This window comes from Acomys russatus, chromosome 5, assembly GCF_903995435.1.
Source record: "Acomys russatus chromosome 5, mAcoRus1.1, whole genome shotgun sequence".
Classification (NCBI taxonomy): domain Eukaryota; kingdom Metazoa; phylum Chordata; class Mammalia; order Rodentia; family Muridae; genus Acomys; species Acomys russatus.
This window is the reverse complement of record NC_067141.1, coordinates 38,295,697-38,439,875: the sequence shown is the minus strand read 5'-3', so window position 1 is coordinate 38,439,875 and position 144,179 is coordinate 38,295,697. Positions and strand designations below refer to the sequence as shown.

At 40.1% G+C, this 144,179-nt stretch overlaps 2 pseudogenes; one reads left to right on the top strand and one right to left on the bottom strand.

Moving 5' to 3' along the window:
- Window positions 1-57,350: 57,350 nt before the first annotated feature.
- Window positions 57,351-58,743, top strand: LOC127189844 (DNA methyltransferase 1-associated protein 1-like; annotated as a pseudogene).
- Window positions 58,744-59,518: 775 nt separating this feature from the next.
- Window positions 59,519-128,809, bottom strand: LOC127189842 (40S ribosomal protein S8-like; annotated as a pseudogene).
- Between the last annotated feature and the right edge of the window lie 15,370 nt (window positions 128,810-144,179).

Sequence of the window (144,179 nt, the reverse complement as noted above, 5' to 3'; positions counted from 1 at the left end):
CCCATCCAAGCACTGGTATCTCCATTTTGAGTTGCGTTGCCCTAAGAAGCACATGTGGGCTGGAGGGGTGAATATTATGAGTTCAATTATATTAAACAAACATTTAAAATGAGCTTCGTGGGGCTGGAGAGATGGCTCAGCAGTTAAGTACACTCACTGGTCTTATAGAAAATCTGGGTTAAGTTTCAGCATCCACACAAAGGCTTACAGCCATCTGAACTCCAGTTGCAGGGGATCTGATGCCCTCTTTTGGCCTCTAAATGTAACTTGGAGTCAGGAAGTGCACTTACGTGTAAACAAAGCACTCATACATGTGAACAAACATAAATAAGTCTTTAAATGAGGTCTGTGTACAATTTTTGTGATCTGTGATGCAGCAAAAATTGCCATCTGTCTATCCACATCCACCCATTTTCTGTTTTTTTTCCAAAGTTTATTTCTTTTTAAATTTTAATTTATTTTTAATTATTCAGATTACATCCTGATTGTTATCCCCTCCCTTGTATCCTCCTGTTTCCACACTACCTCCCTCTTCTGCCCTATTCCCCTCCCCTAGACCTCTGAGAGAAGGGGACTTCCTGCCCCACTACATGACCACAGCCTATCAGGTCTCATCTGGATAGCCTGTTTCCCATTTCTCTGTGTTCCCCAAAAGTCACCCCACAAGGGGAAAGTGATCATATCGGGGAAGGGGCATGAGAGTTCATGTCAGAGGCAGTTTCCGCTCCCCCACAACCGTGGAGAATGAGCTGTCCATTGGCCATATCTGAACAAGGGTTCTAGGTTTGGACACACATGGTATATATTCACTTATAAGTGGATATTAGCCCAACATAGATGTCTTCTGAGAGACTTGGGACAGATGCTGAGACTCACCTCTGATCTCTGAGTGGTATGGAAGAATGGGGGGATGGAGTGACCCAGAAGGTTCAGGAGACCCACAAGGAGACCATCAAGGCTAGCAGATCTGGACCCAGGGGGGCCTGCACAAACTGTTTTTCCTATTTTTAAAAAAGTAACCAATTGTAAATATGTAGCAAGGCACATCACCATTTAGTTGAAGAACTGGTGCCTCATCCTTCAGTGGTCTGACCCCAGTGATCATGAGCCGAGTGATTCCATGTCTTTCACTCCATTTGGCCACCTGCCCAAATAGTCAGTGTATTAACAAGCAGTATGTGTGAGAGATGGATGTCTACATTAACCTACTGTACTTTGAAAGTCTAGCACACAGAGGTACTAATACAAATCTCATTTCCATTCCACTTTAAATTATTAATCACTAGTTATGTGATGAATTTATATTTATCAAACTCTACTCCTTATATATTTTCAGGGTTTCTCCCTCCTCCCTTCTTTGTGTTTAAAACATAATTATTATGATGAGTTGCTTTAAATGCTTGCATAGCAGTGCAGACAAAATGAAAATAAAAATAAAATGACATTGTTTAACGTTTGCTCCAAAACATGATTACCACAAAAGGCCACTAATTTCTTATTTAGAACCTGTGTAGTTTGAATTTGAAATAAAGAAGATTTTTAATTAGGGAGATATAATCAAATACTGGCATAATCAGGAAGCAATGGAAAGATAGTGAATTAGAAGGAAATTAAGATTTGATAAAGTCCTAAATGATGGAAATCACTTGTTATTTCTATTCATTGAGAGGTGAAAAGAGAGAATAGAAAGTAAGGAAGTATTTAAGAATTCACTTTGGGTGACTATTGATTTAGCTGGAAAAACAAAGGTGTCAAGGTCAAACTACCTGTCAAAAGAAAACCTCAAACCTAGGCCCTTGGGAGAATGAGTTTCAGCCAGCCAGGCTGGTGATGATTTAGACCAGGCAATCATCCCCTGGTGCAGAAAACCTGGAAGACTTGCCACCTGCAAGCTTGGCATGAGAACCATCAATCATTGGGCTTAAAAACTCAGGGTAAGAAGTGACATCCGGAGTTGGGATTTCTTAAGTTTTTGTGTATGTGTGCTAGGAAATTGATTGCATAGCCTTTAAATGGTGGCAACCGGCAGAATGACTCACAATGAAGTATGAAATTGGACAATAACATTGTAGAACTCTTAGAGATTCGAAATGAAATAACAGAACACATGAAAACAAGGACAGAGTTTGGTTGCCTTGTAAAGTTGATTAAGAGAAACCATTTGACAGGATGAAGTGTTTTGCTTAATTTGAGATTATATAAACACACAAATCTCTCTCCCAAGGCATGAATAATGCAAAACAAAAAATTATTAAATAATCTGAATGGAGCATTCACAAGCAGACACTGCTAGTGTTCAATGAAAGCATTTCTTCTCTACCTCCCCTGTACCCAAGGCCACGGTTTAGTCAGAGGCAAAGTGCTCTGCCCCAATGATCAGAGCTACCCTCTGTGCAAGTCAGCCATAGAACTCTCCTTAGTTATTTTTTTCATTTCCCAGCAGCCTTTGCAACTAGATAGCCACGTGACTTGGTTCTGACCGGTAACCTACAATTACAAAGTTTGCTTGGTGGAATCTGTAAAATATTTTCCTACTCTAGTAAAAATGCCAAGAGAAAAGAGACGCTCCCCTAACTGATTTTGCTCTGCTTGGAGTCATGGAGAGATGTGCTGTTCAGTTTGTGATACTGAGGTGACACACAGGAAGATATATAGGAAAATTGATGGAGCAGAGCTACTTGAAAGGCTGGTCCTCTTTTTTTGTTTTTTCAAATCCTAGATTTTTTGGAGATAGTTATTCAGTTTCTAAATCAGTGCATGGTAACCAGGAACAAGATGCGGTGGGTCTGACTGTTGCATGGGGAACCGAACATCAAATGTTGCCACTGGAAAAGGAAGGAGTTTGTCTTTTGAAGTCAGGGCAGGCCATTTGGTGCTGACTTGCTTCCAGCAAGATAACAAAGGTACTGAGTATGCTATTCTGAGGCCCCTTGACAGAGGATTTATATTGAGGCACCCTTTGGTTATCCTTTGAGACTAAATATAGACACATTCTTGAGAACAAAGAGCAGATATTAAGAATAACAAACATGTCTCCCTGAGCTATTTTCACCGTCAGTCCACACCATCAATCCCTGCCTAACTCCCACCCACCACTGCTAGCTTAGTAGCAAGTGAATGGACAGAGAAGTGAAACTATTTAAACTAATTCAATTTCACCAATCTCTCAACACATTATTAGTCTTTGGAATCTTGCCCTGTTAAAATATCTTCATGGTTGAAGGCTTTGAGAACTGGACTGTTGGTTTTAGCACAAAGCCTTCTAATGAATACCAGCCGAAACTCAAGCAAGGATGAGTTATGAAGCTGATAAGAGTACTGGAGGGCACATCCAGGGTCCACAAAGCCTCCTCTCATGTCTTGATAGTGACATTCATATGAAAGCTTACTCAAATGAAAAGAACTCTACCTGATCCACAGATAGACGAGGAAATAACATAGAGACAGCGAACCCAACTTCTGCTAGGTCGAGGTAGTGGAGGCCATAGAACTTCATTATACCGGCAAGACAGTTGGAAGGCTCAGTTTAAGAACTTGCCTTCAACATTTTCTAATTGACTGTTGGCAACTACATTAGCTATCAGGCATACAGATTACTTAATTATAAAACTGAACAATAATATTCCCTTCATGGAGTTGTTGAGATAAGTTCAGGCATCAAGTACTCACACAGTGTACAGCAATGATTTGGTGAGAGACAGCTCATACATACTACTGTGGTCCATGATGGCTACAATGGTGCTTGAAAACTTCCTGTCACCTAAGGACAGTGTGGTTACTGTAACTTGTTGCTCAACACGTTATCGCTCCACCCCACAGAGAACGGTTTTTCTAAGTTGCCTAAGCTGGCTTTCAACTTGTGGTCCTACAGCTCTGTGTTGCCACAGCTGCTCCATTACTTCCATATTTATGGAGATTCTAGTGTAAACAATCCTACCCCACTGCTAGTTATGTAAAATCATAGCTCATATAGCCATATAAGACATAATACTTAATAATGAAAATAAATTACTATGTTATGGCTTTATATATTTGCAACACTATATTTGTACCATCAGTTTAGACCGTACTTGTACTAATTAAAAACTGTGTGCTGTGAATCTATTCTATTCTGACAGAAACCTCACTTTTCTTGTGTTTACTATGTTGTCTTAGTTCTGTATCTGTGATAAAATGCCTTACCTAAAAACAACCTGGGGAGGAAAGGGTTTATTTGGCAGACACTTCCACATCACAGTCTGCCATTGATGGAAGACAGGGCAAGAACTCAAGGTAGGAACTGGGAGGCAGGAACAGAAGCAAAAGCCATGGAGGAATGCTACTTGCCGCTTTGTTCCCTATGGCTGGTTTGTCCTGTTTTCTTTTACAGCCCAGGGACACCTGCCGAGGGATGACACAGCCCTGCCCTCTGTGTGTTGGGCCCACCCACATCAATTATTAAGAAAATGCCCTACAGAAATGCCTACAGGCAGTCTGATAGAGACAGTTTCTCAACTGAGATTCCTCTTCCCAGGTTAAGTCTTGCTTGTGTCAAGTTGAGAGAAAACCAACAAGGAAAAGTATCTGTTTATGGCATCGTCCTGTCACATTGGGTCACTGACCCATATACCATCTTAGTGAGTGGAAATATACTATGTGGTGGTCACACAAGGTAAACGGTCTAGTGGCACTTTTTATCAGATGTGCCCCAATTGTTATGTGTGACTGCATTAAAATTCATGAGTAAATGAGTTGTTTTAATTTGTGATGAGTATAGCACATTTTTGGATCTTTTATAAAAGTCGCTTGAACACATTTCAATTTTTTTTTCATTTTGGTCTAGATGTACATGTCTATTTCTAAGATGCAGAAATAATTTCAGTAAACAGGGAAATGAAAGGGCAGAGAAATATGATAATATAAAGAGAGAGTAATTTAAGCAGGAAGAGGGCTTTAGGCCAATTCTCTGATCACCATAGCAGTGGTTGCATCCTCACAAGATGCCCAAGAGCAAAGGAGTGGATGAGGGTCTAGGTTTGTGCTGGGGAACATCAAGGGTCCTTGTCCTCTTGCTCGTGTGCATACATACCACAGTCTCATTCAAGACACACTGAGGAACTGAGAGGAACTGTTAACTCTCTCTTCTGGGGCAGGGTGCTGAGTGTCAAGCCACCATGCAGGAGAAAGTTAATGTGCAAGGTAAATTTTAGGAGATTTTCGATGAGGATGTGGTTGAAATGTAAGAGGGGAATTTAGAAGAAGGAAAGAAGGATTCTGCATACCCAAAAAAATGGAAGGCTGAGCGATAAAGAGAAGTGGAGGAAACCAGTGAACATTTTTGGAATAGCATATATGGGGGCAAAGGGTAAAATTCACTCCAAATTCCAAAAACATACATTTTTTTCCCCATGCTTAAAGTTTATTTCTCCAAAACTGTCAATTTTGATGTTTCCCCTCAAGAGGAGCAAATTTAGTGTTCGCATTGCTCCGGACCTGTTTGTGCATTTCTTCAGGCAGGCCTGAAGGCTTCCTTCCAGCTTGCATTTCCATCCCTTCCCCTCCATACGTTCCACTTTTCTCACAAACGTCAGGAATGTAAGTTATTAATGTCTGGCAGGGTACACCATGTATGGTAGAGCTCCAGGTAACAGAATTGAAGAAATGTCTACCTTATAATAGACCTCATGCCAGAGAGTGAAAGAAATCCAAAGAGACATAAATATTGCAGTGTTTTGAAATAACTGACTATGTGGCCTGACCTGTGTGAAAATAGCTCTGCCCGCAAAGCACTGTCATCCGGCAAAGGATGCTGGCTTTGCCAGAGTGGCCAGAAGAATTGCAGGGCGGATGGAGAGCACAAGCCTCGGAAAGGGTCTTCGGAGGTGAAGAATTTCAGGCAAATCTGTGAAAAAAGTGATTGCGTTTGTGATTTAGAATGAGGCAAACAGGAGGATGTCTCACAAGGAGGAAAGGGGGATAGACCAGTGTCTGGAGGCAGAGACAAACAGTCATAAATAAGAAAATATGTACTCTATAAAACTTAGATTCCTTTTACCACCAGATACAAAACCTCGACACTGGGGCACATGAAAGGCAGAGCTCCCGAGACAGGCTAGGAGCAGGCTGTAGCCCTGAGAGGCTGTTTTTTTGTGGAAATGGGTGAACTTGAATATTTTTCCCGTCTGTCTCGAAGCCTAGTACCTGGTCTGGGATTGTGAGGGCTACTAACTGAGATGGCTCCGGATCTAGGCTGAGTGGTCCAGAGAGCAGGGACCTAATGAGGAAAGTTTTGGCTTTTGTTTTTTCCTTAGCAAATGGTTGTCAGAGGAGGAATTGAGAATTCTGAGCTGTGATTTCCAAACCAGGTGAAGACAGCACTTGTGAACTGTTCTGCTGGAGTGTGTGTCAGTAGGTGGCACTCAGCAGCACTGGGGGTGGGCAGGTGCGAAGGCACGCATTCTGACATCAGCTTCTAAAATTAGACAGAGAACAGATCTTGGAGCTCTTCGAACCTCCTGCTAATCAATGCTGCATCTACCACAGCAAGCGACATGTGCTCTCACGGGGCAAATAATGAAGGTGTCTCAGGGAGATGTAAACAAGGGAATTGTTACATTTAACAGTAATCTCATAAGATTTATCTTCAAAGTAGGCTTTCCGAGGGTAAAAGTATTACGTGGGATTCTGTAATCCCAAAGAACTTTATTTGACCATTGAAGATAGAAAATGCTCAAGCAGAGTCCAACAAATTGAACATAACACAATAGCTACACTTGTGTGAAAGTGAGGAAATTCTCATTTGAGAGACTCAAGAGTTATTTCGACTTACTCAAATTAAATATTTGCCAAATGGAAAAAACTGTCCACTTATTTTTGAATGGCTCCCTTTGAAAACTAGCATGTTAAAGACCACTTAACCATACAAGTTTCCAGATAAAGTTGTGAAATAATAGTTAGTCATAATAATAAAGGCATAAGGGGCTCGTGGAAACTGTAAACTGCTGGTCCATGCTATGTTCAAAATTCAGCTCAGATAAGACACATGCAATGCAGGTAATAGTGCCAAACAGATGCCACCACTCAGATCCCCTTAGCTACTGCTCACGGTGCACTCCTGAAGCTTTTAAAAATCCTTTCTTGGTTCTAGGGGGAGTTTAGTTGGCTTCTCAGAGGCAGTCTACAATCAATGACCTGTTGGTACAAAGATAGACAGGCCTGGACTTTTGTACAATTTTATGGGCCAGTTTTACCAAACTACAAAATTATTGATAATTCATTGAACATTGCATTATTGTTTGAAATTTTAAACCGAATGAAAAAGAAGTTTCTCGGGCTGGAGAGATGGCTCAGAGGTTAAGAGCACTGATTGCTGTTCCAAAGGTCCTGAGTTCAATTACCAGCAATCACATGGCTCGCAACCATCTATAATGAGATCCGGTGCCCTCTTCTGGCTTGCGGGTGTATGTGCAGGCAGAACACTGTATACGTAATATATATATATATATATATATATATATATATATATATATATATATATATATATATATATATATATATATATATATATATTTAACCAGTGGATGGGCACTATCCCAGCTGTTAGGCAAAAGATCCTCTATCTTGTCTCAGCTGGGTCTATCTTTTCTACTCCACTGTTAGAAGTGCCATGGGCAAGCATCCAAACCTGCTCTGTAAACTTGGGGTCAAAATTTCCCAGATAACTCATGTTTTTGGCTTCTGTTAAACTGCTTGTTTGCTTTACTTCCCCCTGAAACTGCCAACCACAGTGTAGTTTTCTGTGTTCTTTGCTTTAAAAAAATCTCCGTGTAAAATGTGTTTGTTCGAGGCTGCTCTTTGGGAAGTATTCCTGTCCAGGCAGCCACGGCAGCTTGGTACAAACTCTCAGTTCATAGTTTGGTCATGCTGAGTGGTCTTTGGGTCTCTGTCCTGCAACACTGGGTACACGGAAGGAACAAAATGATGAAAGGAGGAGAATTCTCTCTCTCTCTCTCTCTCTCTCTCTCTCTCTCTCTCATTTATTGAGTTGGGGCTTTAATCTTGTCATGTCCTCCTTAGCTCTAGCACTGTACTCAGTTCTCAGACTTTTGAATCAGGACTGAAAAACCTGATACTGTGCTGTGTTTACTTGACACAAGCTAGAGTCAGCTGAGAGGAATGAATCTCTATTGGGTAAATGTCTCCATAAGATTAGGCTTTAGGCAACCCTGTAGGGCATCTTTCTTAATTAGTGACTAATGTGGGAGGGCCCAGCCCATTGTGGGCGGGGTCGTCTCTGGGCTGGTGGTCCTGGATTCTATAAGAAATCGGGTTGAGGAAGCTATGGGGAACAAGCCATTCGCAGCACTCACTCTTCCGTGACCTCTACATCAGCTCCTGCCTCCAAGTTTCTGCTCATCTTGAGTTCCTGCTCTCACTACTTTTGAGGATGAACTATTTTATGGAACTGTGAGTAAAAGAAACTCTTTCTTCCTCACATTGCTTTTGGTCATAGTGTTTCATCATATTGATAGTAACCCTAACTAAGACAGATACCCTGGGCATCAAGATTATATTCAAGCCTATATGACTTCTTAGCCTCTATAATCACGTAGGCCAGTCATTTATAATAAAACAGTCTCTCTATTCATACTGTATCTATTGTTGGAGTGTGTGTGTGTGTGTGTGTGTGTGTGTGTGTGTGTGTGTGTAAGAGTCTTGAGAACTAGAGGGTAGAGGGGAAGCGATAAGGGAAAGTAAGAATCTAACAACTACAGGCAAAACTAATAAAAGATTATTCACACTCCTGAACATTCACAGAACCCCTGCCACCATCTCTTCTCGCTATGACCCCAACCAATCTAGAAGCTGTAAGGACTATGTTATCAAAGCTTTCCCACTGTGTTAGTGTGCTCCCCTGTTTATAGCTAGTATAGCCCGGCTGAAGTAAGCAATTCATGGTTTCTTTATTAACATTTTTATTGTGAGAACGTTATGGGCTTGTGGCTCTGTTGGAGAGGTTTCCTTCTAAGCCTTCAGTGGCTGCAGCTGCTTGTTTTAGTACTCAAGCCATTTCTTGACACTATCTTTAATGGCTCAATAACTGTTTTTGTTTCAGAGATCACTTGGTGTCAAGAGACTTTCTTTGCTGTTGTTGTTTGGTTGATTTTGTTTCTGTTCCTAGCTTGAGAGCACCTAATAAGGTGGGCTGGAGTCTCTGTTGTCTCCATCTTCTCTGTCTCCATCTTTGGCCTGTCTCTATGCCCCAACTCTGGTTTTCTCCATTACATAGTAGGTCCACTCTCCCAAGCCCCTAACACTGACATCTAGAGCTCAGTCTCTTCCACAGGGGAGCCAGCTTATATTTCATAGTCACTGTCATGAGTCAGAGAGGCCAGACAGTTTCCTGGAGAATTCATGCTTTTTATAGAACCAACTTTCTTTTTATTCCAAATGGGTGGTGAATTGTTCAAGATAGAATATGTGAGTTTTAAAAATTTTTAAGTTTTTAAAAACATATTTGAGTTACTATAAAATATTGAGGATAAAAATCTAGCAAAGCTTCCTGATTCTTCTCCAGTCAGAATAACTTTAATACTATAAATTGATTAATATATTAAAAATGAAAAATTATAGTTTCCTATAATAATAATATAGATACAAAAATTCTGTATACCATACAGAAATTGATTCTGGTTGTTTGTTAAAAGAATAGTGTAACATGAACCATGGAGTTTATTCTGAGAGCACGAGGATAGTTTAGGAAATTTATCAATATAATTTGATACATCGACAAAGGAAATAAAGAAAGCCAATGATTTTATCAATAAGTGACTGGAAGGCATCATAAAATCCCCAAGCTCTTCCTAATAAAAATTCTAAGAAAGTGAGAAATAAAGGAAACTACTTAAATATAATAGATTCTTTTTTTGACAAAACTCAATATCAAGTGAAATACTGAAGTTGTTTCATTAAAAATAGAGTTGATTTTTCATTTAAAATGAAGGTTTAGCGAAATTGATGACACATTCCTGTTCCACTGACTTGATGCTTTCCAGTGCAATGGCTGCCAGGGTGTGTTTAAGAGTCTTTCCCCAAGTGCACAGGGCTTTATGCACACAGGTGTATGCCTTGTGGGCTTTTGCATTTTCAGTCTCTTGCACACACAAAAAAATCATGATGGCATAAATCATCAAATGAATATAATATTAGAATTTTGTATTTTATAAGAGGCATTTCATATTTTCTTCCCCACAAGAGGATTGTGTCAGTTTGATTTATATATGAGATGCTGAGCATATCACGAGCACAATTTGCAAAAATTGATTCCAAAAAGTCCATCCAAAGAATTATTTCTGTATCTAGGTTCAGAGACTGAAGAAGCCAAACCTTTCTGATTTTTATTATGTAGCATTTCTTTGAGATATTAAAATACCACATAGCTCCTCACAATAACTTTTAAGATTCTTACTATTACTGTTCCAAGATTTACCCATCACGTTTAGAGGTTGAGTTGTAACAATCACGGCAATCTAACACCATAGCTTACTAAAATTACACACACACACACACACACACACACACACACCCCTTAGAACACCTAAGAAGCTAAGTAAAAAAAAAAACCCCAAAAACAAATTGGAAAAGATTTTCCTAAAAGGAACTTGAGCCTTTTATTTTATTTATTTATTTTTATTTCTTCTTCTTACTTTTTATTTATTTAGGAATTTAAGTCGAATGTCCTTCTTACCCTCTAAAACCAAATTTTCCTACAATATACTTCTAGAGTTTCAGAGGACCTATACATACATAGTTGCCGTCTCTGGAACCAGGAACTATTTGACTTGCTGTTCATAGGCCAGGCCTTCTTAGTGCATCTTGCTGCTCTCCCTTCAGACCTGAACACTTTTTGCTACTATCTTCCTTTAGGGATTGCTTAACTAAACGCTCTGAGATGTGGTTAATCAGCACACGCTGATGTTCTAGACCCCACACTGCATGGGTTGCTTACCCTTGAGTTAACCCACCTTTGTTTATTTATTTTTGTATTTATTGCTTAAGAAGCTCATGGGCTGGACTGAGTACATAATGAAAGGAGGGAGAGTCAACAAGGATGTCACAGCTCCACCCTCTTCTCCTTCATCTTTTCCTGTTTGCCCTGTCAACCTAAATGCTGGATTTTGTTGCTGATGTTTGTTTTGTTCATTTGTTTTTGAGTGACCCGGATACAAAAGCTGCATTCTTTACTATAACAAAGGCAAGAACTCTAAAGAGTTGTTGAGAGAAATAACTTTCTCTTCCTGTCCTTTCTCTTACCTTTCTGCTGTCTCTATCTATCATCTACGCGTCCCTGCTCTTTTTTTGTTGTTGTTTTGTTTTGACAATTGTGTTTACTACTATGCATCATGTACCCACCATCCGTCTATCTGCCTTGTACATGTGATCTGGGTTGGCCTAGTTTCTAACGTCATATACTCTCTCTTAGAATTAATAATATGATTTTATTTGGAGAAACGTTTCTCCTGACCATTTGGTTGGTTGATAGGGGCTGGATGTCTTCTTCAGGTTCAGAAGGGGAGGTAGATTGATGTCTGTCTAGTTAGAGGGATCCCTGGGACTGAAGACAAGATTATTAGAAAGAGTTCCAGACCTTCATGTGGGGCTGCAAAATTGTCAGAATCTAATCCTGGAGTTGCCTGTAGCCATATTATTAAACAAATGAAGAAATTATATATATATATATATATATATATATATATATATATATATATATATATATATATATATATTCAAAATAAGGATAATGAATTGAGTGATGAAAAGAAGACATGAATGAAAAAAAAATGTTTTGATGAGACCATTTGAAATCTTGATTCTAACCAGTTTGACTTAGCACCAAAGAATAAAGAGGTAATGTTGACTCCCAGAGCAAGAAGCTGGAGTGGCAGGGGAAGTATGGCAGTGGGCCACAGGAAGTGGAAGGTTATAAGCCACATCTCAACAGTACCTAGGAAGCAGAGAGAGAGTGGAGACACAACGGGGTGAGGCTACAAACCATCACAGCCCACCCTCAGTGATGTGCTTTCTCCACAAGGCTGCACCTTCCAAATAGCCCACAACCTCCCCAAACAGTGCCAGTGCTTAAGTACATACACCTACAAGGTACATTTTTCCTTTAAACCCCTATAGTCACTAGCATGAGTTTTGGCGGAGATGTGTGTGTGACAGACATGAATGTCTCTGAGGCCATGATTGGAAGTGAGATGTTCTGGATTAGATGTGTTAGATAAAGAATAAAAAGACTTGAGATAGATTCCCAAAACCCATCTATATGCATCGATGGATAAACACATATTTATAATTGGGTTGAGTCAAATACAAGTCACCCCCAAAGATGACTGAATAGAGTTACCTAGAATGGTCAAAGAAAAACTAGTGGGTTAGAGCAATTCAGATATGGAAACGAGTCTTTCCATTGATGAGAGGGTGGTGAAAGATAAGACAAACATGCTATTAAGGGCAGGAAATTTGTAAGTCAGGGAGCGCTATCATTTCTGTCTGCCCTGACTGCATCATGTCAGGTTTGTTATTATGGGGAAGTACAAGTTTGTGGATGGGGGGAAAAAGAGAAATCTTGATAAATTCTTGATTATAAGAACCACATGTCAGTGTTTCAGAAGACTGAGAGGTTGATCTTCAGACAAAGACAATTTAAAGGTCTTACAGGGTTGTTCTGGGAATAAAGAGTGAGAAAGGAGAAGGATGAGAAAGCTAGGGAGCTTTCTGGCTGACGGGACACTTTCACAGAATGTCACAAAACTGTGAAACTGACCAAACATGTGCTTGATTTAAGTGGTTGGTGTAAGTATTATACCTGCATTATAATTTGGAGATGGAGATGTAATGGCTTTCGTAAGCTTATGTGGTATAAAGGCTTGGTCTATTGCTGGTGGTGGTATTGATCAATGATAAAAAAACAGTTGTTCTCAGCCTTCCTAATGATGCCTTTAATGAAGTTCCTCATGTTGTGGTGACCCTCCACTATAAAATTATTTTGTTGTGCTGGGCGTGGTGGCGCACGCCTTTAATCCCAGCACTCGGGAGGCAGAGGCAGGCAGATCGCTGTGAGTTCGAGGCCAGCCTGGTCTACAAAGCGAGTCCAGGACAGCCAAGACTACATAGAGAAACCCTGTCTCAGAAAACCAAAAAAAAAAAAAAAAAAAAAAAAAAAAATATATATATATATATATATATATATATATATATATATTTTGTTGATACTTCATAAGTGTAATTTTGCTACTGTTATGAATTGTAATGTAAATATATGATAAACTGGATATCTCATATGCAACCTCAAAGGGGATCATGAACCACAGGTTGAGAACCACTGCTTTAGGAGATAGTCCTTAATGGAAGGCAGTAGTCACTGGAGAATGTAGTTCTTGGAAAATACTTAACAATGCTCATCAAGCATGTGGGAAAGGACTGGGCTTTCACAGACCATAGAACCGAGGAGTGGGGAGGTGATTAAGGCAGTTTCCCTAAGGATGCAGAGTGTAAAAAAAAAAAAAAAAGTCACAAATAAGGCCTGCATTCTATAAAAGAAAGATTGAAAGCTGTTTATGAGATTTAGCCACAAGGATGTTGTTACCACTCTTGGAAAATATAATTTTGATAAAATGAGGTGGATAGAACCCAATGATGCTGTATTTATTTGGAAGTGACTAGATGGGATCACTGATAATTTTAAAAGAATTTGGCTACAAAAGGCAGAAGAGGAGAGGGAGGGATGGATGAGGGAGGGAGAGAGAAAGAGAGACTGGGGGGAGGGGGGAGAGAGAGAGAGAGAGAGAAGGAGAAAGAGGGAGGGAGGAAGAGGCAGTGGGGGCGGGGCAAGAGAGAATGACTAAGAACATGAACAGCACCTGAAGGCAGGACCAGGAGGAATGACTGCCTTAAGATGGGAGGAATCTGAGCCTGTTCCATGTTGGTGAGATAGACCCTTACTTCAGAGGCCACCCATCACTCAGAGTCATGGAACTGTCTCTTCTAATAAAGACTATACTTTGATATCACAAAATTTGCCTTCATAGTCCTTTGCTCTCTATCCCTGCTGTCATTTAGATTTAAAGAATACAGTGAAGACATAAAAAGCTCAGCCTGTTGGGAAGCTTAAATCTGAATCTCATGCTCCGGGAGGCTTATTAAATTACCATGGTTAAAAACTGAGCCCTAATCCGTGTTACATAGTCTCCTGTATTTTCTCCCCAAATGCAGATAATCTTCTCCCTGGGATAATTACTCTTCAATAGCTGGAGGCATCATCAAAACTTGAGATAATTACCCTTAACAGGAATAAATGAATTTTGAGTGTATTATCTCCTGCAGCTTAAAACAGCAATGGAGGTTAACAAGACAGGGTGACTCTTGGCTGGAGAACTACATATAAGTCATTTCTAATTGGAGGTTTCACCTTTGTTCTCCAGGGTAGCTGCCAGAGAACTTTCTACACGTGACTTGAGATAAATGAGCAAGTTGTGGAGATGTTTGCATCTCTGAGGTGAATGGCTTGGCATTTCCTTTGAAATCCTAAAGGGGATGGTGGTGGTTAAAATTACATTAAAAAATAACTCAGAGTTTGGAAGTCTTGAAGGAAGAGGCATTGGCTCAAGGAAGCTCGTGGTTAGGGGCTCTGGGATTCTGGACCTCACTTCGTTTTATTTCATCTTAGGGGAAGGGTGATACTGATATGCTCTAAAGAAAATAATAGGGTAGGGATTGGGGATCAGTACGTACCTGGGGGTCAGAAGAAAGGGATAAAAGGGAAGCCTCAATAGGAAAGCCACCTGTATGGTGTGTCTGCAGCCATGATCTCTCTCGCTCCTCAGTGGAAGGGAGAAGGATCAATATTTATATGTGAGCCTGGTCAGGTGACTCTGTGGCAACAACAACTCTGAGTGGAGACTGAGGGTCCTGAAGTTTCAGATCTAACCTGTTCCTAGTACTGCCAGTGATTCAGTGGTTTCAGGCAATGCATAAAGAGGTAGAAGGATATGACCACTCAGATTGTTGCCCATTCTGCAGTTCTGGGCATCCACAAAGATAGATGGAGAAATACATATATAAGAGACTAGAGAAACAGTTCTTTGTGTAGTTGCTTGGAGAATTTTATATGCCATTTGCTTACATGGAAACAGGAAGAATGGGTATGAAATCCAGACATCTTAGGTCAACATGTGCTGGCAGTAATATTCTTATATAAAATTTTGGATGAACACTTATTATACACTAGCTTTCACCCCAAATATCTGGTTTTCAATTTCTTAATCTTTCGGAATGCTGGAAATTACTTTTGGCATGCCTGTGATCCCTGCAATACAACTTCATGCCGTTTGAAACAGAAACAGTTTCAGCCTCAAAATAACAGTTCCTGCTAACCAATTCAAAGCCTTCCAAGTCACACAGACCGTCAGAAGCCAGAGCCCATTTTTTTCTGCACAGGGAATGTATTTGTCCAGACCATGAGTTGAGATCAAACCTGAGTATTATTTTTCAGGTCCCAGTTGGACAACAGACAAAGAATATCTGAGTGCATGTGGATGCCTTATGAATAACAACCTCTATTAATGTTTTCTTAGGAGCCATATTTTTGTCCTTTGAACAAATTAGGTCATAGGTGTCTTTTCACAAACTTTTTCCCCCCTTTGGAAATTTCATGATTGGCGTGGAGGATGCCACATATTTAGCAATCAAAAATCTTTTTGGAATACTTGATGAACACATACATTGGAAGGGCTGTGAGATCTAGCACTAGAAATTTTTCTAGTTAAAATTTAATTACTGCTATCAATTTTGATCTATTATGTATATAAGAGGATTGACAGTTCATGAATTTCTGAGTAGATTCTTCTTAACTCATCTTGAGCTACAGCCTTAGCCTTAGAAGACTTTAATGGTTTCTGGATTTCTTTTAAAGAGGAGATGAGAGACAGACTGCATGGACAACTGGACATCTGGACATCTATAGGCCAGGAAGGGGTGACTTCATGTGGGAGCACATTTCTAAATGAGGTGGCAGGTACCTGCTTCATCGTGGGCACATGCAGTTTCATGGAGACATGGAACGGGACAGATTTGACTGAAGGGTGTGATTGCTTTTGACACCAAGGGGCACACTCACTGAGGTGACTCAGAAAGTGCAAACTCACCCATCAGCAACTGTCCTGGCCTCTGATGGCAAATGAGAGTCCAGGCGTTTTTTTCAACTTGGCGATCTTCACTTTTGATCAAAGATTTTCACTTTTGATTAAGATAATTTTCCTGGAGGCTCTGCCTGTGTGAAGTAAGTCTCACCATTCAGGATGAATACTGGAGGTTCCTCTGATCATTATTAACGTATGCTAATGAGGCACTGGGTATGAGTACTACAGATGACTACCAAGTTGGAACCAGACATCATCACATGTCTATCTGATTCCACATACTTATTATATACTACATAATTATATTTATTAGAGAAGAACACATAACTTCTATTTCTTCTAGGACAGAGTTAAGGAACACAAGAGGGCTTGTCAGCTCATGCATGATCTGATCTTTATGTATTATTGAGAAATGGAGCCTGGAGAGTGAAGTTACTTGGCCAACAATATTATTGGATAGAACCTAAAGTCAGGTCTCCTGTTGTTTTGAGTTTTGTAACAGGCAGTGTGCCATATCTTAGAACATTCTACATCAATGCTATATTTCACTGAAGCTTCACAATGGAATACTTTCTGAAATGTGGCCATTCTTGCTCTATAATATATTTTTCCTAGTCAGTCATCAGCATACACAGTCTGGGATGCATCATATTTGGTTCTTATCCAGCTGGCCTTCATCTTGGTTAGGGGCCATAGGTGTTATTTTAGATCAGGCTTCTTCGTATATTTTTCTCCAGCTGATTGGAGGACTGTGTGGGAGGTGTTGGCATGATGACCAGGTCTGGCTAATCCCAGTCTTCACATCTGTTACAGGGACAAGGGGTTCCTTGTCTGTTTTGTAAGGTGGCAGTTACGTGGCTAGGCTGTTGATAGGCTATGAGAAAATCCTGGGCAAACTTCATTATGCGGTGAAAAGGTTTTCTATCTGCATATGGGGGATATTACTTGTGTCTAAAGAGTAGTGATACGTAGAATAGAAAGCAAGGTTTTCTAAATATGGTCTTGTGAGATCACCTCAATTGAATTGGTCCATGCTGGTGGAAGCTTGGAACCACTATCTGCACCTTGATGAGATAGGTTGCTGTTTCAAATATCAAAATCTCATGAGATTGGTGGCTTCCTCTTCCAAGAAGTGTACAGGTGATGCTATTCCTCTCAAGCCTTACTAAGATCTTTAATCTCTGGGTAGCTGGCTTTCCCAGCAGGGCTTGTAAATAGAGCACAGAGAAGTTCAGATGACCTGGCATGAAGGCAATTGCTTATATCAGATGGATATGGTGCTTGGCCCAGAATGAGAGGAATGGGGAAGCAGTATCCTCTACTGCAAGACAATTCCTTCATTAGCACTTAATTGCACTGCATCCCCACACTGTACATTCCATAGAATGCCATGAAATCAAAGACTGCCTGTAGTTACATAGGCTTCCAAGTGATGCCTGTGGTGTGACCTCAAACCCTTAGGATAGTAGGTTTCTTGAAGATTAAACACATCAGTCCATTAAAAAAGCACACACGTTTTAATAACTATGATTATTAGTTATTTTTATCAATGTACCATCATAAAATGAGTGTCATTTTAGCATGAATCGCAGAACAGAAAATATCATGTGGACAGGGCAATAACGGTGAGGCTAGAGGGTTTTTGTCTTTAACATCTTTACTTTTGAAAGCATCTGTAAAAGATGGAAGAATTAGACTTGTCTTCTGTGTCTTCAGGGCAGGAGATGTCCTTTCTCTACTTGCAGTAACTACCAGAAAAATCACATCTGTGCCTTTCCACAGATAGTTGTTAAAACCCCAGTTTCCCCCCTCACTTTCAGATGTATAAATACATTTTTATGTGTGCTAACATAATCTCAATATGAATATGAGAAGAATAAATTCCTTTAAAAATATCACCAGGTTGCTACTGCCTAGAATAAGAAATGATGTGTCAGTAAGACTAGGACATGAATCTCATTATCTCAAGTTATGCATACATGAGGGCTTGACCGTGAGTGCAGCAGCAGAGAAAACAACCGTTTGGCTGTAACTCCATGGATGGTACCCACAGAAACCAGCTGGCCTGGATTCTGCTCTTTCACTCTCCATTTGAAGTCTGTTCATTTCTGCTTACAATGTGATTTAAGTCTTCATTTCTTGTCATGACCCTGTCTGCTGTTTCAGTCAAAGCACCATTAACCTTCACATGGACTGCTACAAGAGCCTTTCTTGACTGTACACTTTGCCCTACTCCAACTAAGTTTATGTAAATCAGATCTGCTCTCTCTCAGGGTCCCATCGCCTCTCCCTGCACTTGCAGTAAAGCCTAGGCTTTTCAAGGGGGCTACAACAGTCTTCACATACTCCCAAAATTCTCCTCAGTGGTGCTGGAAGATGTAGCTACCTTGATTCTTTTCTACTTCTTTCTTTAATGCCTGGAAGGAGTTAAACATTCAGAGCATATGTACACACTCATCTTTCCCATAGCCATCCAACCCACTTTCTTTTTCTACTCTTAGCCCAAACACTTTTTCTGACACACACACACACACACACACACACACACACACACACACACACACGCACGCACACGCACACACACATACGCATGCACACATTAAATACATTTCTTTTTATATTCTCTTTTAGCATTCTGGGCCTTTCATTCAATAAATTTATAATAGAATATACAAATTCTTCTATAACTATTAGTGTATCTCTTAGGCTGCTTAGGTTTTATGATGAAATTCCATACCCTGGCTGGCTTATAAAAAACAGAAACTTACTTCTCATAGTTTTGGAGGCTGGAAAGCAAATGATCCAGGAATTAGTAGATTGTGTATCTGGCGAGGACCCACTTCCTGCTCCATAGATGATGGATTCTTATGCCTTCCTGAGAGATGGATAGAAGAGTTAGCTGCCCGCATTTCCTTTACAAAAGGAGTGATTTCACTCATCAAGACTTTGCCTAAACCTCCACTCACGATGGTCATTCCTTTGGGGGTGAAGATTTTAGCAAACATATTTTTGAGACAGGGTTTCTTTGTGTAGCCTGGCTGCCCTGGACTCATTTTGTAAACCAGGCTGGCCTTGAACTCACAGAGATCTGCCTATCTCTTTCTCTTGAGTGCTGGGATTAAAGGCGTGTGCCACCATGCCCGGCTAGCAAATGCATTTTAGGAAAATTTAAGTCAGGCTCTTCCATGGACAACAAGGACCATGTTCACTCTGCTCACTGAGAACTAAGCATCTTGCGCAGCGCCTACCTAGTACACAGTTGAATTCAACAAAGTTTGGTAAGTGAATTCAGATATGCATCACACTGAATGCAGTATGATTATACTGTTACAAGTTGAAAATAGTTTGCTAGACACTAAAGACTCTGGCATTTCTGTTGATTCATGTAATCCAGTATATAGAGGGAACTGTGTGGCACCCGTTAGGAATTCTGAATTTGAGATTAATCAGATCTCAGTTAAGTTATTGAACTCTGATTCCGTCTTTACCATCATTAAATTGAGAAAACAAAACAAAACACCAAAAAACAACTCACACAACTCTCCTTTTTTGCACCTAGAATTTTGAGGATCAAATGAGAAAATCATGTCAGTGCCTTGAGATTTTAAAGTATTTAAATACGCCAAATTGTTGTCCTTAATAAGGGCAGACTTGTGTCTGTACACAGGAAAAGTAAAGGCAGACAGAATAATAAGAGACAAACGGATGCTAGTCAAGACGTCACTGGCAAAGGAATAGAGTGTTCTCCTATCCATCCTTTTAAATCCCAGTGCTTGATAAATGCCAAGAAGACGACCTTACAAAGCACTTATAATGTGTGTATTTTTAGGCTGCTCACCTTTTTGGGAAATACCCTAACAAATACATCCTTGTTGATTGACAGTAGACGTTATCTATATTTTTTGAATGCCTTAGCTCTTCATAATTTTGGCATAACCATTCAGTGCTCACTTTTCTCATACTTCGTTTCCTGTCTTAACCAATTTTCCTTTTCTTTTGTAAATTATATGCAAATTTCTAATCCCATATAAATTCTTTTATGATGTTAATGACTCATTTTCTTGTATCCATTTAATTCTGAAATTCTCAATTCAGCATGCAGTTTAAGCAAAAATTATAAAAAATATATTATCACCTGCCTTGATACATTTATTTTGAGTTATTTTAGCTCAGAAGGTAGTGACACTTTAGTGACAAGGATCACTAATAACATTATTCGACTCTGATTTCATAGGTTATTATGTGATGGTCACCTTCCTTGATTCTGGTCTGAAATATTATACTGTGCCAATACAATGCAGAAAACTCACTTTTAACTTCCAAGCAAAAAAGAAGTCATAGTGAATATAGCACTTTATTATGCTAACATTATGAGTCACAGAAGTATCCTGACTTTACTAAATATGAAGTTAAGGTCTTCAAAGAAAATGTGTATTTGGTACATAGAGTGTATCCAAGGTATGCTCATGAGTGTCCCAATCCATTTTACTCACCACAGTACTATTCTAGGTACTAGGCATTAAAAACAAGATAAGAAGACCCTCAACTGTCATTTTTTTTACCTTTTTATTTATTTTCATCTAGACTTAGATTTTAGTTATATAAAACTTAGTATGGGGGCCTAGAGACTAATGAGACTCCTTTACCAAATCCTTGATGGCCAGTTCCCACTGCTGGCTTTGCAAAATCTGGGCCATTATTACACACACACACACACACACGCACACACACACACACACACACACAGACACACACACTACATATACATACACATATACACATACATACATACCTACATACATATATGCACCGAAATTCACTTAATTTTCTGAATACAGGACAAGGCATGAAACCTGTTGACATGCCAGGTTAGTCAGGTCTGTCTTCTTCAACATAAACTATAATAACAGTGCTTTAAATCAACGTACTTCTTTTAGAGGTAAGAGTCCAAGCTGCCAAAGAGTTGGGTAAAGGGCAATGCTAGATGGTAAAGTCACTTAAGGGCCCAGAGTCTTCCTGTTTAGTGGTTCTACCACCATCTCCTCAGTCAGTGTGTGTGATACCAGCTGTGCCCTAGCAGGTGAAGAAAGTGATAGTGGAGGACCCATGGTAGAGAACCACACTATGTCACTTCTCTGGGCCACAAGGGGAGCATAAGTAATTTTCAACTGAGTTGAGGCACACATTGTATATAGATGCAAAATAAGTTTAATTTTAGATCCAGTGGTATAGAACTAAAATTTAAGATTACTCTCTACACACTATATATACACATATAAGTATATATATACATACATACATATATATACACACACACACACACACACATACACACACACACACACACACACACACACACACACACACACACACACTCTAATATGTGGTATTTTACCCATACAATAAAATTGTAATACAAGGTTTACTTCCAATACTTTGAAAGTGCTATTGCAGGGTGTTTAGGATAAATAAGTTATACAAGTTAATTGTTAGTTCATCAAATCATGGTCATATCAATGACTAGTCTATTTTTATCACGAGAATATACATCCTAGGTATAACAGATAGATATGATTCTATAGAAAGATAAGGTCTTCAAAAACCTCAGAGATATGCAGAATATGACATTTAAAGATGTTCTTATTATTTCAAAGATAGATTTACAATGAGACAAGTTAATGCCTGGCAACGCCCAGCCTACCTAAAAGAAGATGATGAGCATCAAAAAACCTCCTTACGGAAATGGCTTCAAATGTGACAAACCAGCTACTCAAAATGTGCTCACTTCAACCCAGACAGATTTCTGCCTAAAAATTGGTAAGCTTGCATGCAGGCAGAGTTGATAGCCAAACTCTGCCAAGACAGGGTAAGGAAGTCCTTAATAGTTCCTGACTAATAAGTATATCTGTCATATATATTGGGCCAGAAGACTGAAGATGATGCTCTGCTGTTATAGAGAATTTTGGGAGATTGTTCAGGCAACAAACTGTCTCTGTCATCTTCCCATTTGGGAAACTGCTAACCTGAACTCCCTGTATATTCAGGTAATCATTTTTATACCTTCTCAAGTCTCTGATGGGGTTGAAGACCAGATAGTTCAGTTTTACAATTAAACTTAGTTGTTTAAGGGTTAAGATATTTTTAGGTCTAGATAGAAGTTTTAAATGGGTAATGATGAGATATGATAGATATTGATTTTCATTCAGAATTTTAGACTCACCAAAATAGGAAAGATGCTTTCTTCAAGGTTGCCAAATGCAAATAGCCAAAACACTATGAATGTAACATTTATATAATTCCTGATTGTTTCATGGTTCTTTTTGCTGTAGGTAGTTTATTGTATATATGTGTAATAATATAAATGCATATGTAAAACTATTAAAAAAAATAAAAAGAAAATGGCAAAAAACCACAAAACAAATAGGCAAAAGATTATGAATGCAACATTAACATAATTCCTGATTGTTTAATAGTTTTTCTTGCTGTATGTAGTTTATTTTATATATGTGTAATAATATAAATGTACATATAAAAATAAAAATATTGAGAGAGAGAGAGAGAGAGAGAGAGAGAGAGAGAGAGAGAGAGAGAGAGAGAGAGAAAGGAGATCCTGACTCAGGAGTCTAACTGAAGCCTCTCATCAGCCACATTATGAATTCTAACAGAATTAATATTTATGAAAGGCCCTTCTCTATTCCTATCTAAAACTCTGTGTTTTCTAGGATTCTCACTAGAAAAGCTCTTTCTATTAGAAGGATGTATCCCAATCTCTTGGTGTAAGCTTAGTGTCTCCTGGCTTTATCTTATCACATTGTAGTCCTACCCAAGGCACCATAGGTACTAACCTACGACATCTTGTATAACAAAAACAACAATAATAATAACAACAACAAAGAGGAGTAAAAGAAAAAGTTTCTTAGCACTTCTTTGAGATGTATCTTGTGCACTACCAACATAGACTATATGGCTACTATTAATACACTCGAGTTCTACTCTTCCCTGAGATGCCTATGACCATATTCTCAGATGTGCCTTATTCTTTCCTTAGATACCTTTCTTTTTTAATTTGTAAACTCCAATTGTGTTTCATTTTGTCTCATCCTGAAATTCCTATCTCTATCAGATTGGCCTGTGGTCATGTCTGGGGGCATTTTCTTGATTAATGATTGGTGTGGGAGGGTCTATCTCACTGTGGATGGTGCTACATCCACACCAGTGGACCTGAGCTATGTAAGGGCAAGCCATGAGACCAATCTACTAAGCAATATTCCTCTGTGGCCTCTGCTTCAGTTCCTGTCTCCAGGTTCCTGCCTTCAGTTCCTTCCTGGACTTCCCTCAATGGTGAGCTTTCCCTGGAAATGTAAAATAAATAAACTCTCTTCTCCCAAAGTTGCTTTTGGTCAATGTTTTTACCATAGCAATGGAGAAGCAAACTAGGACAGTGACAAATTCTGGAATTCTGTATGCTCACACATTAGTAACATATCTGAAGTTAGGGCTGAACTTGACCATCTTATTACCTGATTCTTCTTGCATTCATTCATTACTCCTCTCTGAAATTAACCATGGCTTCTGGGAACTCATTAACATCTTCATTTATTCATGCACTTGTCAATATCTATTGAATAGCTGCTATATGCAAAGAATTGTGCTGATTCATGGAGGAGTAGGGAAAAAAGAACAAGAAAGTATAGAATCTTTGCTTTAGGTATTATGGTCAGGAAAGGAGGAAGTGGATTTTCTATGTTCAGTTTATCAGACTTGTACTGTGTGCAGATGTCCCAACAGTTGGGAGGGTCACTATTCAGAACCAGGCATGATCTTATGCAGTGAGATCAGCTTCAGGAAGGAGAGCCCAGTAAGACTGAAAGGTAGTAACAATGGAGGGTTTTCTTAGCAGTGGGAACATTGTAAAAAGAGTTGTAGAGGTGGAAAAATGGTGGGTGATGCTATTGTCACCCAGGCTCTTTGCTGTAACCTGGCAGGAAGTTGGGAGACACAGGTGCTGACTTCCTAAGCAGCTGTGCCAGGTGGTGCGAGGACAAACTTCTTTTGAACATTATGTATCTCCCAACTTATGCCAGCCGTCTGCTCTATAGAGTTCACAGTCACAGTGCCAGGCACTGGGGCATATAAGGACAACCTCCAGGTCCCCACAGGCCCTTTTCATGCCCCTGCATCTCCCTCCCTTCCAGGATAACTGGGCTTTTTAGTTCCTACATAAAGGAAAATTACTCTAATGCTTGACTCTCCTCAAGTTAATGGCTGAATATCAAAACAGTCCAATAAGATCCTCCTGAAGTATAGAAGGTTTGTTGGGCTATGTAAGCATCCTTGTGCGGGCTGAGCCACGAGTGTGGTTTAATCTGCGCGTGGCAAACCTCACTGTGCTAAAGCAGACAGGAGAGTGCGTCCCTTTGCTCCTACTGAGGCAAGTCCTAAAAAAAAAACCACCATCAAAAATTCAATAATGTGTTAGCCAAAGAGTCACTTAAACCCTTCTCAAAGGAGACCTTGGACATAATTCATGGTTCCTGCAAGCGAGATGCTTGGAAGGTGATATAGACATGGGGGTAACAGCACATGCCCAGAGCGCCCAACACTCTTAAAAGTTAAAGAAAACCGTCTTAGTTTTCGGTACTGTGCAAAAGACTCTTGCTTAAAACAGTACTGGAGCTTAAGTGGAACAGAAGTAAAAAAGCTTTAAATGATATTAAAATGTTAATTTCCCTTTCATGTTTCCACTTACAACAGTTTCTGAACTCACTGAGTTGAAAATAATGATTGCAACTTTGCCTCACTAGGAAGGCATGAATGGTGACCATTTCCAATCTCAAGTGTTTTGATTTTGATTTACATTTAAATAGGGATCTTTGCAGGTAGAAGGACCTCCCGCCACAGCTAGGACAAGTTGCAGATTCTGGCCGAGGAGGTATCCAAGTGAGAGGATTGGAGGGCCTGTCAGGCGGCTGATGTTTTCTTGTCCTATATTCGCATGCCCACATGTATAAATGCTGGTGTAAATGAAATGCTTGCAACCCTCAGGAAGCGCGACAATGCAGCAGCACCAGGTGGCATGCAGATCTCCATTGCTATTTACACAATTCAAGGGTGGCGAGGAAGCTGTGGGAAACTTTGATCTAGGTTTCTTGAGGGATGGGAACTGCACACTCCACCAGGGGGTGGGAGCAGCTGAACACTCCTCCGTTCTTGCCAAGTCTTTGTTTTCTCTTCTAAATACTCAGGACTGAACATGAGAGTGGCCACGGATAGATACCTCATCTGATAACAAACCTACAGGCATGGCTAACCTGGGTTCTTCTAACCTATTCTGTTTTCTTCAATAATGTTCTATCCCCCAGGATATTACTATGGAGTAGATAAATTTTTTTTGCGTTTAATGGATTATCAAACTGACTTGCGTCAATACCTGGGTTGACACTGTTCAGCCAAATGTGCATCTAGGAAGAGAAGGAAAGAAGGTGGGTCTGAAGCTGCCACTCACACTGCTCTTGGTTGATTCCAGACGCCCTGGAATGAGTTCTAGGCCAGTCCTCTGATATGGATGTCATGAGTTCTAAACGGAAGACAAGCAGTTTGTGCTGGAGGCAGGCAGGCCCATTGCGATGGACCTACATGTTGCTTCAGATGCAGCAGTGAGGCAGCTGTGCCTAGTGGACTTCTTACTGTGAGCTGCAGGTGGAGGCAGGTGCTCCATCCCAATGCAGTTGCTGATCTTCGAGTTGAATGATCAGCTTCTGATGTGAAGTCCATGACATGGTTTTCTACAGTAGTTCTTTCATTCCAGCTAGATAGACTCACCTTTCACTTCTGAGATTGAGCTGTTCACATCCATAGTCTTCAATCGGTAGCTCGTGCTTGGGTCCTTTGGGAAATGTTTTTCTTAAGCTGGCAGATAAAGTTTCCAGGGACCGTCTGTGCTTACTTTTCAATACTAGCCTCACACTCTCGCTTTGGCTGACAGTGTAGAAAAAATGTGGAGGGAGGAAGGGAAGAAAAAGTAAGTGGTCAGAAAACAATTTCCTTTCATAGCTGTAGCCTAAGGAAATCCCTTGAAGTTCCATTGACAACCTGCGACTGGAGAGGCACGGCCACAGTGAGAATGGCTAGGGCCACAAAGCTGTTCTCTGAGCAGGGTGGCTGTTTCTGTCACGATTCTAGCATTTGTCCATTGAGTAAAGGCCGATGAGATCCTACTAGGCTTTACTTTGTAAATAGTTCAGAGGACTCAGGGGCCATACACAGCCTGGCATCCTGACAGAGTGGTAACCAGCTCTGGAGATTGCTTTAGCATCCTTCATATCTAAAGACTTGCCTCCTTTTGGCCGCTGACATCAAAGTGAGGAATCTCCCACTCTCTGTCCCTTCCAAGTCTCTGGAAATGCTTTTTTTCCTTTGTATCTCTCCCCGTGTCTACCACTACATCCCCTCTGGATCATTATTCTCTGAGAAAGAGTAGTTTTCTTTTTTTTATAGTACATGATAAAATGCTTTGACTTGGATAGGAAGCACAGCCTTTCTATATTCTTACGGTTGAATGTGGACTGTCTGCTCAGGCTCCTGAGCTCCGTGCTTGCTCTCCAGCTGGTGGTACTATATTGGGAGGCTGCAGAAACTTTAGAAGGTAGAACTTGGTTAGAGGAAGTAGTTCCTATGGCGTGGGCTTCAGAAGCCCTTATTGGTCCCTGGTCCCTTCTCCTCTAGCTGCTCTCTGTCTGACATGAGATAGACAGATGCTGCCTATAGGCGGTCCCACTCTTATGGTGCTCTGCCTCACTCTGAGCCCAGCATCAGTGGGGACAAGGCTCATGGACTGATCCTTTAAAACTGTGAAGCCAATCAATCTTCTTATATCCTTGTTTTGGTCAAGCACTGGGTCTCAGTTTTGAAACAATAACAATTTCATAACACATTGGAAAAATTATAAAGTATCAAATATGGAAAGGGTGGTGCTCTGACTTAAAGGGGGAGGGGAAACCCAAACAGTATGAATAAATTAAAATATCTCCCAATTGTATCATATCACTAAATCACTATTGGAATCAAGAATAGCTTATTTTTCATCTTCCATAAACTATCTAGTCAAAGAAAATGTTATGATTAAAGGCATAAGAATTCTAGTAATTATTAAAAGACTAAGAGGTTGTCTGAGATGTATAAAGTGTATAAAGCACAGCAGAGAGTGATGGTGGGGGGGGGGCTTCTGGAGGAAAGGTAAGCAGTGAGGACATAGAGCTTAGCTGCGATTTTGTCTGTAATAAATGCCATGGGCTATTTTTAACCAGGGACTTGGTAAGATTGAATTTGGTGTTATGGAGAAGTTGAGCAGAAGAGGTGTAAGTAGTGTGAGAACAAGTTTCTTCTTGGGCGTTGACAGAGGTATTCCGCACTCATTTCACTTCACTCACAGGCATGCGTCAGGAGCACAAAGGAAGACCATCTGCCAACCTCAAGCTTCTCCCACTCTAGGGCTTGCCCTCGGTTTCTCCTTTCTGTGCTCTTGACACTCACACACCTACATTCACGTGTTCAAGATGCACTAGTCTGAGCCCTCTTTCAACCTACCAATTCCTTAGGTGCAGCTCAGACCTGAGTACCTGTGAAGTAGTCCAGTGTCAGGAGTTACTCCCTGTAGAAGACTACACAGGTTCTGATGTATCTTCCTGGTGAGTCCCAGGTGAATAGAAAGTAAGGCAGAATTAGAGGATGGGCTCCAGGTGAACATGGATCCCAGGTGGGCATAAACACTTGATCCTGTGAATTCCTTGCTCTTGCTGCTCTTGCCACTAAGAAAGTTTAGAGTGGGGCTCTTTGTCATAGAAGCATGTTGCCTTCTATTGACAAGGAGACCCAGTGTCCTAGACTGAGGGTGGCACAGCACAAAGACCCAAAGTTTCATCTTAGGAGCCATTATCCTTACACTAATGTATAGAGAAGCCGCAGGGAAAACTTATACCATGCCTGAGTACGAGGTAGACAAACAGTGAGCAAGGTCCAAGGACAGCCATAGCGAAGACTTCATGCTCTTCTGAAAGGCCAGTTCAGAAGGAAGGGGGTCTGCTATACACGCTCTTTCCAACTGGTTTAGGTGTTTGAAAACCAAATTTGTCCCTTTATCTGTCTTAAGAAACTCAAGATTCTTCCAAAATACAAACAAATCTCTACAAACCTAGTCACTGCACTCTCCGGGCAAAACATGTCTTGCACTATCCCACACAACAGTCCTCTTTTTCTTTAATGAAACCATTCTCTTAAGTATATAGCATATAGGTGTGATGATGTATGTGCGTTCATGTATGTGTACTTATGTATATGTGTATATGATATGAAAGGGGAGAGAGAGCAAAGGTGAGGAGATGAAACATGCTTTGGAGAAAGAAATTACCTCTCTAGTCTCTGCTGTGGTATGAAGGAGAATAGGTCAATATGCTCATATGTTCGAATGCTTGCTCCATCCTTGGGGAAACTGTCTTTTTTGGGAAGGAGTAGGTGAGGGCTTGTTGGAGGAAGTCTTGGGTATCACTGGGGATGGGCTTTGAGGTTTCAAAAGTGCAAGCCAGACCCAGTTCCTCTGTCTGCCTGAAACTTGTGCTTCAGGTGTTAGTTCTCAGTTATTGCTCCAGTGCCATGCCTGCCTGCCACCAACACTCACCACCATCCTGGTCCTGTACTACACCCCTGAAACTGTAAGCAAGCCCCAATTGAATGCTTCCTTTTATAATTTGCCTTGGCCATGATGTTACATCACAGGAATAAAACAGTAAGTAAGACAGCATCCTTTCATCATTTGTCTAGCATGACTAGAGGCTGAATATCAAGAAAGGGGAATTCTAATACTGAGACCTTCCCAATAAGCCAGTCAGATTCGGTCTACTTGATTTTCATCTTTTGCGATATGGGTTAGCACATCAAATCAGATGAGATGTAAGCATGTCTCGTTACACAAGAAGCAAAGGGAGCTGGGGGTGTGAGCAATGCCTATAAGATTTTCTACCAACATCCCCTCATCTCTATCATCCAAGCAACTGAGTGGGCACTACAGCAGCCATGGCAATATGGGCGCAGAGTCTTATATTGAAGAGCATTGTATGGCAGATGCTCTTCCTGGTATCAGGTCAGCCTACTCTTTCTATCCTTACAGAACCATATCTAGAAGTGCCTTCAAATAAGACGAAACTCTTCCAAGGACTTTGAGCCATTTACTTGTATGTTCCTCTCAACAACTTGGTTCCTTGTTCTGGTGTCTAGTTATCTCTGGTTGTGCCCCACACTCCTTGCTTCTTAAATGTTCACCCAACTTTACGTTTGCTGGTACAATGCTCCTGCTCTCTCCCCAGCTGCCTTCCAGACAGCTTGTAAATTCCAATATGGAGCTCCACTGGAGCAGACAGGGTTCATGTTTTCACCAAGGGGTCTTCAAGGATCATGGTAGCACTCAAAAATGAAATTGTTCCAAGCAGTTTTTTTAAAAAATGAATATTTTATTTTTTTCTTGCATCTCACTCTGGGCCTCTTATTTTAGAAGCTTGAAGACTAAGCTTTTTCATGTCCTCTCATTTATAAACATGAAACTGCGGAGGAAAAATGAGAATTAAATTCAGACATGCTAACTATTTGCTCTTGAGTATTTTAAATGTTCGAGAACCTCATGCTTCTTATCAGTGAAATAGTTTTTTAAATTTATTTTTAATTTATATGTTTACTTTATATCCCAATCTTAGCCCTCTCTCTCCTCTCCTCCCAGTCCCTCACACCTTCTTCCCTCTATAACCACTCCTCTTGTCCTCATAAAAGGGGAGCTCTATCCTAACCCATCTCAGCACATCCTTCTCAGACACTGAGGCCAGGCAAGACAACCCCATTATGGTGAAGTGATTAAAATCAAGGGAAAAAGTCCATATCATAGAACCCACTCAACTTATTAGGAGACCCACATGAACACGAAAATGTGCATCAGTTTCATATGTGAGGGGCGTAGGTCCAGTCCATGAATGTTCTTTGGCTGGTGCTTCTGTCTCGGTATGCCCCCATGGGTCTATGTTAGTTGACTCTTACATTGGTCTTCTTGCAGTGCTCTTGTCCCTTACGGGTCTTTCTATCCTTTCCTCCCACACATCCACAGGACTCCCAACCTCCCCCTAACGCTTGGCTTTGAGTCTCAGCATCTGATTTGATCAGCTGCTGGGTGGGGCCTCTCAGGGAATAGTTAAGTTAGGCTTCTGTCTGTAAACACAGCAGAGTATCCTTGATAGTGTCAGGGACTGGCTGTCTCCCATGGGGTGGGTCTCAGGCTGGGCATTGGTTAGTCATTCTCTCTATCTTCATCTCCGCAAGTACACCTTTAATTCTAGCACTCTGGGAGACAACAGCAGTTGGATCTCTGTAAGTTCGAGGCCAGCCTGGTCTACAAAGCAAGTCCAGAACAGCCACGGCTTCACAGAGAAACCCTGTCTCAGAAAAACAAAACAAGAGAAGACAAAAACATTGAAATGGACTTAATGACATATATCTTACATGGATATGAATGACACATATCTTACAGGGCTGAGAAGCTTTAGAAAAATGATTTATATGACTATGAAAGCTCAAGCAAAGCTCTATTGAATAGCTCACATATTAATATATATTCTGGTTTTCAATCTTGTCTTTCTTCTAGTCCTCATTAGGACAAAATGTAAGGGGCACATCAAGTAGGGATACTACAGACTAGACAGGGGAACTGTACAAACCCCAGGCACGCATAGGTATGTTAGTGAAGTGTTAAGTGTGGGTCTCCAGCTCTTAGCTCATCACAGGGCTATATGTTTGGATGGAATTTGATTCTTCTATTTTTGTACATGAATGAAGGAAGACGAATCTAACAAAGGAAGATTTGTCTTCCTTATTCTGAACTGAAATCGTCAATTTCATATTTATTTTTTTCTCTTGTGCGTTTCCTTCAGATTTAATACACCAAACTGGTAGGGGTACACCTTTGAAGAAGGCAGGCAAACCTCATTCTAATCCAAGCTGTTGTGCTTTGAAGCTACCGGGTGTTTGAGTGGCAATCTGGGTACCTCATCGACATGGTGAGTGGGTAGGACTCTCCTCCATCATTTCATGTCAAAGATGACTCCAGGAAGCTTCCTGATATTAGCTAGGAAAGAAACAGTGGATTCCAAACAAGAAATGGAGGAAGTGGCTTTGAGTCCACTATGGGCAGAAATTTGAGGGGAGGCAATGGTGCTGGGGAAATGGGTGTGGTCTTAGTGGGGTTAATGCCAAGGGAATGCTGTTGTGGATACATACAGTGTACTGTTGAGAGTGCAGAATCTTTTCTCCCTGGGGTTACAGCACAGCTCTGTGAGGATTTCACTGGGAAGTCAGCAGTCTTGAGTGACACAAGGGACTGTGAGAAGAGTACCATCTGTGGAGCCACCAGAGAAAAGGACATTTTCCAATGCCATGTCAGAATCATTCAATCTCTTTTATTTTGTGAAATTCTAAATTTCCAAGCCATTTGGATATTGTAAAGCAGCCGTTAAAGAGAGGACACAAAAAGTTCTAATAATTTGGCCCTGGATCTCTAAACTTGGAGCTTAGGGACTTGGATATCAGTTGGATCTTAACAGTGTGCAGCGATTTGCTTGGCTAGTGGGTTGTGTTAACACTTACTCCATTTTGTTTTAATTTGTACATGTCCTTGTGTCCTTTCATTGTTTTATTGGGACAAAAGGCAACAAACTACAGGATGGACTCAGAGCAGACTCCGGGAGTAGGATGTGTTCTTGCTTTTAGTTATTACTTGTATTCCCATCACCAGCCATGGGTTATGACCTGAGCTCTTGGTTCTTTCTGAATATTACTCTTTCAGACCACGTGGGCTCTTTGGAACATCTCAGGGCCAGCACATTCAAAGGAAAGGCTTTTTTTTTTTTTTTTGCTTCATACAGAAACAGAATGGTACTGTTAGAACACCCTTTTCTATTAGGTTGCAAGTTGCATTGTCTTATTCAATGTGCTTGTGGTGCAGTCATTAGATATACTGAGTGTCCCAGGGAAGCAGTATCTGAAACACAAATAAAGCAGGGTTATTTTGTGAATCAATTATTAGGCTACAAATAATGTTGGCTAGCATAGGAGAAAGGATCCCTCCCTACAAATAAAATATCAATTGCAAGTGTGGCAAAGCAGAGATGGTTTTGTTGCTTTGGGGCATAATGAATGCTTCTATTTTGCAATTGTTTCTAAAATGTAAGCATTTTCAAACCAGCACTGCAGCATTTGGTCTCTGGAGAACAGTAAGAATTTCTAAAGATAGTTTTACTTCCCGAGTACAAATTGTTTGAAGAACACCATGTCCGGCATGCTGGGCTGGACCACTTGTGCCCTGTGAGGAGGTCGTGAATTTGATGGGACTTGGTGTCAGTGATGCTATCCTAATTTGTTATGTGACAGTGGTCAAGTTACTAAGTTATTTGGTTTCTTTCTGGTCTGTGTTTCTTTGTTTTAATCTGTTTAATATGAGGTCCAGAATTTGACAAATTCCATGGCAGAGATGTCCTTCGGGAAGATTTACACTTGTCACTTAGGCCTCCGAGTTGAGTTTTGGATGCTCTGCTCACTGTACGTTTCTGAACGCTTTGAGTGAGTTTTAGGGAACAGTAGAATTGCAGGCCTATGTACTCAGCTTTGAAGTGCTTACCGCTGGAATGAGAGAGAAGGGCTATTCTACTATGTGTTAGCTGAGAGTGGTTGACTGGATCCAGTGGTAGTGGACATCCATGGAAGGTATGCGCCCTCCACTGGGGCATGACGACACATAGCTATCCTTTAAGGCTTTGAGAAGCTCTTAACATCCTCTGCTTGGGCTTTCAGTGACGACATGAGCCAGTCATCCTTGAAAAAGTGAGATCTCAAAATTTCAATGGGAGGAAGCCAAAGAAAGGAAGATTTTCATGTTATGAAGTCCCTCTGTGCTTTGAGTACAACTCCCAGCTTTTAAATACAAGGGTATATTCTTGCAATATATCTTGGAAGTAGCTGTAGCTAGGATACCATCCTATGGTATGTAAACTGAGGTTTAGAGAATTAATGCAGTTGCTCAGTGTCATTAAACAGAAAGAAGCAGTGGCAGATCACAATTAAGTGGATGTCAGTCCTTACCTTTTGTTCTGCTCTAGTGCTGTTCTAGTCTTTCCTTGTTTTTTTGATGACCAGGCCCCTCCAGGGAACAACTCTTACTCTGATCACCTCTGTGCTCAGCAATTAACACTCCTGAATCCCTCCCTACCTCTGCACCTCTCTCTCTCTCTCTCTCACCCCTCTATACTGTTTCTGTTCTAGCTGACCAAACAACCCACTAAAGTTATCTCCATCAGTGCTCTGAGTGACAGTCATGGGCATATTTTACTCTATCAGCATAAAATCTGCATTTTATAGAGATTCTCTGATCCTTAGAAATCCAGATGTTGTGGCTGTGAGTGTTCTCAACACACCCATGACTGTTCCTCTCAGGGAGTCCAGAGGATATGTTTTCACTGATGCTGAGAGAGGTCCTATAGTTGAGAATGGTATATTATCTTTCCCTCCTTCCTTCTTTCTTTCCTTCCTTCCTTCTTTCTTTCCCTCCTTCCTTCTTTCCTTCCTTTTGTTATTATTCTTTCTTTCTTTTTTTTTTTTATGGCAATGGACATGTGCACAGAAAAGGGTTTCCTCTGCCCTTTGATGGGGAAAAACATAAAATTTGCCTCTGAGCACATAACAGGATATTATGTTTCCTAATTAATATTTCCTAATTAATTTCACTCTTGAGCTTGAAAACACTTTATCCAATTTCATTTGGATGGAAAGTTGTAGACTTTGGTCTAAAAAAGCACAGGTTATAAATAAAACCACTTTCCATATTGGCAATTTCTTATTTTTAAAAATTATTTATTTATTCACTTTACATCCCAATCATAGTCCCCTCCTTCCTCTCCTCCAAGTCCTACCATCCCTCAATCTTCCCCTCTCCTATCCCCCTATTCCTTGGAAAAGAGAAGCCTCCCCCACCCACCCACCCCAGCTCAGCAAGTCATATCAGGACTGAGCATGTCCTCTTCCCCTGTGAGAGGGAGCCCCTCCAGGGGGGAGTGATCAAAAAACAGACAATGGAGGCCATGACAGAGATAGCCCCACCTCTCCCCTTACTAGAGGTTCTACATGAAGCTTGAGCTGCCCATCTGCTCTATCTGTGTAGGGGGCTTAGGTCCACTTATGACCCTTGGTTGTTGCTTTAGTCTCTACAGGACCTCTGGGCCCTGGTTAGGTGACTCTGTTAGTCTTCTTGTGGAACTTCTGGCACCTCTAGGTTCTTTTATCCTCCCCCCCCCCCCGCCCTCCACTTTTCCACAAGGCTTCCTATGTTTCATCCAATGCTTGGCTATGAGTCTCTGCATCTGTTTAGAGTGTGTACTCTCTCATAAAGATAGAGCAGAGACTGAGGAAATGTCCAACCAATGCTAGATCAACCCTAGATCCCACCCTATGGGAGAGAGCCAACCCCTGACACTACTTGTTAATGATACTCTGCTATGCTCATAAATAGGGGCCTAGCATAGCTGTCCTCTGAGAGGCTACACGTAGCAGAAAATCTACTTTGCATGCAGCATGCAGAACAATTTTATTTCCCACTCTCCAACCGTCTCTCACACTCTCACTCTCTCTGTGCCAGATCTAGAGTACAACAGTTGTAAGCTGCCATGTGGGTGCTGGGATTTGAACCTGGCTCCTGGGAAGAACAGTCAATGCTCCTAACTGCTCAGCCGTATCTCCACCCCCTCTTTTTCTGTGTGTATTTCTTTTGTGGTATGTGTATGTACATGTGTACTCAGGTATGTGCCCTTGCACATGTGTGTGTAGATGCCAGGGGTTAGCACTAGATGCCTTTCTTTATTGTTCTTTTATTTAAAAAATGAGGTCAGGTCTCTCCCTAACCTCCTGGTTGGATTGACCAACAAGTCCTTAGAATTCACCTGTCTTTGTTCCCCAGGGCTGGAGTCACAAATATGTACTGTTACACCTGGCCATGTACGTGGGTCTGGGGATCCTAACTAAGGTCCTCATTATTTTTAGCAATCCCTTTAACCACTTAGACACCCCTAGCTTCCCACTGATGCCCCAGAGTAACGCTGAAGGATAGAAATCCCTTCAGTTCCTGTCGGCACTACTCACACTAGAATCAACCCACAAAGTACCCGGGAGGAATATGTTGAGAGGGAACAATGCCTCAGGGCTGGCTGAGATCCTACCATACTTATGGGTGGAGGCTTTTTCTTTTTCTTTTTTTTTCTTTTTTTTTTTTTTTTTTTGGTGCCAAGGACTGAACTGAGGACTCTGCACATGTGATGATGTCCTTGTGGGCACACACTCAGGCTATATGGTATCATTGATGACTGCCCTGCTCTCTCAAAAGGATTTCTTTGGACAGTGCATTGTATTGACATGCTATGGATAAGTCAAACTGGGCACACTATGTTAACCTGACTTTCGAGAATTCCCTAGAGAAGTACTGTAATAGTGAAAATGAGCTTTATGCGCTGATCTTTGTATCTGGGCTAATAGACTTGCATGCCACATGTGATTCCTGATCACTTTGAAGTGTGGCTAGTGTCTTAAAAATATGGCAGCATGGCTGAGGAGCTCAGTTGCAGACCTCATACAGTTCTCATAAGTTTCATGTAAAGTATATGTAACCACAAAACAGCTATGAAGTATATGAAATATATGGGACCACCTGTTTACCATGGCACACTTGTCTCCATGTTTAAGCCTATAGAATTGTTTTTAGTTCTCAGAACTTCCTGGAGTTCAGGTTCTCTTTAAATCCACTAGAACTTTTCTCTTCCAAAACCTGACATTTCACCAGATCATCTTACCTGTAGTCCTCAGAATCAAGCGCATGGTCTCTGCCGTGTTAGCAGTCAGAACAGAGATGGCTGTGAGAAAAACAGAGGGCAACAGATGTGCCAGCTGAGGATGAGTCACAACTGCAGGCGATGGACACAGGAAGCTCAGAGGCAGGGCATCCACTGCAAGCTGCAGCCTTAGGCGGCCGTAAAAGCTCTGTCACTCTGGTGGCAATGCTACAATGCAGATCAAAGAGTTGCACAGACAACGCCAGTGACCTCTGGAAGGTCTAAAAGCCCAGTGGCGAGCACCCAGCAAGGCAGCACTCCCTGGGGTTTTAGTAAAGAGTTATTTACTGAAGGAAGGCCAACAGGCAAGAGACATGCTCAAGTATGTCTCTCTGGACGCTGGAAGCGAAGGAATTTAAGTGGTTGGCCTAAGGCTCTAGAGTCTTGGAAGAATAGTCTGCCTGTCATGTACTATCTAGGTTCAATTGGTGGGTAGTTTTGGTCCATCTCACCCCTGCTGCCAGTACTTCCCTTGTTGTGTAGATCTTCAAGGCCCCACAGTCTTCCTTAGGCTCAGCCCATGGGGGCCTTTTGATTCCACTGCCTCTTAAGGTCATGTTGGGTCAGACCCTGGGTTCTGTGCCCGTGTCCTGCACAGCAGCTTGGAGAGAAGAAGAAGCAGAGAACTTGCCATTTTATTGCTTGGTGTCATTCAACTGCAAAGAAAATGGAGGCTAGACTAATTGAAAATCTAGATAGAAGTCTTTACCTGTTAGGAACTGAGGAACTAGAAATCCAATGGGCAAATGCTTTTGCCTGAGCTTCTGAGTGAGACAGGTCTGGCTTCAGAGGAAGAGACAGCTACAAGGCTGCCTCAAACAGGGTAAGCAGACTGTTTTAGTGCATGGGATTTAAATATTAAAAAGAACAAAACTTGTAATATGGGTGTTTACTTTCCCTCTGGTGCCAAGGCTTAGTTGGAATAATCCAAAGAAATCCCAGCAAAAATGAGGGAATGGCAGGGGATGCTGAGCCCAAAGAATTTGACACTGAGTGTCTATTTTCTCAATTCCCAAAGCTCTTCTCATTAGAAGTATTTTTCTGGGAGAATCTCTTTGTTCCTTCCCTTCCCTAAAATGAACAAATAAATAAAACAAAAACAAACCCCAAAAAGTTAGACATAAAGCCAGTGTATAGCAAGAATGTCTAAGCTGGGCATGGTGGCACATGCCTGTAGTCCTGTAGTGAATTCGAAGTCAAGCTTAGTCTACAAAAGTGAATCCAGGACACCAAAGGATACACAGAAAATCCTTAAAAAAAAAAAAAAAAAAAAAAAAAACCAAAGGAAAAAATTAAAGAAGAAAGAAAGAAAAGTCAGAGAGTGGAGGGCAGGGACATTCTTCTCATGGGTCACAGACAGACCATAAGGACAACAGTGATCTCAGAAGATAGCAATGGAACCAGATAGCTCCTCTTGCAGCTGTTGTAATCTTAAAAAATTTTTTTATTGATTCTTTGTGAATTTCACATCCTGCATTCTAATCTCTCTCATCTCCCTGGCCCTCCACATCTGCCCTCTACCCTTGAAAACATCCCCACACAAAAAAATCCCTCCTCCTAAAAAAAATCTCTGTGGAAGCTGCAGTATGTCATGATGTGTCACACACTATACTCTTTTGTTCAAACAGCTTTACTTACAAATGTTTATTGCACTGAGTCATTGGTTTGGTTTGAGGCCTGTGGCTTCTGACATGCTATCAATACTGTATCCTTACTGGGACTTCTCTCATATATCCTGTTGTTGCCCCGTGTCATGGAGATATTGCAGCCGTGGGTCTGGAAGGCTGGCTTCCTCATGCGTTCTATCAGTTCCAAGATGGAATAGATAGACCTAAATCTGAGTCTGGGGAGGAGCTGAGCGGTTAGTCCACCAGCTCTCCCACATCCACACCACCAGGGCAAGCTCTCCAGCCACTGCCCAGATGATGGGCTGTCCTGTTCTCCATCTTGGTGAGTTCTGCATCTAAGGAAGAAGGGGTAGGGCCAGCTCTCTTCTGACGGGTGGGGGAAGAGGGGCCATCTCTCTTGTTCCCATACCACAACACATCTGACAAGGGGTGGGGGAGCTCTCTTGTGTTCATACCGTTGCCTTTGTGGCCAGCTCACCTGAAAACACACCCCAACCCAAACAGGGACACCACTATTGTGCTGCCTCGCTGAAATGAGTGTTGGGAGGGTCTGCTGTCCCTAGTGCTTCAGTGGGCAAAGGGTTAGGCCAGCTATCCCATGGTGGTGGGCAGAGGTTGTCTCAGCATGCTCCACCCTTCCTCACAGCAGCTGTTGTAGTTTTAAAGTACAGAATGACAGCAAGTATTGAGTGATGTTTATTCAGTGACGGAAAACCACAAAACAACAATTTATCAGAAAATGTTCCTACTGCTCAGCTATGCAACAGTGTTTCCATTTATCTGGCCCGACCCAAGGAAGAAGATTTGACTAAATATGTAGGAAAATGTACTGTTAATATAGAAATTTTAAGGATGAGAAGGTGGGAGTAGAGGCTCAAATAATCTCTATTTTTCCATGGTTCTGATTCCTTTTAGCAAATTAGATGCACAAAAAGTGAGCTGGAGTTATAAAATAATAGCTTCAAGTTGTATATTTTTTAAAAGATTTGGATAAGACCACTAAGAGAATTGATGGGTGAGTGGCTATGAAAGTATGGCATGCTCTTATGGTGACATATTATTTGATTTTGTAAACAAAAGAAATTCTAACATATTCAGCAATATGAAGGGATCTTGAGGGTATCATACTAAGGTAAATAATCTTGTCATGAAAGAACAAATTCTGTGTGATCTCACTCATGTGGAGTTCTGTAGAAGCTACATGTATGCAAAGGGAAAGTAGACAATTAGAATTGCAAGTATCAGAGGCTGGTCTCTCTGTCTCTGTCTCTGTCTCTGTCTCTGTCTCTGTCTCTGTCTCTCTCTCTCTCTCTCTCTTTCTCTCTCTGCGTGTGTGTGTGTGTGTGTGTGTGTGTGTGTGTGTGTGTGTGTGATGAGTTGTTGAATGGATAGAATTTCAGTTGGGGAAAATGAAGTACTGTGGAGATTTGGGGTACAAAAATGTGACTCTATTGCTTGGGTATACACTTAGAAATGGTATAAGAGTAAATTACATGGATTAATAAATAATTTCATGTTTCTCTTTCTCCTTTTTAAAAAACTATAAAAAATTTGAGAGACGTAGCAATTTTATAAAATCTTTAGCTTCTTTAAGTTTGGTTGGTTTATTTATAGAGATTTGAATGTTGTTTTCTTGTTTTGGTGGGTCTGAGACATCAATCTGGGTATCCTCCATGTTAGGAAAACACTCAGCCACTGACCCTCCAATCTGAAGTTTTAATGAATAAAAATATACACTGAGCTGGTCCCAAGGCTTCCACTCAAAGCTGAGAAAACGAAAACCATTGTTATTGTGTTTGTTCTTATTCATGTTTTATTCTGGCCACAAGTCCACACAATAATTTTTTGGTGAGAAAGAAAATGTTCCTTGAAAACCTACTTGCCTCAGCACTGTGTCTGGACTGTCAGGAGTGGTGTCGTCTTTAATATTCATAATGGCTGTTCAGCTTAGCTCGTAGAGAAGTAAAACTGAGGGTGACAGAGGGCTGGTCATTGGGTGATTCTGAAAGGGTTATCAACAAAGAAGAGGCAGCAACATTTGAGCTTCTGTGTTGCATTCATGAAGGTGGTCTCTGTTTTAACTTGAGCAAATGAGGCCACTAGAAAGCTGTTGCCTCATCTTTGGATTGAATTCCTGCATTCATAGATGTTAAGTGACACTTGTAGAGATCATGTCATGTCCAAAGTTGTACATTTAACACCAAACTAGTCCAGACACCATCTTGAAGTTATTTCCAATTCATCTAATTTGCTATTCTGACTTTGGAGGAAAATACAGACAAAATTTAAGTATAAAACTTAAAGAAAATTTATTTTTTCTTTATTGTGCTACTATATTGTATTTATTTAATACAGGGCTTTATGCATCTCTGGCTTTGTTGCTAAGTGTGTTCTTGAACTTCTGATTTTCCCCTTATGGATCCTGGGAATTGCAAGCATGTGCCATTGTGTCTGGCAGATGTTAAGGATTAAACCTAGGGTTTTGTGCACCCTAGGCCAACACTCTACCAACTGAACTACTGTATATAGATCAAGATGACATTTGTTTCAGGGACATACAACTATCTCTGTCTCTGGAGTGCGGGGATTAAAAGCATTCACCACCATATATGGCCTAAGCCTTCTTATTATTAACTTAATGTCAACTGGTTAATAATGTGAACCATATCTATAGAAATTTGTTTGTTTGTTTTCTGAGTCTCCCCTTATGGCTCCTGGGAATTGCACGCATGTGCCATTGTATCTGGCAGATGCTGAGGACTAACCCCAGGGTTTTGTACACTCTAGGCCAACACTCTACCAACTGAACTATGTTTCCAGGTCAGAAAACATATTTTTTGAAGAGGTAGGTTGAATCCAGTGCCTTCATTGGAAACATGAGTAAACTTTGGACCTATTTTATGGGTTGGATTTCACTTAAGGCATGCTGTCTTCTAGCATTATCTAGACGAAGAATAAAGGAGAAAAATGATCTCTTCTCTGGATGTAATTTCAACTCTCCAATGACACGTTCCATTAACTTCCTAGGTAGACAGCTTTAGTTTTTTTTGTGTGTGTGTGTCAAAGTGGGTGATAGTGTGATAGATGAATACAAAATTATTCTTCTTGGCATTGGGCAGTGTTTTTATGGTCCCAGTAGGTATGTCTGACTTGTGGGAAGGCACCGCCAACACTGGAAGGTAGCACAGCCAAAACATGAAACTCTTGTCTTGGATGACCTGGGCATTTTGTTGCTTCCCACTCTGTCTCATGACTCAGTCTTTTGGGTTTTGACAGAATGCCATGGAGTCTCAGAGCACAGCCTGTACCAGTGGGAGCTAGAGTGCGGACTCTCCTGCCTTGTTTAGCTCCCTGCTTCTCCCAAGCTCAGGATGCTGAGTATGTGGTCTCTGGGGTGTTTTCCTGGCATCAGAGGTAAATATGGAATCCATAGACACCTTTTCTTTCCTGTTTCTTGCTGTAGTCATGAAAATTTCAGGGTTGGAGTCAATAGTTGACCTATAACAAAGTCTCAAACAGAAGAGCTCACAGTTTGAACATAAAGCTTCTCCCCTCTCTCCTCCCTTGGGTTTAGTTCTCTGTACAGGTATCAGCCCAGAGGAATCCTACCACAAGGAACCTATGTGCCCATTTAGCTGGGCACATAATTGGTTTTACCACAAAGACTATAAAATGAGTTAGCCAATGTTATCTAGTTAGTTTTCACAATAAAAAAAAAAAAATTTGTCCTAAAGGTAATGAGACAACATTGTGGTTTGGCAGCATACTGAAATACACCAGTTTTGAAATGCGCGCGCGCGCACACACACACACACACACATCGTTAGCCTCTCCCCCCCCCTCAGTATACAAAGGGTTATACAGACATTTGAACAGATAGATAAAATTCAGCAGCTTTCTCTGTGGTTTTCTATGACTACTTGCTGGCGATGGGCCCTGGGGCTTTCATGTAAGAGAATTCTGACCTCTAATCAAAATGTTTATGTTAGGGTTGATTGCAACATTATTCAATTTCCTAAGCAAGGAACAGAGGTCTATTAAATCTCTTCTCCATCCACCTGGAGTTCTAAAAGTACAAGTTTCTTCTCACAACCTCTGACCCAGGACCTCCTGGTATCTGGGAAGATCCAGTGATAATTTTGAGAGGATTTGCACCTAGATTATCTATTGTAAGTGTGCAGTTCCGGTCACCTGGTCTTTCTGTTCTATTTGAGGATTTATTCCCTTGAATTAAAGACTGGACTTGACCTCACTGACATTGAGTTTTGATTATTTGACAGAACACCTGAAACAGAAACCCACAACTTCCGAATTCTGTCAATAGGTACCCTGTCGCTGTATTTTATTTTTCATAAGTATTTCATGGGTTTTTTTTTTTTTTTTTTTTTTTTTGGACCCTGTCTATTCTACCTTCCACCTATGTTCTGTTACCTTGACGTATTAGCTTTCTGTCACTATGACAAATCCTTGAGACGATAAAATTTAAAAGAGGAAAAGTTTATTCAGGCTTAGTTTTAGAGGTTCAAGTTCCTGATTGGTGGGCACTGTTTCTGTTCAGCCTAGGACAAGGCAGTATCATGGGGGAAGTACATGGCAGAGGAAAACTGCTTACCTTATGGCCAGGAAGTAACATGGTCTGGGGTCCCACAGTCCCTGTCAAGATTATAGCTTCAGCGACCCAAAGACCTCACACTGGGCCTTACCTCTCAAAGCACCTATCACCTCCTGATAGTGCAAGCTGAGGACTGAGTCTTTGCCACATGGATCTTGGCAGGAAGCTTATGTTCTAAAGAGAAGTACTCAGCACTGTCTGAAACAAGAATCCAGGCTTACTATTCTAATTCCTCTCTCCAAGTTACCTCCTGACCTCGTATTAATGGTGGTTGTAAGGAGAACTGAGGAAAGGAAAGCAGCTGACCTCTTGAGACCAGTGTGTGGCAGAAGAGGAGGTCTTTGAAAGCAAGGGTAGTCCCATCCAAACATTTGATTCAAGAGGAACAAGTTTTAGCTTTCCCAGGCACTCAAAAAAAAAAAAAAAAAAAAAAAAACAAACCAGAACACACACAGCCAGGATGAGGAGAAGAGGCCACAGCTGTGTAGAGGACTCAAAAGTCATGTGAGAGCAATCTCAAGTGAGCCCACGGTGGCCCAATCATTGTTCCAGAGTGTGTGACCGTGTTCTCTGATGGCTGTCCTTACCATCAGCACCACACTTCAAATAATGTAAATGTGACTACAGACATTCTTCTCCTTAGAAATCACACATGTTGCTGTGGCCTGAGACAGAACACCAAAATCTAACAGTGATGTTGTTGCCCCTACCTCATTCTGCAGCTCTGTTCTGTCTACCACATGCTCACTGCTCCACAGTCACACTGACTTGCTGTAGTGGTTTTTTTTCTTTTTTTGTCTGTGCCAAGTTCTTTCTTGGCAGCAGTTCTTTGATGATGTTGTTTTTCTTGCCTGGAAAGCTCTTTGTCCTACTAATTCTTCAGGTTTTATCTTAATATCTTTTTCTTGGAAAGACCATTTCTGTTAGTCTGTTTCACAACCCTGTGTTCTTTCCATTGTCTGGATCGTCATTGGGAATTGTATGTTTATTGAGGAATATGATTAATATGCCTTCGCCACTAGACACCAGTACTGGTAAACGTAAGAGGATTTATTTTGCTTGCCACAAAACTTCCAATTGGCATGTGTATCACAGAGTCCACGATCAAGATGAGCTGCTCAGGCTTAGCTCACATGCAGCACAGAGCCAGGTATCCCCAAGCCAGAAATCCAACTCTTTAGGAGCAAAATCATACATCAAACACCTGGCGGATAGGACAAGACCGTGAAGTTTGTGTGTTCCAAATTTAGAGGAGGCATACAGATAAAATGCTGGGGAAGGCTGAGGGTGCCAAAGAGGGAGGCTAGAATGTCAGCAAGGTAATAGATGGTGAGCAGTGGCCCCGGCAAGAACACACTGCAGTGTTTCGACTTACAAGGCCCCACTGCAGGCTCCCCGTCATATCTTTAGCCTGATACGCTCTGTGCTGCCCCTTTTTATAGACTGTCTCGAACATCTGCATCTGATTGCTTACCCTGGCTGTGGATGCTCAGTCTGCACACTCTTCCAGCCAGAGCACATTGTGCAAAGGCTGAATGGCTGTCTTTGGTATTCACTGTAACGTCCATAGCCAGAACAGTTCCATTCACTTCCCAGGGCCACATAGATGGCTGATAGAAAATTCTCATCCATTTTTAGGTGAGCTGTATTGGATTAAAAGATCCTTAGGCTGAAAAGCCCACACAGGTAATAGAGTGAAAAAAAAATCATTCAAGGTTGATTTTATAAAGTTATATATGTATATACATATTTTTCTTTCCAGGGACTACCCAGCCTTGTCAGGACCTGACGTATTAGAGGGCTGGTAAAATGAAGGCTGTACGAATAAAACATTGTGGACAACTTAAAAATGATTTTCTTTTCTTAGGTATAATGGAGCAGCTTTGAATGAATAGATTACTTTATTGATCAAAAATTTTCCTTAAGGTTTTCCCTCAGGTGTCCTATATCAGAAAAGTCATAAAAACCAAGACAAGGTCAGTCCACTTTCCCTATTGACCCGTTTTGCCTAATTCAGAATTTTTTTTTTAGTTTTGTTGAGGAAATAGAATGCTTTCCTTCACCTTACATGCATTCCATGCCCTAAGGAGTTTTATTTGATATCTAGCTATTATAATCCAGCTTTCTCTATTCCCTTCCTCCTTTCATTCCCTCCTCTTTCCAGATGGCTCTGAGAAGAGACCATCATTTGATGAATCAAAGAGTTCTTTGGGAGGGATGAAGTTACTTCTTTCAACAGTTCTCCTTATGGGGAGAAATGGCACACAGAGGGAGTAAGTGAGAAAATACCAGAAACAGTAGCCTGTTTTGAGGTTCATTGTTAAAAAATATTTCTCAAGGATGCAAGGCACATACCTCAACATAATTAAGACTATATACAGCAAGCCAATAGCCAAAATCAAATTAAATGGTGAGATACTCAAGGAAATTCCTCTAAAATCGGGAACAAGGCAAGGCTGCCCACTCTCTCCATATCTCTTCAATATAGTACTCGAAGTTCTAGCCAGAGCAATAAGACAACAAAAGGAGATCAAGGGGATCCAAATGAAAAAGGAGGAAGTCAAATTATCCCTATTTGCGGATGATATGATTGTGTACATAAGTGACCCCCAAAATTCCACCAGAGAACTCCTACAGCTGATAGACACCTTCAGCAAATTGGCTGGATACAAAATTAACTCAAAAAGGTCAGTAGCCTTCCTATATACAAATGACAATCATGCAAAGGAAGAAATTAGGAAAATTACACCCTTCATGTTAGCCACAAGCAATATAAAATATTTAGGAGTTACTGTAACCAAGCAAGTGAAAGACTTGTTTGAAAAAAATTTCAAAACTCAGAAGAAAGAGATTGAAGATGACATCAGAAGATGGAATGATCTTTCTTGCTCGTGGATTGGGAGAATTAACATAGTAAAAATGGCTCTCGTACCAAAAGCAATTTACAGATTCAATGCAATCCTTATCAAAATACCTACACAACGTTTTAAAGACATTGAAAGTTCAATTCTGAACTTCATATGGAAAAACAACAACAACAACAACAAAAACCCAGTGCAGCTAAAACAATCTTGTACAATAAAAGATCCTCCAGAGGATTCTCCATACCTGATCTCAAGCTGTACTGTAAAGCAGCAGTAATTAAAACAGCATGGTACTGGCACAGCAATAGGCTGGTTGATCAGTGGAATCAAATTGAAGACCCAGATATGAATCCACACAAATACGGTCACTTGATTTTTGACAAAGAAGCCAAATCTATTCAATGGAAAAGGGATAGCATCTTCTACAAATGATGCTGGTCTAACTGGATATCTACATGTAAAAAATTGCAATTGGACCCATATTTATCACCATGCACAAAACTCAAGTCCAAGTGGATCAAAGACCTCAACATAAAATCAGAGACACTAAATTGGTTAGAAGAAAAAGTGGGGAAGAGCCTGGAACATATTGGCACAGGAGACAACTTCCTGAACAGAACACCAACAGCCCAGGCCTTAAGGTCAACAATTAATAAATGGGACCTCATGAGGACGAGAAGCTTCTGTAAGGCAGGAGACACTGTCAAGAGAACAAAGCGACAGCCTACAGACTGGGAAAAGATCTTCACCAACCCTACATCTGACAAAGGTCTAATATCCAAAATATATAAAGAGCTCAAGAAATTAAACACCACCAAACCAAATAACCCAATTGAGAAATGGGGCTCAGAACTAAACAGAGAATTCTCAACAGAGGAATATCAAAAAGCTGAGAAACACTTAAAGAAATGCTCAACCTCCTTAGTCATCAGGGAAATGCAAATCAAAACAACTTTGAGATTCCATCCTACACCCATCAGAATGGCTAAGATCAAAAATTCAAGCGACACCACATGCTGGTGAGGATGAGGAGAGAGAGGAACACTCCTTCGTTGCTGGTGGGAATGCAAACTAGTACAGCTACGTTGGAAATCTATCTGGTGCTATCTCAGAAAACTGGGAATAGGGCTTCCTCAAGACCCAGCTATTCCACTCCTTGGAATATACCCAGAAGATGCTCCAGCACACAACAAGAAAATTTGCTCAACCATGTTCATAGCAGCCTTATTCATAATAGCCAGAACATGGAAACAGCCTAAGTGTCCCTCAGTAGAAGAATGGATAAAGAAATTGTGGTACATATACACTATGGAATACTACTCAGCTATTAAAAACAAGGAATTCCCAAAATTCGTGGACAAATGGATTGCTTTAGAAATGATTATAATGAGTGAGTTAACCCAGAAACACAAAGAGCAAAATGGTATATACTCACTTATTTCTGGACACTAGCCCAAGGGGCGTATCCCATGAAAGACTTTACTTACCAGGAAACTGGGACAGAGGGGGAGGACATCCTATTGGGACTGTAGGTGAGAGAAGCATGGGAGAATGGGAAAATAGAAAGATCCAGAATGTTCTAGATACCTCCAAGTAGAACATTATGATGGGCAGATCTGGGCCCAGGGGTCCTGCTCAAACTATGGCACCAGCCAAGGACAATACGTGCAGTAATCTTCGAACCCCTACCCAGATCTAGCCAATGGATAGGATGTTCTTCACAGTTGAGTGGAGAGTGGGGACTGACTTTCACATGTACTCTGGTGCCCCATATTTGACCATTTCCCCTGGATGGGGAGGCCTGGTGGCACTCAGAGGAAGGATAGCTGGCTACCAGGAAGAGACTTGATACCCTATGAGCATATACAGGGGGAGGAAGTCCCCCTCAGTCACAGTCATAGGGGAGGGGAGTAAGGGGTAAATGGGAGGGAGGGAGGAATGGGGGGATACAAGGGATGGGATAACAATTTAGATGTAATATGAATAAATTAATACAATATATTAAAAAATAAAAAATAAATAAAAAATATTTCCTTGTCACTCTTACCCAAAGATCTCCCTCACATACTCCCCACTTTCATCTGGGAGGTAGCCTTTCCTAGAACTTGTCCCTGTCCTCAAAAAGGAATTTTCAACATTCTCTCACCCAAGCATACATTTTTATTAGTGTCTTTTAAGAATATTTATTTTTTAAAAATCTCCCTATATGTGTGTTATGTGTGCACCTGTGTGCAGTGCCCATGCTGGCCACAGGAGAGTGGTGGATCGTCTGGAACTGGAGTTTGTGACCGTTACTAGATGTCATGTGGACACCTGGAAACAACCCTGACTCTCCTGAAAGAGCAACACGTATTCTCAACCGCGGGGCAATCTCTTCCTCCTTGAAAGAATAATTCTTTATTAAAAAAGGAAATCCCCCACCTAGAAAACCGTCACCAAGCTTAGAGTACACAGTGCTCCTCAGAAGTCCTAGTTCTCGTCAGGTTGGATGGCCCAGCTTGGTCTGTTTGAGTTGGAACCAGCACTTTACAGACCATCACCTCGTCTCTGAGGCCGGGAGGACATTTAACCAATAGCTCCTTAGGGAGTATGCTGTTTCTGTGGCAGCCTGAGGTCACACTGGAAAGTGCCAACAAGGACTGGCCTTGCTGGGGTTTGCCGTGCTGAGGTTATGAAGGGGAAGGGCTCCCTTCTCTAGCCCCATGTCCTCCATGGTCAGGGGGACCTGGCTTCCTTGTATCACTTCAGCCACCTTGGAAGCACTCACACACACACATGCTAGGATCCACAGCTATTGTTGCCTTTCTAGATAAAAATGTGGAGACCCAAGGGAGTGCTGTTTCATTAATGATTAAAGAAGAAATACCCACCATGGAGCAAGAGCTGGACGCTCAGAGGAGGCAAAATTCCTCCAAGGTTCTTGCCGTTCGGCTTAGAAAATGATAGGCCAGAATGTGCAATGTTTTGAAAAAGCAGTTATTTGTGATAAAATGCTCTCACTGGGACATTTTTCAAAAAATTTAAAGGAAAAGCCTTAGGAAGCCAATGTCATAGGGATTATTCAGTCTTGGAGCCAATATTTCAAAATCCTATTTAAAGAAGTTTGAGGGAAGACTCTTTAGCAAGCGTAAGACTAAATGTAAAAACTGGATTGGGGAGTCACCCTGGAAGAAAGGCAGAGCCCTCCAGAAGCTGTCCCTTCTTCAGCCTGAGAGGGAGGTATTAGGTTTCCTTGGGCACCTAAAGGGCTGCTTTAGCATGTGGCAGTTGGAATCCCCTAGTATTTGTACTGCTACAAAGTGGGTGCTCAAATTATACTGCTGAATGGAACCACGTAGATGGGCGGGGGAGAGAAGGAGTGAGGACCTCAGGTGAGCTTTGAGGACCACCTGGCATAATGACTTGATTCGTGGATTATGGCTGAGAGGTCAAAGAGGAGCCAAGGAACATTAAAATATTTTCATTTAAAAACATACTGAATTAGAAGACACTGTGTAACAAGGCATCTCAGACTTAATGAGGTCTTTAAAGGAATAATTCAAGAATGAAATAAATAGGTTGTAAATGAACAGCTTTACTATTCTAAATTTCGTGATAGTGCATTCTAAAGAAAACAAGTCTCCATGTGGGTCCCCTCACAAGAGGAGCAGGGGCTGTCTCTGCTATGGAGTCTGTTGCCCGCTCTTTGGACACTTCCCCCTAGGGTGGTGCCTTACTAGGCCACAGATGAAGAGGATACAGACAGTCCTGATGAGACTTGATAGGCTGGGGTCGGTTGGTAGGGAGGAGGGCTCCCTTCTCAGAGGACTAGGGGAAGGAGCATGCGGGGGCGGGGGTGGGGGAGAATGAGGGAAGGCGGGCTAAATCCTGTTTCATCAATTAGGAAGGAAAAAAGGTGTTTCACAGGTATGCCCACAGGCCAGTCTGATGGAAGCAATTCTCCAGTTGAAGGGCTCTCTCTCTCTCTTCTGGGTTTTGATCAAGCTGACAGCTGAAGCTAACTACTACAGAGATGTGTTCTCTCAGCACTCGGGATTCTGTGGAACTCCTATAAGTTCTTAAATGTCCGAAGAGGCTGCTGCTTGGGAAAAGATGGGTGTTACCAACCCATCTCACAATTTGAAGGATTTTTAAAAAGAACTTTGGGGAATATAAGAGTCAGCATGACTCTGTAATAGGGAAAAAACTAAATGAGAATCAGACTTCGCTGGCTTTGATGACCAGCTATGCAACATAACCAGTTCTTGATTTAAGCCCCACTCAGCTCCTGTTTCTCCTGAAGAAAGGAGGTCTGTGGACTTCTGGCTTAGAAAGCTCTCACTTAGAAGCTAGATTTGCTAGTTCCTAGTTAAAAAGCATTGACCAGACACGCAGCATCCTTAAGCCTGTACTCCCTTAAAGCCAAGTTTTACTTCCTAACAAAAGTACTGCTGAGCAGGTTAAATGAAAGAACTTACAGAAGAGAGTTAGCACAGTCTGAGGGCTCATAGTGGAAGTCTGCCTGTCTGTAATGGAGCCATAAACTATTTCCTAAATGTGACAAGTGTGTGTGATTAAAAGAATTCTGATTTGTTGAGCAGAAGTACAGACACATATTTTCCAAAGCCCAGGAAGTATCCACTCCTCTCAGGAGACAATTTTATTGCAAAGAATTGCATCTTGACTGCAGGTACAGACAACTCATTTACTTTAGCTTTCCATAGCCTTTTGAACCATTTATAATATTCCATTTGTGCTAGATGCTTTTTAAGAGTAATGATTATGTTATCACACAGAGAAGCACACCAGTGGCTATCTCCCCTTTAACAAAGCATGTCTTTAGACACAATGCGGTGCAATATGATTACACGCATTACGGGATGTTCCTCTTACTTTGCTAAGCAGTGGAGCAAGTGATGTTACTGTTTTTGGGACGCTGCTTGGCTCTGTTGAATCCCAGCAATACTTCCCTTTAGGAAGTGCACAAGAACGGCTGGCAGGTCTGACGGCCAGCAGACTTAACAGTCTTCAGACTACATTTTTGTGTGTTTCAGGCTTTGGAACCAAACATCTTCAAATTGTTCTATTTTTAACTGCTGGGTTGCATTTCAGCTTGAGATCACACCAAAGGCGGGCGGGGGGTGGGGGGACACCCCAAACTTTTTGATCTAGTTGCTTCACATTCCTCTGCTTTACAACGAAAGTATCTTGCTTATGTCTCCTGGCACCTGAGGATAGGCGACTGTGTATTTTATGGAGCCCTGAGCTCACACTTCAGTTCTGTGCTGTTTTATTGGCAGTTTTTCTGCAGTGGACTCATGCATAAGATGATGTGGTCCCATTCCCAATTCCAGTGTTTCAACTAGAAATGTCTTAAGAATATAGTTTCGAAGATGGAAAAGAAGGAAAGGATAAAACCACCTTGACTTTAGAGCCTCAAGGACAAAAAAAAATTGAATACAAAGTGGCCTACACTGCATCTGATAACCCCATCCTATCCTAGTGCTTTGTTTCCTTTCTGGCACTGTGAATAAACATTTACAGTTTCCAAAAAAAGTGCCAAGACTCCAAGGTGACCTGCTTAACAGACGCGTGTGGGTAACAGGGCTTGATGAGGCTGTGAAGATGCACTATAGGAGTCTGGTAGTGTGCTTGGAGACACAGAGGATGGAGAGTAACTTCTGGAAAACTGGAAAACTGTCCTCAAGGATGTGGGACCTGAGTTAGACCTAAGGACAACTTGTGTTTCCAAAAGCATCTGAAGGTGCCCACAGTCTCCTGTCTCATGATCACAGACAGTAACAAAACATCATTTTTCAGGATGTGTCTTATGATGGGGATGGCAAACAGGGTTTGGAATATCATTGTCAGTTTGTAGAAGAGATGGCTGAACCATCTCATGAGTCATCTTTTAAAGAGGCAAACTGTTTAATTCAAGTTTCCCATGGGCAGGTAATGGTAGAACTGAGACAAGAAAGTAGGTAAGAATTCAGACTCGGGGCATGCATCACCTAAGGCTGTCTAAAGGAATAGAACCAACAAAATGTATAGACCTATTATAATAGTAGATTGGACTGGTGTATAGGACAGGACTGGATCATCCAAAGTTGGCCATTTGCATGCTGGGAAGGCAGTAAACTAAGCTGAACAATCAGGGAAGTATGGCAGTACCAATCCTGTGCTGCGGGACTAGACAATCCCTAGAGAGATGCTGCTATGCAGTCCACAGTGAGAGGCCAGAGAAGCTAGTCTATCTGCAGCCATGCATGCACTCACTCAGGCAGGAAAGGGATGCACACTGCACCTCCTGCTTCCACCCAGGTTCTTTTTATCTGAGCAGCCTATGGGAAGGTACGGCCTGTGTTCAGCGTGGATTTTTCTTCTTCATCACTGAATCACACAGCAGTTCTCCTCGGAAACTCACTCACTGTCATGCAGAGGTGTTTTTCACCAGTCCTAGACATTGCTTAATCCAGTCAAGTTGACAACAAACGCCAACTCTCACAAGGGCTCTTTGTCTTCTTTGCCAATGTGCTCCCGTGGTCAACACCTGTGAGCGGTAAAGGTCCAAGGGGAGTTTTGGTTCTGATCGCTTTTTACTTCTCTTGTGTGTGAAGGCCTCTGGGTGAAAATACAAGCATGCCAGTGGTCTTGATTAAGCTAGCCAAAGCCAGCATGCTTTGTGTTCTTGAGCTGATGATTGAGAAGATTGGGTAAGGCACAAGAGAATGTACAGAACCCCGCCTCTGAGCGCCATTAGTCTCTTGTTGAGACTGTCCTGGGACCTGTGAGTGGCCAGAGACTGATGAAGTGGAGTGAGCATCCTTGTCCACACGAAGCTAATCTTTTAGCTCCATGGCTTGCTTCATGAGCCTTGAGTGGGCTCCATGATGTCAGGAGGACACGTAAGGTTACCTTAGCGGAGGAGGGATGCTGACGTGCACAGAGGTTGTATGACTTGGTCCATGTGATAGATCAGACTCATGACAAGACTGAGGCATATATTTAGACATGTTGGTTTTTCAGTCCTCTGGGGAATGTGATGTCTCTTCTTCTTCATGAAACATCTTCGGTAACAAACACTGTCTTCAATAATAAGCCATAGTTTAAAGGGCAGGATATTTTTTCATTTTTGTCAAACAGTAAGTCTCCTAGGTCTTTCAGAGATGGTGATTTTTTTTTTCCAGTGGATGGGAAAGACTATGGGGGGAGGAAAGGGGCACTAAGATGATGAAGGTGTGGGAAAGTGGAAGGAAAAGAAAGAGTCCCTCTTTTCCCAAAGTGCATCTGAAGACAAGAGCCTAATGTAGAGGACTGAGAACCACACCTCCAACCCTTGCCATCCCTCTTCTCTGGGCATGCACTCTGAAGGGGCCCCTCCTCCAGTGTGGTTCTGCTGTTCAGTCTTGACTCTTGGCAACATTCATCCTCTTACTCCTAAACATAGGAGCATCCTCACAAGGCTGCCTTTAAGTCCTTTCCAATGCTCCTGCCTATACCCCTTATCTCTCTGCATTGAGCTTGATACTAAAGGTCTGACCCAGAGTTTCCATCATGTTCCTGAAGCTAGTGTTGAGCAATATTCATGTATTGCTTAGTTTTTCTATTCTCCCTCCCTCTCTCTGTTGTGTGTTTGCTTAGAGAATATCATAAATAAATGCTAGAATGATTTGGATCTTAAATGCCCCACAATGCTGAAGACATACTCCCTAGCCTTACTGCTGTTATTGGGAGGTGGTAAAATGTACAGCCTGATGAGAGGAAATTATATCCTTAGGGCCATGTGCTGAGAGGAGGTGTTAGAATTTGGTCTCTTTCTCTTTCTTTTTGCTTTACCATGAGGGAAGCCTCTTTGTTGTGTCTTGTGTTCCCTGTCACATTTTTTCCTGCACATCAGGGGAGGGGGTGGGGGGCAGTTCAAATAGTGGAACCTTCATAGCCTCTTAAGTGTGTAGCACACTCCACTGAAGACAGTTTCCACACAATTAATTAGCTGTGCGGACTTGTCTGGAGATGTAGAGTCCAAGGGAGAGGGGGGCTGCTGCATCTCATTTCCGATCTGAAGTGGAGACCCGTGTGCTTCTCACTTGTGAACAGATACCATGGCGCTTTCCTGTTGGTGCCTGAGAATCACTGACTCATATGAAGGACTCTTCCTTTAAGAATGACCTCAGCTTAGTGGATGAGACACAGCGCTCTAAGATGTAGGTGTTTGTAAGTGCAAACAGGATCCTAAGATGTCACAGTTGCCTTTAATATGCACAGTACTTGACAGCTTACAAAACAGCCTCACACATCTTACCTCATTTGGCCCCCACAATTACTTCCAGAAATAGGCAGGGCAGGGATTCTTAGTGTTTCCTCTTCACAGCTGGGATTCAAGACCAAAAGCCTTCCTTTGACCACACGGTAATGAAAGACAGGATCTAGAACTTCATCTGCCAAGTCTTAGGCTGTTTCTGCCATCCGTAAAGTGCCCTGGAAGACACTGTCCCCAGCCCCACACTCCTCCCACAAGTGTAGGAATGGCCAGGAAGTAAAATAACTCTGTAGAAAGGAAAGATGAGACCACAAAGTTGACTGGCTGGAATTTGGCAAAGCAGCCCAGGAGCGAAGTACTCTCTTTGTTTTCATAGGGGATTTTTTTAAAGCTTTTATTTATTTATTTTTATTTTAGAGAAAATGAAGAGGGGATAATTAGAAGGACAAGTTTACCAGTCTGCTCCAGCCTGCTCAGACAGTACCATTGTCCCACAGCAGAGGGGCTACCAGTGTCCAGCACTGCCCTGTCAGTTGCCTTTGTAGAAAGGGTTTGTGACCTATGGGACGAGAGGATGAACCATGGGAGACGCTTCTGTGAGAGTTCCTTCCTTAATGAAAAGAAAGACAAAGGGATGGGCTGCCATTTCTGCTTTTTATGAAAAGTTTTATGAAAATATGACATCTAGAACTTAGACACCTACGTGGTGACCAGGGTTAGTGATCCTTTTTCAAAATGGGATATTAACTAGTCCTGCGACTACTCTATATCCAGGTATTGCCACACAAGCGAAGACTCTACTGTTGTCAACATTGCTTTCACGTAGTCATTTTCTTACGTGGGGAAAATGCATTGGGACAGTCAGGGCAATTTTCTTGGCCTGACAGACCCTCTGCCTAGGATCCTGCCATCACCTATTAGACACAGTAAACAAGATCTGCATGTAAAAGCCACAGATAGGAATTTAGAACTAAATACTGGAAAAGGGGGCCGGAGAGATGGTCCAGGGGTCAAGACTACATAGTACTCTTGCAGAGAACAAGTTTTTTGGGAAGCACTCAACTCAGGCTGCTCACAGCCAACTATAACTGCAGTTCAGGGAGCATTGACACTTCCGGCTTCCTTGGGCACCTGCACTCATGTGCATACACCCCCATGCAGACACACATGCACACACATAATTGAAAATGATAAAATGAATCTTTAAGATGTCATAAAAGGTACTTGTCCAGCATCAATAATCTTTAAGTCTTCTCTCAATGAATTTGTGCTTACTAGTAAATTCAAAGCAGTAAATATATAAATTAGGCAACCATGTCAGTTTTGTTCAATTAAAACTATCATTTATTTGGTGTTGATTTAAGAAAGTTGCATCATCCCTATAACCATGATGGTACAAGTATTCAAATCTATGTTTCTAATATTTCTGATGAGGAGGTAAAAGTTAAAAAAAAAAAAGTAACTAAAAAAAATAAAGTGTCTATGGATTCAAAAAGAGTGTTTAGAGCTATGTCCAGAACTATATCTAGTCATATGATGGAATAGCCCATTATTTATTCAGTAGCAAAAACCACATTTGGGAATTGAAAGAGAAAACATTAAATATTTCTGTCGATGTGACCAACTATAGTTTGCATGTGTTAATATGTTCAAGAAATAGTTTATGGAAGGGGTCATCAGAGGAAAAAAAAATCAATGTTCTGCTCTGAGCATGAGCTTGTAGCTTCCTGAGCTCAGGGCCCAAAAGAGTCTCTAGGAACTGATGTCCTTGGGTTTGTGCTGGCTTTTCATAATATATTGGCTTGATAAAAGAACCTTCTAGATCTCTGTAGCCTGCTCCTGCTGCTTGATCTCTCTCTCTCTCTCTCTCTCTCTCTCTCTCTCTCTCTCTCTCTCTCTCTTTCTCTCTCTCTCTCTCTCCTGGTGGAAGAATAAAAGGAGCATGCTGGACATTAAGGCAATTCATCAAACATGGGTTTAGAGTAGTAAAACCAGGAAGCTAATGAGCAAACCCTCCCCACAGTAAACAGTTTCCCCCTTTCTGCTTTGGCCTGTAAACATTGCTTTCTTGAACCTTCCAGGGCATGTTTTTTGCTTTGTCTTAGCAACTAATGATGTTGCAAATGTCAGGGCTGCAACAAACCCCAGTGTTGTAACAAGTGGGAGTCTGATAAAAAACAGTGAAGAGTCGCTAATGACTCAGGCAACAAACATGACAAGGTGCGCATTACTGGAGGCAATCACTAGCATCTCTGGGGCATTCAATAGACTCTGGCACTGACGTTAATGATCCGAGAATGCACTTGGCCTTTTTGTTGTCTCTGTTATGTGCAAGTAATGAAAATATTGGGAAAGTTATTTGACTGTAAAGTTGCAGCAGAGTTTCTTTTTAGAAGATAAAGTTTGATTCGTCCTATGACTTGGAAAATGGTTTATTACGCTTCAATTCAAAGGAAAAATAAAATTAGGATTAGTAGAAAGGGACCAGCTCTTTTTGTCTGGGTCACTTGACTGCAACTCAACATTTATGGACCTTCCCATTGGCACGTTAGAGCAGTCTCTGAGAACCAGTGACCACGCTCTCATCTTTACTGGTGCTCCTATTATGAGACTATGGAAATGTCTTAGTAAGTTGCCAAGAAACCATCCACATAGTCAAACATGTAGTCACCAATTTCTCACACAAGCAGGAGTCCTGTCTTCATCAAGAAGCCATCATCTCTTCTGGGCTGTTCCATTCTGCTGTATCCTTTTATCTCTTAGAATGGATCTGCCTCTGAGGGTCATTTGCCAATCACTCTCCATCGAATGTGTCTGCATCATCATAACTCATCGTGCAAGGCAAGTTCCATTTGTAATTTAGCGGCACCATATTTATTTCTTTGTCTGTTTTGTTTGTGTTTGAGTCATTGTAGCACAGGCTGGCTGTAAACTCATGATCATGTTCCTTCCGTCTCCTAGGCTTCGGGATTACAGCTGTTTATCGCCATTTGGGCTCAGTAACACCTTATAAAACATAGGCACCTGCAAAAGAATTTTTGACTTTTGTTAAGCTATAGCAGCATAGGTGTGCATCTGTTATTGAGGAGCAGAGAGAACACAGGGAAGGGGCTGTAGTGAATTCTCTGTAGGCAAGTATTTAAGAGGGAGGGGGAGAAGCAGATTCAGCGATGAAAAGCAAGAAGATATAGACAGAGGACAGCAATGCGATCAGAAGGGAGCAGGTCAAAGTACATGTCCTGCGTGGGAGAGTGCTGGCTGCTGACACTGGAAAGCACTCACTGAATGCTAAAGAGGGAGGACAGCAATGACCCTGCTCGTGAAAACTGAAAAGGATGCTGTGGGGCATGGGCAGGGCGCGTGCACACACACACACACACACGTTTCTGTTGTTAACAATAATATAAGTTGTTCAAGAATGAGACAGCAAGGTATCTAGATGTTCGCTCCCCTGCCATCTTGCTTCCCTTCATCTGGGTTCTGATTTACCCACTGTTACAGGCCAGCTGTGGTTTGAATGTACCTATCAAGTTCACATGCTGGGAACTCAACCATGAATGCAACAGTGTTAAGGAGGGTTTTTAATGTGTAGATTAACGTTTTTACTTGTAGGAGTAAAGAGTGAATGCAGCCCACACTGCTGCTCTTATCCTTGCTTCTTTGTCTTTTTTCATGAGCGACATGAGTTTGACAGCCTCCTTTGCTCTCACAGAAGTCACACATACTTTCCTTGGGAAAAAAAAAAACCAATCTTTTCATCAGCCGGAAGTTTCTGTCCGTGGATTTGCAGAGATACATAAAAACTGAGGAATGGGTTGCCCCTGGAGTACTCAGGTACTGACTCGGGGTGCTCCCTCATCTCTCAGGCATGGTGGCAACAGGCGCCGATGAACAGAACATTCTAGAATTGGGGGTCCAGAGGGAGATGCCTCTTCTAGGACTACCATCAAGAAGGATATTATCAACCCGGATGAGAAAAAAAATCCAAGAGGTACTCAGAGATGCTGACCTTCAAGAGGCCTGAGAGCTTGCATCGGGAGGTCTATGCTTTGCTTTACTCTGACAAAAAGGATGCACGCCCCATTACTACCCAGTGACACTGGTCAGGCATATCACACAGTGAAAGCTAAAATTGGGATCCAAGAAGGTTCGCCCTGGGAAGTGCATGCCATTTACCAACCCAACTCGGAAGTATGGTGCTGTGTTTTCTCCCCTGGCCTCGGGCATCAGAAGAGGGCAAGGACTACCCTTTTGCCAGGTTCAGTAAGACCGTACAGGTGCGGGTGTACCCAGAGCAGGAGTACCAACTGATGATGCCTGTACTAAGGTAGAGACTGACCCCCTCTTTGACCTCAGCCGCCGATTTGACGTGCTCTTCATATCCATTCGTGATTGGTACAATCACCAGCAGTTCAAGAAGCGCTTTGTGGGAGGAGAGAGAGGTACTTCCACACTTGTGCCAAGCTTGCCAACGTGAGGGCAGTGCCAGGCACAGATCTCAACATACCAGTATTTGATGTTGGCCATGAGAGACAGCAGAAGGAACAGCTGGAGCGGCTTTACAATGGGACCCCAGCACAGGTGGCAGAGGAGGAGTATCTGCCACCGGAGCTGTGTAAGATCGATGCCCGGAAAAAACGAGTGGGTGAAATGCAGCCAAAACCTGCAGGAATTGATTACAGCAGCAGACACCACTGCCAAGCGGTGGCGCACAGAATACAAGGTCCCCAAGAAGAAGCCACCCCAGAAGAAGAAGCCAGAGAAGCTAGCTCTTCCTGACACTGTAGGCATCGAGTTTCCAGATTTTAAGGCAGCAAGTGTCACACTATGGAGCCAGCAGATGAAGCTGCTCAACTCTGTGGGTCAGAAGAAGATCAAGGCACTGGAGCAGATGCTGCTAGAACTTGGTGTGGAGCTGAGCCCTACCCGCACAGAGGGGCTGGTACAAATGTTATGGTCAACGAGGTGTGGAGTTACGGTCTTGCTCTACGAGCTTGAGTGGGCCTGTGCCAACTGGGAATATGAGCTACAGATGCTGTGGCACCGCCATGAGGCCCTGGCTCAGGAGGAGGGCGGGGGGGGGGCCCTGCCACACCAGGAACAGGACCAGCCCCACTGAGACAGCAGTGTCTGAATCTGGACTTGGTCTTGACTCCAAGTACACCATCATTGATGTAGTAGGCGCACCCCTCACACCTAATTCAAGGAAACGACGGGAATCTGCCTCCAGCTCATCTGTGAAGAAAGCCATGAAACCATGAGGGGCTACCAGGGTTGGCGATATAGTGTAAATAGAGCTGTGAAGTTGGAAAACAAAACAAAACAAACAAACAAACAAACAAAAAACCCCAATCGTTTCTTTAGCCTTTGGGCATTGCATAATTTATATATACAAAAATATAAACTGAAAATAAATGTTTAAGGAAACAGAAAAGGTGAAGATATACTATAATTTGGAAACAATATAAAAACAGAATTAGACTTTCTTATGTATTTCTGCTATTGGAATTATCAGATACTAAATATGAAAATATTCTACTTAGACTATTGAAAGAAATATAAGGAAAGAACTAACAAAGAATAAATCTGAGTGAGAAACAGTGAACAAATATCCAGAAAGATCTATAATACAGTCAGGTAGTGCTTTAGAAACAAAATCATAAAATACAAAATTAAGAGTTCACTACATTACCAAAATTAATGAAATTTGTCAAAGGTTCAGTGACAATTGCTAAGTCAGAATGTATAACCATGAGCCTTATCTGGAGTATATCACAAAGAAAATACTTTCTTTTAGTGTGAAACGAAGTCAAGAGACAAAGTAGAATGAGATGTAATGTTTGTCACATACAAAGGTTCAATCAGTCTAAATAAAAAGTAAAAAAAGAAAAAAAAAAGAAGAAGAAGAAAAGAAAGAAAGAAAGAAAGTTCAAAGAAAAGCAAAGACAAAGAAAAGGGGCAAAAAAATGATATTTAATTTTCATGTCAATTTGTATAGATTATACTTTTTTTTTTTTTTTTTTTTTTTTTTACACATGAGCTAGGAATGGTTTATTTGCCTTTCGGGGCTTTGATCTTCCTCAGGTAGAACTCCAGCTCCTTGCCCTCCAGCACATAGCCGTCCGCTCTGCCGCACTGGCCTGGTCTTGAGGCAATACAGGTAAGAAGTTTGCCCTGCTGGAACTGGTCCTCCAGAAGACTGCTGATTTTGGCGTTCTTTTTCCTCTCATCGTATTTCTTCTGAATTTTCTTTGATCGTTTTTTGTTTAAAATCCCTTCCTCCTCAGGAGTCACTGTCGGCGCGGGGTGCTGTCCATGAGCAGGATGCAGTTCTTCACCAGGGTCTTGGTGCGCACAAGCTCATTATTGGAGGCATTGTAGGCAACATCAATGATCCTTGTTTTACGAGTACAGCACTCAGAGCACCAGGAGAAGTTGCCCACATCCAGTCTCAGGGCACGGTACTTCTTATTGCCTCCTCGAACTCGGACTATGTGTATGTGACGAGGGTCCTAGCTCATACTTCCGCTTCTTGTGGTAGGGCTTTCTCTTACCCCCGGTCTTGCGGCGCTTGTGCCAGTTGTCCCGAGAGATGCCTATCGCTCGGTGCTGGCTGGAAAGTAGATTATACTTTCTATGGAGTCATTTTCTTTTCTGGAGAATACTAATTAATATTCCATTGGTGATAAAAGTCTATAGATATAGAATATACACTATGTTACATGTACTGCATGTAATATATATTAGACTATATGAACTATTGTTTATACAGAGTTATAATATCATAGAAGGAATACAATCCAGCTAAATGTTCTTTCCAAGAAAATAATCTTACAACTCAAGGGTATAGAATAACAAAAAGATAGAAATATTAATAATTTGAAAATTGTGTTTTTGAGCAGTTTGTTAACATAAACTGGACGTAGACTGAACAATAAAGGAAAAAGACATAGACTGAGGAAAGAGAAAGGTATGAAAAGATATAATAAGATAATTACAGATCTCTGTAAAAGCCTTATGTCAGTTTACCTGTAACAGAGACAAAACATGCAATTCTTTACAAATCTGACTGTAAGAGAAAGGAAAGATGAATTAGTTAAGGATCTTTTTCCAGGCATAGATGACATCCTAGATTAGTTCTAGCAGTTGAATAAATAAGTTATTTTATATGAGTTTGGTGGTGTGCTTATAATTCCAGGACTTGGGAGACTGAAGCAGGAGAATTACCATGAGTTTAAGACCAGTTGGAACTACACAGCGAGATCCAGGGCAGTTTGAGCTGCAGAGGGAGACCCTGTCCTAACACAACAACAAGAATAAAAGCAACAATAAATGAAGAAATAAATAATGTCATGGTATATGAAATCTGCTTTAAATGGAATTGGGCAATCAATACAATTCATATTCGATATTAAAACCCACAAAGCCATTAAACGGCAGGCATGTTTCATTTAACAAAGACATTAAGCAAAATATTAGCAGAGAGGAAGTAATACAGTAAACATGAATGCAACTTTACCAGGTCACCTTCCTCTTGGGAGTGTGAAGCTTGCTTAATATTAGAAACCTATTAAGTATAATTTTACTAGAATAATTAAATTAAAAGAAAATGAAACAGTTTTGGAGGGTTGGATGGATAAAAATTCTGAGTGAATTGGGAATATACTGAAATGCCTCACTGGATGAATAGCGTTTATTTAAATTATAGCATTACGTATAATTCTCAACAGTGAGTTGTGAAGGTTATTCATCTGTGGGAATTATATTGGGTGATGTGCATGTGTGTTAGCCTGTGTGTGCATGTGTGTTAGCCTGTGAGTGCATGTGTGTTAGCCTGTGTGTGCATGTGTGTTAGTCTGTGTGTGCATGTGTGTTAGCCTGTGTGTGCATGTGTGTTAGTCTGTGTGTGCATATGTAGAGGCCAGAGATTGACCAAGTATCTTCCCTCTGTTTCTCTTTACCTTCTCTTGTTTGAAACTTTTTTGTACAATACATTTTTGATCATATTCTTTCCCTTTCCCCTACGTCTCTCAGATGCTTGCCACCTTCCTCCCCTCCTAATTTCATGCCCCCTTCTGTCTTTGCTGTTTTGTTTTGTTTTTCAAGACAGGGTTTCTCTGTGTAACAAGAGCCCTGGCTGTCCTGGACTCTTTGTAGAATGAGATCTGCTTGCCTCTGCCTCCGGAGGGCTGGCATTAAAGGCGTGTCCCATCATGCCTGGCTTCTCTCTGTTTTTGAAACATGATCACTTGCTGAATCTGCAGCCTGTCATTTTTCTTAGACTGGCTTATCAGTGAGTGAGCCCTTAGGATCCACGTGTCTTCCACTCTCCACAGCGCTGTTAGAGGCTCAGGCTGGTGTGCCTGGTGAGGATGACCCTGCAGGTCGTCACAGCAGGCAGGGAAGTGAACCTCGAATGGGTGAGAATGAAAACTCCATGCAGATTGATCTCAACTTGAATCAGGTCTTCAAGGAGTGTGTGACACCAGTTTCTTGTGCACACGGAAGCATCATTACATTGAAACTCATCTCAGGATAAAAGTCATTTCTTCCAAAAAGATGGGTTCTAGACATAGGCTACTTATACTAGCTTAAGGGCCTAAAGAAGGGTCTGGCTTGACCTCCATTATACAGACAGCATAGAGGTTTTGGTTCTGGTTGTAGAAGCTTGGAGGACTCTTTCACTATACATATAACATGAGGGTCATTTAGACATTAGGCATCTCCAGTCCTGGTTGTGGGAGCTTGGGGGAGGCACTGGCTGTAAGGATCATTTGGCTACGGGCCACTTCTGGTCCTAGTTGTAAGAGCTTGATATGGCTTGTACCAACAGACAACGCAGATCACCAGGCTATTAATCACCTTCAATTCCCAGCTTTCTGGACAGAACAGTTGGGTTTTTTCTTTATTCTTTTTGTTGTTTTTTTTTGTTTGTTTGTTTTGTTGTTGTTTTTGTCTTTCCCACTTGGAACGATAATCCTGCATGCTTACTATCCCTGGTTTCTTTGGGGATCTGTGGGCACAGGGTTCTTTGCACTGTGCTCCCAGCAGCCGGCCACTTCTGTGAGCATTAGGAATCCCAACTCAGGGCCTTGTGTTTGCACAACAAGCCCTTCACACCCTCACCATCTTTCCAGTCCCCTGTATTCACCTTAAAACCAGAAAAAGACAAGGATGTCATTTCCCCACTCCCATTCATGATAGAAACACTGGCCTGTGTGCTAAAGACATGAATACAAGCACAAGGACAGGGATTGGACTTCCACAGTTGGCAGCACAGAGAAAATATAATACAGTGTCAGTAGAAAGGAAATTTAAGAGTGTACTTAGCAAACAATACCCAATATCTATATAGAGAAAAAGGTTTACACGTTGGTAAAACTTTATTTAAAGTCGCTGACTGGTAAACAAAACAAAATATACCATTTTATGTATAGAATGCTTAGATACTGTAAACTGATAGCTTGCTTCTAATTTGGATGATAGCTTCTCAGCAGCTTTGTTCAAAATTCCCACTGTAGATTTTGAGGAACTTGACAAGCTAATTCTCATATTTAAAGAGAATACTTCAAAAAGATCCAAAAACCAGGCTCAAGTAAACACTGGGGTGATTGAAGTGATCAGATAGCCAGGGATAATGTGGTTATAGGCAATTAAGAAATATCTTTTGCAGGAAGTTACAGATTCAACTAAATAAATAGAATAAACTCTACAAATGGTTGCACATGGGGACTTTTCTGTGATAATGTTGGGTCTGTGAGTAATTAAGAAAGGAGGCAGTGTTGTATATATGTTGCTTAGAATTAATACTTTAGATAGAAAAAATATGAAATTTGATTTGTGGTTACCCTAAAAAAATACTTGTAAAGTTAATACATATGCATGAAAGTCAGAGGTTTCCTTAAAAGGCACAGGAGGTTTGGAACCTTTAGACGTGACACGTGTTCTAATAAGACCCCGAGAGCACTAACTTAATATTCTTAATGTCACTTTAGGGTAAACAAAAGTGCAAGGAAATGGAGTTTGCTTAACAAATAACAAGTAGAATTGACCACTAGGTCCCACAAAAATTCATGTAAATCAACAACAGTTACTAATCAATTTAAAAAGAGATAAGCAACCTAACTGAGGAAATGCAAGGTCTGTTACTAAGGAGGCAAAAATTACAGCAAACATACACTTAAAAAGATGTTCAACTTTGTTTATGAACAGTGGGATGCAAATTAGGATCTCTCCATCAGCTTCAAATGCAAAGGGGAGCAAATAACAAACAGGAGAAAATGCCCATTTGTAAGGCAAGTCAGTGACGGTCAGGGTCATCAACTGCAGCACTGTCCATTTCTAGGAGGGCATGCTTGGGAACAGGAAGAGCAAGCCCACAGGTAGATCCAGCACTTAAAGGAAAGCAAGTTTGTTTGTGGGCCCAGAGTGTTCATCTTGCTATTGTTTTATAATTCACATGCTTGCTACATGCATTCTTTAGTATATATCACACGTGACTGTAGTTTTTGAGTCCGTGACAAAAGGAGTGCCAAGCCTGAGTACATCCTCTGTTTTCTTGAGAATCCTGTTCCGTCTTTAGGAGTGATTTCTTTAAAAGTGTTGGTGCAAAACACCTTTATGTGCTGTAAATCTTGTAGAAAGGAACCTGTTCTTTTGACACCTGATCAAGTTTCCTTGTGTAGCTCTGCCGCTCTGGCCTCTGCTCTGTTAGTGGTAGAAATTGACCTATTGTTTATTAAACAAAACCAAGAAAGGAAAAGGAGTCAATGTTGCAGAATTATAATACCAGTGCATAATGGTCCAGGTGCTGTATTGTACCCAGCACCGCATACTGAAATGTATTTAATAAATGCTTCTTCATGATGGCAATGATAAAGAAAAGCATTCCTTTCTGGAAAAAGTGTTAGTTCATGCTGATCAAGGGGGGCATAAACATGCCAGGTGATATACCTTGAGGCATGTGGGTAAACTCATACTGCACAACCTGTTCATTTCCTTTGTTTGTCTCAGCCAGTGGTTCTGTCAGTAAGCTCATGCCTCTTGGTGGCCTTCTCTGCTGGGATTATGGGACTGTCCTGTAATTCCATCACCTGCAGATCCCAGCGTCTTGCTGGGAACTGATGAGGAAGGGACTGAAGCTATCCCATCCCCATCATTTGCCTCCCCTTAGCTTTACAAAACTCTCAAGGGAGTGTGGAGGCAAGGAATAGAGGATTTTGTATTTCAAATGAAACTTGAACTTTCTCAGAATGGCTTATGGAAGAGAAATGGCTCTCGAAGTATGTCTGACACCAGTGCCATGCATCTGAAGGCTGCCGTGGTTGACAAGGCTGCCTGCTACTCTTGCTTAAGGGTCAGTGTTCTTGACCTTGAAGGCAGGTTGCCAATGGAAGAAAAGACAAAACCTCCCCAAAGGGAAGTCTGTGTTTATTTGAATTGAACAGACAAAGGCACTAATCTCCAAAACTCCTTATCCAAAGAGGTGATGGCCATTGTAGATATACTCCAATTATCTTCAAGGTTCAACTGTTCTGTTTGTTTTCTGGTTTTGGATTTCTTTCTGACTTATCTTTTCTATGTGTACAGGAAGTTTACACCAATAGGGTCCTACTGCTGTCAGTAAGTAGTACCCTCTGAGTCCCACTTCTCCATGCCTGGAATCCCATGCAGGAACATGAAAATCATCAAACCATTTCTCCTTTTGTGGTTCTCTCTCTCTCTCTCTCTCTCTCTCTCTCTCTCTCTCTCTCTCTCTCTCTCTCTGTGTGCATGTGCTCACGTGTGTGTGCTCGTGTGCAACATATATGACAACAAATTTTGCTCCACTTTCAGATTTTGGTTGTTGCTGAGACTCAGCCAAAAAGACCATTGCAGTAAATTAACCAGATAGCAGAAATATGCCAATCATAAAAACAGAAGAGCAGAAAGCCTGTCACTGAGTCAACTGGTCAGCAAAGTGAAAGAAAAAAACAGGTCAACTTAAAAGGAACTCATCTCTCCAGGAAACACCAACTCTGCTTGGGAGGTAGTTCCCCACACATTACAAAGCTCAAAAACAGTAATTACAGAGAGACTTCCGGTTTATATCCCAGCTCTACATCTTCCTGGTGCTTTACCCTTGATCAGTGGTTCAGATAACCTCTAAGCCTGTAATCTGTAAAATAAGTATAAATGCATAATTGAATTATTATGGAATTTAAATTAAATGTATGTAATAGCCTCATGAGAGCATATCTCATACAATATCTCGTATCTATCAATGAGTTATCTGCCATCTATCTATCCATCCATCCATCTATTGATTCATCTATCATCTATCTATAATTTTTCTATACTATCTATCTACCAATTGTCTTCTATCCTATCTATTAATCTATTATTTGTCTATCATATCTCTCTATCTCCATCATCATCATTATCTATCTATCATGTATCTGTCATCATCATTAATCTATCATCTATCTATCTATCTATCTATCTATCTATCTATCTATCTATCATCTATATATTTATTATCTAGTCATCAGTTATCCATCTTTTATGACATATCATCTATAGGTCTTCATCTATCAATCATTTGTTTATATATGTTATTCATCCTTCTATTCATATATTGGATACCATTTTTCCTATGATATAAATCATCTATTTTTGCATCATTGTTTAATGATTTTAGTGCTGTTTGCATGAAGTTATATACATTAAAAGGCAGAGACTTTGGGTTTCTTTCATTCTTGTAAACCACTTTTCTCTAATATTCAATATAATTGTATTAGTTCTTTGCACCTACATATTTGAGTTCTTCATTACTTTTGCTTTCTCAGAACACTTCTCTGTTAGGCTTCACTTTCCTTTTGCCTTCATTGTTGCAGAAAACACTCTCCTTGTCTGGACTGGGCCCCCAGCTACTCATTCTGGAAAACAAGCCTCCATGGCTTGTTTTCTCAGTAGCAAGCACTGGTGACCACTCTGCCTTTCATACCATTGGCTGCATCAATATCTGACCCAGTAGAAAATGGATGAATTGAAAATGTGCTCATCTAATCTTGTTGCTGGGCAACCAGAGCTCCTTCTCAGAGTGAACTTTCAGAAATGTGTGGGGACATACCTCCTTGAAAGGAAAGGGGAGTCATTTCACAAGGGTCACAGACTTCTCATTGTCCACTGGGTGCCTGTCCTTCAATAAGAAAAAGATGATCGCCAGCCTCAGTGAGAGCCCCTAGGCCAGTGCTTCTCAACCTGTAAGTTGCAACCTGCACAGAGGTCACATATCACATATCTTGCATATCAGATCACTTATGAAGTAATAATGAAATAATCTTATGGCTGGGGGTCACCACAACATGAGGAACTGTATTAAAGGGTCATAGCATTAGGAAGGTTGAGAACTACTGCCCTAGGCCTGGCATCTTGGCCTCCCTAATGCCTATACTATTATTCCCAGGAGAGTTGCTGAGGGAGCTGACAGCTCACTGAAGGACGCTGAGACCTGCCTTTGTTATATGAGGACACTCACTCTGTGTAATACTGAAGTCTTCAGAGCTGCCCAACAGGTATGTCTTCTTCATTCTTGTATAGTCCTTCAGACAGGCATTTCAGTTTTATAGAAAAGAATATCAACAGTATCCAATACCAGTCTTAACCCCACATCTCTTTCCCACTTCAGGGTATTTAATTTATTATTGAGCTAGGGGGCCTTCATTCTAAAACGTAGAGATTCAGTGTTTATTAAAATAATTATTTTACATTATTACTCAATAGAGAGTTGGGTTCTAGGAGGGAAAGGATTGGGGTGCTATGTGAGAAACATCTAAAGTTGTTTTGGAAAGGCGTATGAGGAGTAGTTAAAGAAGCAATCAAGTGTTTAGAAATAAAATAACTTAGAAGTAAAAATCCAAAGAAGAATGGCAGAAAGAGTACACATTGGTGCCAGCTGTGGGGGCCTACAGATTCAAGTACATTCTTTCTTACATATGGTCCTTTCTAATTCCTAGTAGATGAAAATTTATGACACACAACGATTTTGCAGATAAATCTAAGGTCTTCTGTGTAAGATGAACATTAGATCAACAAAAGAGAAGAGACCAATGGCTTTTTAAAAAACCCTAAGCGAATATTTCAGTTCTTAAGTTCAAAGACAATAGAGGGAATACTTGGACCTGTTGTTTGGCACATTGAAAACACAATTCTTTCTAGTGTTTAGTACCAAGTATTATGAAAATAAGTAACATTAAAAATAAATACAGTAAACCAGGCCAAGAGACAAAGCACAAGACTGTGCTGATTAAACATAAATGTATGTGTTTCACTCTTATAAAAAAGGACAAATTATATGAATGCCTCAACTGAGATTTTTAAATAGCTTTAAAATTTTTATCAGCAGTGATGCATCAGAATAGATAAAAGTTTTATGCTCAACCATTATTAAATTTTATTACAAATGGCTGTACTGTATTGCAGGGCAAGACTTTTTATTATGTTTTGAGTTGATGTGACTTAACCTTTCTCTTTTCTGCCTTAGGGTGATGTCTTTTGAGTTGGTCCAGTTCTCTAGTTTGTTAAGATATCTTCCATAAAGGTACCCTCTAAGGTCTTAGCAGAGCCAGCTTTTGGGAAATGCATCAGTGGTTTTGTTTTTCTTGTTCTACCTGGTCATGTAGACACAACTCTGGTTTCTAGTTGAATTTGGCAGCCATATGGCATTTGAGGCTCCATATAAAGCATCCAAATTGGCATCTCTGGCCACATAGTTGAGACTAATATTACAGTGAATAAGTATACTCTGGGCAAAGTGAATCAGGAAGAATGGCTGGAATCTGAATTTTCAGACATACTCCCACCTACCAGCAATTTAAAACATTTTCCTTAAGAAACCCACTGTTTATGATTAGTCTTCTAGAGTATTTATTTAGTTTTTGCTCATATTTTTACATAGATGTTATTTAGGCTATTGTGTACACACACACACACACACACACACACACACACACACACACACAGAGTTTCTCCGTTCTCATCTATTGCTTACATTCCACTCACTTTCAAATCTACTACTATTTTGCTTTGTTCTCCATCCCCTTGTATAAAGAAAACAGCAAAACCCACCGTCCAGTTTCATCTTCCATGACAGAGGTAGTCTTAAATGCAGTAAATGAAGCAATGAGAAGTGAGGAAGCTCAATGTGTTGACTTTGGAATAAAAGCACAATAGTAGATTTAATACATGTCGTTCAACTCTGTGGATGTATTGAAGTCAACCATGTCATTCAGGCTGTTTGTGTAGTTAGATCTATTCAGGAAACAGCCTTGCAAAGCCAAGTTTAGCAAACTGCTCGATTCTGTTGCCTTCGTTAGACACTATTACTTTGTAGAAGGTATAGGATTTACATATATACATTACAATTTTGACTATGGGAAGTGATATGGGCATTGCCACTGTCAGCATGTCCGTGTAGAATGTATTTTGTCAGAATCAAAGAGATTTGTGAGTTCTAGTTGACCATGTACCACCCATTCTAAATGCACTTATTTAAAATATTACTATCACATGATTGAGCTTAAGTCCTTGCTGTGTGCTGGAGCATCTTGTGGGTATATTCCAAGGAGTAGAATAGCTGGGTCTTGAGGAAACCTTATTCCCAGTTTTCTGAGATAGCGCCAGATAGATTTCCAAAGTGGTTGTATTAGTTTGCGTATTCTCAGCCATGTTCATAGTGGCCTTATTCATAACAGCCAGAATATGGAAACAGCCTAAGTGTCCCTCAGTAGAAGATTGGATAAAGAAACTGTGGTACATTTACACTATGGAATACTACTCAGCTATTAAAAACAAGGAATTCCCGAAATTTGTGGACAAATGGATGGAACTAGAAATAATCATAATGAGTGACTTAACCCAGAAGCAGAAAGACTCACATGGTATATACTCACTTATATCTAGACACTAGCCCAAGGGGCATGTCCCTTGAAAGTCTTCATTTATCAGGAAAGTGGGACAGAGGGAAGGACATCCTATTGAGACCTTAAGTGAGAGAAGCATGGGAGAATGGGGAAATAGAAGGATCCAGAGGGTCTTAGAAATTTACAAGAAGAACATTATAATGGGCAGACCTGGGCCCAGGGGTCCTGCTCAAACTCTGGCACCAGCCAAGGACTATATGTGCAGTAAACATTGAACCCCTACCCAGATCTAGGCAATGGACAGCACATTCTCCACAGATGAGTGGAGAGTGGGGACTGACTTTCACATGAACTCTCATGCCCCATATTTGACCACGTCCCCTGGATGGAGAGGCCTGGTGGCACTCAGAGGAAGGATAGCAGGCTAACATGAAGAAACTTGATACCCTATAAGCACATACAGAGGGAAGAGGTCCCCCTCAGTCACAGTCATAGGGGAGGGGAGTAACGGGAAAGCAGGAGGGAGGGAAGAATGGGAGGATATAAGGTATGGGATAACAACTGAGATGTAATATGAATGAATTAATAAAAAATGAAAAAAATATATGACTATTAACTGCCACGGGAAAAGGCAGTGTTTGAATGGACAAGATTAAATTTGGGGCTGCCTTAGTTACGGTTGCTATTGCTGTGATAAAGCACCATGACCAAAAGCTACTTGGAAAGGAAAAGGTTTAATTTTTCCTACAACTTCCAGGTCACAATTCATCACTGAATGAAGTTACGGCAGGTACTCAAGGCAGGAGCCTAAAGCAGGAACTGGAACAGAAGCCATGGTGGAGTGCTGCCCACAGTTTTTGCTCCCCAAGGCTTACTCAGCTTACTTTCACAGACAACTCAGGACTATCTGTCTAGGTTGGAATTACCTGCAGTGGGATTGACCATCTTGCATCAACCATTAGTAAAGAAAATGCACATAAAATTGTATATAGGCCAGTGTTATGGAAGTATTTTTCTCAGTTGAATTCTTCTTCCCAAATGGCTCTGCTTTGTATCAAGGTGACATAAAACTAACGAACACAAGGCTACCTGTAAGACTATTTACTCTAAAGTTTACCTAACAGTGTATTGCTATACTATCTTGAATATGACTAACCTTTTTTAAATTTACTGACTAAACAATTATTGCTTTTATCATTAACATTTATTACTCCATTTGGATCATGGCTATAAATAGTCAAAATAGCTATGTCTAAGTATTAAAAACCAAGACAGTGGTGGCCCACAACCTTTAATCCCAGCACCTGGAACAGAGCGAGTTCCAGCCAAGTCTACACAGAGAAACCCATCTCATAAAGAGACAGAGAGAGAGAGGGGGGGGGGGGGAGAGAGAGAGAGAGAGAGAGAGAGAGAGAGAGAGAGAGAGAGAGAGAGAGAGAGAGAGAGAGAGAGAGAGAATATTAAAAACTGATACAAAATATCAATAAATAATTTAATCAAAAATAACAAAATAAAGTTATAGTTGTGTATAGTTGATTAAGTCCATTGATTGCTTAGTGGTCATATGAATCAGGCTATAATTTTCACACCAGGAATCTGAAACTCAAATGATCATGGTATCAAACATGTAAGTAAATTAAATAGGATGAGCAGGCCATACAAAGGGTCAGCTCATTCAGTTTTGGCAGCCATAGCAATGTGTAGGCATTTGAACCTAGGTTGGCCAAGTCTTTTCCTTTTTATAGGGTAATGCCTAGGCCTTGTGTCTCACACTCTTCACCTGCTGGTGCTGTATGCCTCGTACTCAGGCTTTACAACTTTGTTTGAATCTTGCCTGTTCTGGGAAACATTCTTCAATTCTCATGATGAGCACAAACTTTTTCATGCTCTTAGCATGATGAAACACCTCCCACTACTGCACCCACTTCACTCATGATGTAGTAATTGTGTACTAAGTAATCACTTGATATGCTACATATAATCATTTTAAGGACAGTGACACTCACAGGGCGCAGTGCCTGGCGCCAGGAGAAACCAAACACTGTGGAATGGGTTAAAGAGGGATACGGACACAGGGTTGATCTGGAAAACCTCCTTAGAGTTTTACTTAGAGTTGATTTGATACTTTGGCAAATTATAGAGACAGTGAGCAGGATGAAGAATCTTGACAGAGTTTACCACAATCACTCCTCACCACCTTCGTAAGTGTTCTAGTTTTCGCTCCCATAAAGTACATTGTTCCTCCACACTTTAAACCTAGCCACCCTTTCCCACCGAGTGGTAGCCTATTAGATACTGCATTAGATTCTGACAGCTATTGCCACATCATTCTTTGAGGCCCGGGATTCTAGCACAGTGCTTATAACATAGCTCAATACATGCTGTTATGAAAGAACAAATAGGTGAGTGGTTTGTACATTTGTCAGATTGCTCTCTGTCTAGGGTGACCAACCTGCAGCAATCCTACAAGAGGAAGTGATTCTTGATGGGCAATTGGAAAACCAACCTACTGAGTATTGGAAAGTGGAAATAGAAGATCTCTACACATAAAAATGGTTCTCTTTATAATTTTCTTAGAGTCTAGGCTTGACTGGGAGGCTAACTTGAACTCAAACAAAGAGAGAAAGAAGCAAACAAAAACCAAGTGCCACAGCTAATGTTTTTGTTAGCTACTTAATTTTATAGTTTTTAATTTGTTAGAATTAGAATCCCATGTTTTCTGTTTTATTTTGTTTTTGTCACAAATGATGTAAATCTCTGAGTCAGTCACCTTATTGTAATATAGACTTGACAATAGCAGTCATATAACCAGTTTTTTTTTGGTAAGCTCCTTTTGTTAGCCCTGGTGTGGAAGGGATATCAGACAAACAGATGAGAGCATTGTCTATCCGGACTCTACTTGGATGATGTGGCTGTGATATTTTACTTCAATTCTGAGTTAATACAATGTAGAATGTGTTTTCCTCTGAGGCAAAGCAGCTTACTGGTGTGTAGCAGACAATTCTCACTCCTTAGTGTGAATCATAAACAGATCTCAAGTCACATCACTCCCTTTATGAAAAACATTATTGCATTTCTCAATCTTGGATGGTGGTTGGGGGAGTAGTCTGTGGCTACCAGGCACAAAAATGTCAATTTCTGGTACTTGGGTGATAGGCTGGTATTACTCACTGCTCTTAAGCGTGGTAATTATAATGTAGTATTTTCCCCTTTGTGTCCTAAAACAGAATCCTGTGAGTAAAAGGGTGGCAACCTAATGATATGCTGTATTTGTATTTGGCCTGTCTGGATTTTCATGCTTTTAAGAACCAATAAGAAGAATTTGGCTATAACATAGTAATAAGACAATAATGTGGTAGCAGTAACTTGACAGCGGAGACTGAAATACATTCCTCTCTGGTTTGTTTGTTTGTTTTGTTTTGTTGTATTTTTGTTTTTGTCCACACATGTGCTTCTGTGAGAGTGTGGGAAATTCAGGCAACATCTGCAGATCACTGCAAAGCTCTAGTATGTGACACTTTGGGGGAACAATCTTGTGAATTTGAATTTATATGCTCTTCAACATATTGCAAAAGAAGGGAATCAACAATAGTCTCAGGAAAGAGTAAATCTTGAATCAGTCTTCATATTTTCTCACTGTTACTTCGATTCTCTAACATTATTTTTAATCTAAGACCTGTATTTATTCTTTCGTTGGTGTCATGTATGGGGTCGAGGTAGAGTCAGTGTTTTCTTTGTATACAGAGGAATTAAACAATAAGAACAACCTAGTGGCACTCAGAGGAAGAATAGCAGGCTACCAAGAAGAGACTTGATACCCTATGAGCATATACAGGGGGAGGAGGTCCCCCTCAGTCACAGTCATAGGGGAGGGGAGTAAGGGGAAAATGGGAGGGAGGGAGGAATGGGAGGATACAAGAGATGGGATAACCATTGAGATGTAATATGAATAAATCAATAAAATTTAAAAAACAATAAAAACATTATGGGACTTGTTCTAAGTCTCTCGCATAATTATTTGTATGATCACAAAGTCTAGGTTGCTATTCAGATGCACAACTGGGAGGGAAGTTGTTGGGAGTTACAAGGACAGAGAAATTATCCTTTGAAAGACCACACTGTAGAAGGAGCAGCCTCGAGAGATGCCTTTTGACCACCACAAGAAGGAAGCCTAGCCAGATGCTCTCCTGTAGTACAAATGTCAATGCCCTATGTTGCTTCATGTGGTGACGACTGTGCCAACATACTGATAAATATGGCTAACAGTGGGTACATTATCAAGTCTGTCCTCAAGAGACTGGGGTCAACCCAAAGGAGATAAAGATGAAGGAGATCCAACCTTTTACCCCACTTGTCTATGTCAGCTCACTTCTGTGGAAGCAGCCATGATTGCTCTCACTAAGGTCTCAAATTTTGTGTTATAATCCAGATGACTCCCCATGTATTGTTCATAAGACTTACCAACTGTACAGGGCTCCTAGTGGAGGGAGGGTAACTCACTCACAAAACTTTGACCCAAAATTTACCCTACCTACAAGATGTGAGGGGATAAAGATAGAGCAGAGATCGAGAGGGAGTGTCCAACCAAGGCCTGGCTCAACCTGAGATCTACTCCATGGGAGTGAAGCAACCCCTGACACTATTAATCATACTCTATTATGCTTGCAGATAGGAGCCTAGCATAGCTGTCTTATGAGAGGCTCCACCCATCAGCAGATTGAAACAGATGCTGAGACTCACAGCCAAACATTGGGTGGAACTCAGGAAGATTGGAGGTAAGAATAGGACTCACAGGGGGCAGAAGCTCCATAAGAAGACCAACAGAGCCAGCTAACCCAGGCCCAAATGCAACTGTGGAGATAGATGCAGCAACCAACAACCATTCACGGACTTGATCTAGGCCCCTTACACGTTGATGGGTAGCTTGGCCATCATGTGGGTACCCTAGAAAGGGGAGAGGCAGCTGTATCTGACATGGACTTTGTTTTTGGATCACCTCCCCCTAAAGAAGCTGCCTCACCATGCCACAGGGGAAGAAGATGTTCTCAGTCCTGATGCAAATTGATGAGCTGGTGTGGGTGGGTGGTTATGTAGGGGTTCCCTTTATCTGAGGAGTAGGGGAGGGGCAATAAGGGGAAGAGGGAGGGAGGGTGGAACTAGGAGGAGAGAAAGGAGGACCTATGATCTGGATGTAAAGTGAATTAATACATTAAAAAAAAAAAAAAAAAAAGAATTACTGACCAACTGTTGAACCAATTAGCCAGTATTGTCATTGTGGCTTTGCTGAGTTACAAAGAGAAGCAGCTTCTTTACAGGGGTACACTTCTCCCTGTTACAGAGAGTATCTACTTGTTGAACTTTTGATGTAACCCTCACATTTGAAACTGCAGTTGTTTCTCTTAACACTGTTCATCTTTTCTGGTTGATAGTTAAATAGCCTCAATCCCTGGGTTCCCCAGGTAGATTGTTGTCTCTTTAATATGCTGCTTGGAGGCACCAAATGTAGATTTCATCCTTGCATGTAGACTACATATCAACTCAGGTTGCTTTAACGTGAACTCCAAATTGAGTGAAAATTCACTTATCAGTGTATGTACATGGGAGGGGGTGTGCCTCATTTTATTTATATAAATCATAAAACCAACATATCTAAATAAGAATAATGGCTTGCTTCTTTAGACTTTGGGTGAATTTAGGTATTTTGTTGATCAGATTCTATTTGCTTATTTGTACCTACTGTTTTGAAATCTTGTTTGTTTCTTTGGAGGGTTTAGTTTTGTTTTGCTTGTTTGTTTTCATGACTGTCCTGAATTCACTTTGTTGACCAGGCTGGCCTAGAACTCACAGAGAGCTGCCTGCCTCTGCCTTCCAAGTTCTGGGATTAAAGATGTGTACCACCAGGCCTGCCTTTGTTTTCAAATATTAAAGTAGGTTTTGAAATGATGACATAGCCCTCTAACTAAATAAATATTTCTCAGACTGGGATCTGACAAAACCTGGAAAATCTAAGGACCATTCCTTCCAACCCCCCTGCATCTGAGTATTCTCCATAATAGATTTTTTCAACCTTGTATTTGTATTTTAGCACAATTTGAAGTTGTAATTTAAGTTTATAGTAATTATTCATTGTTGATTGTCTGGTATGCCTATGTCTGCTTTTTCTTTACAATAGCACCACAAGTTCCTTTAGAACCTCCTTCTCCTCAATTCAGACACAAAGCATGAGTCGGATGACCTCCAGCCATAGCTCTGGGTGTCAGCTCCAGGGATGTTTACACTGGCCTCAGAGAGGAGTCTGCAACCTAGCCAGAGCCCATGAGGCATGACAGCCAGGGATTCTTTAAACTTAGAACCCAGTTGAAGTTAGGTTTTTTTCTTTATTTGCAGCTAAGAGGAATCCTGACAGGTACGTAGATCATTGGGATGAATTTAGTGCCTGTGTTTGTACAGATACTTCCAGTGTCTTTCTTGCCAAGTGGTACAACTTTAATTATCTCAAGATAATAGGAAAATAATGGAGGCCGATTTAATATGTAAATGATGCCCATTTTATGAAGGACGGTTTCTGGATAATTCCACAGAGAGAAGTGAGTCTTCAAATGATATCTACATTTTTTAAGCCTGAAGAATGAAAGGATCCATTATGGTCATGGATACTGAGTGGAGATTGCAAGCAGCGATTAGTGTGTATTTCAGTGATGCACTTCCATTCATCACAGCGGATTAAGATTGCTAATTAAAAACTTATTGGCTTGAAGTTTTGTTTGTATTTAATTTAAAACTTTTTAGTTGTTGGAGAGCGAGATACATAAGTTTTTTTTTTTTTTTATCTGTAAGTTTAAGGTTGTACAGGTTTGAATAACATTAAAATAACATTAGCACCAGGGACCCAAGGGAAATGTATTTTATTATTACAGAGAATCTGTTCATTTCTTGAGTTTCAGAAGTGTTGTCATAAATGGCAAATGGTTCATTTATGTTTGTTAAAAAAGACAGACTATGGACTTGGATAAACATCCTCCTAGTTAGAACATCAGTGAATTGTACCAAATTATATTTAAAAAAAAAAAAGACCTCTAAAACTCCAGTCCTCAAAAAAGAATGTCACTCTTCTAAGTAGGGCAACCTGTTTTGCAGACATAACTGCTTTTCTTTTCTGCTTAACTATGTGTGAGTTCATTGACCTAGGTCTTGCATTGTAGATCAAAATAAAGCAAAGCTCTGCAAGTCTGGGTCCATCAATAGGCCACGCTGCCTGTCTCTTAGCAAATTAGCCACACTTATAGAGGAAACTCAAGATCCAGCTTTGGCTGGTGAGGGTCAAGTGCATTTGTGCAATGAGATGGGTATCTGAGGGCAATGACTTTCTTTTTTGTGCAGCTTGTTTCTTGCTAGACATGTCCTCAGATCTCAGTCTTTGCATCAACTTTGGACTCACAAGTCCATGAAACATACTACACTTTGATTTCCTGTCATACCGTGTCACAAGAGGGGCATCCTCTTTCCAGAAAGAGTCTTTGGATATATGTAACCAGTGTCAGTTCCTGTTTCCAAGAGTACATTCAGTTCGATTCCAGGAAGCTCAAGAGATATCTTCTAATTTCGTTTGACCTGCCCAGCATTGTTTTGCACACAGGATTATCACACACACACACACACACACACACACACACACACACACACACACACACACGCGCACACATACACACACTCACACACATATAAAATCCTTTAAGATACTTGTTTTATCTGCAGAATAAGTATCTCAAGGTGATCAAATAATCCAGTGGCAGAGAAGTCACTGAATGTTGTGAGAAACCAGTTGTCTACTATCCAAAAATTCCAGGGCAAAGGGATGGAGGAGGTGAAACTATTTCAGTACTATTTTGTTTTCACTAAAGTGTGCACATAGTTGTTTGACTAAATATTTTGGCTTTTTAGCTGGCTGCACTGGCATCTCCTTAGAAGTACTAAGTAGTCTGGAGAGAAGAACTTTCATGACTAAAGAGTGACACAGGCTGCTCTGTTGACAGATATATGTGGACTGTTGCTGAGTCTTGATTCTTACATTTTAAACCAGTTAGCAGTATTTGGGGCCAGTTTAACATCCTGTTTAAAAAACATTCTTGAGTAAGTGCCCTTGTATGGTAGAGCATCTTTTGGGTGTACGCCCAGGAGTGATGTAGCTAGGTCTTGAAGTAGCACTATTTCCAATTTTCTGACAAAGTGCCAGGTTGATTTCCAAAATGGTTGTACAAGTTTGCACTTCCGCAAACGATGGAGGAGTGTTCCCCTTTCTTTATATCCTCTGCAGCATGTGCTGTCTCTTGAGCTTTTTATCTTAGCCATTCTGACAGGCATAAGGTGGAATCTCAGAGCTGTTTTGACCTATATTTCCCTGATGGCCAAGGACGCTGAGCATTTCTTTAAGTGCTTTTTGGCCATTAGAAATTCCTCTGTTGAGAATTCTCTGTTTAGCTCTGTACTTCATTTAAAAATTGTATTATTTGGTTTGTTGGTGTTTACTTTCTTGAGTTCTTTATATATTTTGGATATTATCCCACCCCATGGGAGGGAGTCAAGTCCTGAAACTATTAAGGGTACTCTCCTATGCTTGCAGACAGGAGCCTAGCATAGTTGTCCTCTGAGAGGATCCATCCAGAAGTAGATCAAAACAGATGCTAAGACTCACAGCCAAACATTGGGTAATGCATAAGGAGACTTAAGGAAAATTGGTGAGAAGAAGAAAAAGACCTGGAGGTGACAGGAGTGCCACAAGAAGACTAACAGAGCCAACTAACCAGGTTCCAGAGGGACGTACAGAGACTGATGCACTAATCAAGGATCATTCATAGACTGGACCTAGGCTACCTACACAGATGTAGACAATGGGCAGCTCAGGCTTCATGTAGGTTTCTTTTTAAGGGGAGCAGGGGCTGTCTCAGATATGGCCACAGTTGTCTGCTTTTTGACCCCTTCCTCCTGAAGGGGCTACCTCGCCAGGCCACAGTGGAAGAGGATGTGCTCAGTCCTGGTGCGACTTCCTGACCTAGGGTGAGATGGTGTCGAGGAGGGGAGAGGCTCTTTTTTCTGAATAGGGAGGGGGCATGAGGGAAGAGGGTGCGAGGGTAGGACCAGAAGGAGAGGAAGGAGAGGTCTATGATCGAGATGTAAAGTGAATAAATAAATTAAGTAATTAAAAAAGAAAAAGAAAAGAAAACCTTCTTGACAACTTTATTTCTCCACCTGCACGCAATGGAAAGTACTTTCTCATTAACCATTACCAGAGCATTGTTTCCCCACGGTCCCTGGCAGTCAAAGACAGCATGCGGTACAAGGAACCATCGACTCCAGACTACCTTGCTCACTAATTCGCAATAAATTTTAAACCCTCAGACACAACGGAAATAACACAGCAAGGAGGTGGTTGTCTCCACTGGAACCATTTACAGAGGAGAGCAGGGCTGTGGTGAGAATGTGGAGCTGATGTGGTTCTGAGACTACAGCCTCCAGAGCATCGTGTCTTTCCCCGAGAAGCTCCGTGGAAAGAGGGTTGTAGTTTCAGACCTGAGTTTGCCTGTTTTGCTTGGCTTTGTTATTCGGGCCAGTATGTCTGGGCTGTCAAGAACCACACATCCTCTTTATTTAGAGCCTTTCTGTTTTTTGCCCCGTTTGCTTTCTTGCCAGACGAAGCCCTTCTCATGCTGCTTTCATTGATTCCTTCCACTTCTTACTGGAAAAAAAAAAAAAAAGCACCTTGAAAGTTGCTTTGGCTTCCTTTCTATTGCCGTGGTAAACACCATGCCCAAAGGCAACTCGAGGGACCAAGCTTTTATTTGGCTTGCAACGTCTCCATCATTCTCCACCATTGAAATACAGCAGGGCAGGAACTCACGGCAGAAGCCTGGAGAAAGGAAATGGCGCAGAGGCCGTGGAGGAGTATGGAGAAGTACCACTTTCTGTCTTTCTCCCTTTGGCTTGCTCAGCCTATTTTCCTCTAGCATCTGGGACAAACTGCCTAGGTGTAATGCCACCCTGAGTGTGCTGGGCTTTCCCGTATCAATCTTCACTCAAGAAACTGTCCCACAGGGTTGCTTGTGGCCTGCATGTCAATCTGGTAGGGTCATTGTCTCAATTCATGTTCTCTCTTTCAAGATGACTCTAGCTTGTGTCAAGGTGACAATAAATTAACTAGTACAAAAGTCATTCCATACAATGTGGACAGAATGTGCCTGAGGAATCTTTTGCCCAAAATAGAGGATTTTTACTTCATTGGTCAAGGATGTCTCTCATTAAATTTCTTTCTGAGGTTTCATCTGATGGTGCATTGAAATTTGGCTGAGTACTAAATTTATTGAGAAGTCCGGCAAAGGTGCAATCTAATGAAGATTTAATTTTAGATAAACTAATAAAATCTAAGGAATCCATTGGCATGCTCACTGAATTTATTTCTCTGATACATTTCATGCACCAGAAGGAAAAATTGTGGAATTGCATGGATCTATTGCTGTGCAAATGCTTTAAGCATCACTTAGGGAAACATGCAATATGCTCTCAATATCTTTGGAAAGGGACATAAAATGTTATATACTTTAAGAGAATAGTTAGACAAGTGCAACTTGCAACTTGACTAGAGTCATCTATTCCCACCATTTATTAATTTTGTCATGGGAGACATTCAGAGCCATTCAGTCTAAAGCTTGTTCTGAACTCAAAATTTCAGTAATATAATTGTTAATAACTATTGTGTAAAGAATAAGAGACATGTAGGAACACGGAATAGAGGGGTTAGGAAAAAGTTCATTGAATTATGTCTTTGTAGGAAGACACTGTTAGAGGCTCTGAGATGTCTTTTTCCCCTCATAAAACAAGTTCTTATTTTATTTAGTTTAGAGTCTAGCATTTATTGTCCCACGATGTAATGTTTTTCAAATGTCTGTACTCTTCAGAGAATTTAGCAACAGAGAAAATAGCTGCATGGGTGAATCCTCTGTGATGGCTGTGGTGTTATGTCAACTCAGTTTCTCATACAGCATTGACTCTTTAAATGTGACACACTTGTGATGAGTCAAACTGAGGCTTCTCTGTTGACTTCTGGGTCAAAGACAGGACAAAGCTGAACCCATAGCCAATGCCACAGGACTGTCCGGTGGGAACACCCTCTAACCTTTCCCTCTCGGGTTGTAAAACATTCCTGTTTCACCCAAAATCCAGGAGCTAGCCCTTGTCCTGCTTCTTCGTTTTGCTTCCAGATAAGTGGTAATTGGGACATGTAACACACTCACTCACTCACTCCATTCCCTCGGTGGGTTTGCTGTGAGACCATGACAATGTCTAAAGTACAGATTTCAAGATACAAGACAGGAAACAAGGACACATGCATATCTCTCTCTCTCTCTCTCTCTCTCTCTCTCTCTCTCTGTATGTATGTACACACACACACACACACACACACACACACACACACACACATACACACACACACATATATATATGAAAATATTTTAGGCTACTTAGTGCAAGATATTTGGGAGAGCAACATTTATTGGACATATTTCTTAAAATCATTGCTATATACATTACTTTCTTTGTTCCAAAGCCCATTCTTTGTTTGCTTGGTTTCATTTTGTTTTTTGAGATAGGGTCTCACTGTGGAGCTCTGTCTTCCTTGAGACTTGCTACGCAGGCCAGACTCATCTCAAACTCACAGAGATTTACTTACCTCTGTACCCTGAGTGATGGGATTAATGACATGTGCCAACCTTACCGCAACCTTGAGAGATGTTCAGGTGAGACCTGGACAGATTCAGGAAACGATGAGCTGCCATGACAGAAACCATGGCTCCAGATTGAACACTTTTTCTACAAGATAGGAGTTTCTTGAGGGCCACAGAAAGCATGACTCGAATGACATTTAATTAAAGGAAGAAACTGTTAGAAGTGTTCACCCTCTTCTTTGAAGCTTCCAAATACATAAAAGAGAAAGTCCTGGTGTAGCCCTGTGCAGTCCTGTGTAGTCCTGTGCAGTCCTGTGCAGTCCTGTGTAGTCCTGTGTAGTCCTGGTGTAGTCCTGTGCAGTCCTGTGTAGTCTTTACAACCACTCTAATATTGGCATATCTCCCCTTTCAAATAGTACAAGATGGGAAACGGCTTACAATATATTAATTTCATTCACATTTATTTGTATTTATGCTAACATAAAATGACTTTGTTAAGCAGATAATATATCCAAATGGGTTATAATATGTAAAAGTACAAAGACATTTTTTTGTCTTCTTTCCACCCATTTTTAACAAGGCAATTATAATTATGGTAATAGTTATTATTGGCATTTCTAGAGATATATTGTATTAATAGAAAATGCATGTATATGAATTTATGTGTGCAAATTTAGTATAGATATTTTAAAAACCTGAACGTATACATGAGATGGTTAATGCGTCCAATTTGGTATTCCTAAAATCACCCAGGAGAAGAATCTCAAGAGCTTTTTCTTTTTTTTCTTATTTTTTTTTTTTTTTTGTTCATTTTGGGGAAGACTGTAAGCATGTCTGTGGCTGGGGATATCTTTTAATTGATCTATTTGATGTGAAAAGCCTCAGGCCACTGTGGGAAACCAGCCACAGTTCCTAGGCAGGGAGTTCTGATCTGTCTAAGAGAGCAGAATTGGGAACTTAGCTCAAGCAAGCAAGCAAGCAAGCAAGCAAGCAAGCAAGCAAGCAAGCACGTGGGCATTCATTTCTCTCTGCTCTCGACTGTGGAAAGGTTGTGACTAATTGTCTGAAGTTCTTGCCTTAACGTCCCACAGTGATGGACAGTGGCCTGGAATTTTAAGTGGAAATAAACCTTGTCATTTCCTAAGTTGCTGTTTGTCACAGTATTTGGTCCCAGTAACAGAAATGGAACTAGAACAATTGTTCGTGCTGTTCTGTCCATAGCTTCTTTCTTATTACACACAGGTGTGGGGCTCCCAGAGATGAGAAGAGCATTGAAGCTGCTTTGTGCTGCCAGTGGACTATTTCTCACTATCTCTGTCCTCTTCTCTGTAAGTGAAAACAAGACATGTTACTGAAAAAATGAAGCAAGAGTGATTAGGTCACAGGACCTATGTCTAGTCATCTGACTTTGTCTCCACATGTTTTTCCTCCTTTCTCTTTGTTTTGTCTTTTCCCCTGAACTTTTTTCTTTTGTAAAAATATGTTTTTAATTGAAATAGAATTACATCACTTTCCTCCTCCCTTTCTTCTATCCGTTGTCTCTCAGCTACCCTCCCTTAAATCTCTCATGTCTCCACCTCTCAAGTTTGAATATTTGAATATTATTGTTACATACGTACATGTATGTGCATTTGTCTACACACACACACACACACACACACACACACACACACACACACACAGCCTCTTGAGTTCATCCTTGTTGGTGGTGTGTATGTGGTTTCAAGGACGACCTTTCTGCATTAGATATCCAACATCCAACAAGGGGGGGATCATCCCTGGGAAAGGCTAACTATCCTTCTCCCAGAAGTTACTAGTTGCCTGTGATTCTTGGTCTAGGTGTGGGAACCTGAGAAAAATTGTGACCTTTCCATGTTAACACAGCCATTGCTTTTGTCATTGCTCCAGTCTTGCTTGTGTGGCCATTTCTGGGACAGACGGTCTCATAGCAACCTTCCCGGTATTCTAGCTCTTGCAATTTTACCACCCCCTTTTATATGATACTCCATGAGCCATAGATGTAGGCGCTGTGATGTACATGTGTTCATTTCTTGAAGCTGGGAGTACTACAGTCTGTTGATTTCTGCATTGTTTCCAATTGTGGTTATCGGTAATGGTCTCCATTTGTTGTAAAAACAAACAAACAAACAAACAAAAGGCTTCTCGGGTATGGGTGGTAGCTATACCTACCTGTGAGAATCTGATAAGATTTATAATGCAGTGGGAATTATGCTGATCTAGTGGAGTGGCAGTAGATTATTTTCTAAGGTCTGTGACTTCACCAGCTCCAGGAAGGTGGTTAAGTTTTCAGTACCTGGCATGATTTCCCTCTTGCTGTGTGGGCAATAAGTTCAACTGGACAGCTGTCTGTTGCCACTAACACACAAGTGTGACCTATCTAAAGTCGTGGTGATTCTATCTTAAAAGAAGTTAAGCCACTTGTGCTGATGCCTCTCCCCACAAGAAGTGCACAAGCAAAATTCCCAGTCCCAAGCAGGAGACACTTCCTTTTGAATGGTTTGTTAAGGGTAGCCCAGGCGACTCCCAAAACAATATAGATTATTGACGTAGCCCTTCATTGCCTCGCAGGAGTTGGGAGGGTGGGTCCGTATTGCAGCACACTTACGACACAGGACTCAGATGATTCAAGTTGGATCGGACCTGAAAGCCTTTTTTCCTGTGGTCTAGCTTCCATGGTTCCAGAAAATATTATGCAAGCTACCAAGGGAGGGAAGCAATTAAGCAGGCTGCAATCCCCCACACTTCTCTTGAAGCAGAAGAAAGAACATACTGTTTCTAACCCTGTTGAAGGAGCCCTGCACGGAGGGAGCAGTTCTAATGAACCCTTTCATCTCCTATCGCTTTAAGGGACCCGGGAACATGAATCAAACTAACAAGAAGGGGAAATGGTTTTTCCTAATGGCTTTCTCTCTTGAAAGCAGAGGTAAATTTAACAAAAAGATGCCAATAGTCTGATTTGCTGAGTTCTATGAAAACCAGTCCACAAACTGCTGCCATGTGAGAAAACTTTTTGGCTAAACCCATAGACAGTCACCCTGGTCTGAAGTTCAGTTACCTGCTTTTGCCCTTACCTAAAAGCCATGCTTTTTTCTTTATTTTATTTTTTTTTAATGCCTGCCCCCATGTGTCACTGCAAATATATTCAACCAAGACATAAACTCTTTAAAGCTCACCCAGATGCCAATTTATATAAAAAGTTTTTAGTTTCTAATAAGAATATGTTTCAAAAACATCGCCTAAGGCCTCGGGTAGATTGCATGCAAGGGTGACTTGGGTTCAATACTTAGCATCAAACAAGCAGCAAAGTCATCAACTTACATTCTCCCTTGTACACAGTAAGGGTGTGAGTTAGATACATCTTATGGAGCAGAGAAAGAGGCTGCTCCGTGCCCCGGATGACCTTGTGGATATCAGGCTGGTCTCTAATAGACTGCTGGAAGCTTTGCCCAGAATTGGAAGTTTGTTAACAACAGATGACCGGAAATGGTTATCTCCCTGCCATGGAGATTCAACCACGTGCATGGGAGAACAATTAACTGTTAATCACCCTTCTAATTTACATAGTCTTCTTCTAATTTCACTAGTCATCCTGAGAGCATCACAATAAAAATGATATTATTATTATTATTATTAAGTTTTTTATTATTGCCATCTCTATTTTATATTAACCACAAAATTGGGGTTCAGAGAAGTTTAAAAGTTCTATCATGTTCATATAATTTAAGGAAATACTGAATTAAGCCATGGTCCTTTGATTTCAGATTATGATTGTATGTTCTTGAGTATTATGATTTTATGTGAAAAATTAGGTGGAGAGAAATTGTATATAAATCATAATACTGACTTTATTTCTTTAAAAACAGCCCCTGCAACAACACATGAAACTCTCCCCCTGAATATAGGTATTGAACTGTCAGACCTTATAAATACTGGCAGTTATACGTCAGCAAAGGACCCACAGCTTGGAGGGGGGGCAGGCTCACTAATTTTTGCCAATTGAACATATTTCTGGGGGTGGGAAGTGAAGGGTGGATTTAGATAAACAATTAAAGTTGATGCATGGATAACTGAAAGAAATGTTCAAAAGAAGATGGTTCGTAATTTCCTTTGCATTGTTCAACCAAGAGACGACGGTTAGGGGTGTTGTAAGAAACTGTGTCCCAGGAGAGTTTCAGGTTTTGAATTTGAATTATTGAGATTTTGAGTCTTTGCTTTGTTGCCTAAATATAGAAGGCATAAAACACTTTTATTTGTGCTGAGCCAATTGATCTGTCAGCTGCCTCCACAGAAAGTAAAATACAGCCACTCACCTTCTCTAAGACAACGCCAGAGCACGGCCTTGAGAAGTAATTAGTAGGGCATAGCAACTCATACCCTTAATCTCAGCTACCCGGAACTAGAGGCAAGTAAATCTCCATTTCCTGGAGGCCAGCCTGGTCTACCTAGGGAAAGGCAGGCCAGACAGGGATACACAGTGAGGCCTTAGCTCATATATCAATTAACCAACCCGGTTAGTTTGAAAGCCACTGCATTTGTAAAGGAAAAAAAAAAAAAAAAAAAGATGTGGTTAGTATATTTCCAATAGATAATGTGTCTCAAGCTGGGTGCATAAGGATGTCTCTAAGGGAACAGTTCTAGGTTTGGGTTTTGTATGAGGGAACTAAACACTCCTGTTCAGCCTGTCTTCCTCTGCCAAGGCCTGTTCCCAGGGATAGTGTTGCTTTCATGAGCTCTGCACAGAATGTTGCAGAAGACATTTTGGAAGCCGCCTGCCTGGTTGTTTTTTAAGTACAGACAGGAGTATAGTGAGTGGGTCTCTCTGATGATGAGAATACATTGACCTCGAGCTTTATTTTACCCATAAAGACACTTGACCTTGGGTAACCAACACCTTCCCTTAACCACACTTCCCTCAAGGCAGTCAAATACAGCAAAATAAAAAGACATTTGTCCAATATATTTGAGGCTAGATAAATGCCATCATGTTTGTTTCCTGGAATCAAGGTTAAGGGAAAGATTACCCCTGTTTCAAATGAGGCGTACTGGAAATGAAGCAATCCTCCACACAGAACGCTGTTTTTCGTTCTCTGCGAGCCATCATTATCTGGCATGTTACAACTCAGATTATCACACCTTTGAATGTCATGTGTCTATTTTATTTGTATTGCCAGCTGCAGTTTTGCAGAAAGAGGACAGAACTTAGCAAGTTGGACAAGGCAAGTTGGCTTAGACCTCTTGGCTGTGGGTAGTAACTGGCAGACTATGCTCATTAAACCCAGAGTGAGTATCTACCCATTAGCCTGAAGTTTGCATCCTTGTAGATGGTTGAGTCATCGTACTAATTTTCTAGAGATGATAACAAACTCGGAGCCATAAATGGTTTAAAAAAAAACAAACTACCAATGCAACTTGAGAATGTCAACTGATGTGACTTCCTTGGAAAATGTCAGGTGACGTCAGTGCAGCAGGAACACCCAGAGGTCTAGGAGGACCTAGGGGATCAGGCTTGGGAAGCTGTGGCAGCTTCACACAGGCTTTGGCAGTGTCCTCCCAGACAATGTGGCCACAGTGCAGACATGGCTGAAGATGAGACTTGTGGAGGCAAAGCCTGAGAGAAGAATTAGATTCCTGTCACCAAAGCGACGTCCCATGGTTGAGAACATGAAGATCAGATCCGTGGAGATCTACCTGTTCTTCTCCTGCCCATCAGGGGATCTGGGATTATTTATTGACCTTTTCCTAGGATCATTCTGTTATAATCAGGTTTTAAAGATTCAACTGGTGTTAGAAGCAAATCTGAGTTCACCAGTGGACCAGGATCAAGGCTTTCACCATCATTGGAAAGGACAATGGTTATGTCACTTTGGATGTTAAGTGCTCCAAGGAGGTAGCCACTGTCATCTGAGGTGCCAGGAAGTAAGGAAACTAGAAAAGTAGCATAGGTTGTACTATCATTGGTTGCTCTTTTTTCCTTTTGAAAAACATGTATTTTTTGAGAATTTCATGAGTATTGTATTTACATAGCTTTCTCACACCTATCCTCCCCTCCAACTCCTCCAGTGTTTTCCACCTACCTCATTATCAAAATCATGGATATATGTTTACATATATACATATATACAATTAATAATCATATATATGATTATACTTACAATCTACTGAGGTTTTTTTTTTTTTTTTTGTTTCTGTGTGTATATGTGTTTGGGACTGATAACTACTTTGGACTGGACCCATCAGGAAGAAAGTCCCTGAAGAAGACGTTTTGCCCCTAGCATTGTGCAAGATGTAGTAAGTTCTTGAACCTACTAGCCCATAGACTATATTTTCACCCATGGTTTCAGTCCACTGTCCTAGGATTGTTAAGAACCCTGTGATTTTCTACAGTTTTTTCACCCTGTTTCCAGGATATACCAGGGTATAAGGCACAAGCATCTCATGCAATTCAAGATCGCTGAGACTAGACCATGCCAGCAGTCAGTACATGAGTTTCTTCAGACATAGTCCTGGGTTGCAGGATTCAGACTGGCCTTTTCTTTTCTTTTTTCTTTTTTCTTTTTTTTTTTTTTTTTTTTTTTTTTTTTTTTTTTTTTTTTTTTCTTTTTTTTTTCTTTCTTTCTTTTTTTTTTTTAAATTTTTTTTTATTAATTTATTCTTGTTACATCTCAATGTTTATCCCATCCTTTGTATCCTCCTCCCATCCTCCCCCCCCCATTTTCCCATTATTCCCCCCCCTATGACTGTTCCTGAGGAGGATTACCTCCCCCTGTATCTTCTCATAGGGTATCAAGTCTCTTCTTGGCTACCAGCTGTCCTTCCTCTGAGTGCCACCATGTCTCCCCCTCCAGGGGACATGGTCAAATGTGAGGCACCGGAGTACGTGAGAAAGTCATATCACACTCTCCACTCAACTGTGGAGAATATTCTGACCATTGGCTAGATCTGGGAAGGGGTTTAAGTTTACCTCCTGTATTGTCCTTGGCTGTACCTTAGTTTGAGCAGGACCCCTGGGCCCAAATCTGCCTATCATATTGTTCTACTGTAGATTTCTAGGACCGTCTGTACCTTTTATTTGCTATTCTCCCATGCGTCTCTCATTTAGAGTCCCAATAGGATGCCCTCCCCCTGTCCCAGTTTCCTGGTAAGTGAAGGCTTTCGTGGGACATGTCCCTTGGGCTAGTATGCAGATATAAGTGAGTATATACCCTTTGATTCTTTCTGCTTCTGGGTTAACTCACTCATTATGATCATTTCTAGCTCAATCCATTTATCCACAAATTTCAGGAATTCCTTGTTTTTAATAGCTGAGTAGTATTCCATAGTGTATATGTACCACAGTTTCTTTATCCACTCTTCTACTGAGGGACACTTAGGCTGTTTCCATGTTCTGGCTATTATGAATAAGGCTGCTATGAACATGGTTGAGCAAATTTTCTTGTTGTGTGCTGGAGCATCTTCTGGATATATTCCAAGGAGTGGAATAGCTGGGTCTTGAGGAAGCCCTATTCCCATTTTTCTGAGATAGCACCAGATAGATTTCCAAAGTGGCTGTACTAGTTTGCATTCCCACCAGCAATGAAGGAGTGTTCCTCTCTCCCCACATCCTCGCCAGCATGTGGTGTCAGACTGGCCTTTTCAATGCAAATATAAATACTCAGCACTTTAAGTCTTGACGTGTCTCTAAAGACAAATTAATTTTCCAAAAGCCATAGCTGATTTTTATCATTTAAAAATATATTTTATTAATTTATTCATATTACATCTCAATTGTTATCCCATTCTTTGTATCCTCTCATTCCTCCCTCCCTCCCATTATCCCCTTACTCCCCTCCCCTATGACTGTGCCTGAGGGGGACCTCCTCCCCCTGTATATGCTCATAGGGTTATTAAGTCTCCTCTTGATAGCCTGCTATCCTTCCTCTGAGTGCCACCAGGCCTCCCCATTCAGGGGACGTGGTCAAATATGGAGCACCAGAGTTCATGTGAAAGTCAGACCCCACTCTCCACTCAGCTGTGGAGAATGTCCTGTCCATTGCCTAGATCTGGGTAGGGGTTCGAAGTTTACTGCACGTGTTGTCCTTGGCTGGTCCCATAGTTTGAGCAGGACACCTGGGCCCAGATCTGCCCATTATAATGTTCTACTTGTAGGTATCTAGGACATTCTGGATCCTTCTATTTCCCCATTTTTCCTTGCTTCTCTCACCTAGAGTCCCAATAGGAAATCTTCCCTCTGTCCCACTTTCCTGATAAGTGAAGACTTTCATGGGACATGCCCTTGGGCTAGTGTCCAGATATTAATGAGTATATACTATTTGACTCTTTCTGCTTCTGGGTTAACTCACTCATTATGATCATTTCTAGTTCAATCCATTGTCCACAAATTTCGGCAATTCCTTGTTTTTAATAGCTGAGTAGTATTCCATAGTGTAAATGTATCACAGTTTCTGTATCCATTCTTCTACTGAGGGATACTTAGGCTTTTTCCATGTTCTGGCTATTATGAATAAGGCTGCTATGAACATGGTTGAGCAAATGCTCTTGTTGTGTGCTGGAGCAATGCTCCTTTCTCTCCACATCCTCACCAGCATGTGGTGTCACTTGAGTTTTTGATCTTAGCCATTCTGATGGATGTAAGATGGAATCTCAGAGTTGTTTTGATTTGCATTTCCCTGATGACTAAGGAGGTTGAGCATTTCTTTAAGTGTTTCTTGGCCATTCAATATTCCTCTGTTGAGAATTCTCTGTTTAGTTCCAAGCGCCATTTCTCAATTGGGTTATTCAGTTTGGTGGTGTTTAATTTCTTGAGTTCTTTATATACTTTGGATATTAGACCTTTGTCAGATGTAGGGTTGGTGAAGATCTTTTCCCAGTCTATAGGCTGTCGCTTTGTTCTCTTGACAGTGTCTCCTGCCTTACAGAAGCCTCTCAGCCTCATGAGGTCCCATTTATTAATTGTTGACCTTAAGGCCTGGGCTGTTGGTGTTCTATTCAGGAAATTGTCTCCTGTGCCAATGTGTTCCAGGCTCTTCCCCACTTTTTCTTCTAACTGACTTAGTGTCTCTGGTTTTATGTTGAGGTTTTTAATCCACTTGGACTTGAGTTTTGTGCATGGTGACAAGTATGGGTTTTAATGGATTACAAAATCAACACCATCACAAAACTTGACTTGGCAAAATCCACTCACTTTGAGGAGGATACACCTCTTTACTTGATGTACTCATTCTGATGCCATCTTCCAAAACTTTATTCACAGATACATTATTTTAAGTTGGATTTGAAGTGTTCCCCAAAAGGCTCATATGTTAATGACAAAGTCACCAAGCAGTGAAATAGTTAGGTTGCCAGTCTCATGAATGGATTAACGTATTGATGAGTTCTTAATTGGATGGGCTGTGGGATGTGGGCCTGTTTGGAAGAATTAAAATATTGGGAGTTTGCTTAGCACACCCCTTCCTGCTTCCTGACTGCCATATTGTCTGATTCATGAAGGTTTATCTTGCCTTAGGCTCAGTGGAGCCAGTTGATCATGAAAGAATTAGAAATCATGAACCAAAAATGAATACTTCATATTTTACAGTGTTTTATTTTTGATAGCAATTAAATATGTAAAATACACTGCCAGTTGCCAGAGCATCCCATGATCTGTCAAATTGTCATCTGCAAATAAATATCACAGCATATCTCAATGTAGTCGGGTAAATGTGTGACATCAATCAAGCCAGGGAAAATCATCACCTACCAGCCTCCTAGGGACATCTTTGTCCTCAGTGCTCTCTTTCTCTATCATCATCATGTTTCTAAACCAAAACAAACCACACCAAACAAAAAACCCCAATATATTCTATTATCATAGATGAGTTTTATGTATTCTATAGTCTTAATGTTAGGCTATTTTGTAAAACACAGATTAAAAACTTGACTTTACTAATGTTTAAGGATCAGCAATTCCATTCTTTTTTATTGCTTAATAGGCCTTCACTAATGAAGATACCACAAGTTATTTGTCCACTGCCTACTGTCAGAGATTCAGTTTGTCTAGTTTGGGACTAATACAATGTGAATAATTATGCTGTGAGCCCTCATGGCCGTGAAAGATAGTTAAATGACCAAGGAGCAATAAGGTGAGTCATGCATTAAGTGCATGCACTTCTCTGTCCCTTTACCTTGTTGAAATTGCTTGTGGATTTTTTTTTTAATGCTTATACAAGCCCTGTCAACTTTTACTACCTATATTCTGAATTTATGTCTTTGGAGAAATGCAGGGAATGTGTTATAACAAGTTCCTCATAAGTTCTTTTTTTTTCTTAATATTAAACAAAACTTTCATTATTATGATAACACTTTCACCTAAGATACTTTTCCTAACATTTATAGTGCTTCCTTGGTTGGTATTTTATCAAATTTCTTTTTTTAAAACCATTTCCATCATTTTAAAGTGTTAAAATTTCATATAAGTGATATATGACCATAGTTTTATTTTAACCAAATAATTAATGTTTACCCATGCATGTGTATATGATGTGCAAATGTGTGAGCAGGTGGATATGCAGGTACACCCATGTGCATGTGTGTGTGGAAGGCCAAAGTTGATGTCAATTGTGTCGTCAGTTACTCTCCACCTAATCTGTTGAGGCAGGGTTTGTCATAGAAGCCATAGCTTGCTGACTGGCTTCTTTAGATAGCCAGCTTGCCTTTAGGATCGGCTGTGTTTGGTTCCTGTGTGTTGGCATTACAAGCATCTGCTATGCTTGGCTGGCTAGGAAGTGGATTCTTGGGATCTGAACTCCATTTCTTACACAGGCAGGACAAGCTCTTGATCCACTGAGCTTCGTGACCATCACATTAAAGTGTCACCTTATGACAAGGTGCATAACAAAAACCTAAAGTTGTATTTTTGTCACTCCTCAATCTCAATTTTCAAGATGCAGACATTTAAATTTTATTTTAGTTTCCTAAATGCTACATTTAAAATATAATTCTTATTTTAGTTTTCCAACTTGGGGCATTATGATTTGGAAACAACTTAAGTAAAACTCCACTCACATCAGCCCCCTCTCTACTATGAAGAGAAATCATTCGTAGTTCTTTCCAGAATTAACCACAGCCCTATTTTACTATTTGCTTTGTGATGCATCACTAATTGTTCCTTAAACTTTGCATACAGTAGTATGTGCTGGATAAGCCAGCAGATCCAGCTCTTTCTCTGCAGTTATGCAATTCTCTACAGTGCTGAGCGAGTGGACTTCGGGGTCCACGCTGACTTCTTAGTGGTGCGCTCTTCTCTCTCCTTGCCTTCCTGCGGTCCTTCCTCTCCATGTTTGCCATCTTTTGACTTCACTCCTTCTTGTTACTTTATCCTGTTTTGAACAGGCTTTCCTTGTTTGTTGCTTTCAAGCAGCAAGTGACAATGAAGAAAAAGATTGACATGAACGAGAAAGGTCTATTTGGGAATTGAATGGCAAAGAAGGCTAGAGCCAGTGCGAATGAGGAGGGGAGGAGATGGGGAAGGACAAAATACACGAGGAACTTGAATGAAAAGAACAGTATGACTTTGTGTGGCGGATATACGCTAATAAAGTTTTTCATAGAAGAAATTAGTAGGGCTGGTCCAGTCAGTAATGTACTTGTCATATTAGCATGAGGAGTCAAGTTCTATCCCCAGCATCCATGTAAAAACAGCCAGATTGCGTGGTACACACCTACACTGCTGCCACAGAGAAGGGAGGGTGGGAAGATCCATATGGATCCATCGGCAAGCTCCAGATTAATTGAAAAACTATTTCTTAAAATATAGGTGGAAAGCCATTGAGGAAGGCATCCAATGCTGATCTACACACACACACACACACACACACACACACACACACACACACACACACACACACTCACACATATACTCACACATACACACACATGCACTCACACACACAGACACATTTATACACACACACACACATAGACACACATACACACTCACATACACACTCACACACACAGACACACCCATACACACTCTCACATACAGACATACCCATACACACACCCTCACACCCAAACATATAGACATACATACACATACAAACATGCACACACACAGACACACACACACACACATTTAGATTTATCATTGGTCATGAAAGGAAGATGTAGAGGCTCTTATTACTACAGTCAGGGCACAAGATGGTAATGTCCATTTGAACTTAGGTGGTAATAGCACAGATGGGGGAATTTAACATCTTCAAATGGTAGTTAACATGCATCTGAATTAAGGTTTGGGGCTAAATGGGAAAGGGAGTGGGAGACGAGGTTCAGTGTTCTAGCTGGCTTATTGTGGTGCTGCTTACAGATTTCTGTCCACCAAAGGTCATGCGAGAGGAGGGCAAGGAGCCAGAGTAAGAGGAAAAGGCAAAGTTCCATTTTTGCACAATGGCGATGGGATCAGTTGTGTGAAGCCTTGTTTCCTGTACATTTTGTAATTCTGTACACTTGAACAAGCAGCAGATGATAGCAAGCAGCTCCTGTGAGAAGCAACATGAGAAAATAGTGAATATCTATCTATCTATCTATCTATCTATCTATCTATCTATCTATATCTATCTATCTAATTGTGTGTGTGTGTGAGTGTGTGTGTGTGTATGTGTTAGTATGTGGCTGAACTGTCTGCTAAATCCTGCTATTTTTCAAGGGCCAAATCTAATACAATTGATTGCTCTTATTCATTCGCTGGAACGCAATGTCACACTAACATTTTTTCCCTCATATTTTTTCTTCCAAGAAGAAAAGATAGATCTATTTAAGCAGATGAAATTGGGATCTGAATGGAGCTATTTTAAAAAAATAGGGTAGAAACAAGGTATTACAAATGAATAAGAACAACAAACCCAAAGAGGAAACAATGGCGTAAGCATACTTAATGCACCAACCAATTTTAATAGGAAATTATTGAGAAAATAATATTTTGAAGGACACTTAAGGATATTTTACCTTTCTGAGCACCATATGCTAAAAAGGAAGCCAGAAGATAAAAGGTGCAACCCTATTCATTAAGGAGGAAGAGAATTGTGAAAAACAGTTCAGAAAAAGATGAAGCCTCTGGAGAGAAACTGAATCAATAGGTCTGGGTTTCATGCTCCTGAGTCACATGATCTTACAGAATTTTACACACACTCTCTCACACACACACACATACAGACGCTGGTGTGTATGTATATATATATATATATATATATATATATATATATATATATATATGTATGTATGTATATATAACATATATGAGTTATAGCATGTTGTGTTTTGCACAGGGAGGAGAGGATCAAGAAGGGGAATTTAGCACAGTGTCAGAGACAAGACTCATGGCATGGTGCAAACCGTTTAACAAAATGAGCTGATTCCCTGTTGACTACTCATCACCCGGGAAAGACTGTGAGAACACGTTTCCTTCATCTTAAATCATGTGCAAACTGAATTCCACATTTACTAATAAGTTCAGGATGGGCTCTGTGCCTGAGAAATTTGTAAGGGGTGAGAAGCAATCTTAAAAGATGAATCTACCCCCTGAATTTATGCTTCTCACACATTTCTTGCCCATTATTATTAATTTTAGAATCATATTATTATTGAATCATATATTCTCTCACCAATCCATTATAACTCTGTGAAGATGATTGCCTATTAAAGTAGAAAGATGAAGAATAAATAGATATTTTTCCTTCTTCAGAGTTAATGTAAAATGGTATGTTGGCTAGGATAAGAAGTCCTAAAAAAATTATTCATATACCGCCCTGTTTAATGATCTGCCCAGTGGCAGGTGCCTTGCAGGTGATGCCACACACACTATGTTTTCTTATTATATGCATGGAACTTACTATTTTTTAAAATATTTTTTCATTATTTTTCTTTTTTAACATGAATTTATATTATTATACATAACTAAAATAAACGACATACAGCAGGAAGAACCACAAAACAATCAGGAATTATATAAATGTTACACTCACAGTGATTTGGTTATTTGTATTTGGCAAACTTGAAGTAAACTTCTTTCCTAACTTGTTGAGTCTAAAATTCTGAATGAAGAGCAATATCTGTCATATCTCGTCTCTATTAACTTAAACATCTATCTTGATCTAAAAATATCTTAACCCTAAACAAATAAGCTTAATTGCAAAAATAAATGGGCAAGCTTAGATGCAGGCTGAGTTGACGGCCAAACTCTGCCAAGACAGAGTAAGCGAGTCCTCAATAGTTTCTGCCTCACAAATAAGTCTGTCAGATATATTGGAATAGAAGGGCCGAAGATTATGCTCCAATGCTACAGAGAGTGTTGGGTGACTGTTCAGGCAGTAAACTGTCTCAGTCACTTTTTTCATTTTGGAAGCTGCTAACCCGCACTCCCGGGTTCGCTCAGATAATTAAGTGTTATTCCTTCTCAAGTCTCTGATGAGGTTGAAGACCAGAAAGTTTAGTCTTAGAATTAAGCTTAGTTGGTTAGGGGTTAAGATATTTTTAAATCTGAACTTACTTTTTTAAAATGTGAGGAAACTCAAAGCTTCTCCAGAAGCCTTGGTTACAATTTTGAAGTGTTTGAAATTTTGACTGTGTTAAAAATGCCAGCCAAGCACAGTGGTACATGCCTATAGTCTCAGCACTCCAAAGCCCAAGGCAGGAAGATTCTTGTGAGTTCCAGGCCACCCTGGCTTTCATAGTGAGTATCAGCAATACAGAACAAACCCCAGTCTCAAAACAGAAGAGAAGAAAAGTCAGTGACCTCATCACAAGGCAAGGGACACAGCAACACTGTCCCTCTTACAAATTATTCCTTGACAAAAATGAGAGCAAGGGGAATGGCATGGCTCTCCACATGGGAGGGTTAATACAAGATGCCCTACATGCTAGTCTCAAATTTCAGGATATTCCACATCCACTAGTCTGAAGTGGAAGTTTCTGGCTCCTTTAAAAACTCAGTTGTGTCATGTGATGATTTTCTTGAACTTGGGAGATGGCACATGATATTTTGCAGAAAGCAGACACATGAGAGGGTGTGTGATGCTCAGAAAGACTATAAATGGAACCTCACACACAGTTAGATGACACTTTGCCATGCAACACATTGTCACTGCTCTTCCCTGGTCTTCACTTTGCAGAGAGAAACATCCCAGAGTCCTTATCATGGTACTCCTGTTGAGTTGTTTCTGCTGATATGTGCTGATTCGGCAGAGCCTTGTTGTTTCTGCTGGATCATGCCACCACTACAGATTTGTGTTGCTGTTTGGAGTTTGCTTTTTGACTGGACTGCTGGTATCCTGATAACACAATGTGGAAATGGCCCAAGGAAATATGTCTAAATAGGTCCACAATCCCTTTTTCCTATTAACATTCTTTTTCCCTTTCCTCCAGTCGGTTGGTTAGAAGCGAGATTGAAGTGTTTAAGAACATTAAATAAAGTAGGTTTTGAAAAATCTAAATCTATGGTTAGTCCTGCGGTATTGGTAATGAGGATTGATGGTTTGTTTGTGTAGTATGTTACAGATAGGTTTAAATGATGAACATGGGCATTTGATTTAAAAATACATTGATTTATTTGTGAGGTGACTTTGGTGACACTCTAGTTTGTAGGAGAGGCTGTGCTGGTATAACTGGTTTATTTTTATGAAAGTTAAGGCACAGGTTAAAGGTCATGAAGTCAATACCCAAGTATACAGGCTTTGACTAAGGTACTGATACTTAGAAATGTCAAGACACTGACTTACATGTGTCAACTAATCAGAATTTAAACCAGGACAGTCATAACACCTGATTATTATGTCACACACTCATAGAGAAAGAGAATCAGCAAATCTCGTGTTCGTGCTTTGTAAATAACATCAGAGATATGTTTGCTTTTTTTTCTTTTAACAAGTACAGTATTTTGTATGAATCATGACTGCAGTGGGGAACCAGTATTGCTGTAAGGTTCATTTGGGAATGAAGATTTTGATCTTTTACATTTAATGTGACTTCAGCCAAGAAGGCTACTTGCAAAGAGGGGAACATAGCTGAATTCTCCATTCTTATGGAATGCAGCAAATACTGGCACTTCAGGTGAGGTATAGTTTCGTGTATTAGTTTTACAACAACAATTTTAATGCTTCGCCATGAGATGGAAACATTTATGTTGGACACACTTGTTGCAAAAGCTCTCTAGTGTCTCCGCAAGGACACGTGCAGCCTCGTAAGACAGCCTGCATGTAATTCCCTCTGTAATCCTCCTGTTTCCCTTGTGGGGATTTTTCAGAAACTCTCAGCAAAGAGGCCATAATTCTGTCAACACCACACACCACAGGAGCACGCTTGGGTCTTGATCCCTGGAAGCTGTGCCATGGAGCTTGAATTATGGTGCTGCAGGAGAGTATGTGGACTGGGTAGAATAAGGGCTTTATGCCACAGGGGTCATTGTCCCTAAGAGTTGTCAGAAGCAGCCAGCTCCATGGTGTTGTTTTAATGAATAGCTCAGATCTCCAGGAAATGAGAAGGAAGCATCCCTTGCTAAATTCATGAGCTCAAGCAGAGAAGGTTTCCAGCTCTCTCCCAGCTCTTGTAGAATATGAAATTATATGAGGTTTTGATTTTACTGTAAATCTCTTTCCATGTGGACTAAGTGAGTGTGGAGTAAAGTGTTGATCTGATACGATCAGAAAAACATCGGGACCATTTCCTGGTGACATGAGTCCAGTGCTTACATAGCTCCACCTAGCTGTGGGGTTCAGAGGCCAACTTGAGTATCAAAGATTTCTTGTACTTTGGCTTTTGGCCTGAATTTGCACTGAGAGATCCAGCAGATCATTGAAGGGATGAGAGTGAAACCAAGAGTGTGTTAGTATGGCAGTCTCTTTGCAGGGTTGCAAGAGTGACTACAGTCATGTTTGATGCCTTTTAATATTTAGCCTTCTTTGTTTTTATGTGCAACAAACTCAACCTTCCCAACCTTCCCTAAGCACAAAGAAATGACCATTGCACTAGATGCACCAGATAACAGTGCACCATGGCCAATGGCTTTGAATTGTGGAATTCTTCTCCAGTGTTTTTCTGGCCAAGAATCTGGCCACATTGAGTTGATGCTGGCCCTCAAGCAGTAAAAGCAGAGACCTCCATGTTTCCATTGTTTTCTTGATAAGGGTGGATTTCCCTTAGTTGTTTTTAGTATGTTGTATGAGTCCAGTTTGATTTGGAAATGGTATTCAAGTTGTGTATTAAAAGAAGATCATGAACATAATTGCTTAAAGTCTAGTTCAGATTGACTTGATATTATTGATTTGGGGTGAAGTAAAAATAATGAGCTGTTATTTTGTTATTTAGAAAAACCATTGTGTTCTTTCTCCTCTTTATTCCTTATTTTTATTCTTTATTAATGTTCCATTGTTCAAACCTGGGTCTCTTTCTCCCTTTCTTGGGTTGTGTTTGATCAGATGGCCTTTGATTTGGTAAAAGAATCAGTACTATTCTTATGAACTTCCCATTTGCCTAAGTTGGTTGATTATGGCCTCCATCAGATACAAAACCATCCCAATAAAAGCCAAAAACTACATCCAACTCAAGTACACTCAGCAGACATTTTTTTCAGCCCAATCCTCCAGAGCAAGCAATGCATGATGAAACCTTGCCTCAAACTCCTTGAGAATTTGTGCTGAAGCAGGAAAGACAGAAATGACAATAAAAATAGGAACATCTATAACAAAGCCATAATGTTGTGGAAACTCTCTAGAAGCCAGGTAGTCTGCTTAATGTTTTAGACGCAAGACTTTACCTAAAGCTTAGCCACTCTGTGTAATACCATCTTACTTGTTTAAGATAATTAAGAATTATCAAGAACAAGGGCATGCTGAGTTTAGGGGACAGACAGACCTTGAATTGGATTTTTGAGTTCTGTACAGTTGTTGACCCTCCCCTGCTCTTCTATGTAAGGAACAATATATGCAGCTTACGTAAGTTTGGAGAAGAAATGACACTCATCAAAAGCATAGACTTACAATAGAAAACAATGTGATGTTTATATGGCCTTTGGCAGTACAAATAGGAAACAATGAGGGTAGAAAACACAGTTCTAGAGACTTCAGTATGCTTTCAGTGTTCTTGAAGCTGAGCCTGGGCCAAAGATACAAATATGAGCTAAGATTCCTTTAGGAGCATTTAGGTTTTTTTTTTTTTTTTTTTTTTTTTTTTTTTTAAGACTAGTCCTCCCCCCTATTCAATCTTGACTTCCTAATGTTTCTGCAAAGTGTGAGAGATTAACTTGCAATTCTAAAGATTCATGTCTCAAAGGGTTTAATCCTGGAGGTAAGGAAGCTACACTTAAGTAGCTTTGTTTGAGCTGGTGCTCTGTGAATGAACGCATAATTCTTCATCTGACATTTACCAGACTCAGTAGCTACAATGGATTGTGATAGGACAGTGTATGTTGAGAACCTCACTTTTTCCCAAGCTCTTTAAACTCAGTGTTTTTAGGACAGTGGGCTTCCTCTGTCTGACAGGAACACATATAGCCATTCCAACAAACAAGCAAACTGAGTCTCAGATGTCATACAAACAGAATACATTTGTTTCCTGCACACCCTACCCATCTCTTCCTAATGCAAACAGACACGCACCTCAGCTCTCTCTATGAGTATTTAAATAAAAGTGAGAATGGTTGTCGGGTCTTCTCTATAGTTGGAATACTCCTAGGCTGGCGACATTCTCACAGTGCTTAGTAAGGAATCAATACTTGTTGCCTATTTACAAAGTGTCACACACTGAGTTAGGGAAATTTTATATCATCTTCTTAATTCTTTGACCGCACACAACCATCACTGGACTCTTCAGATTCAGAGAGCTTAAAAATCTCACTGGAGGTCACACAGCAGGTGGCAGAGCTGGAATCAGAACCTTCTCTTTCATGGCATGAGGCCAGTTCTTCATCTGGCTATGAGTAGGCATCAGCACTGCTCTCTGGAAGGTTTCAGTGCCAAAAATCTGGGCGTTAAATAATGTGTAAGGTCACCTTGCTACTCTGGAATGCATGCGTAAACAGGTATATGCAGGCACGGCAGTATGCCGATATCAGAACAGACTTCTAAATGATCCTGAGTGTCAGCTGATTGTTAGAAATACAGCATGCAGGGGTGGGAAAGTACACCTTTTAGAGAAAAGAACACACTCAAACGTTCAGAAAAATGACTGGGCCTTTCAATTTAAAGCGACACAAGGAATTGTTATTATTATTATTGCTGCACACAGCAGGCTACTACTGCAACTTATCATTTATTTTTAGAGGTGTTCATGTGGGGCTCAGGATGTGTCAGCTCTAGGAAACATCAAAATAATCAGTAAGACAGATGATCTGTAGGCTTGTTGCACAGACGCTCTGTATACAGACAATGTCCTGCCAGGGACTGTTAGAAGAGCTTTCTCCATAGCTGTCTTTTTCTGAAAACAGCCTGACCAGTCGGGGGGCAAGAATCATATCAATGAGTTTGCTGAGCATCACTTATAACTGCACCTAAAAGCAATGGACAAATTCCATCTTAAATATGAGTTCTTTCTTCAAAGGTAAAAAGTTCAGCTAAGGAGTACTGGGTGTGTCATCTGGAGACATGTAGGATAAATTCAAGTGTCTGGCTGCCGTATTTCTCTTGCAATTAGCTGACTTTATCAATATGGAAAAACACTCTGTCTGGTTTTTCTGAGGGCACAAGGAGCCTTAATAACTATGAGGTCATTGTCAATTTTTATTGGATGTTGCTATGTGCCTCTCACAGGAAAACAAGTCCCGAGATATGCACTGAAGATCCTTTCCCATACAGCCTGGGGTAGCAACTTGGGAGGCACCGTTGATAAGCCTAAGCTTTTCATAAAACGTTGAGATAATTCTCTCCAGTAAAATCCCTTGAGGTAAACTCATGGGATCCCAGGTGTTCTTTAACAAGAATACACAACAGTCACATGGTAAATTGCATTATCTGGGCTTCTTTATTGGATAGAGGTGGCTAGAGAAAAAGTAAACCTCTTAATTTCCACAGCTTTGGGCAGAAGACAATTTACTTTCCGTTTGTGTTGTCTGCTTTTGTGTGAGATGGGTGGGCATCCCTTGCTGGTAGGTTTCTCAGGCTCTGTGGGAGTCAGATATCCAGACTTTTCCCTTGTAGCTTAGTGGAACTGTTATGCTTTGCTCTTTTTTCCATCCATGGGGAAAAGACAGGTTACAGTTTTGTGGGAAACTTCAAACACCAGACCCAAACTGGCAACATTTTCCCCATCTGTGTTCTAGAGACTGGAATGTGATCACACATCCAACCTAAAGGCAAGTAAGACAGAAAAAGATGAACAAGCAACTGAGATAAACATTTGTTTGTCTGGTTTGGATTTTGAGGGTTGGGGTCAGAGTGGGGATAAAAGTTGATGGGAGATCATCAGTTTGGATTAGTGAAGATGCTTGTAGGAAGAAAGGCAGTATTAAACCGAGTGACTCTATTGAGGCCATCCCAAAGTACAATAGTGTCAAACCTGATGTTTTGGCCACTGGGGATTAATAATGTTAAAATTGGCCAACCAAATCCCTAAGTAAAGGAAAACAAATACCTTTCCATAAAGCTGAAGAAGCCTTTTTCATTTTGTTTGTTAGATTTGATTAAAAATAAGATATATCACAAATGTTATAGCTATTATAGGTCTTTGGGGTGGGTGGGTGGGAGGCCTTGGCTATAGCATGCCATGATATGTTTATACCATTTAGGCCGTTAGAAAAATCTGGGTATGTGAAGCAATATTTACTACCCTAATTATTTATATTAGCAATTGTTATATATGGTACCTAGAATCCATTTCCCATCTTTTCACTGGAATAAAAACACATGGTAAGAGGTTAGCTTCCTGCTTCATGTGTACAGTACTGCAATGTTATCAATGTCTGTATTAGTGTGTGCCAGTTGTGTGCCATTCATCTGAGACTAGCCAGAGAGATTGTTCTCCTGTCCTGGCTACTGTGAATAATGCTGTAATGAAGATGAAATACAAACATTACCATTTTCGCTTTTTTTCCTCTTTTTAATTTGTTCACTTTACATCCAGATTGTAGCCCTCTCTCTCATCTCTTCCCAGTCCCATCCTCCCTCCTTTATCTCCCCTCCTCCCTCCTCTAGTCCTCAGAAAGGGGAGTCCTCCTCCCCTATCATCTGACTCCAGCCTATCAAGTCTCATCTGATGCGCCTGCATCCTCTTCCTCTGTAGGCTGGTGTGGCTGCCTTATCAGGGGAAAGTTATCAACAAGTGGGCACCACAGTCCCAGGTAGCTCTTACTCCCATATTATGGGACTCATGAGGCGACTGTGATGCCTATTGGCTACATCTGAGCAGAGGGTCTGTTTCTCTTCAGATTGTATAACTCTTTTGCCTTTAGCAAATATTGCCTTAAGATCCATTTTCAATTCTCAGTAGGATTGATTGAGCCTATGATGGTTCCACATCCAACCTAACACTCCTGTTTAGCAAAGGAAACAATCAGCAGAGGAAAAGGTCACCTACAAAAAATATTTGCAAGAAATTTATTTGATAAGAGATTATCTAAAATACATAAGGTGTTAAATTTCAATAGAAAAATATTCAGCCTAGTTGAAAAAATGGGCAGAGGCCTTGAATGGATATTTTCCCAAATAAAGGCACACAACAGTCAACAGGCATATGATAAGATACTCAACATCTATTAGTCATCAGGGAAACTCAAGCCAAAGCCCCAAACAAATATTACCTGACACTTAGCAGACCACCATGAACAAAACCCAAAGACTGAAAACTAATGAGAGTTGACAGTGAGGCAGAGAGATATAATCACTGGTTTGCCAGGAACGTAAAGTGGGGCAATCACAGTAGAGGTTCTGTAAGCATTCTGCCCCTTCTCTCTGAAGATTTATTTATTTATTATGTTTTATTTATTTATTATGTGTTTTGCCTACATGTATGTCTGTGTGCCAGAAGATGGTACCAGGTCTCATTATAGATGGCTTTCTGCCACCTTGCAGTTGTTGGGGATTGAACTCAGGACCTTTGGAAGAGCAGACAGTACTTTTAACCTCTGAGCCATCTCTCCAGCCCCTCATTTTCTCATATTAATTACACGCATCTCAAACATTTTTGAAGACATATGTGCCTCCCTTCCTTTGCCATGCTCTTTATGTGATACTTAACTCTTAACTCTTGGAGTTTGCAACAGTGATTGTTGTAGCAATGACATCATCTAAGCTGGTGATTATGATATGTTTGAAGAGGCCAATACTTAAAGCCATCCCACTGCTATTGAAGAGCTTACTGAGGAATTCAGTAGCTCCATGATGATCCATCTAATTCTCTGCATCCTCAAGCCCTTTTTCTCTTCTACTCTCTCTTTGTGTTTATTATCTCACATCCTCTTTCTTTACAGTCCCTAAGACCTTCTTGTCCTCATTTCTCCCAGTTGTGCTATCAAATCTTCATCCACATACTCATTGAAACCTGAGCCCTTGCGTCCTTCCTTCCCTCTCTTGTGACCCACATCTGCTGGGTCACAGCTGTTCTCGAGTTCTCCTGGGCATCATGCTGATACTGTTCTCTTACTACTTTGTGTTGGCAAAATTTCCTTCTCTCTCCCCCCATCTCTCTTTTGGCCTCTGTGCTTTTATTTTAAAGTCATCTACTCACCTTGCAGACAAGAAAGAACTGCTCATATTATAGGAAGCAATATAAAATAGCTTTCCTATGATTTGAGCTAGGAGTGTTTTTTAAATTTTATTTTATTAATTTATTCAGATTACATCTCAATTGCTACCCCATCACTTGTATCCTCCCATTCCTCCCTCCCTCCCTCCCTCCCACTTTCACCCTATTCCCCTCTCCTAGTTCTATGACTGAGGGGGACCTCCTTCCCCACTATGTGGTCATAGGCTATCCTTCTCCCTGAACCATTAACATCAGTTTAGGTAAAAGCTGAAATATCTTTAATGATAAACACTTTACCTGATATGCAAAGCTCTGCTTCTTTTCTCTCACACCTACTAAAATGATGCTCTGTTTTCACTATCAATTTGTCCTTTTCTACATGAAAATTGGCTTTTGTTATTCAACTGCGTATTGATAGTAAATTACATTTTAATTATTCTTTCTTTAAAATTTAATTAAGAATTTCATGCATGAATACTGTATCTACATTATTTGTACCTTCTCTCTCCCCCTTCTAACTTCTCCTCAATCCCACCACTCTCTTCAAACTATTGACCTCTTTGCTCATACACCCACACACACATGCACATATAAACACACACATACACATGCACGTACACAAACACACATGCACACACACGTGCATACACACAGACACAGACACACACACACACACACACACACACCCTACTGAGTCCATGTCCTATTTATCTTAATTATATATGTTTAGACTTTACCACTTGGGACTAGATAACTTATCAGAGAGCTCTTGCCTAGAGAAGACTAGTTCGCCGTCTTTCTCTAGTCATTAATGGCCTATAATTCTTTATTTAGGGATAATCCTTGTGAGACTTGCCCTATCTGCACAGGCATGACACTGGTGTTGTCATTATGCAGGCCTTATTTGGGCAACCATATTGTTGAGATTTCATAGACACACTCTTCCTGTCATTTAAAGAGGACGTCATCTCACAGCATATGTCACGGTCCTCTCGCTTTTATAGTTTTTCTGCCAATGTCCCCTTACCCTTAGGCACAGGAATCATGTTATACATGGATCAGCTGGGGTTGGACACCCCACTGTCAGTTGTCCTCTATAGTTTGACTCGTTGTAGATTTCTACAATGGTCTGTCTGCTACAAGAGAATCTTCTTCGATGAGGGTTGGTAAGTGCACTTACTCATGTATGTAAGAATAAGCATTTAAGCCAGGCACGGTGGCGCACGCCTTTAATCCCAGCACTCAGGAGGCGGAGGCAGGCAGATCTCTGTGAGTTCGGGGCCAACCTGGTCTACAAAGTGAGTCAAGGGCACCCAAGGCTATCACAGAGAAACCCTGTCTTGAGAAACCAAAAACCAAACAAAAACTGTGGGTATTTAGAAAGCAGTTTAGGAAAGTGGCAGTAACAGATTCCTCCCTGTGTTCCACGCCTTCTCCAGGTGGTCATCTGTATTCACACTACTAGGCTTCAATTCCCTCCTGACAGGGCTTGAAGCCAAGCTAGATGGCTGCCAGCGACCCCTAGGTATAAACGCCGCTATTGCACTCTTGGGGATGTCTTTCTGTGTCGTCATTGATGTGGTTTACGGGTTTACAGCCAGGTAGAACTACTGATTGTTTTTCTCCTTTGGCGGCTTGCATAGCAGCTTCAGATACTACGAGGCCTAGTCCTCAAGAAGGAGGCTTCCTTGTCAGTTCTGGCTTGAGTCCTCCAAATCCTGTGGTGTCTTCAGCTTCATGATCTGGGAGGACCCCAAGGCCAATGGGGATGACCTATATTGTTTTGCATGTCTCTTGAACTCCCCAGGCCAACAGCTCAAAGGGAAATTTTCCATGCCTGGCTCCGGGGTTTTTGTAGATGGTCTATAGCTCGTGTGAAAACATTATCACTCCAAGTAGTGTAACTTCATATATAATGCACACACACACACACACACACACTTAGACAAAACATTATCTATGTATTATTAAGTAAACATAAAATAATGTATTCTCTATGGCTTTTCAAACACCTTTATTGTAATTTGCCATTTTTTGTTCCCTGTCTCCCTTTTCCCACCTCACCAGTTAAAGTCCCCATTTTTTCCCTCATTTTCCCCTTCACAGCACCTATGTCCTACTGTCACCACCTCTAGAGCTCCTTCGCCTCCTCACCTCCATGGATCCTGCTCACTTTCCTGGTTTCTATGGCTGTACCAGGTCACACACTCACACCTAAGGATTCAGAGCTAGGTTTCACAAGCAAGGGAGAACACAAGGCGTTTGTCTTTCTGGCTGTGAGTTACTTCTCTCATTACAATATGTCCTGTTTCAACCCATTTTCCGGAAAGTTTCAGGGTTTCATTTTCATTTATAAACGATGTATAGTCTTCCATTGTGTATATGTAGCACAGTTTCATTATCTATTCATCGGTTGAAGGACGTTTACATTGTTTCCATTTCCTAACCTATTGTGAATAGAGTGGCAGCGAACATATTTAAGCAATATTTGTGGAGTAGGATATGATACCCTTTGTGGATATTCCAAGTGTGATGGTTTGAATAAGAATGAGCCCCATAGGCTCATGGATTTGAATGCTTGGTCACTAGGGAAGGGCACTATTACATATGTAGCCTTGATGGAGGAAGTGTGTCACTGGAGGAGGGCTTTGGGATTTCAAAAGCTCAAGCCAGGTCCAGTGTCTCCCTTTCTGCTTGTAGATCCAGATGTGGAACTCTCAGCACATTCCCCAGCACCATGTCTCCGTATATGCTACCATGTTTCCTGTCATAATGACAACGGATTAAGCATCTGAACTGTGAGCCAGACCCAAATAAATGCTTTCCTTTATGAGTTGTTGTGTTATGGTGTCTTCTCACAGCACGATATTCTCATAGAATATTGATTATGACATCAAGGAATGGTATAGTGGATTCAAATACTTGATCTACTTTGAGCTTTTTGAAATTTCCACACTACATTGCATTGTTGTTGCACAGGTTTGCATGCCCACCAACAGTCAATAACATCCTTCCCAGAACTTGTCAATTTTTTTTTTCTTGATCTTGGCCATTTAAACTGGGGTAAAATAAAAGTCTTAAAGTTGCTTTAATGAATATTTCCTTAATTTCTAAGATGTTCAGTACTTTTAAAGATAGAACTTATTTTTTTCTTTTCTCTTTTGAGAATTCTCTGTTCAAATCTGTGGCCCAGTGTTAAATTGGTCATTTGTTTTCTTGATCTTTGTTACTTAAGTTCTTTGTGTATTTTTTGATATTCATCTTCCTAGAACACCATTTAGATCTTGATGGAGATTGTTGTGACTTATGAATCAGTGTTGTGTGATTCCTGGAGAGAATCACCATTCCTGGAGAGATGTGAACAAAATTCTATTCAACCCAGACAGTGAACTGTTGACTAAAATTTGGATATCACCAAAATTCAATTTGATAAACTTTATTTGAGTTACTGATAAGAATATAGGTAAAGCATTATGTATAGGACCAGAAATCATTCAAAGATAGCTACATCACCAAAAACCTACCCCAGTGTGAGGTTAGGGTTAGGGTTAGGGTTAGGGTTAGGGTTAGGGTTAGGGTTAGGGTTAGGGTTAGGGTTAGGGTTAGGGTTAGGGTTAGGGTTAGGGTTAAGGTTAGGGTTAGGGTTAGGGTAAAAGCTGAAAACCTGGAGCACAATGAACAAACAACCCTCAGGGAGCCCTACCACCTTGACAGTGTCTTTCACAGGTAGCTTAGCTGGTCTGAGTTTCTTCAGGGAGCTCGGTTGGCCTCTGCTTTTTCCAGAGATCTTGGATGATGTCTAGTTTTTCCAGGCTGGTCTGAGCGTATTTATTCTACTCAGCTTGTGTGAGAGTTGACTATCAGCAGTTCTTCCTGCTTATGCATGCTAGATGGCGGAGAGACCTAATGAGTCTGGTCTGTTTCAGGAACTTCCTGAAGCTATTGAGTTTAAATAGCTTCCCTGCAGAATGGAGTGTTTCACCTTCCCCAAGAGCATTCTCTTGTTTTACTTCACTTTAAACATTTTGTCTTCTTAAAATAGAAATTCATTTGTTTTTATTTTCTATATACAAGTGTTTTGTCTATGTGTGTTATGTGCATATAACCCCTGGAGGCCAGAAGAGAAGAGGGTATCAGAGTCCCTAGAATGTGGACTTACAAACAGTTGTGACCCACTGTGTAGGTGCTGGGAATTGAATCTGGGTCCTCTGGAAAAAGTCAAGGTTCTTAACTGCTGAGCCATGTCTCCATCAATTTAACATTTTTATCTCAAAACATTGTGCTGTTTTACCTTCTCTTTAACACTCTGTGTCTTAATGAGCTTTTCTGTTAATGAAAGCTTTTGATCTCAAAGGATATTACTATGCAACAACCACATTGGGTGATACGCCATATTTACATTAATACTATAGCCAATCTTTGAACATGGATAGTGTTTTCATCATCTATGCCAGCCTCAGTTTCTTTCATCTGTGTCTCCATGTTTTCACTGTAGTGTACATTTCATTGTAATCTTTCACCTCGTTGGCTAGGTTTATTAGCAATTTTTTGAAGCTATTGTGAACAAAATATCTTTTTCTAATTTCTTTCTTTGACAGTTCACCATTGGTATATAGAAATATTACTAATTTTTATCTGTTGACTTTATATATTGTCACTTTACTGAAAATATTTTTATCAGGCTTCAGAGTTTTCGGGTGGAATTTGTAGGGCTTTTCTGTATTAGATTATGTTGTATATAACTAGGCATAATTTGAATTCTTTTCCGGTATATACCCCCTTTATTTCTTTCTGTTGTTTTGTATTTCTAGCTAAAAGGATGGAGAACATGGGTGCTCTTATATCGTTCCATATTCTAAGGAAAATGCTTTCACTTCCCCCACTTACCATATTGTCAGCTACAGTTCTGTTGTATATATTTTTTATTATACTGAGATGTGTTTTTCCTGTATCTAGTTTCTGAGGACTTTTATTACAAAGTCATGTTGATTTTCTCAAGTGTGTTTTTTGTGTTTATTGTCACAATCATGTGGCTTCTGTTCTTAATGCTATTTAAAAGAGGGGATAATTAACTGTCAACATCATGAGAGTTAGAATCACCATGGAAACAAATCTTTACATATGTGTGTGAGGGCTCTTGTGTGTTAGGTTAGGGAGAAAGGCTTACCTTAAATGTGGGTGGTATTGTTTTATGGGCTAGGATGCCAGACTAAATACAAAGGAGAAAGTGAACTGAGTAAGGCCGTCATCATGCTGTGTTTCCAGAATGTGGATATAAAGTGATGAGCTGCCTGTACTCATGCCTTTCCCACCATGGTGGTCTGTACTCTCAACCGCAAGCCAAAATAAACTCTTCTGGCCTTAGCTTCCTTTGTCCAGGTATTTTATCATATCAACAAAACCAGGAAAATAATACAATACAAAACAAAAGAAAACAAAAAACCCAGGAACAAATATAAACCAAAATAACAAAACAATACAAAAGTAGTTCTAAAAGTGCAGCTGCTGATATCATACACCTTATTATGTCAACTTAGGCATGTAGAGTTGATGTGTTGGAAAAAAGTAGTAGAAGCTTTTGAACTTTGGGATTATGAAAAGCCTAGCAGACAAAACTGCAGAGAGAAATGAGGATCATGGAGGCCTAACTCAGGAGGTTTCAGAGGGTAACAAGGATGCTATGAGGATCTGGGCTAAAGAACACCAATGTGATATTCTGAGAGAACTGAATTTTCCTGGAGTCTGTTACAATGACTCCCACCTGACCTCTAATTTTATTAATCAAGGCCCTCTTATTTTTAGGTTGGTTAGGGAGGGGTCTGTTTTTATTTTAATCTTATTTATATTTTCAAAGATTAAACTAATTTTAAAATCCATCTTTAAATTCTTCTCTTATTTCTTCACTAACTCATTGTTTATTTAAAGGTCAAGTTTTTCTATAATCACTATGGTTTCTCTTGGTTTTGATTTCAAGTTTTATCCCTCTGTGGTCTAATATGATAGAACTCAATATTTTTTTTTCTACTCCGTAGAGATTACTTTGTGGTCTCTAATGTGACTAATTCTAGACAAGAGTCTGTGTGCTGATCAAAATAATGTGTATCCTCTATCAGTTAGATAGGACTCATTATCGATTTCTGTTATTTATAATTGATCCTAACATAATTAGCTCAGAAATTCCTTCCGTGATTTATTCATCTGGAAGATATATATGTATATATTAGAGTGGGGTGTTGCAGTCTTTCTCTGTTAGGGTATCAGATATATCTGACTTTTTGTATCTTCTACTGTTTATTTTATGAAATTAGGAACTTCAACATTCCATGCTTAAATATTTGAAACACTATGTTTTGTGATGAATTATTCCCTTTATTAATAGATAGTGGTATTCTTCATCTATTCTGACTTCTTTTGGTTTGAAGTCTGATTTTTATCAGATATAAGATGAACTATGCCAGCTTTTTTATAGACTCCATTTGTTGTGTAAGTTAATTTCCACCCTTTGACTCTGTTTTAAGATGACTTTGCCAGTGAGGTATGTTTCTAGGAGACAACAGATAGTTGAATTTTATATTTTAATAATTTAATCTGAGTCTTTTAATTGATGAGTTGATGACTTTTGCATTTATTGGTATTATTGAGAAGGTTTGCTACTCCCCATGGCCTTGTTGCTTTTTATTCTGGTTCATGGGATCATTTGTAGTTTTCTTATTCCTCTGTCTCATTAAGGATTTCCTACTCTGTTGTTTTGAATATGATGGATTCCTTTCATTCTCAATTTTTTTTCTCTTTAAAACATATTTCTGTCATAAATGAATTCTTTGCTTTGCTTTCATGGTTAAGACTTTCTCCTTCTCCTCCTCCTCCTCCTCCTCCTCCTCCTCCTCCTCCTCCTCCTCCTTCTTCTTCTTCTTCTTCTTCTTCTTCTTCTTCTTCTTCTTCTTCTTCTTATTTTTGTATGTATTAATCATTGAATTGTCTTCTACAGCACTGGAATATTTGATATGCATTGCACTAATTTATGCTTTTCTTAAAGTGTTCGTTCTCCATCAACTTTAAGAGATGATAACTTTTCTGGGTTTAATAATCATGGGTAACAGTTATTTACATTCTGGGCTTAGAAATATATTCTTCTTTGCTTCCTTGGCTCCTACGGTTTTTGATGAGAGATCTGATGTTATTATGATGTTTTTATATTTGTAAATAATTTGATTTCCATTTTAATACTGTACCTTTGCTTTCTATATTTGATTTCTTTAATGATATACTTTTGATTTCACAATATATTATGCATAAGCTTTTTTCCTGCTTATACTCTTTATTTGCATTTATATATGTTTCTTGTGGCTGGATGTCCATTTTTCCCAGGTTTGGGAAATGTTTATGCTATAATTTCATTGAATAATTGCCTATGCCTTTAAAATTTAATCTTAGCTCATTATTATATCTCACTGATTCTTACTTTTGGTCTCTAACATGTGCCAGAATTCTCAAGAGTTGATATGCTCAGTCACTTTTTATTTTTATTCTTTGTTTTAAGAATTTCCCTTGTGTACAGCTGTGTGTGAGTGTCTGTATGTTTCCACATTTGTGCATAAAAATATGAATATGGAAATGCTACAGCAAATGTGTGGAGGTCAGATGACAACCTCAGACTTCAGTCCTTATTTTATTTCCCACTTTGTGAGACAGGGTGTTTTGTTTTATTTATTTGTATATGAAAGGCTAGGTGGTTGATGAACTTTGTGAGATTTCCATGTGTACTTCCTACATTTCTGTAAAGGCATGAGAATGGCAGATGTGTGCAGTAACACGGCTGTCTTCTCACAGGTTCTGATGATTCAACTGCAGGTTCTCACGTGTGAATCAAGCATTTTAGCCACTGAATCATCTCCCTGACCCAGTTAAAAAATATGACTCTGCTGTTGTCTTGGCCTTGTCCACTAGCCCTGGAAATTGCTCTTCTGCTAGGTCTTTTCTGTTGACAATATTTTCTATGGTGTTTTCATTTGATTGCTTCTTTAATTTCCGGAAGTTTTGTTGGCTTTTTTTCAGAGTTCAATTTTCTTATGTTTTAGTTTTTGCCCACAAATGTTAACACTCAACCTCTTTTGTATCTGTGTTGTCTAGATCCTGAACTGATTTCCTTATTTTGTTCATCTGTTTCTTTGAGTCTTTTCATGTGGCCATCAATTCTTTTAAGGAGCACCCTGCAACATTTCTCAAGCATTGCAGATACCTCATTATCTTTGGTTTCTGGTCTTGGGGAGTTATGAGCTCATTGAAGTGTCATAGTAGATTTGTGTCTCATATTTTTTTGTGTTTTTCTGTTGTGTTTTATGCATTCATTGGGTTGTATATGTCCTCCAATTCCCATCCTAGGCTTCCCCCCGCTGCCCCATTTTCTTTGTTTGCTTGATTTTTCTGTTTGCCTTCACTAGGATTTATATTCTCTACTGTTTTTTTTTTTTTTAAAGCAAGAAAGATGACTTAAGTAACAGATATAAGGATTTGCCAGCATTCTGGGTGTTAACTTGAAATAGAAGGCAGCGTGTATTTCACACGTGTCCCTGATAAGGCTCAAATGTAGTGCTAGGGTATGGGTTGTGGAAGATAGAGTATTTGTGGTTTTATTTTTATTGTTAGAGCTAAGGGTCCCAGTATGTAAGAAATGGAATAAGGGATGAGTAGAAAAGCAGAAGGAAGGTCTGAATGAGAAGGTCAGTATATGGGTTAGATGTGTCCCAGGTAGTACGTTGTGGGGTAGGTGAGAGGAAAAGAACATGTATAAAAGCATGCATAAAATATCAATGAGACACAAGTTTAAAAAACCTGAAAATTAAAGTACAATGTGTAAGTAGTTTTAAAAGCAATGAAATGAAAATGAAGGAATTATGTTCTCAGTCAGCAGTTCTGCCTCATTGAAGTTTTGTGTCTTCTCCTTCCCCTTGAATTATCTTTTCCATAAGTGTTCACAGGGTGGGGAGGGGGGTTCTCATCGCAGCAGTGTAAACAGGTCACTGTGTTCTTCCAAATAAGACATTTTGTGGCTTAAGTCCACTTTCTGCCAGAGTTTCCTGGTCAGCTGCCCAGCCAACCTTGTTTCTTATTTCTGTATTACTCTTTCCGCATGCAGGGAGGGATTTTTGTGACTGAGGCTGAGGGGGTGTGGAAGGCACAAGTGATGTATTTGTCTTCTCTGAACCTATAAAGAAAGATACTGTGCCATGTTCTGCAACACACTCAGCACAATTCTGTGTAGCTTGCTCAAGAAAAGGCAGGGGCTGAGATGAGTATCTTCTCTCTCTCTCTCTCTCTCTCTCTCTCTCTCTCTCTCTCTCTCTCTCTCTCTCTCTCTCTCTAGCTCTCATTGTGCCTATGCTAGACAGCATTTCTTTGCTAGTTACTGCTGATCCAAGCCATTGTGAGTAGCACGGCCTGACTGGGCACTGGTAGGATTTCCACTAGCTTTTTAATCTTCCATCTGAACAAGTGGAGGGTCCAGGAAGCAATATCAATATTGAACCAACGTACCAATATCAAATCATTAATTGTCTAAGATGTGAGGGAAGGCTACTTGGCCTCCTTGTGGAGTTAAGCTTGTCACAAGGACAGCTAGCTTATGTTTGAAGATAATAAAAAGTCCAACTTAACTCAAGGTCTGTGCCCAGGATCCAGCTTGACTCAAGGACAACCAGCTGTGTCTAAAACTATTCCACTGCCCCTGAAATGTACTAACCACTCCCTACTAGCCTGCTAAATTCTGCTTTTGCAAAAAGATATAAAAAAGCACTTGCTCCTGCTTTTCGAGGTCTGTACCTTGAAAGATCTGGACAGACCCCGACACATCACCTTAATAAAATTCCTGTGTGTGTTGCATCAATGTTGGACTCTGTTTTTCTCTGGGGACTCCGGGTATAGACTAGAGATCTCTTTGAATGTCTCAGTCTTACACCAAAACTCTGGATTGCTTTTAGGAGATTGTAATAATATCTTTGTTTTACTTTTATTTTCATTTTTTAGAATGATCCCATTGGCTCTAAGGAGGTCTACAACTGCTTAATCCCTAGTGCATGATATGAGTAGCATCATATTGGTTTTGAGTCTAGCCTTCTTGAAGGACTACCAACTTCTATACTGGTACCTTGGATTTCTAAGCCATCAGATAAGATGTTCAAATATGCTGATGAGTAAACAATGTGTACAGGCCCCAAGAATGGAGCCATACAAGTAGATCCCTGTCAGTTAAGTTCAGTCATCTAACCACTCTTGTTTAGATATCGTTTATAAGTGAAGTTCTCCTGGGTTCGCAGAGCAATGTGTGTTTTCAGGGTTCTATGACTGATGATTCTGGCTCATATCATCAAACAATTTGGCAACTGAGATCTTGAATTTATGCTACCCAAAGCCATAAGATAAGGTAATGAAATTTATTTTTAGGTGTTCTCTTTAAGGATAGCTTATTACTTTATAATATGTGATGAACAAAATAGTTACAGTTAACAATACCTAACGTGATGGTAAATATTACTTGTTTATGAAACTGAACAAAATGAATAAACTGATAATAATGTTCATCTAGCCATATAGGAAATAGCTGCTGTATTGAAATGCTATGACACTTAGATTAAAAACTACACACACACACTCACACACACACACACACACACATCCACACCAAGACTGAAATGAAGAAAGAAATAAAATATTACTGCAAAGATTTAAACACTATTTCATTGTTTTATTTGAAAAGAAATTTTATGTTCCTACATGGCATGGTTTCCTCAATATTGAATTTCCTATAAATAATGAGTCAAATGATTACTAATTGGATCATCTGTAGATTTTGTAGGTCAAAGAAACAGAACAGTCTACTGTGAGATGGAAGGAGGGAAAACACTGCTGTACAACTGTCATAAAGATGTTCTCATCAAATATGACATTGATTGACTTATTGATTGATTGACTCACTAACATCAATTGACTCATTTCACCAACTTCAGTAGACAATCTATAGGTGATAAGTGATATACTAGACCTTGAGAGAAGAGGGTGCAGATAAATATGTAATGATCCGTAACAGAAAATTGTGTGAAACATATCAGAATGAACATTTTAAGAACAGTTATTACAAGCCATATAGTTAGCTTTGTCTCTGAAAAGTTGGAACCTAACATTCTAAACTCCTTTAGGATGTCTTGAAACTATCTTATCTTAACCTTATACATTTGACTGATAATTAAATCAGTTTTATTTCCAGAATGAGGCTTTATTGGAGTCCATCAATTTAGCAGGTCTTATTACCTCCCTGTAGGTGTTCTGTGATTTAAAGAAATGAATTACAAGCTTCAGGACATTTCTGAGAGAGCCAATTGCCAAGCTTTAACAAACTGCAGCAGGAACTTTAATAGAGGAAAAGAGTGAAGTGACATTTTTCCCCTGTAAAACTCTTGGTGCATTGTGACTTGGGTGTATTTAGAAGTAGCAAGTTCACTGCTTTTTTAGTTGTAAAAGCTTAAGTAAAAGAAAGCCTTCTGATTATTGGGCATCCTGATCAGTTTGTATTCTTAGTCAGTTTCCTTTCCTGTGACAAAACAGATAAGGTAAACAACTTAAAAGGAGGCAGAGTTTGTTTGTGTTCCCAGTTTCAAAGGTTTTCATTGTGGTAGCTTGGCTTGGTTGGGCTGGGTATAGAGAGAATATCTTGTGTATTGTATGGATACAATACCTGTCAATGAAAAACCTATGACCTATACGTAAGGGTAGAATAGAAGGTGGGACATCCAGTAGGCAGAAAGGATTCTGGGATAGAGCCAGATGTGGGAGAGTCACGCGACAAGACATTGATAGCGAACAGATTATAATACCTGAGCAGAAGTAACCAGCCAAGTGGCAAAATATAGATTAGTAAAATGGTTTATTTTAAGTTATGAGTTAGTAAGAGAAGAGCTTAGCTATAAGGCCTTGGTATTTGTAAAAATATAACCGGTCTGAGTCTTTATTCTGGGAGCTTGGGGCTGGGACGAAAAACTACCGTAACAGCTGGGCTTGTGGTGGGGTGGAGGATCATGGGAGGGAGGGAGCTGTGAAGCAAAGCTGCTCACGCAATGTGGTTGGAGATAAAGACTCAATGTCTAGGGTTCCTTTTGCTTTGCTCTCCCGCACCTTAAGAGATTACTGATGAAAGTAGATTTCTAAGAATGAGGCACAGATACAGTAGGGCAAAAAGCCCACACTCTCTCACCATGCAGGATGAACCAAGCATACTTCTAACCACTACAGCCCTATGGGCTGCTTGTTCTCCTCGTTGCTGAGACGTGAACTTTGATACAGGAGGTTTTGTTATAGTAGACAGCTATTTCTTCTTTCCACCAGGATTCTGTGACCTTCCTATATGCTTTCTGTGTGTCCATTTCCTTGAGTTCAGATACATATTGGCATGAATCTGTCTTCTTAGGCCCATTGACATTGTTCGTGTTCCCTCCACTGTTGGTAACTGTAGCAACTCAACCATTACCCCATGGTTTCTTTCTTCCATTTTCTCTATGATTACGGACAAGAATTCAAAGATTTCAAAGTATCAGCCAGATGTGGGCCGCCTTCTGTTAATGCTCCACTTGGGCCATTGCTGGCGGCTCAGCTGCTGCAAATCTGCTCTCTTACATCTCTTGTTTTAAACATGGTAACCTGACTACAGCTAGCTGGGTTTTTCTAGATTGTAGAAATGCCCTCAGAAGTACTGCAGGGAACAGGAAATTTATATATTGGCTGAACTTTTTAAGTATCAGTCCACGGTGGTAATTTACATTAAAGAAAACTCAGCGTGAGTCTGCCTTGGGATTTACAGATGCTTTTGTTAGAAATGAAAATATCATACTTCTAACCCAAATGGAGTGAATGGTTCAATGCACACAGAGTTCTTTTCATCTGTAAACAGTTTGAAAACTCCAGCGAGTAAGGATTGAAACACCGATTTAGTGTAAATTGGAACCTCTCAGATAAATTTAATACTCTTCTAGGCATCAAAGTTTTTGTGCTCACAATGCAAGCTGTAGCCTACAGTCACGGCAACACAGTGCCTTCCAGACATGGCTAGTTGAAATGTCTATGCTTATGAAGCTTGCCATTCAGTGGAAATGGGAAAAGCACTTTTGGCATGCAGCAACTCAGGTTTTATAAAGGGGACATGAATCAGAGAACACTTTTTAAGAGAGTCAACTTGGGCTAACATTGCAAAACGGGTCATGTATTTCCTGGTACTTTATTCTCACTGAACTGCAGGAGTACGCATGTCTATCAACCTCTGGGACTAAGGCTGAGAGCATTGGGAGGGAATGCTAGGCACAGATGCGGATGTCCATATGGATGTGGATGGTGATGGGGTTTCTGGAACAGAGCAGGCATTAGGTTAGAAATAGAACTGCGTAGAAGTTAGCTTCAAGAACAACTTCAGGTTGCATGCATGATAACCAAAAGGACATTACTGCATGGGGTCTTGTAAATCATAGTGACTTAATGACAGAAATTGCTATCAACTGACTAACTTTCAACAGACTTTTATTAAACTTTTCTTTCCCTTATTGCCTCACTTCCCATTTAGAAATTTAAGTTTCATAGAATGCATCATGAAATCAACATAAATTAGCTGAAGTTTCAAGTAGCAGGTGTTTTATCTTTTATAGAAGTTTTGCACACATTCATTTACTTTATTCACATATACACATACACGTATTGCATGCACCTCTATGTGTCCATGTGTCCATATGTTACTGCGGGATTTTAGTATTCCATATTTTTAAATTTAACCAAAAATGATATTTATAAGCAACAAATTATATATTACTAGGTAAGCCAAGTTCCACGAGCCCTCTTTGTTTGGTAGCCACCTTTCCTGAGCAAATCACTTCTCCCTCCCCCTCCTTTTCTCCAACCCACAACCATTTACAAATCCACAAGCCTACTTTCAGACCATTTCCCACAAACCTTAGTTCCCAAGACACGTTCGAGGGTAGGTAAGTCACTTCATCATGTTTCCATCTTTCCATCCCTTCATTGGGCCCCAATGCCTATGCCACCAGCCATGGCCACACAAGCCTTGCTCCTGATTGTTGGACTTTGAGCTTGCTTTCTACAAGATCCACCTTTGACTGGGGAGATGGTTCTTTTCTCTCCCATCCTTCCTTCTGCCTGATGCCAGCTCTTCACCATCTGGCCTAGCTCCAGGCACAGAGTTTGGAGCCATCTTTCCCTGGTCTAATTAAGAAGTTCAACCAGCAGCTTCTAGCTTGTGTCACACATCTTCTGCTCTGAGAAAGGGAAGATTATCACATTAGGTGCACAACCAAAGAAAAAAGTCCATGTGGCCAAGTCACAAAACACAAAACAACACAGATGGTAAAGACAGCTCACTGTTCACACAACCGACCAGTTCTCTACAGAAGAGTCCTCTAACTAGAACAAAGTAGAAGATACCACAACACAGAATTTAAAAGAACAATCATAAACCTCACCAAGAAATTAAAGGAATTTACAGAAGATATGAACAGACACTGCATTAAACTCAAAGGGAATAACAATAAATATTCGAGTGATGTTCAAGAAACTGCAAATACGAGATTTAATGATGTGACAGAGATAAGTCAAAACTTGAAAACTGAATTGAATAAAGAGATAGAAACATTGAAGGGAATGCAAGCTGAAATTAAGATGTACTTGAAAAAAAAAAAACCCATCAGTAACCTGATTGGAAGACTCAGGGGAAAGCCTTATAAGTAGAATGAAATAAGCTAAAGATCAGGACTCGAAGATTTAGTAGAGGATCTAATCCAGTGGTGCTCACCCTTCCTAATGCTGTTTTATAGAGCATTGATACAGTTCTTCATGTTGTGGTGACTCCCAACCATAAAGTTATTTTTACTGCTACTTTATAATGGTAATTTTGCTACTCTTATGAATTGTGATGTAAATATTTGATATGTAAAAGGTCTTAGGCAATCCCTGTGAAAGGTTCCAGTCATGATTCACAGGTTGAGAACTGTTGATCTAGACAAAATTATCAAAGAACGTGGAAAGATGTAAAAATAACAAGAAAGAAGTGTGCAGGAAATGTGGGACACTAACAAAAACTAAATGTTTGAATTATAGACAAAGAGAAGGGAGGAGAATCCCAGACAATGGCCTAGACAAGATTTTTAAAAAATATATTTTATTAATTTATTCATATTATATCTCAATTGTTATCCCATCCCTTGTATCCTCCCATTCCTCCCTCCCTCCCATTTTCCCCTTACTCCTCTCCCCTATGACTGTGACTGAGGGGGACCTCATAGGGTATCAAGTCTCTTCTTGGTAGCCTATAGACCAGATTTTTAACTAGCTCATAGAAAAAAAATTTCTCAAACTAAAGAAAAACATACCACAGAACACCAAATAAACAAGAAAAAAAAAACCACCCCACAAAATACCATAGTTAAAACTCTAAGCATACAATACAAAGGAAAACTATTGGAGCTAGAAGAGAAAAAAACATAAGTTATATATAAAGAAAAAGCCGTCAGATTAACACATTGTTTCTCAATGGAAACTCTGAAATCCAGAAGAGCATGGACTCCACCTTCTAAAAGATCACAACTGCCAACCTAGACTATTGTATGGAGAGAGAGAGAGAGAGAGAGAGAGAGAGAGAGGAGAGAGAGAGAGAAGGAAAAACTTTCCACTGTTCAAACAGCCTTAGAAAGGTCAAATCCAACAACAAAACAGAACACTAAACAGAATGTAGGAATCAACACTCCAATCCTAAGAAAAGAATAAATGCAGCCAAGAGACTTTATAAAGAAAACAAATGAAGCTATAATTTCATGAAATATAAGGGAAAGCTAAGAACACAAACCAGCAAAAAAATATTTAAATGATAGCAAACTACACACATCTTTCACTAGTAACTGTAAATATTCCTGGTCTCAACTCTCCAGTTAAAAGACATAGGCTGGCTGAAGGGCTAGCCTGTTGTTTATACACAAAAAACTCAGCTTTAGAGATAAACACCACCTTAAAATGAAAAGATGGGAAAAGTATTCTAAGCAAATGGGATCAAGAAGTAAACAGGGAATGCTATCTAAAATAACTTCAAACTAAAACTAATCAGAAGTGACCACGAAAGATACTTTAATCTATCCAAAGGATTAATTAATTAGGAAAGTATCACATATTAAACACATATTCACTAAACTCTGCTGCACTCAATTTTATAAAAAAGCATACTAATGGCACTAAAGACACAGATTAACACAAACCAAATAATTGTAGGTGATTTTAACATTACACTTTCGTTAGTAGATCTGAACAAAAAATAGAGAAACTCCAGAAATAATTGTCATCTTACATCAAGTGGGCTTACCGGATATAATATCTACAAACTATGTAGTCCATGCACCAAAGATCATATATTCTACTCAGCAGTACATGGAAGTGTCTCTAAAACAGGCCGCATCCTGAGACATCAAGCAAACCATCACAAATGCAGAAGATTGAAATGACTTCATGTTTTATTTGCCCATTATTCAATAAAACTTAAGATCGACAGCAAACAAAGCTCTAGTGAGATTATAAACCCAGGGAAATTAAACAACTTATTTACTGAATGGTGAATAGTGCAAAGGAGATAACAAGAAAGAAATATCAGGAAAGAAATGAAACTATTCCTGGAATGAAATAAAAAGAAACGAAACAAAACCTCTGGGACACATTAAAATCAGTTGTAAGAGGGAAGTTTATAGTCTCAAAAGTACCTACATTAAAAGAACAGAAAGAGTACAAATAAATGGTTTAATGATGCAACTGAAGAATTTGGAAAAACAAGAACAAACCAAACACAAACTCTGTATACAGCAAAGATAATGAAAAGTTGAAGGACAAATTAATGAAATACAAAAAAAGATTACAAAGAATCAATAAATCTAAGAGCTGGTTCTTAGAGAATGTAAACAAGATTGACAGATCCTTGGCTCAACTACCCAAAAAGAAAAAGAGAAAAAGAAAAAGAAGATCAAATTAACAGAATCAGAAATGAACAAGGGAATATTACATCAGACAACAAAAATTCAAAATATTATAAGACTATTTTAAAAACCTGTAGTCCATTGAATTAGGAAATCTGAAAGAAATGGATGAGTTTTTTGATTAGTCAAAACTATCACAAATAAACCAAGAAGAGAACAACGGCCTAAATATACCTATAACAAAAAGGAGATTAAAACAGTAGTTAAAAGTCTCTCAGCTAAAATAAAAAGTACAGATTCAGATGAATCTACAGCAGAATTCTACCTTTCAAAGAAGATTTAGACACAAAACTTAAGCTCTTCAAAAAAAAAAAAAAAAAAAACCAACTAAAGGATTACGCCCAAATTTATTCTATAAAGCCAGTATTATGATAATATGCAAGGTAAAGAAACACATACACACACACACACACACACACACACACACACACACGAGAGAGAGAGAGAGAGAGAGAGAGAGAGAGAGAGAGAGAGAGAGAGAGATTCACAAATAAAAACAATGTTAATGAAAAATCCTCAGTAAAATACTAGCAAAAAAAATACAAACACATATCAAGATCAACCACCATGATCAATGGCTTTACCTAGGAAATACAGGGTTGGTTCAACATATGTAAGTCAATAAGGACACTAAATGGTATAAATGGTCTTAAAGATAAAAATGACATGGTCATCTCATTAAATGAAGAAAAGACCTTTCACAAAATCTACCATGCTTCCATGATTCAAGTCCTAGAGAGAGTATGACTGAAATGAACACATTTTAACATAATAAAGGCTATATATGATGAATCCAGAGTTAACATTATCTCAAATGGAGAAAAACTTGAAGCAATCCCTTAAAATCAGGAGACAGGCCTACTTACTCTTGCCACTCCTTTTCAGTATAGTACCTGAAGCCCTAGGTACAATGAGGTAAAAGAAGAAAAATGAATATATTAGGTGAAGTCAAATTATCCTTTTTTTGTGTATGGCATGATATAAGAGATACTAAATAGTCATTGAAAAATTTCTAGAAACAATCGCCAATTTCAGCAAAGTGTTAGTGTCCAAAATAAACCCACAAGACAATAGCCTTTCTATATACCACCAATAAACACACTGAAGAAGAGATCATGGGTACATTCCCATTTACACCACCATCAAAGACAATTAAATATTTGGAATAAACATAACCATAGAGGCAAAAGGCCAATATGAAAATTTCAAATCTCTGAAGAAAGAGACTGAGAAAGACACTTAAAAATGGGAAGAGATCCCATGTTCATGGACAGCAGAATTAACACTGAACACATGACAATCTTACTAAAAGCAACTTTCAGAATCCCAATCAAAATATGCACAAGATTCTTCACAGAAACAGAAAAAAAGAATTGTTTCTTAAGTTTGTATGGACCCAGAAAAGACTCCAGATAACCAAAGAAATCCCGATCAAAAGAAAAACGTGTAAGGAATTGTGACTGCAGTTGTCAAGACGTGTTATAGAGCTATAGTAACAAAAACAATATGGTTCTAGCCCTCCAAAAGACATGCAGGCCAATAAAATAATATAGAAGACCCAAACAGAAGCATCATCATCTGGTATTTGACAAAGTATCAAAAATGCAATGCTGCAAGACAACATTGTCAATAAATGTGTTGGGAAAACTGAATGTCCACATGCAGAGGATAAAATTAGACCTGCGTCTGTCACCCTTCACAGAAATTAGGTTAAAGTGCATCAATTTGAAAATCAAAACACTGAAACTGCTAGAAGAAAAATAGTCAGTTCCCTACAAGATATGGGCATAGGAAAGGGCTTTTGAACAGGACTCCACATGCCCAGGAATTAAAAAACTATCTGTCATTTTTTTTTTTTTTTTCATTTTGGAAGCTGCTAACATGCAGTTCCAATTCACACAGCTAATTAACTTTTAATCCTTCTCAAGTCTCTGATAGGGTTGAAGACCAGATAGTTTAGTCTTACAATTAAGCTTAGTTGTTTAGGGGTTAAGAGGTTTTTAAGGTCTAGATACATGTTTTAAGTTGGCAGAGGTGAGATATGATAGATATCGATTTTCATTCAGGATTTTAGACTCAGCAAGATAGGAAAGATGTTTTCTGAAAGGTTGGCAAATACAATTAGTCAAAACATCATGATGAGTATAATATTTATATAATTCCTGATTGTTTTGTGGTTCTTCTTACTATATGTAGGTTTTTTTATTTATGTGTAATAATATAAATACGTATGCCAAAAAATAAAATAAAATTTTTAAAAAAAAAAAAAGACATACAGAAAGAAAAGAAAAAACCAATAATGGGTATCTGGGACATCATAAAACTAAAAAAGTTTCTATACAGCTACGGAAACAATCAATTTAGTGAAGAGGAAACCCACAGAATAGGAGAAATCTTTGCCAACTATCCATCTGACAGAGGATTTTATATATATATATATATATATATATATATATATACATATATACACACACACACACACACACACACACACACACACACACACACACACACACACACACACACACACACACAAAGTCCAGGAAACAAATGACCCAATTCTTGAAAAATGAGTTAGAGAATTAAAGAGTGCTCAAAAGAAGAAATAAAATTGGTTAAAAAAAAATACCTCAAAAAGTGTTCATCATTCTCAGCAATTTGGGAAATGCAAACTAAACAATTTGATATTTAATCTCCTGGTCAGAATGGCTAAGATCAACCAAACAACTCATACAAAAGCCCGTGAGGTTGTGGGGAAAGAAGGACCCTCATTGATTGTTTATGGGAATACAACTGGTTCAAATTGGTTTTGAAATCCTCAAAAGTCTAAAAGTAATATATTTATTACTTCTTCGCATATGCACTCACCATCTTCCTGCAGAGACACTTGTTCAACCTTGTTCATTGCCCTTTTATTCACAATAGTGAGGGATGAATTAACCTAAATGTCCTTAAACAGACGAAAGGCTAATGCAAATGTGGTGCATGTACACTATAGAATGTTCCTCAGCTGTAAGGAGAAATAAAATTAGCTGGTAAGTGGTTAGAGCTAGAAAATATTACATTGAGTGAGTAACCCAGGCCCCACAAAGACAATGTGTGTTCTCTCTCATCTATGTTCCTAGCTCCAAATCGTCAGAAGTAAGTATACAACATGGAATAACCACAGAAACCTGGAAAATATAAAGGGATAGTGAGGAGGAGGGGGTGTAAATAGGGAAGAGCAGGATATAGATAATATGAAGTGGGAAACTGAAGATGGAGAAAGGGCTTCAACAGAGGAGGAGAAAAGGAGGTCAATGCAGGAGAGAAAAGATACAAATAACACTAAGGTTGTTTGATAAAGCCTCAGTGAATCATAGTATTTTATGCAAGGATATATATATACATATTTAAAGGAAGTTATACTGCTGAGCTGATGATGCACCCCACAAGAATGGTAGACTAACAAAAATCCAAGTATCAGACACGAGACACCTCCTTTTGAATGGTTAATAATGTCAGTCCAAGTGATGCCCAAAAGGATATAGACTATTGATGTAGCCTTTGGTTGCCTCTTGCAGGGTGAAGGTAAGGCTGTGTTGTTGAAGGCATTATTGCACATTAGATCTGACCTGAAAGTCTCCTTCTTGAGGTCTAGTGTCTAGAGTACCTGAAAATACTATGCAAGCTGCTTGGAGAAGGAAGCAATTAATAGTAATATCAGCTGTGAACCTTATGACCCACAACAACGACAAGCATGGCAAGATATCCATAAAGGTGCAATCTATGGTACACATATACTGGAGGTAACCAACAGCTGCCTAGTTGGATTTATGGGCAACTCAACAGAAGGGAAATTGAGGCTAGTATTAGGAACACTGCCAATGCCTAGAGTCTAGTGAGATCATGGACCTTAGAAAAGAACCTACCACCACTGTGGTAGACCAGCACTTTTTTTTTTACTACATTCTGACTGCTGTCCTTATACACAGAGATAAGTATAGCTACCACCCCTTACCAAAGAAGCTTCTCTTTACAGTAAATAGAGATCACACACACACGCACACACACACACACACACACACAAAAACCAAAAACCAAAACAAAACAACAAAAAAAAACCAAACAAAAGAACAACAACAACAACAACAAAAAACAAAAACCAAGAACAAAACAAAACAAAACAAAAAACCCACAGCATGGACATCAATGGCTCATAGGAAGCCCAGCCCCAAAGGATACATCTTTGGTTCAGCAAACATCACAGAAGAGGCGGTAGAAAAATTGTCAAAGCCAGAATACAAGGAAGTCGGCTATGAAACAGTCTTTCCTAGATATGACTGCATAAATAAGACCAGAAAAATAAAATGTCAGTGTCAATACATAAGCTAATGTGGAAAAGGAAGTTTCATGGGCAAATAAATGTAGTCAACCGGGAGAAGGACAATTACCTTTTCCCAGGGATGGGACACCTAAGTAGCCATTCAATACAAAGTGGTCAGCTCAGAAAAGTGGCCAAGCAAAAAAATGAACTCATGTCATATTTAAATTTTAGTGCATACATATGTATATAATAATAATAATAATAATAATAATAATAATAATAATAATAATAATAATAAAGAAGAGGCTATCAGTTTAACAGTGGGTAACATGGGGGGTCTGGGGAGAGGAATAAAAGGGGAGAGTGATGTATATGTTAATTAAAATGTATTAGAAATAAATATTAAAATAAGCACAGCAACACACTAAATAAGTGAATTGCTTGCCGATGGCGTGGCGTGGCGTTACCAGAAAGGCTTATAGACTCGCTCACTGGATGTCATATTGAAAAGAACCTGTGATTGTGTTGTTCTTGCACATCATAAAACAAAAAACAAAAAACAAAACAAAACAAAAAAAAACCCCGAGGCCTGAGACTACGAATTGATGAGATTCAGTACATAGATTCTGGCAACCTCAATGGCAGCCAGTGTTTACCGGAAACAAAGAAAACTCCTTAGGAGACAGGACTAACGGATATACTTTTGAATTTTGATCATCTCCTCTTCATTTTCCATCATCGTCTTTTTCTTTCTTTCAGATAAATCCTTCACATGTAGGCCACACTGCTTCAAACTTGCAATCCTTCTACCTCAGCTTTACAAGTGTTGGGATCACAAGTACATGCCAGTTTCAGTAACATTCTTTTCAAAGAGAAAACTTCCATTATTAGGTTTGTAAACTAGAACCCGAGACAACGCTTTACTTTTGCCTCAGTTCCCGTCTCTAGATGAGTTGTAAAAACTTTAACAGTTGTCCAGATTTCTACTTTTACTTTGAAAGATGACTCATTTGGGTGTGCAAGCTCTAACACGTGTGCTACTTTTCCACTTGCTTTAATTATAGAGCTTCTCTGAGTGTCACCATATTGGCTAGGGCAGTCTCAGGCCTTTGCACACGTGCTCCTCCATCACTGACTTCCGCAGCACGACGTTTGTGCAGTAACTGTAAATTTCTTTCTTTAGACCATTAAGGAAATCAAACATTATTCTCCTTAATAAGTTGAACTATTTAAATAATATTCTTAAGATGTTCTTCTAGAGATCTAAAGAAATATTTAACTTTCTTGACTTATTTCAAATACCCAGCTTTAAATAGCTCAGGAAGTGTATAATACCTTACTGGTTCCTCATCTCATAAGTCAACATAATTTATATTTCTACCTCGAATAGCAGTTCTGTGGGTCTTTTATAGTATAAATAACTGTATTTTGCCACCAATTAAGCTAATTTTAGACCATTTATTTTTTAACTAAGCATTGATAGCTAATTGGTAACCCTAAATCCATTTTCTCTCCTTCCAGCTGAGGAGAGTGATATAAGTAGGACAATGTCACTGGTGGCCCCTGTGATCTGGCTCTTGCCTGTTTTTGCCAGCTGCCTGGAACACAGTCAAGACATCTGCAGTTCCTAGCCATGTCTCCAACCATGAGGACTCTCTGAAGACAGACACCAGAGCTAACAGCTGACATGCAGAAAGATGAAGAGAACATGGATCTTGATGAAAACTTTTTATACAAGAGTCAAATGCACCCTACATCCCCAAGCCATCCTATGTCACAGTTTCTCTTCTGTATAATCCATAAACATTGTGTAAACCTTATTTGCAATGTTGAACAAAATAAGCTGGGCTCAGACTAATGGTGTGCTTCCTCTCATGTGTTAGGCCTACACTTTATAATATTTACATATTTGCTATAAAAGTGGAAGGAGGAGAGGACATGGACTGTCAGGAAGGGGTGGGGAGCAGGAAGGAGAGGGACATGGGAGCCGCAGTAGGGCAAAAATGAGATAAAATACTCAAAAGAAATTGCCTCCAGAATTCCAGCACTTCACACTTGAATGCATGCCAGCAAACACATAAATGAATCTATTATGCAATTATATGTCAATAAGGCATAATGTCTTTAAAAAACAAAGAAAAGAAAAGGTGAAAAAGGCGAAAGAAATGGAAATAATGAGTACTTAAATGAAAATGTGTAAACAGTAGAAGAAAGCTTTAGCCAGACTTGATGGCACAAGATAATACGTGGGAGACATGTGGCACTTATCTGGTTTGGGCTGCAGCAAGAAACAGGTCCTAAAGACTTCACTATTTACTCGCTTCTGGGTCAGAACCCAAAGTGATTGCAAATAGCAAGGTGATTTCAGAAATTATCTAGGAAAGAGCCCATCACCCCCTAAAATTGTTGAGGTATTTATAGAAACCAAAATTATTATTTTTTAGAAATTCACCTCTGGTTTCAAAACTAACAGCACACCATGACACCGAGTGTACCCTCATGCTCACTTTAAACTACATAGTTCAGTGGTGTCCGTCATAGTCATGTCATTGTGTGAGCTTCCAGAGAGTTTCATCTCGCACCGTCGATGCCATGGCCACTGCCTGGCAACGTGCCCTTCTCTTGTCTGGGGCGTTGCCAATTTATTTTTTATCAATTCCATTTCTTATCTGAGTGCAATGATACAATCTTTGTCTTTTAGTGACTAGCTAATTTAGCTTAGCATTAATTTCTCAATATTATTTTGTTTCACTATACAGCATGGTTCCCTTTTAAAAACTGGATAATACTTGATTATATTTATATACCAAAATGTACTTACTCACTCTGCTATACACGAGAATGTGCAGGTACTCCAGCCTTCGGCTCCAGTGGGTGGTGTGCTTTGTGCACACTATAGTACGTGTCAAGCTTCTGTTTGCAGTAGCTTGGAGATATTTCCATGATTTGGCCTGTTGGATTGGATGGTTAATCCCACTGTGAGATTTTCCAAGGATGCTCCATGCCATTTCCCACAGCAGCTGTACTGTTTTACATCCTCCCCAGCAATGCCCATAGGCTCTCTCTTCTCCGCATCTTTTCTAACACTCAATATTTCTTGTAATTTTTATGGCAGGTGTTCTAATGAATGTGGGGTGACAGTTCACTGTGATGTTGATATGGCTGTTAATGACATGAACAATACTTAAATCAATAACTCAGATGTTGTCATCACCAGCTTATAAAAAGAAATGGCTGTTGTTTTGCTCACCATTGAAGGCCATTTTGTCCAATATCCATGGTTCCCATAGATTCGGACCTGTACTGGCAGATCACAGTGATAGTGTGTGATGAGGCAAACAGACTAACTTCATGGACACTGTAAAAGAGAGAGACAAAGGGGATGGAGCCCTACTATCTTGCTTCGGGGTATACTCTCACATGACTTACAGGAGTCCTGCCAAGCCCTTCTTCTTAAAGATTACTCTGTCATTCAAATATGACAAGGTGAAGAGAGCCACACAGGGACTTGAAGGAATCATAGGCTCCAAACTACACCTACACGCATTTTTGTAATTGTTAGTGCTGATCTTGGTTTCATTGCCATTTGTGTCATCTTTGGAGAAGTGTTTTCTCAAGTCCATTGTCCTTTTAAAACAAAGATTTTGTTTGTCATTGAGTTATATGAGTTATAAGTTTGAATACATGAACTATATAATTTGTGGGCTGAGCTGAAACTTCATAGGTAGAATGCTTGCCCAGCATGTCTTGGGTCCAAGTCTGCTCTATTGCATTTGATTGCTCTTTTTCTAGTATCCTTAGTACCCTTGTTAAGATCATTTGATGGTCTTTGCTCTGCCATCTATACCATTCCTTGATATGCACATCTGTCTTTATGGCAGTATCAAACTGTATGATTACTTTGTAATACATTTCAAAATGAGGAAATGTGGAGTCTCCTACTTTTTTTCCCTTCAAAACTCTGTTAGTCATTTAGGGTGCTTCAAGATTTCACTGAAATTTTAGAAGTTTTATAAAATTTAGGAACTCCAGAAGAAGACCAACAGAGCCAACAAATCTGGGCCCTAGGGGGCGCCTGCAGAGACTGATTCACCAACGAAGGGCCATGCATGGTGAGGACCTAGAGCCTCTGCTCGGTTGTTGTCCTTAAATAAGTAGGACAGTCTCCCAGTGGGTCCCATAATATGGGGAGTGGGGACTACAATTGATATGGACTCTAGGGCCCAGTCATTGATCACCTTCCTGACAGGGTGGCCTTGCAAGGAGTAAGAGGACACAGGCAGTCCAGATGAGACTTGATAGACTGGGGGACAGATGATAGGGGAGGAGGTCTCCCCTTTTCTGAGGACTAGGGGAGGTGGAAGGGGGGATGAAGGAGAGAGGGTGGAACCAGGAGGAGATAAGAGAAGGAGCTATAATCAGGATGTAAATTGAGCTAAACATAAAAAAGGAAAAATAAAAGCAAAAATATTTCTACAAAAAAGTTGCTAATGGTATTTCAACAGGGATTGAGATGAATTTACACATCCCTTTAGGTAGTTGGAGGTAGTTTGAATGTATAAGGCAAATGGTTGTACCGAGTCTGTTTTCTTATGGACATGTAGTGGCTGAAATTACGAGGATGGAAAAGTGTAGTGCTATCTTTTGTAGGAAACCCCAAGCTAAGAGGAATGGCTGTGCATGACCTTTTCTCATTGAATTAATGTTTATAGTAAAGGAAACAAGGTTTTGTGCATATTTTAAATCGTGAATTTACCAGCTGTAACTATGTTGTAGAAGTAAAGGAAGAATCCTATTAATTTGCATATGAACAAAAAGAAAAAACAATAAACAAGCTGATTAGCAGTTGAAGATTGTTTCTGAAAGAGTAACTTGGTGTTGGGGGATTATTAAGGAGTCACACATACAGAATACAGCATCTGTGTGAACTCAGTTATAGACACCTATTTTTATAAGCTTTTTCTTAGTTTCCTTTTGTTCTACAATCTTGTGTTACTTGTTGAATAGAGGTGGACTTATGCTGTATCTTTTAATCTGAGTGCCTCCAAATACACTGGTGTGCTCCAAGAGAACACATCAAAAAACTACTGCGGATTCTTCAAGGAAAAAAGTTGACCCACTACTCCATTTAGCAATGATTCTTCCTGGTGTTTCTCAGTATGTGAAGGGAAAACCGAATATTAGAGAATTCTGACACACACACACACCCACACACACACACACACACACACTCACAAAATCCATTTATTCAGTTCATTTATTTAGGAAACCACAAAGTTCTTGTTGTTTCTTTTCTTGATGTTATAAAACTCATAGCTACCAAGTAAAAGAAGCCAATATAAACATCCCCCATGATCCAAATCCTCAAATATTTTATATTCCTTTCTTTGGGGAGAAACTGGGATATTAAGTATTTGCTTTTAATATCTTGTAAGGGAAGAGAAAATTGGTAGTTATTTTTCTCCAATTTAGGCATTATTTTAAAATGATTTTCAAGTAATTATATTAATTAAACATGAAAAAGGTTAACACTTATTGACATTTTGAGCAATTGTATTCACAGGTTTTTTTGAAGATTTTTGTCTTGTCTTTATTTATGTGTATATATGTTTCTGTGAGTGTAGACGTGCATACATGCAGATGCATGCAGAAACCAGGAAAAGGCACTGTATCCCTTGGGGCTGAAGTTACAGCTGCTGTCTGCTCTCTGATGAGCATGATGAGAATTGCATTCTGGTCCTCTGCAAGAGCAGGAAACATTCACAACCCATTAGACCATTTCTCCAGCCCCATACACACACTACCACCACCACTACCATCACCACCACCACCACCATCACCACCACTACCATCACCACCACCACCACCATCACCACCACCACCACCATCACCACCACCATCACCACCACCATCACCATCACCACCACCACCACCATCACCACCACCACCACCACCACCACCACCATCACCACCACCATCACCATCACTACCACCACCATCACCACCATCACTACCACCACCACCACCACCACCACCACCACCACATCACATCTTCGGCTAGTGATCAGGGTAGATAGGGTGGTTCAATAGTTGCCTGCTTCCAAACCTGATGACTTGAATTCAAGTAGAAGGTGAGAACTGATTCCTGCTTGCTGTCTTCTAACCTCCACTTGCTTACCTTGCCACACATTACAGGCTCCCTCATACAAAATAAAAATGTAAGAAAAAATCAAATAAAAATTTAGTAACAAAATATAGCATATTTTCACTTTCCTTTTAAGGTTAATTTAAAACCCAAGTACAAATTTTAGGAATAATACAAAGAACACTCTAAAATTGCTTTATGATTTCCCCCCTCTCATTTTCTTATGTTTATTTTCTGATTATTTGAAGACAATATGTGCACTATCCTTTTAATTTTTAATATTTCTTCATGTACGTTCTCTAGAAACAAGAGCTCCCTCTGGCATAACAGGTGTCCTGCTTGAGAACCTTCAGTCTAGATTCCTGCTTGAGAACCTTCAGTCTAGATTCCTGATTTTGTCACTTGTCCCATTTTGTTGTGAATCTTAGTCCTTTTCTGCTCCTTTACAAGAAAGCTCTTTGCTCTGCCTGGCTGTGCTTTGTCTTCTATGACTGCTGTACTTTTAGAATGTAAGCTTCATGCTTGTTTGCTTCTTGTGTTTCCTTGCCTTAGATCTGAGCATGGTTCCCATGCTAGAATGCCACACAAAGCCTCAAAGCCTGGTAATGGAGGAGTGCAGCAAGGCCACCTGCTACTTATCAGAAAAGCTGATTTCAGTTACCCAGGCTCTTGTATTTTTTTCATAGTAAAATTAATGTTTTACACCTTTGGAAACCATAAGCCATATCTGTGAAAACATTATGGACTATAAAAATATAATTTTCATCATATTCCAATTTGAATAGATTTAGCACCTACTGAAGATTCTTGCCTGAACCATTCCTAACACTGTGAGAAATGGAAGGTGTTTTAATGCATGTTACTTTCAGACTCATGGGCTGGCCGTTCATTGAGAAGAAGAGCTTTTCCATGTCACCAAAATACTTATCAGCAGTATATTCTTATGAGTTCATATTTAATTAATTATTTATTTATATTTTTAAATTTTTATTAATTTATTCAGATTACAACCCAATTGTTATCCCATCACTTGTATCCTCTCATTCCTCCCTCCCTCCTGCTTTCACCCTATTCTCCTCTCCTAGGTCTATGACCGAGGGGGACCTCTTCCCCCACTATATGGTCATAGGCTATCAAGTCTCATCTTGGTATCCTGCTTATTCTTTCTTTGAGTGCCACCAGGCCTCCCCACCAAGGGGAGGTGGTCAAATATGGAGCACCAGAGTTCATGTCAAAGTCAGTCCCTGCTCTCCACATAACTATGGAAAATGTCCTGAAAAGAGATCCTATTTATTGACAGGGGTATAATCTGTTATTATACAATTGCCCTCGATCCAGCCAATGGGAACCTTTACAGATGAGCACTTATGGATTTGAATTTCCGAAGTACATATATTTTTAATCTTTGGGTTTTAGAGTCATTTTACAGTAAAATTCCAAAACACAATAAAGCATTTCTGCATGCCTTGTACTTGCTTACCCAACTATTAACATCTTATATGACTGTGATTCACCTTTAGCAACTGAGAAGCCAGTCCTGACACTTGCTCTTAACTACACTCCGTTCTCTATTTAAGTCCCATGAGCTTCCCTAACTTCCTTTTTGTGTTCCGTGATTCTGCTCAGGGTAGTACATTATAGTTAACTGTCTTGGATCTGTGGAATGTGGTGACAAATTTCAGACATTCCTTGGCTTTTTCAAGCTGCAATTTTGAAGGGTCTTGTCCTGTGTCCTTTTGACATGCCAGTGTGTTCATTCGCTTACCTGTTGAATGCTACCTTGTTTTATGGCCAAGATGATTCAGGATCCTTTGTTACATTTCCTCTTTGACTATGGAATTTGTCATTTCTGCAAGAAGATCATGTTCCATTTAATAGAAATGGTATTTATGAGCAGAGAATAAAGCTTAGTGTTAGAGTCCTTGCTTAGCATGTACACGGCCCTGGGTTCTATCCTTAGCACCAAAAACAAACAGTAATGGGAAAAAACCTCTTAGAGTGCTATATATAGAAACTATCAATACCTGATACCAAGTGTCTCCAATTCAAGGCATACTAGATTAAGGAGGTGCATATTACATAGTAATATAATCACAAATAGAAATATTTATTCACATGGATACCTACAGATTCAGCCTATGTCCCCATCTACTTTATAGTGTCTCTCAGCCATGATGACCAACATTTCCCAAGTTGTCAGCTCATCTTACCACTTGATGCATGTTATGATACACATAGATTAGTTTCAGAATTTCTAGATCAATATGCACTTATACACACACACACACACACATACACACACACACACACACACACACACACACACACACACACACACACAGACCAAAAGAAGTTTACATGCAGCTCTGTTTACATGATCGTCTCTCCTTCATACAAAGGTGTACACACTAAATTTAATAGGTTTTTAAAAATTAGTTCTTTTCTCTCTTCAGTGTAGTTATGTTATTAATTTGAATTACAAGCACATTTATTTGCTATTGCTTACATGTAGCTTTAGGTTCCCCCCCCCCAACTCTGTATAAGGGATAAATCAATTAAGTTTTGCTTTACAGAACAGGGGCTGACTTTTTTTCTATGAAAAAGCAAATAATGGATGTTTTGGATTTTTACAGAGCACACAATTTCTGTTGCTATGACTCAGTTTTAGGGTTTGACATGAAAGCATTTATAAATTGTACCTAAACAAATAAGCGTGGCCGAATAACAATGAGCTTGTACTTACAAAACAGGTAACAGACTATACTTTGTGCATGAGCTCTGCTTTGGAACACTAAAAATGCTTCCCAAATGTTTTGGGAAAAGGTATTTTTAGAATAACCTTATCATATGCTCCACCTCTTTTACCTTACGTGGCTGATCAGACCTTCCAGCTCAATGCTTCTTTGCACGTCACATTGCTGCTTCTTCACCATAAATACCTTTAAATCCAGAGCGCCTCAGATTGGTTTCCAAGCCAAAATGATACACTGAAATGGCCACGCCAGTTTGGGTCTTCCCTTTCCTGACTTTTGAGTACTCATATACCGAGTATCTCAAGCCACATCTTGAGACCTCCATATTGTGAAGAAGCCCAAAATACATAGTCAGTAGCATCACTAGTCATCCACTATTCTATCCATGTGGCCCCAGATACTAGGCATATGAGTGAAGATGCATTCTTGACACACTCCCCTCACAGATACCAGGCATAATTCCTAAAGCGGGTTGTCCTAGCTTTCTGGCCATTCAAACCAGCCAGATGAGGTTTAGATGCTATGGAGAACAGGTGGATCTTTAGCTACCATGAGAAATCTTGGCCTTATCATATCTAATGTTTTTGTTTCTCCACTAATCTGGGTGTGCCTTTCAATAGAAGATGATGACTTACAAAATGTATTAAGAACTTTGTACCCAGTTTCATTCATTAGTAAGTGACTGAATCTTCAAACTCAAACCTTTAAAAGAGGGAATCACGTAGGAGGTTATAAGTCATATAGGAATGTCCATCTAAAGGAATTGTGGACTCTTGGTCTGCCTCTAGTCATGCGAGCAAGCTACCTTGGCCACATGGTTTCAGATTCTACACTATAATTCATCCTTAAGAAGCTACTATTTATTTGAATATAGTGTATAGGTAGAATATCAAGAATCATTAGTAATAACTAATAAAATATCCCTCTCTTTTCTACTTACTTATTTATTCAAGTGTGTGTGAATAGAATATATGTATTGATGTATTCCAACTGACCCACAAAACAAAAAATGTACTAATTAATGGGGAACTTTTACATTTCAATAAGTGTATATATCATATAATGGTTAAATCATAGTAAATATATTTATCTCTGATTTCTATGTCGTAGAAATTGTTGATAAGATCAACTTCACTTGTACTATATTGTTCACAAGAGTGAAATTATGGTCTCAATGTAGGTTCCCATCAACAGAGTAATGGATAAAGAAAATGTGACATATAAATGCAGCAGAATTTTCTTTTATTCATAAAAAGAAGAAGTTATGTTGCTTTCAGGACAATTTACACAACAAGCAATAATCATATTAAAGAAATTAAGCCAGATTCAGATAGAAAATACTATAAAATACTATATGTTTTTCTCATTTGTGGTTCTTAGATTTTTACATAATTACATAATATCATATATATATATATGACATGAAAGTAGAAGTAAAATGGTCAAGGAGAACAAAGTGATGGGATAGGGAGGGATGAAAAAGGTGAACGGAGGAAGGTATAGGCGAAATAAGCACAATGTGCAATATATATTTGTAAGAGAATATTCTCATATAAAACAGTGCCATCTACAACAAATATAGATGATAGAAAACTAAGTTTGTATTCCTTTTAAAATTATGTGTATGCACATATTTTAAGAAGATTCTCCATCAATGGTTATTGATAGTTTGATGGAGAATCTTCTTAAAATATGTGCATATGAGTGGAGAGTGGGGTATGACTTTCACACGAACTCTGGTGCCTCATATTTGACCATATCCCCTGGAGGGAGAGACCTGGTGGCACTCAGAGGAAGGATAGCAGGTTACCAAGAAGAGACTTGATACCCTATGAGCATATACAGGGGGAGGAAATCCCCCTCAGGAACAGGCATGGGGAGGGGAATAAGGGGAAAATGGGAGGGAGGGAAGAATGGGAGGATACAAGGGATGGGTTAACCATTAAGATGTAACAAGAATAAATTAATAAAAAATAAAAAAAAGAAAAGAAAATGAACTTAAAAAAAAAAAAAGATTCTCAGTAACTTTCCATAAGACTATTTAAAAATGTATCAAGATAATATTTACCTGGGACCTCATCTTTATTGTTATGTGTGCTACTGAAGGAGAAAAGTAGTCACAAATATTGCTCATTTCAACCCTGAGAGCTAGATCAATGACTGGGCTGGCAAGACATGCCCAATGATGTAATAATGGCATCCGGCCTTGTCATGATAACTGTGAGACAGTGCTATATATTTTACCCATATGAGGTTTGGTAGACTTTTAGGATTATCTGAATCCACATGGAAAATAAGGCCAAAAGGTGTTTATGAAGCATTACCAGCAGCGAAACCTGGAACACGGTCAAAATTTAGAAATAGACAAGTCAGAACACTGCTAAGAAAGTTAATCATTTCGGGAAAAATACAAAGAAGTTGGAGGATATAGTTCATGGTTTAGCAGCTGAGTAGTGTTGTTTTAATTTACATCTTGGTCGTCCACCAAAGGCTCACATATTAATCCCCAGGGTGGTACATTTTGAAGTTTGTACCTAGAGGGAAGTCTTTGGGTGAATGAGAACATGCCTTCAGAGATGACAGTGGGAATCCAGCTTCTTCTTCCTTCCTTTTACTTGCTGCCCATGAAGGAAGTAGTTTTCACCCATGAGGAGTTCCCACCGTGATGTAGCTTCATACCACATTCCCCCAGAGATGGGGCCAACCAACTATGGGCTGAAGCTTTAAAAACCATGAGCTTCAGTAAGATGTGTATACGTTGATTGTCTCAGGTACTTATGTATGTGTATATGTACATGTTCATATGAGTGTGTGTGTGTGTGTGAGCACCACATAGTGAGACTAGAAATAGATACCAAGACTGTCTTAATCACTTATCATTTTATTATTTGAGGTAGGTGACCATGGCCCCCCTTACAAATGAAAGCATTTAATTGGTTAATTGTTTATAGTTTTACAGCTTTAGTCCACTATCATCATAGCTGGGGAGCATGGTGACCCACAGGAAAACATGGTGCTGGAAAGTACTGCTTCTGGGTCCACAGGCAACAGGAAGAGAATGACACTGAGCCTGGCTTGAGCTTTTGGAACCTCAAAGCCCACACCACAATGACAGACTTCCTCCAACTAGGCCCCACCTACTCCAACCAGGCTACAGTTCCCAATCCCTTCCAAGTAATTCCCCTCCCTGATGACTAAACTTTCAAAATATGAATATATGAGGCTGTTCTTATTCATGTCATCACAGTAGGTGGTTTGCATCTTACTGCACTTAAGATTTGGGTAGGCTGGATAGACAGCAACACGCCCTCATCACCAAAGTTACATTTATATGCAAGCTATTACTCCAGGCTTTGCTTTCTCTTTCTTTTCTAATTTTACATAGGTCCTAGGGACTGAACTCAGGTCTCCTGCTTGCATGGGAGGCACTTTACTGACTTTGCCATCTCTCCAGCTGCTTTCTCAGTTATCTGCTAGAGTGATGAAAGCTGATATCAAGCACTACTGAGATAGATATGAGGATGAAGTTGGTCATGGAATGCAATTAGCAATGTGGATAATTCTCTATCTAGGTCATGGCTCATTCTACAATAGCTTAGCTTTTCTCATAATATTGATGACAAAATCAAAGAGTTCAGGTTCTTTCTTTCCCATGTTGCTTATTACAAAGGAAATAGCGAGTTCATATAACTCACAACTTAATAATGAAATGATCACTTGGATTTTTTATTACAGCTTCATATTTCAACTCATTAGATACTTTTGATAAGCTTAATATGACACTTCATCTCAAGGTTTCCAATTGATAATATCTCTTAAATAACATGTAGAAGTGATTATTGAGGTGATCATTTATAATAAAAATTCTCACAAAGGCTACTGTTGTAACAAGTTTAGTGGTTACTGTTCTGGTCCTAAGTAACAACAAGATGATAACTGAATGTATGTTTATCAGTCAATCCTAAAAACACAGAAAGTTTACTGGCAATGGAAATTTATACAGAAATTTAAGGTTAAAACATAATAAATACATCAAATCTTCCCATGTCCCTAGGACTCCTAGAAGCAGTGGTCATACTCTGAAGTGTTTTGAAAAGGCCATTCAGGAAAAGAATAAATATCCAGTTTTTAAAGTAAGAAAGTACAGCCAAATTATCCAACAAAGTAAGGCTCTATTCATAAGAAGGCAAAAGCTCAGAGTACATCTCCAGGCTGTGAGACCAGACATGTCCAGGAATATTTACAGAACACATGATGAGTATGGAGTAAGACAGAAAGGAAAACAATTCAACAGTACACAATCAATGCTTTGTCGGATTATATAACAGACAGAGCTGAATGAGTGGCTATCCTCACATGGGGTGGGGGTGAAAGCTTCAGAGTATCACTGACACTTGAAAGGACAGTGAATAAATGGCTACCTTCGTCTCCTTGAGTTTATATAAAGACCTTAAGGAAATGGAAACAACTTGAATGTGTTCCTTTGAAATAGAAAGAAGTATTTGAAAACCAATTTCCTCTGCACCACATGTCCGAATTAAATGGTGCTTTTCATTTTGTGTAAGACAGGCTGCTCTGACACATTCTCTGTGTAAGCAAAGGCACTCAGGCAACGCTGATAGCTCATGGCTAATCAGCTCTTCTCCACCATTCTAGACTTATACTCCCACCAATGAAGCTATGCATTTACCCCAGTCAGCTCGAGAGCTTAAACTCTATATGACAGTTGTACTTATCAAATGATTTAATTTGAAAAAATATTGTGCTGATCGTATTTAATTAATTAGCACATTAAGTAAATTTTACATAAGTCAGTGAAATGTGAAGGAAGAGGCTTATGAGCATACATACTGTACTGGTGCTTCTGAGTTAAGAACAATCCTAATTTTAAAATGTCTTCCCAAACATTTATAGTTATATATTCAGATTTGGATTTTTTTTTTTAACTGGACTTGAGGAAGTGTAATTAATGTGCCTTAGTTACTTTTCCATTGCTGTAATAAAACATCACGATAAAGGCAACTTAGAAAAGAAAGCTTCTTTCACCTCCATAACTAAACATTTTCATTACAATGAACAAATAGAAAAGCACTTATATGTTTCTGTTTGTGAGTGTTAGTGAACAGTTAAGAAATCTTTGGACCTCCTACCTGCCTGACCACCTAGGGCACAGCCAACAGAGGTGAGCCACATGCTTTCCCTGAACCCCATCATGCACAATCCTGAGAAGGAGGCCTTTGGGGGATCCCCAACAACATTTAGTATTTGCCTATTTCCTACCTGCCTGATCCACCTGGGGCACACCCAGCAGAGGCCTGTGAGACCCCAGAAACATTCAGGTCCACCTGAGGCACAGGTACCAGAGGTGAGCAGTGGGTTCTTCCATGATCAATTATCAGGCCCAATTCTCTGCCTAACTCCCTGAGGAGTCCTGAATTGGGGATAGTTCTCCAACACAAAGAACAGCCAGATGTCAGGGAGGACCATTCTGAAGTAGTCCCTTCTGGACATGACAAAATGGCTGCGTTCATGAATTCATAGCAGCTGTGATTATGTGCACAAGATCAAGCCAGCTAACACTGTAGCAGGGAGTAAGAGCGGTTCATAAGGCCCCACCTGTAACTGAGAAGCCATGGATAATTGATAGTTTTTGTGGGGGAGGGAGCCTGTTTTTTTTACAGGTTGATCTATTTTTGGTAGATCTGCCATGGTCCAGGGCACACCACAAACCCAGAAGTATATGGATAGCACAAATTTGAGTCAATGAGTTACTTTAAAAAAGAAAAAAGAAAAAAGAAACAGACACAAAGTTAGAGGATGAAGGAGGCATAAATGGAGGGGAAGAATTGAGGTGAATATGATCAAAATACATTGAATAAATTTCTCAAAGAATTAATAAACATACTTATTAAAAATAAAACATAAGAAGACAAGGATAGGAGGGAAATATTTAAAAGATTTATGGAATCAATAAGAATGTTAAATACTAAAAAGAGATATCTGAAGAACACACTTGTTTTGGTTGTTAAAAGCTTACATTTTATTCCTTTTATGAATAACTTTAGGATAGTTCCTTTTGATTTGTGAATGATGCTGCTGGAGTGGATGAGGACAAGGCTGGCATCATGGATGTCTGCACTGCGCAGAGTCACTTTCAGAAAGATTTTCAGCCTGGTTTAAACCTTTGTTGTTAATATACTAAAATATTTCATATCTTAACTTTGAGTTCATATTCTGCACATTAAGTCTTTTGGGACAAGAGGAAATGCACTTTAGGAGAAGATATATATATAGCATGCAATGTGTTTCCCATTATACCTAGCCATCCCACTCTTAGAGTATCTGTGAGACCCATGAAAATAAAACCAAAAAAACTGGTGGACACTCACCACCTGGAGTTGTGTGAAACCAGAAGTGCATGCAAAGTAAGTAGAATATGTCCATGACAGAGTAAGAGAGGGCACGGAGAGATCCAAAAGCCATGTATTTTTTTCCTTTGAATTGGAACTTGTTTTCAATGTTGATTAAAGCCAATGGCATTTTTTAAGAAACAACAACAACAAAATCCTACCACTGAACTCTATGGTAATCAGAATGATGACTTCACACACACACACACACACACACACACACACACACACACACACACACACAAACATCCCTCATCCTATTGCCTAAAAATTGCACATATTAGGATGTATATAACTAAGGAAATTAAAGTCATAGAAAAAATTGATGATGAGGTGAAAATATTATGAATATTATGACATTCCTAATGAAATTGTAAAGAAACTTGTAGATGGAATCAGAGGAGAAAAACCAGAGAGCTGGTAGCATGAGTTGGAATTGGCTAACTTTGAGGGTCCTCCAAACGCTGAAAAGAATAAAACACATTCTTCCCTAAAACCCCCCAGAAGGAAGGCAGATCCCAAACACATTGAGCTTAGGCTCGAAGACCCATTTCAGACCTCTGACCTCTAGGACTGTAAGAAAGTAAGTCTATATTATTTTAGGGCACTGAGTTTGGAATACTTTCCTACAGCAGTCATAAACCACACCTGTACATCTTATCATGGTTTCTTCCTCAGTTACCTTCTTCTATTAGCTAATCACTTGCACTGACACTGATGAAAAGAGAGGGAAGGTAGAAAACCCAGAGTCCTTTTACTGTACTTCTTCTTTACCAACAAATGAGGAGGCGTGCATAAAGTGCACAGAGCCCTAGCTTTAAAACCCCAGCATTCCAAAACAGCAAACAACAACAAAACAGCATGCTTCGGCTATTCTGGATAGAATGGTGGACATGTGCTTCATAAGTTGTAGCACGAAAATTATGTAACTTCTTTATGTAGACAAATGCCCTTGTGTTTACGTTTAAAGATGGAATTCAAAATTATAAGACTAGCAAGTTGTGCATGTTCATTCACATTTGTAATTTTAGCTCCCAGAGAGCTGGGGCCGGGGCAATGCTGTAAGATGCCAATGAATTTTAGACCAGTCTTGCCTACAGAGTAAGACCCCTTCTCACTACCCCTATGATACATATGCAGCAAAAATCATCCTAACACTTGAAAACCCTTTACTTAGAATGTTAGGTAGGAAACTAAAGATGCTAGAGTTGAGTGCTCACAGAACAAATGAAAGTTTCCATGTAGAATGCCACCAGTACAATGTCCCTTTTCTTTGTGAACAAGGGTCTGAGTTTATACTGAGCTTTGTAATGTATGTAGTTTTGACTCAGGAGCAGGCCTTAGAACTCCTGTTACTACAAAACATATTTTATGAAAACTCCAGTAAATAGGAAGGCAATATTAGACACAGGTAAGTTTCACTTTTGTAATTTGGATGTGCCCAATAGGCAATTTTACTCTACAAGGAATGCATAGAACCTTACAAGTTTCTCTCAGATGACATCTAGCATTTGCTAGATTTGTTTCTATCGTTAAGTAATTACTACCTTAAGACCCAGTATAGCAGCACCTATGGGGAGGGTTAGTCAAGGAAGACTGGACTCAGAACCCTCAAAAATAGACTTCATTGTGCCTAAGACCCCTCAGAAGCCTACCAAATGCATATTCTTGCTGTGATGCACTTACTCTCTTGGGGCATTTCATTTGGGGATAGGTGCAATATTGTGTAGCTCTCTTCATTAACTGGAAGCATCCACTCACCCTATCAGAAGCCTTGTAAGCCCCTTAAGACTCTTTCAGTCTAGGTACCTCATTTTTATCCCTCGATCTCAAGTCCTTAGAACCCCTGCTATACCCAAGAACCATCCCCGTTCTGCGCAGTCTTTTCCCTGACCCTCATCTAGAGCCTTTTAGCACCCCCACCTGGTTTCTCTCCTGAGGTGAGTATGGATAAGGATGCGAACATATCTTGAGACAAGAAACTCAGAGATCTCCAGAAATAGAAATAGAAGGAAAATGTTAGAATTTCAATCCAGTTGGAGCCTCTGCTTAGGCTATTAGGACAGCAGCCAATAACCAGGCGAGTATTCTGTAATAAACAAATATGTTGCAAAGCAATTTATGGTAGATTAAAACCATGCCCCCAAAACCCACCATTCTGCATTTGTCTTATACTTCACCTTACTAAAGAATGGCCATGCTCCACAAACTGCAGAGATCGGTCCCATCCCTTTCCATGGATTCCTGCTATCAAACACAGGTTGCCAGGCTTACACAGCAAGCACTGTTACCCACTGAGTCATCTCATTAGACCCTCTCTGGATTATTACATTTATCTCCAGATGCTCCCGATATTCACCAAAGAGAACTCCAGCAGCTTCCCCATGCCGGTTTGCAGAGCTCCTGAGAGACTGGCAAGTGAAAGGAACACTTGCCAGAAACTGGGAAGGAGAAGGAGTGGACACGAACATACGAAGACATATCAATTCCAAGGGAAGGCTGCATTAAGTGGGTTGAGCAGTCTGTGTCTCATACTGTAGGGACAGAAGAGGCTCAATTTACCAGGACTAACCAGCTGACTGCAATGATATATGCATCTATCATTCTTATGGTTATTGCCAACATGCCTTCCAGGTGAGACATAGCAATTTGTATTCATTCCAGAAATACACAAGTACCTGGAGCTCCCCATGGACTTGCTAACAAAATGCATCATTTAATACTTCAGACTTCCTCAATGTCAATCTTCTTGGCTCTCCATGGTGCCAATACATATGCGTATTGATCAGTAAAGATTTCTGAATAGGACTAGGTTGTTAACCTAAAACAAGGTGGTGCCTTGCTCTGCCAGGACAAATGAGAAGTTTAATTGTCTGACATCTATCCTTTGGAGGCAGGCGGATGAACAACGCGATACATTGAAATTATCCATAGTCCTGAACACTATGGCCTACAAATCCACGAAAAGACAAGTCACCATCTGGTGTGAGAACCTTCAGAAGCACTGGGCTTTGAATCACAAAGGAAGCCACCTCCGACGTTCCACCCTGCAACACCTTCCAGTTGCCTGCACCATAAATGTCTGATTTGAATCTGTCGAGCAACCAGCCATATATTTCTAGTCCAGGTTCCTCAATGTCATGAGACAAGGCCACACATCGTCATGATTTACAGGAAGGATAGACAGCGGGAAAGACAATCAAAACTCATCCATGCATTTCTAGACTGTGAGCATAATTTGCATCAGTGATTTTATTCAGCTGCTCCCAGCTGGAGTATAAAGAGATTTCTGTTTTTGTTTATCTTATCATAGATCATCCTTTTGGTTAAATTAGCCTTGTAGACTGTTTTCTTGACTATTTTGATCGGTCAACCTTATATTGGCTTACAAATGTATAGGAAACTGCTGGCATTTTACAAGCTACACTTTAATTTAATTACGTTCCACTTCCCTCTGCATCCATGGCTCTAAATTAAGGAACTTGGGTAATTTAAGATTAAATTGCATAGCTTCTCACAGCTTCCTCATCTCCAAGTTTCCCAAGGAGCTCATGTCCTATAAAATGATGAGAGTAGTTAACCTATATTGAGTGGCTCAGTATCATGCTTATCATGTGCATTCATTATCACAGCAACTTTATGAAACTGAGATTGAGCACCATTATAATCTTGCTTCAACTTGGGA